This window comes from Varroa jacobsoni, unplaced genomic scaffold (genome assembly GCF_002532875.2).
Source record: "Varroa jacobsoni isolate VJ856 unplaced genomic scaffold, vjacob_1.0 scaffold_33, whole genome shotgun sequence".
Lineage (NCBI taxonomy): Eukaryota > Metazoa > Arthropoda > Arachnida > Mesostigmata > Varroidae > Varroa > Varroa jacobsoni.
Window position 1 is genome coordinate 1 of NW_019212935.1, and position 140,096 is coordinate 140,096.

The 140,096-nt window shown below is 38.9% G+C and overlaps 15 protein-coding genes and 3 long non-coding RNA genes across 37 annotated transcripts in view; 9 read left to right on the top strand and 9 right to left on the bottom strand.

Annotated features, from left to right (window-relative positions):
- Positions 1–1,808: 1,808 nt before the first annotated feature.
- On the bottom strand, positions 1,809–5,964 carry LOC111259450 (transcription elongation factor 1 homolog). 3 transcript variants are annotated; one of them, XM_022831488.2, is made up of 3 exons: positions 5,865–5,964; positions 5,310–5,464; positions 1,809–2,239 (listed from the first exon to the last, which is right to left on the bottom strand). In XM_022831488.2, exons 2-3 carry the CDS (start codon positions 5,423–5,425, stop codon positions 2,104–2,106), a joined length of 252 nt encoding a protein of 83 aa, XP_022687223.1. In that variant the 5' UTR covers positions 5,426–5,464; positions 5,865–5,964; the 3' UTR covers positions 1,809–2,103. The 3 variants fall into 3 exon arrangements, with proteins under 3 accessions (XP_022687223.1, XP_086823967.1, XP_086823963.1); XM_086967841.1 differs by having other exon boundaries at positions 5,310–5,430; positions 5,865–5,952; XM_086967837.1 differs by having other exon boundaries at positions 5,310–5,467; positions 5,865–5,952.
- A 115-nt stretch (positions 5,965–6,079) lies between these two features.
- RpL37a (ribosomal protein L37a) lies at positions 6,080–7,501 on the top strand. The gene is made up of 3 exons (XM_086967831.1): positions 6,080–6,215; positions 6,560–6,695; positions 7,301–7,501. Exons 1-3 carry the CDS (start codon positions 6,213–6,215, stop codon positions 7,441–7,443), a joined length of 282 nt encoding a protein of 93 aa, XP_086823957.1. The 5' UTR covers positions 6,080–6,212; the 3' UTR covers positions 7,444–7,501.
- Positions 7,502–8,473: 972 nt separating this feature from the next.
- Sym (symplekin scaffold protein) lies at positions 8,474–19,153 on the bottom strand. The gene is made up of 12 exons (XM_022831473.2): positions 18,932–19,153; positions 17,863–18,029; positions 17,422–17,577; positions 17,061–17,177; positions 16,404–16,667; positions 15,903–16,138; positions 15,513–15,760; positions 14,549–14,743; positions 14,115–14,352; positions 12,694–13,569; positions 11,927–12,572; positions 8,474–11,424 (listed from the first exon to the last, which is right to left on the bottom strand). The coding sequence occupies exons 1-12, from the start codon at positions 19,007–19,009 to the stop codon at positions 11,274–11,276; spliced, it is 3,372 nt and encodes a 1,123-aa protein (XP_022687208.1). The 5' UTR covers positions 19,010–19,153; the 3' UTR covers positions 8,474–11,273.
- A 1,880-nt stretch (positions 19,154–21,033) lies between these two features.
- On the top strand, positions 21,034–35,629 carry Plap (phospholipase A2 activator protein). Of its 5 annotated transcripts, none has more exons than XM_022831379.2 (14): positions 21,034–21,311; positions 21,677–21,973; positions 23,583–23,821; positions 24,624–24,743; positions 24,954–25,132; positions 25,550–25,764; positions 26,171–26,400; positions 27,104–27,346; positions 27,467–27,600; positions 28,736–28,958; positions 29,559–29,715; positions 30,048–30,120; positions 30,348–30,448; positions 33,903–35,629. In XM_022831379.2, the coding sequence occupies exons 2-14, from the start codon at positions 21,816–21,818 to the stop codon at positions 34,165–34,167; spliced, it is 2,337 nt and encodes a 778-aa protein (XP_022687114.1). In that variant the 5' UTR covers positions 21,034–21,311; positions 21,677–21,815; the 3' UTR covers positions 34,168–35,629. The 5 variants fall into 5 exon arrangements, with proteins under 5 accessions (XP_022687114.1, XP_022687137.1, XP_022687123.1 ...); XM_022831402.2 differs by having other exon boundaries at positions 28,829–28,958; XM_022831388.2 differs by having other exon boundaries at positions 21,718–21,973.
- A 981-nt stretch (positions 35,630–36,610) lies between these two features.
- Cpsf100 (cleavage and polyadenylation specificity factor subunit 2) lies at positions 36,611–41,116 on the bottom strand. 4 transcript variants are annotated; one of them, XM_022831431.2, is made up of 4 exons: positions 41,034–41,116; positions 38,235–40,116; positions 37,740–37,970; positions 36,611–36,890 (listed from the first exon to the last, which is right to left on the bottom strand). In XM_022831431.2, exons 2-4 carry the CDS (start codon positions 40,071–40,073, stop codon positions 36,729–36,731), a joined length of 2,232 nt encoding a protein of 743 aa, XP_022687166.1. In that variant the 5' UTR covers positions 40,074–40,116; positions 41,034–41,116; the 3' UTR covers positions 36,611–36,728. The 4 variants fall into 4 exon arrangements, with proteins under 4 accessions (XP_022687166.1, XP_022687158.1, XP_022687175.1 ...); XM_022831423.2 differs by having other exon boundaries at positions 41,010–41,106; XM_022831440.2 differs by having other exon boundaries at positions 40,733–41,089.
- Positions 41,117–41,425: 309 nt separating this feature from the next.
- Positions 41,426–57,708, top strand: alpha-Man-Ib (alpha-Mannosidase class I b). The gene is made up of 8 exons (XM_022831459.2): positions 41,426–41,717; positions 47,374–47,651; positions 50,303–50,618; positions 51,690–51,861; positions 53,326–53,651; positions 53,827–54,024; positions 54,400–54,531; positions 54,853–57,708. The coding sequence occupies exons 1-8, from the start codon at positions 41,616–41,618 to the stop codon at positions 55,063–55,065; spliced, it is 1,737 nt and encodes a 578-aa protein (XP_022687194.1). The 5' UTR covers positions 41,426–41,615; the 3' UTR covers positions 55,066–57,708.
- A 4,031-nt stretch (positions 57,709–61,739) lies between these two features.
- Positions 61,740–107,644, top strand: LOC111259260 (putative ubiquitin carboxyl-terminal hydrolase MINDY-4). Of its 5 annotated transcripts, none has more exons than XM_022831172.2 (11): positions 61,740–62,150; positions 97,904–98,025; positions 98,930–99,019; positions 99,572–99,697; positions 100,032–100,220; positions 102,543–102,654; positions 102,773–102,847; positions 103,129–103,283; positions 104,901–104,993; positions 106,781–106,879; positions 107,145–107,644. In XM_022831172.2, exons 2-11 carry the CDS (start codon positions 97,924–97,926, stop codon positions 107,238–107,240), a joined length of 1,137 nt encoding a protein of 378 aa, XP_022686907.1. In that variant the 5' UTR covers positions 61,740–62,150; positions 97,904–97,923; the 3' UTR covers positions 107,241–107,644. The 5 variants fall into 5 exon arrangements, with proteins under 5 accessions (XP_022686907.1, XP_022686889.1, XP_022686898.1 ...); XM_022831154.2 differs by lacking the exon at positions 61,740–62,150 and adding an exon at positions 96,254–97,173 and having other exon boundaries at positions 97,879–98,025; XM_022831163.2 differs by lacking the exon at positions 61,740–62,150 and adding an exon at positions 96,254–97,173 and having other exon boundaries at positions 97,901–98,025.
- Positions 66,596–76,918, bottom strand: LOC111259250 (nuclear respiratory factor 1). 2 transcript variants are annotated; one of them, XM_022831124.2, is made up of 5 exons: positions 76,325–76,918; positions 73,744–74,390; positions 73,079–73,453; positions 70,731–70,968; positions 66,596–70,526 (listed from the first exon to the last, which is right to left on the bottom strand). In XM_022831124.2, the coding sequence occupies exons 2-5, from the start codon at positions 74,153–74,155 to the stop codon at positions 69,683–69,685; spliced, it is 1,869 nt and encodes a 622-aa protein (XP_022686859.1). In that variant the 5' UTR covers positions 74,156–74,390; positions 76,325–76,918; the 3' UTR covers positions 66,596–69,682. The 2 variants fall into 2 exon arrangements, with proteins under 2 accessions (XP_022686859.1, XP_022686848.1); XM_022831113.2 differs by having other exon boundaries at positions 73,744–74,394.
- Positions 77,134–82,578, top strand: CIA30 (complex I intermediate-associated protein 30). The gene is made up of 2 exons (XM_022831198.2): positions 77,134–77,238; positions 81,388–82,578. The coding sequence occupies exon 2, from the start codon at positions 81,512–81,514 to the stop codon at positions 82,406–82,408; it is 897 nt and encodes a 298-aa protein (XP_022686933.1). The 5' UTR covers positions 77,134–77,238; positions 81,388–81,511; the 3' UTR covers positions 82,409–82,578.
- Positions 77,142–86,216, top strand: Coq7 (ubiquinone biosynthesis protein COQ7, mitochondrial). Of its 3 annotated transcripts, none has more exons than XM_086967880.1 (4): positions 77,142–77,238; positions 84,866–85,188; positions 85,465–85,616; positions 85,739–86,216. In XM_086967880.1, exons 2-4 carry the CDS (start codon positions 84,876–84,878, stop codon positions 85,883–85,885), a joined length of 612 nt encoding a protein of 203 aa, XP_086824006.1. In that variant the 5' UTR covers positions 77,142–77,238; positions 84,866–84,875; the 3' UTR covers positions 85,886–86,216. The 3 variants fall into 3 exon arrangements, with proteins under 3 accessions (XP_086824006.1, XP_022686946.1, XP_022686956.1); XM_022831211.2 differs by lacking the exon at positions 77,142–77,238 and adding an exon at positions 84,432–84,551; XM_022831221.2 differs by lacking the exon at positions 77,142–77,238 and adding an exon at positions 84,598–84,760.
- Positions 82,565–95,685, bottom strand: shf (WNT inhibitory factor 1). Of its 2 annotated transcripts, none has more exons than XM_022831191.2 (6): positions 95,563–95,685; positions 87,709–87,957; positions 87,153–87,296; positions 86,231–86,428; positions 84,350–84,565; positions 82,565–82,789 (listed from the first exon to the last, which is right to left on the bottom strand). In XM_022831191.2, the coding sequence occupies exons 2-6, from the start codon at positions 87,944–87,946 to the stop codon at positions 82,752–82,754; spliced, it is 834 nt and encodes a 277-aa protein (XP_022686926.1). In that variant the 5' UTR covers positions 87,947–87,957; positions 95,563–95,685; the 3' UTR covers positions 82,565–82,751. The 2 variants fall into 2 exon arrangements, with proteins under 2 accessions (XP_022686926.1, XP_022686920.1); XM_022831185.1 differs by lacking the exon at positions 95,563–95,685 and adding an exon at positions 89,340–90,835.
- A 1,359-nt stretch (positions 107,645–109,003) lies between the features above and the next one.
- On the bottom strand, positions 109,004–109,990 carry LOC111259369 (uncharacterized). The gene is made up of 2 exons (XM_022831331.2): positions 109,762–109,990; positions 109,004–109,320 (listed from the first exon to the last, which is right to left on the bottom strand). Exons 1-2 carry the CDS (start codon positions 109,918–109,920, stop codon positions 109,147–109,149), a joined length of 333 nt encoding a protein of 110 aa, XP_022687066.1. The 5' UTR covers positions 109,921–109,990; the 3' UTR covers positions 109,004–109,146.
- A 2,131-nt stretch (positions 109,991–112,121) lies between these two features.
- LOC111259379 (uncharacterized) lies at positions 112,122–114,983 on the bottom strand. The gene is made up of 4 exons (XM_086967977.1): positions 114,949–114,983; positions 114,341–114,628; positions 113,274–113,497; positions 112,122–112,346 (listed from the first exon to the last, which is right to left on the bottom strand). The coding sequence occupies exons 1-3, from the start codon at positions 114,981–114,983 to the stop codon at positions 113,494–113,496; spliced, it is 327 nt and encodes a 108-aa protein (XP_086824103.1). The 3' UTR covers positions 112,122–112,346; positions 113,274–113,493.
- On the top strand, positions 114,544–122,838 carry LOC111259346 (uncharacterized). Its single transcript, XM_022831305.2, has 6 exons — positions 114,544–114,634; positions 115,223–115,462; positions 118,020–118,252; positions 120,271–120,497; positions 120,909–121,267; positions 122,082–122,838. Exons 2-6 carry the CDS (start codon positions 115,223–115,225, stop codon positions 122,436–122,438), a joined length of 1,416 nt encoding a protein of 471 aa, XP_022687040.1. The 5' UTR covers positions 114,544–114,634; the 3' UTR covers positions 122,439–122,838.
- Positions 122,839–124,356: 1,518 nt separating this feature from the next.
- LOC111259390 (uncharacterized) lies at positions 124,357–127,184 on the bottom strand. Its single transcript, XR_002679617.2, has 2 exons — positions 125,478–127,184; positions 124,357–124,852 (listed from the first exon to the last, which is right to left on the bottom strand). It is a non-coding gene; the product is annotated as an uncharacterized LOC111259390 (long non-coding RNA).
- Positions 127,185–128,268: 1,084 nt separating this feature from the next.
- LOC111259353 (uncharacterized) lies at positions 128,269–139,142 on the bottom strand. 2 transcript variants are annotated; one of them, XM_022831317.2, is made up of 9 exons: positions 138,611–139,141; positions 135,268–135,350; positions 134,581–134,629; positions 133,942–134,079; positions 131,447–131,502; positions 130,623–130,701; positions 130,278–130,406; positions 129,913–129,990; positions 128,269–129,408 (listed from the first exon to the last, which is right to left on the bottom strand). In XM_022831317.2, the coding sequence occupies exons 3-9, from the start codon at positions 134,611–134,613 to the stop codon at positions 129,124–129,126; spliced, it is 798 nt and encodes a 265-aa protein (XP_022687052.1). In that variant the 5' UTR covers positions 134,614–134,629; positions 135,268–135,350; positions 138,611–139,141; the 3' UTR covers positions 128,269–129,123. The 2 variants fall into 2 exon arrangements, with proteins under 2 accessions (XP_022687052.1, XP_022687046.1); XM_022831311.2 differs by lacking the exon at positions 135,268–135,350 and having other exon boundaries at positions 138,611–139,142.
- LOC111259376 (uncharacterized) lies at positions 131,984–134,470 on the top strand. The gene is made up of 2 exons (XR_002679607.1): positions 131,984–133,714; positions 133,999–134,470. It is a non-coding gene; the product is annotated as an uncharacterized LOC111259376 (long non-coding RNA).
- The window catches only part of LOC111259394 (uncharacterized), a 39,077-nt gene continuing 35,633 nt past the window's right edge, over positions 136,653–140,096 (top strand). For both annotated transcript variants that reach the window (XR_015310605.1, XR_015310604.1), the window contains exon 1: positions 136,653–137,041. This is a non-coding gene — a long non-coding RNA (uncharacterized LOC111259394). The remainder of the gene's footprint in view (positions 137,042–140,096) is intronic.

Sequence of the window (140,096 nt, forward strand, 5' to 3'; positions counted from 1 at the left end):
ATATAACACGATGATTTCCAATTGTCGCGCACCTACTGACGTTGCCTCAATACAAGCTATATTCGCGGAAAATGGAACAGCGCTGTGCTTGAACGATCATTTGTCGAATGTCATATATACATTTCAATACAAACTAGTTTTCCAGTTTGTTTCGTTGTTTGTTTTTCTTTTTGCATAAAAGTGCGCTATCATGCCTTAACTGGTGAGCTTTATATCTGGCGTTGCTTCAAATGAACCACGTTCTCTAGAATTCTGCACTCGAGAAAATCCAATAATCGAGAATAATGTGCCTCTTGCCTTAAAAAGCAGCGATCGAGAAATCAAAGAACCTGTTGCTGATAATACTGGCTGCTAATGCGATTATGATTACTATTGCTATTTCAGCGTTTCATCCGTTGCAACGCTATTATAATAAGCTTGAGCAAATAAGAGATATGAGAATACAATACTATCTTATTATAGAGATGTTAGGTACAGAAAGGGTTGAAAGTGATTTGTTACTACAGAAAGCGCAATACTGCCTGACCAATACTCTCTGTCATCGGTAACATCAACAGAGAAATGGACGAAGAAACATGCTAGGCCTGGTCTACGATTGAACAAAATAAGCCTAAATCACGACGCGCACTATCAGTGCGCGTGCTGTACGGTTCCGAAAGAACGTGTATGCAGTAACTGAAATAACAAAAGCGCTCATAAAGACCTAATTAAACGGTGATGATTTCATGAGAGCAATGTTGGCGAACATCACGTGTGTTAACAGTAGACGGTCGGTCTGGCTTCTTAACACTGCAGATTTACTTCCTTTCCTTTATAGTGTTGATGAAGTTGTATTGATAAATGGCAGATAGGGCAGACTCTCGCCATGGAAAACAAAGTTTGCTCAGATTCTTGTAATTGGAAACGACATTATGATGATGATGGGGCTCATGCAACCGGTAAAGCCAGCCAGAAAATTTTTCAATACACCAATACAAAATACTTATACAAAGAGGAATTACAATTCATTTGACATGTGCCAGAAATGACAGTAAGACATCATGTAAGAAGATCATTGGTTATTACTATCATGGGTCTTTGATGTGCGTCTATACATAAACGATGATACAATGACTAAACTAAACCTGTGTCCTTCTTACACAATCGCCACATCGAGAATAATTGAATAACTTTTATCATTACAGCTGGATGAATCGTTTTTATCACATTACAGACACGTCATATATTTTTAATTTGATGAAGCTATGGAACGTCCAATATTTTAACGGGTTTGTCCCATTTGATGATGGACGCAATTATGCAATGTGTCACATACGCAAACGTTGGTATAACATTACGTCAATACGTATATGTAATACGTGTTGACGTAAAGCGTAGATACCAGGCTAATGAATATAATAAATGGGGTAATACAATTATCTTACTAGGTTTTACTAGTTGTAGGCCACCTTTCTTTTAGCGGTCCACTTTGGCCTAACAACGAGCCGAAGCTGAGAAGCACAGACGCTACAAATATATAAGTTTATCCTTCCCTTCAATAAATGTAATATATGTATAGGAAAATATATATAGCAGCTAAATAGCTTTGAAAGCATCGTTTGGAGTCATACACGTATACATGTTAATGGGTGATAGAGTACATATAATCTATTTTTAATATTTCGTAAATGTTAGTACATACCGTTAAGTGAGTCTATTTATATAAGAGCTATGTAGAACATATACTTGAATTACAAATGTTATATGAAAATACTGAATAATAATAAAGCTAGCAGTGAAAATACAAAAAAAAAGTGAAACGTAAAAAGTGGGTTTTAATTTACATAATTTGCACATTTGGTTTATTTAAAACATTTTGGCATTTAGTCAAACAATGGTATGGTTTTATAAGTCTTCTTCGCGCAACGCATAATATATACACAAGCATAGGCGGTAATTAAGTCAACCATTTGCATAATTCTTCGCTAACTGAAGAGCTCACGACTTGCATCAGTTCAATAAATCTGTATATATTATATATAAATATATAATGTGTATACACCAGTTTATATGTTAATGTGATCTTTTTTGGGCTACCCTTCCTTATTTCCATGTTCTCCGTCATCAGTGATTGGCATTTTCGCACGCATCGATCCAATCGCCATAAACATCGATTGCCTCAGAAAGATAGGTGATCTGGGTCTGAAAATCTTCTAAACAGACCCTACATGTTATTCGTCCTGTATTGCGTACTCGATCCCTGAAAATAATAAATGAAAAATTAATATGCAGATGTTAATGAGATCAGTCGAGAGCTATTAAATATCTATGGGGAATGATGTGGAGGTAAGACCTTATTTAATCGCCAAGATCGTGGTTCCCGAAAGCAAACGTCTTCATTTACAGCACAGGAGACTTTTTACGATGCTAGTTGGCTTGGGCAAAATACACCTAACTGTGGTAACTAAATGCCAACTGCTCAAGCTGCTCAAACCTCGTTTTTGAATCAGGAACTAACAGTTCGTGCAGTAGCACGCTAGTACAGTGGGAAAGTGCTCAATAAAATAGAAAAATAGACAATATAATAAAGAAGCAGGAACTCACTATCACAAAAAAACGCTTCCGCGAAGTACTGACGAAAAGCTGCAAAGCAATATATAGAAAAAGGCAAGCCTAACAATAGCAAAGAAGCTTGCGGTTAAAAGCAAAGGAAGGAAGGCACTCCTACATTGCAAGGTTTATATGGACCGGTTTGGGTCTCTTGCTGCATTCGTAATTGACGGTCATGTCCGACCTAAATTATCTAAAGCTAAAGATAACGCAACACTCAAGTGAGGATGAGATTATATCCATATCCCTTCAATATGTAAACGCCGCAATTCCGACAAAGATGTGAAGTCAAAGCGCTTCAAGTTCCAAGCCGTTCACGATCCCTTGAAAAAGCTGTTTTCCAATTGCCCAGATGGCTGAAATCGTCGTCTCCACTGCACTTGTGGGTGGCAGACAACGCAGACTCTGAGAAAAAAATCCAGATACACCGATTCAAAGAAGTACTATTTCGTACTACTTGCATTAGGAATATTGGGCTCTATCGATGGGTTTTTACTGAAGAATAATGTCAGGGAGCATATTTCCGACATTCGTTGTCGTGTTTAGTGTTAACACTGCTTCATTAATTAGTGCTGTTTGGTAGATTCATGGCTTTGGTAGATTTTGCACCTTCCACTTCTAATCCTATTATTAATAATAAGAATAATAATAATACAAATTGTTAACACTATGCAGTATCTAAACAAGCGCCTTTTCTTACTCCATTTGTTTGGTGACGAAGCGCGGCGTTTTCCATTAGAATTTACAGCCAAAGCTCTCATACTTTTTAGTATGAACGTGATTTTTCTCAGGCATATCATTTTTTGTTAACTGCTTTCTCGACAGGCCAGACCTATGTGCTAAACATCCAAAACATCGTTGACAGGTGTTTTTGAGATGGTCCTAACATATTACGTATCTACGAATTCTTACTTACGCCAAACAATTCAAATAGTAAAGTTAAATATTTTCACATTTATCCGAAAATCTCTTAGGACGTAAAAGAAAGTGCACATCATACATTTACCCTCAAACTGCATATTTCCTCTAATTTAAAATGGTGTATTGTTTAGACAATTTGAGCAGTGTAGGTTAAGGTGCTGTACAGTCATACGCAACAAAGCGACTCACGCTTTCGCGTACTTACTGTGTTTCTCATACATGCTGCTCGATACTTAGGCTACTCGAAGTTCAAATTTCCACCTTACTAAATTATCGTGATTACAACGACCTATACTAGGCACATTATGATCTTTAACCTAATCAATTTCAAAAAAACTCTCACAAAGCATAATCTGCCTTACTCAGCATTTTCGCTTGTTAGTTATATTTCCATGTAGAGGGGTCTTTAAGTAACACACCTGTGTGACTTTTATGGCAGGTGATTCACAGTATGAGCTTTTATTTGCTTTTGGTCTTTGGCTGACTGTGGGTCTGGACAGACCTATAGCTCTCGGAGTCTCTTGAATTCGACTATAAAAATGTTGAGGTGCCACTCTCGGCCACGCAGCCACGTGGTCTCCATCGCTAACCAGTATCGACTCCCCTAAGGGGAATGTGTCCTTCCGGCACTACAGGCATTGATAATATTTTTCTTTTAAGTTACGCCTTTAAGTAGTAACAATCTACACAGAGAGGATGCCTCAGGTCAACGCCATCACTCTTCCTCTGTAGATAGTTGTTTTTATGTCAAAGATGTCCAAAGAGCCTTCTGCACTGATGCTCACATTCAAGCACGCAATCTCTGCCAAATTGGCTTCTTATTGGTAGAGCTTCAGCAACCACCGAATCAATATAAGTGTTGTTTCATGCGCACATCTTGTTTTTAAACTTTTTATTAAAACTTTACAATAAACCCAACTACGAAAGAACATTGCCTGACACCCACGTTTACCAAATATATAATATATTCTCTCAGTTTAAAGCATAATAAATTACCAAGCGCTTCAAAAACTATGAATCGAACTACCATTAGAAAGGTTACACTAAACCATGCTTCTTCGAAGTATAAATATCCTCAACACTTATTCATTTGCTTCAGTTCGTTTTTTTTCCAAATTTTATTTGCGGAACTATGTTAATATTGCATCAAACGATCACCCTTTATTGCCAAAAATTAATCACTTCGCCTATTAAAGGACTCATGCGCGGCAGGAAAGAATACTACAGTTGATGTTGTGTAAGTTGTTTGACTCTAACCAAACTCACCGCAAAAATAGCAAAGTGCACTCTACCGTAAAGTTTCTAATGATAAAAGACAACACCTAATATATATTCTACTCCTTACAATTAATATCCCAAACAGTTTTCAAACTAACGGCGAATAATGCATGTATGCCCCTTATGCGTACCTCTATTTTTTACAGTTATAGATAGCGATAGGCCAAGTATTTATTAAAAAAGACAATTATTGTTAACACTGGCCACATTTATTTACCAAGCTTTATATGTAAGTATTGATGAAACAGATTCAATTGCATGCCAATAATAGCTGTATGTTCTATTGTTTATTTATGCGATGGCGAAATGACCAGTTTCATTGCTTAACAGGTCCACACTCTACAGACATTCCGCTGAGTTGTGAGTAGCAAGCGATCAGCTGATACTTTTGACTTCAATAGATCATATGGTCAAGCTACATACTATAACGTAAACTGATCGCAGAAAATAGAACATTTTTTAAATATTTTACCTCACGTACTATCATCTGATAAAAAGCCAACAAATTTTGTATTACTCACATCTTTACTTCACACGAACGTTCGTGATTACAGAAAGGGCAATTGAACATCGTATCTAAAGCTTCGATATTTTTGCGTTTTGGAGGTGGCTTGCGTTTACTCCGACGACGACCCATGTTTCCTGTAACACCTTTCGGAATCAGTTGGCTTCTTTTCTGCTGATACCGTAATGAAATAAATTTCAATCACAACAATATGTTGAATGTTAGTTCAAAGACATTTTCTCTGATTTTACGACAACCCAAATTCCTCAATAACCTTTGAATAAAAGATATTTGCTAAGCAGATTTAATACATCATCGACAAAATCAAAAAGAAACATCTTGCACTATGAATTTATCGAGTTGACAAATCTATTATTATCTGGCATAGACCGACGATTTTAGGCAACGCAGTTTGCTTAAAAGCTTCACGAAAGCGCGCAAATGTAAACTCACACAAGAATTATTATTATCGGCAAGTTGCCGTCACCATTTTGCCCTTCAGCAGATTGGACCTTTAAGAAAATGCATTAATTAATAATAGGTTTTAAAGCATCGTTAATACGTTTTTTACCTCGATCGTTGGTAAACGCACATTTAGCAACACTCACAATACACTGTCCCCTCGAGCCGTTCTGCTCCAGTAGACATGGCCGGCGACACTGCCTCTGTTTACATATGGATCGGGCGGTTGATGGAATTATCTTCGAATATAGGCAGCAACATATGTCGAATGCATTCTAGTTTTCACGATCAACTCAAGAGAAATTCAGCCTAAGTAACCCCAGTCAATCACGCAAATAAATACTTTGGTTAGTTTTTATTAAATTCAACTGGGCAAATGTGGCGCCCTCTATATCGAATGGTTTCGGTATCGAACAACAGAGAAGTCGACTCTTTTGCAAACAGGAGCCTGTGAATCATGGTGCGTTCATGTGAATTCGAAAAAAAATCTCAAGAAATCGCTAGTTTTTTTAATTAAACAAGCCTTAAATTTATATTGGACATGTTTTTTAGATTAATCCAAATAAGCTTATTGAGATTTAAGTGTAAGCGGAGCATCACGTAAGCGGCAGGTGGGCCGTGTTCTATGATGTAGTGAAATGTGTATTTGCAGTTGCATACGTGCGGCGCGTGGATGTGCAGATGTAGTCTCTATGAAGAAGTATTTACACATCTATTGTTGAGAGAATATTACGGGGAAACATACTTAGAGCTCTTCAGAATGTCCATTTCATTCACTGTGTTAAATGCATTTGCGGTTTTCAGACGAAGGGTACCTCATCGTTCGGAAAGCGCCACAACAAGACGCACACTTTGTGCCGTCGTTGTGGTAAATCCTCCTATCATATCCAGAAAAGCCGCTGCGCATGTTGTGGTTATCCGGATCCGAAGATCAGAAGCTGTAAGTGTTTAACTATGTTTTAGGCTTTCCTATACTTTATGATCTCTATACTTCCTCGTGATATGATACTGTGGTAACGTGTTTACCCATTGAACTTAAACGAAAGTAAACAGAGATATTCATTTCGTATCGAAAAGCACCAGCCGTCTGAAGCAACATTTAATAATATTATCGGACGTAAAGCCGATTTATCGATGGTTTACTTCTAACCAGTATGAGATGAACAACAGGTCGTCAATTACTTCTGAGCTTAATCACTTCGAGCCGATCTGAGTACGTCGGCTCAAACAAGGAACTAACAGAAACAGTGTGAACCGACAGAATACCTCTAATCACTTATCTGAGATCTGACTGGTTCTGCTTCATCAACGTCGTATTGTTGTATTTTCTATGTGGATATTTAAAATAATTACATGCGTTTGTTTTTTGTTGTATAGGAAACGTACTGACGTTACATATTACATTCCTTTTATCAAGATTATTTTGCAATTAGCATCTTTAAATTTGAGTCCTACAATACGCGTTTAATGCTTACCGATAATTAAAGAAGACAATACTATAATTTATTAACTTCAGCTACACAAGTTTGTTCCCTGTGGCTTCAGATAACTGGTCAGTGAAGGCTCTGCGCAGGAAGGCCCCTGGTACAGGTCGTATGCGTCACTTGAAGAAAGCTTTGAAAAGGAACAAGCCCCCAAAAGTAGACCCATTCAAGGCTATAGCCAAGAAGGCTGCTGCCGCAAAATAAATTCGGCGTACGAGGCGCTTCGGTGTAACCGAGCTAAAGTGTATGGCCCCATAACTTACATCTCGATGTCTTTATTTATGATCTTTGTATTGTATGCTTAGTTAATTAGGGAACATCACCAAGTAACCATTGAGAAGTATTGTTATGCATTACCGTAGGCATTGCATTTTAAAGCAATTGTGTGGACGCAGCTAAAATTAGAATATCCAACAGGGACTTATTCTAGGAATCTAAAGAACAATTTCGACGAAACAATTCTGGTCTAGAACGTAACTACTTGAATCCTCTGGATTTAGTTAAGGAAACAATTGTGATTCACCTAGATCAAAGAAATATTGACGCTGTTAAGTAAAATAGAATGAATGCGGCAATCAATTTAAAAAACTCGAGAAAATGTTAGGCGGCATTTAAACGTTATCTGTTTACATAATATAGGTTAAGAGTACATATGTACATACAGCTACGTTAAACACTATCGTCTTCAGTAAAGTTTTTGTAACAGAGCAGTTATCCTTAAGGTACTACGATCAGTGTTTTCATCCTTAACAACCACATGGACAACTGGTCTTCCTGACACTTGTGGTGTCATTCCGTTATCATAGGAGATCGTAGAAGACGCTTCTAACGTGGCACTTTTCGAAAAAGCTGCTCAAACTGAAAAACTAATGCTAGCTCTACACGCTATTTCGGAGACTTGTCTTTCGACTTATAGCTAAAAAAGAACACTGCTAAAAAAACTGGAAGTACAATTCGCGTTATTGTATTCTTAATCAAAGTTCAGTAGATGGGGCTATATAGAACAGCTAAGTATTTTGTTTCATTTTGTTGAATTTTCATTGGACGATGGACGAGCAAAATAACCACTTTATCGTTCTATTACAGTTTCCCCTAAATCAAAGCTAACTACAATCCAGTCTTATAGTCATTGCATTGGGTTGTAGAAAAGTACGTCTCAAGTAATATGAGTCGCGTCGGGTCGGCTGATCAGTTGACTGATGTCGTTTGGAAGCTGAAATTTGACAAAACTTAATGTGGTCAAATTTTTGGAATGCCTTTATTCTGAATGGAAATTCAGCACTTTGAAGCTGAGCAAAAAGTCTGCTATATTTTACAATTTAATTATGATATGAGGATAAATTCTGTCCAGGCTCGTTTGACTGACGGGATGAAACCAAAGGTATACCCTATCCTAAAAGAAATTTCGGCAAAAATAGTTACTTGATTAGCCTCTTGTCCTATATCCAGATCAGATTATCGATTTGCATATCAAAGCTGTAGACATCTACTAGAGTATCCTATGGCTTCATCTTGACTAGGCACAAATTACCATATTTCGGGTCTCAAACATCACGCTTGCAGTCTACAAATTCTAGGTAGGAGGAGTATAAGTAGTTTATCGTTTAACCATGGAACAACACAATAGCAATGCGTCTACATTTTATGTCAATTTCGGGTGTCAAGACGCAATGACTCGCGTGCCATTTGAACTCCTTAGTCCGTATTTCAAGACTGGTCGAATTACTAACGTTAACCATTGATGGTGGACGCTTACGTAGATTAACATATTCGCCGCAAAAAGGAATAACTCAAATTGCAGATAGATTATGCATTCAGTAAGAGTAAAAAAATGAGGCTAGTTGACGCCTAGTACAACAGGCCGCACTACGTATAGACTTGTCGTGACGAAATAACTTTATCAAGTTATTTAGAAAGTTGAGCGAAAGCAACACGTGAGTAACCATGATATCGCCTAGGTACTGAACCTCCACCACGAACCACCAAGTTTTAAACCATTCGAAGGAAGTCGAGTACAAAAAAGTCCACGTCTGAGTGCCGTACGAAAATTTTGTTATCCGCATTTGTGTTTGCACAACTCTACAGAAACATAACGAATTCGAGCCACTTCTCAAGCGGCTGATGTATAATGAAAAGTAATAGCGATCTGTGTCATAAAAAGTACAATTTTTATGTGTGCAGACGCATAAAAATTATTTGCAGACAATTTACCTTCAAGGCGCTCTATTTTAAGTCGGAATAAAGGTATCTTAACTATATCAGTACATCTACTGCAACCAAACTCCAGTTTTCAAATGATGTTAACGCTGACTCAACGGAACATACTGCCTAAAGCATGTGACTTTAAAGCCATTTAGCTGCGGTCTATATGGGCTACTGTGTTTCGAGCATTTGTGAAACAAAATACCACTCGTATTAGTTTTACAAAGAAATTGAAGGAACCAAGTAGCCTCATAGCCCATAGTAACTGAGTGTGTGAGTGTATATATGTGTACATAGGTCAAGTTCAACTAAGGCTGAATCGTAACATGCCGTTTGACAATGCGTCACATTGTTTTTGAAAAACATTTTCACGACTTTATTGGCATAACGCATCGTTCGGACAAAACAACATCGTTGACATATGGACCACATTGCTTATAATAAGATCAGAATTCACCCTGAATAATTATTCGTAACAAAATCACCCATTCAGAAGTCGATTTCACATTGCACAACAAAACTGTGTGTGGTTCTATGATAGATGAATCCTAAAAAATTATCTGCCTAGCTTGGCAATAAATGATTATAAAACATTGGCTTCTCTAGCCATAATCACAGTCTTTCTTGAAGAAAAACGTTTGGTCTTCCGTTTTGTAGATTGACTGACTACTTTGCATAAAATCATTAGTGGCCCAAATAGCTGCATCTTTGGCCTATGTAACCTTACCTATTGGGTCAACATAGGCATAGATATCTTTTAATCAATTGATACTTTCTTGGAAATTAACGAATTATAATAAGGTTACTTCGGTCACCTTGTGGAAGAAGCACCCATACAGCCCCATCCTCCCCTATATATGCCAAGGAGTAATTGTTAGGGTTGAGAGTTGTGTAGTTTGCAAACGTGCTCGAAACGATCACTACGAAGATATTTTTCAGTACGACAATGAACTCACGCACACCTTCATTTATACAAAAACCAAACTCAGATGTTTAATATGCTTCAATACTTAACTTCATCTCGGAAGCTTTTTTCAGTTATTACTTCGATTTCAATACTCTATACAGCTCCTCTTTTTAGAAGTGATTTGAATATTCAACAAAGCAATACTTCAGTTGTCCTTATCTCATCCAAATTGTCAAAAATTAATGCTGCTTCTGTTTGCATCTGTAGCAGTTTCTAGTGCATACACTCATAAATCTCAATTGTATGTTCGTTAAAATAATGTCTGCATATCATTTCCTATAATAAATGTTTTCAGCCATACACTATTCAGTTTCTGCGTATATAACAAAATACGTTTTCACAAGTAAATTATCTTGGAAATTATATAAATTTATAGCGACGGATTTATTAAAGCAGGGCTCCGTACGGGCTCTGCAAAAGCTGTTATACGACCACAGAGGGTCACTTTAATGAACATTCGATTCGCAAAACCCTAATCCAAATCTATTTCACAGCCCTTATATACGTAAATTCTAAATATCACGTATCCAGCCTTATAACTGCTTTTATAAGGGCGTCGTTTTATTATAGCTTCGAATTCACATCCCACTCACCGGAAACAATAATTATTATCTTAACACCATGACAAAGCTGAATATCTATTGACAAATGCACAAAAAATAATTTGGGTTTTGCTTCTCTCCCTTTACATTAATCATTGTCTTACATTATTACATACAAACTTTTTGACCCTCCGACTTGTATGGTCTGAAATTTATAACGTCGCTTACGATGATAACTAGATTATTACAGGACATTACTTTAAGAAGAGTGGTCAGCGATATGGAGATAACAGTCGCCGACTGACTTGTTGTTTAGATGTACATTATTCTCTACCTCTGGAGGAAGACTGACTACTGTCGTCTTGTTCCATCGGCTGTTGTTGCTCTCCCACTCGAGCCTCCTTTTCAGTCGCTACCTGTGAAGCGACATCTTCGGGAAACAGGATCTTCAGCACCGACAACGGAATGTGAGATCTGTGAAGAGCAGCACACTTTTAATTTTGACAATGAAAAGGAATGCTAATTTTTCACAAAGATATGCATTTTTAATCCATATCATGTTTATCTATGCCCATCCAATCTTCCTTACTACTGATAGATATATAGATTTTATTGCTATTTCGTAAAAAAGTTTTTGGTGATAATCGCTTATTTTTATTCATTTAGTTTGTTAATGCGTATCCCAATTCACCTATTGAAAAACAACATTCTCATACGAACCTCTTTCAGTCAAATAAAAACATGGTTGAGATGCACCACCAGGTGTGGGGAAAAACACGAAAACATATTGGAATACAATGGTAGTAATAATAACAATATAAGCGTTAATGCAAAAAACACTGTTTCTGCACACACACATACAGAGATCACATTTTGCGTGCATACTCGGCGTTTGTCATGCCTCGTTGTCTGTTTTTCCATGAAACTTCGCAAAAATCAGTAAACTTGTATAGTTGTTTTTTAAAATGGAACATACCTCTGATGCTGTGTGAGTGACGTGACGTGTTGTATCAAGGGCTCCTTAAGAGATGGCGCCTCATTAAAAAGCTCCTGTAAAGGTTCGGCCGGAAGTTGAATGATAACGTGCAAGCTCTGTGGCTGAGCGCGTTCGCAGCATTTTATAAATCCTTCCCAAACCTTTTTCTGTTTCCACACCTGCTTACTTATAAGTCTTTGCAAGATGTTCATCACGAAGCCTAACAGACGTGGATAAAGTGTCAATGATTGGATCACAGATCGCATAAGCAGTGTGGGTAAAGGGTTCTGCTCCATGAGCTGTTGTAGTACTAATGCCAGGACATCTTGTGTATAGACGCTTCGTTCAGCGAAGCACAGGGCCGTTGCCTTGATCACTGTCTTAACGTCGCATTTTGATGGTTCGATGTTGTGTAAAGCAACTAGCAGATCTGCTGGCGATATCGGGCCACCAGACTCACCACAACTAAGCAACCGATTGAATACCTCTTTAATGACGTTCGGGTTCAGTTTAATTAATTTTGGTAGTGCTGCTACCACTTCCTTATAAGTTAGACCTGTCAATACCGGTATAAGGAAACGTACATCACCCACTCGTTTATGGTATAAATCACGCACTCGGCGCACAAGCTCTGCTGATGGCGCATCTGAAATGTAGCAAACACAAAATATAGGGAACTATTATTGTTATATTCCTACACTGTTGTTTCAATTATTTAATGCGACGTATAAATATTAGATCCAGAACTATAACTATACGTCACTTACTTTGTTCAGTGAGAAGATGCAGGATTCGAGTAATCAACGTCTCAGCGTGCTTCGGGCAATTTTCAAGCAACAATAACAGTTCAGGGCTTTCCATGCCCATTCCTTTAACGGGTTGCTCAAGCGACCAAAGTATCGTTCTTTTTGTATCGGTCGGTGCTGCTACATAAACGTGCGCCAGATCGTGTATCAGTGCGTGATTAACCGGCAGCAGGGCCAGATAAAGTGTCATACACAATTTTACATCATCCTCTAACCAAACATTATCACCCTCTTGTTGATTTGGGTAAAGGGTAGCTGGTGGCGATGGTTCTAGCAGTGCCCGGAGGTGCTGAAGAGCGTAATTCTCAACCGCTTCTTTCATCTCGGTTGATTTCTGCGCGAGAATTAAGCACTGTTTGACTGCCTGCTGTCGCACCTCCTCCATGTGGTTGGTTGTCAATTGCAGCAGCAGCTCAAGATAGTGTTTTTGGCGGATGGGTCTATATTCAATTAGAGAACGTAAAATGTGCAGTCCGTGGTTAACTGACACTTCATTTTGGCAGTATTGTTGCAAAATATCAATAGCGTTCTCTGTAACAACCGGAGCCTCCATGAATACCCTTTGAAAGATCACGTCTCGATCCCGTGTCTCTACCTTGATAAGTAGATCCATGAGGATATCATGAACGCACTGTGAGTAGTTTTTTAACGGTGGGTCTGAATTTGGAAGAGCAAGATCGGCCGTATATTCCTCGAAAAGCCACATCATGACAAGGTCCGAGTTCGCTCGAACATTCTTGCAAATGAATTCACGGATCAGCTCCGCTATATCGCCACGCTGCTGCGTAGCCACACCGGCAATCGTCTTCAGCTGCGCTTTCGAGTGTTTTGTCAGTCCTATGCAGAAAATTACCAGTACGGAAAATATCGACAACAAATATCAGTAGCAATAACAAGTCCATTGAAAATGACCAATCTGGTGTGAGCACGTTTAGGAAAGTTCTTCACAGAATTTGTGTATATTTATCGTAGCCGTATTCCAAACAACATCGCAATGGGCTGACTTTCTGAATTGATCACAATTTGTTCGAATCACAAAAAGGCTTGAGCTGATTTGTTTAGTTGTACGATGATCTGATTTATCTATTTATCTAATAGCAAGGGATACATATAAGTGCACGCTTCATTTCAATCTTTAACCAGGTCCCTTTTGTTGAGAGAAAACGTTACAAAAAAGAAACTGAATTTGAGATTATACACTTATATTGTATAATAAATCCTATAACGCAAGGACTCTTAACTCCTTATTTAAATCTTTAATAAAAGCCATAGACTAGAGGTTTTCTTTACCGAGAAAAGACGTACCAAGATAAACCAAAATTAAGATGACATACTTGCACCCTCTAATAGACCCCATAATGAAAACACTGTACGATACTGACCCGTCTTCAGGAGTCTACGTACTGTCGAAACCATAAAGCTTTCCAGTTCTTCCTTGTTCATTGGTCGAGTGACCTCTGCTAGATTTAGGTGAAGGGCTCGCATTTTAGGGATCTCGGCGCCTGAGGGCAGTAGCGGTGGCAAAGCTTCTTCTCGAACTTCCGGTTCTTTCGTTGTTTTTTTGGACCCAGGTATTTTAGTACCGCCAATTGTTTCGATCTGCATTGGCTCCGCAGAGTCCTATTAACAGAAGATGTAGAAAATTTGAGTCCAAAACCGCATTAACGGGAGGTCCCTTGACGGAATGATCAACTGAGGTCGAAGCCCATAGCATTTTTTAAAACATTCATCACATGTAATAGTGGGGTCATTGCAACATAAAAAGTACTATAAATTGTGTATATCTAATCGATAAAAGGATCATTTGCTGGAATACCTGGTTATCTTGCGGTTGACTCATCTCAATTTGAGCTTGACGCATCATCTCTTCAACGCCCTTTCCAAGATTTTGCTCCGTCATTTGGGACGCCATGAGACGAGCCAAATGAGAGATTTGTTGTTCGGTGCCCGCGGAACCGATCGGTGTGTAGGTCTCTTTAAAGGGAGCTGGCATTGCCTCTGGCAGGCGAAGCTAGAATACCAATATGGAATAAAGGTTACTACGTCATGTTTAAAAAGTATGACGATCAGGCCCGGAAAGTAAAGCAATCCTTTATGGTTCTTTTTTTTTTTTTTATTAATTTTGAAGCTCAGTCCTGTAGGTTTTTAGTTTAACTGGAGCATATGTTGTTGCACTGCAGGATTCGAACCTATTATCACCGCTTTTCAGCTAAGGACTCAGATGTACACGTCATGGCGACGATTTACAACGATCCATAAAAGTCACTAAGCTTTAAGGTTACAGCCTTAAAGGGTATCAGTCTAGCTTCTTCTCGCGCAGTCAAATGATTATTATTATGCCATCGTTCTGACACGACGGTTTTGGTGACATGTATGCAAACAATAAGCTAATCTTTTGGTCTTTCAAATTATCTTATAAGAAAACTCTTAGCTGGACGAACAGTAAATAAGCGATTTCCAGGTAGATGCACAACTTAGATTTGTTATTTCTAAAGCTAATAATAAAATCATAATTTTTCTTTAACACTAATTCCTATAACTATATATATATAACAATAAAATTCCAAAAGTTAAGATTCTAAATTCAAACGTTATATAGAGCTGCAATCTCTATTAAACTGACATTTTAGAATTAACTTTACTTAAGCAATTGACCCCATGTTTAATTTAACACGCTAGCGCAACTGCGATATTTAGAAGAATGGACTCGGCAGTTAACCAAATGAATAAGTAAAGCATAATGAATATTCTTCACGTTACTCAATGGCATCGTAGCGTACCATGCTAACGAGAACAATATCCGTAACGTTCAGCGTCGTAAGACGCGGAGTAAGATCGGCTGCTGTTATATCAATAGCGCTCTGACTAGCGTCCTTGTCGGCTGCTCGATATGCAACGCCACGTGGTCCAGTATCTGCTTCACCGTCTTCATCATCATCGGCAATTCCGCCCACCGAAACAGGCATCATCCAGGGCATCTTAGGGGCAATCGGAGCCTCTGTAGGGATCGTTCGCTTTCTGGTTGATTCTGCAAAGATGAATATTCACAAAAACTTGCTTTGAAGGTAATTTTTCAGTTAAAACGCCTTGCTAATTATTTTCAGTTGTAGCTTCCTTGACCTATAATGCCCAGCTGCATTTTTTTTCGATAATAATTACTTTTGACTCACCCTGAATAAATTTCGATGGAAGTTGTTTGGCTAATTCATGAGGCGTAGCACCCAAGTCGGACAGAAGAGCAGTAAGCTGGGGTGCAAAATTCAAAGCCACTGGGTGCTTGCATAGTAAAAGTAACTGCAATTTGAGGTGTTTACGGACTGACGATACCTGTGACATCGATAACGTTGGCGGCAAATTGGCATGCAGCTTCTCCAAAGCGGCTATAACCCGAGGCATGAACTCCGCACTGTCAGAAGATAGAAAAAGATAATATAGCATACTCTTTAATTGAAACAAACTTGACACCACTTGCCGATAGCTTTCACATACTTTATGTCAATTCCAAAAACGTATCCGTGTCTTACGCAGTAAAAAATAAAAAGCGTACCTAGCTCATATATTGCTTTCCTTAAACATAAGCATATTCAGTTCTGACCTTGTGCTGGGTCCGAACTCATTTAACACTGTATAGTCAGTTTATATGAAAGTACAAAGAAAGTGGACTTGCTCACCGTGAAGTTGCCACGATGACTAAAGCCTGAGTACACGTCATGAGGTTTATTGATGATATATGCTTTGCACCATGGTACGCTACGAGGTTTTCGAGAGTTTTCTTAGCTTGTTGCTCAAGAGTAGTCAACTTAATAACTTGTGCCACGTGTATGGGAGCGTCATCTAAGGCCACATCATCGGCACGTTTCGGTGGTGAATGTACATCAGGGAATGTTTGGCATAAAACGACAGTTTCCATAAACTTGATCACCTGCGTTCGAACTCTGCAACCCGCCAATCACATATGAAAAAAAAAGAAGATATAGTTTTCTCTCTATCTGATTATTAATATAACTTCAAAATCCGCTAGTTAATTAATATCTTAATGCTCTAGAAGCGCCTTATTCATTCAGAACCGGCAGGGGCAAATACGCCTAATCTATAGCTACATAGAAATCGGGAAGATTCTAGTTGAGATCTTTTATCAAAAACATTGTTCGCTCTGTCGCACCGACCATTCTATTAATTTGTATTAGAAGAAAATAATAAGGAAATGGAGAATAAATACTCATACCCACACAGCTAAGATACGTGAAGCAAGAACGACGTATATCAAGTAACATTCCCTTAATAGAGCTTAAACTGAATATCTTTAGGAAAAGTATAGTAGATTCTACCCATCGTTGTAGCTGTCGAGCAATCCAGAAACTGTCTCCCGTATTTGTTGGAAATGATTCCACGTTCTTTTTTTAAGGTCGTCCATGCTCATGGTACTTTTGGATGCGCAAAGCCACCTAAAGAGTGAGAAGTAAATTTTAGCTTACTTTTAGTATTACGACTATTTTCTAAACTTTACTCATTTAAGGGATTCTCACAATTTCGTATCGGTGTCCTGAAAATCACGTTCTGCGGTTACCTATGTAGATGAAATAAATATATAAGCAGTAAAGGTCTCCCATTTCAATTTTCTTTTTGCTATCAGCAGGCATGCAATATAAAATCATTAATAAATATAAATAGGCATTAGAGAACGCTTACTTTAAACAAACTTTGTAGAGCTGTGTGGCAGCTTGTATCGTTCGCTTCTGAATATTTGGATTTTCTTCATTAAGCATCAGTTGAATATTAGCTACGACCCTAGGTAAAATAGCTGGATCGCGTTTGCATGACGCCTCCATAAACCCTACGAGAAATCTATCGAATCAATTGAAATTAATATTACGCTCCCATCAACAGTCGGATTATAGTCTTACAATCACTACATGTAACACATGCTTGGTGAAAGGCTAATAGTTATATTCACATTATATTATATATATATATATATATATATATTGTACTGTTTCCCGCTCTGGACTAAAGGAAATTAATAAACTTTACAGAAATAGGCTTTCTCAGCGATATCTCATCCGAACTCTTCTTTTACTAGCGGTTAGTTTAAAAAGCAACGAATTCTCTAGAAAACTTTCCTATCCATACTTTTTAACATCCACGCTTCGATCATTTTGAAAAGCAAGAATTTCATCTAGAAAGTTATCGAGTAAACCGGGATCTCTCTGAGTGATCAATTCCTGCACTGTACGTAGATTCTGAATTTTATGCTGTTCCTTCGCAGCTGTTGCAGCTTCGTTCAGCAAGGCGACCACCTATACGCATCGACGATAAGAAAGATTCATGTTAGATGATTGACTAATATTTTCTTAGTATATTAAAGTTCTAAGTTATTAAACTAAGTTCTAAGTTTGGCTTGAATTAACTATTATCGAACATCTGTGTAGTCTAGAAATTTGTCAATTACCGTTAAGGCGCGTAAAGCATTGAAAAAGTCACTGTTATGTGCAGGTTCTTCGAAATAATCAAAGTTAATGCACATCCAGGTGATAAAGTTAGATTTGTAAGTCCATGTCTCTACATATTTCACACACAATACAATCTGTGTAAAAAAACACATCTACGCCTGAGCTTTCACAATATGCAGAAATTATCATTTAACTTGACCCATGCACAATATGCAACGTTATTTTCAAAATGTTCTGCAATTAGGAACCTTTAATAACAGTTTCATACTGGTGACCTACTTCAAAAGGCATCCATGTCAGGAATTATTATGCTTAGTCCTACTCGCACTGCTGGGTAGGCATGAATAAACTATAACTGGCCCTAGGTGTTACATAGAATATTTTTTCATGAGGTTCTTTATCATTTTTGAGTTGAATAAAGCTGGACAAGAACAAGAGTTCTGTTTAACTTGTTTTAAAGGATTTTAATCGACGCTTTATTATTATTATCGGTGTTCTTAAAGAACGTCACCAGAAGTCTTGCCAAAAAGTTTCATATAGGCAGCCTATTCCAGGCAGGTGGTCGCAATGGTTAACTGATTAGGCAACATCGTTTATGCTTTTAGATACAGTTGGGCGTAAAATCATTGAGACGTGCTTAAAAAAATAACTCTTTATTCGCATATTATGTAAATATTACATGAGTACACTGAGTGATTAAGAGACAACCTAATAATGATCGAATCGTTTTTCACAAGTATCAAACGCACCCGCTGGCTGATATCCTCGGGTCCCGTATCACCCTCATCGGCAAAGAACTGTGCAGCTGTGGGCACCACTTTAGACATCCTGGCGACCTAGGTGTGTCACGCAAATGACCGCTCAATTAAACTCCTGACATCAGTCCTGGATTCAGTAATCTAGACGCAAGAATTTCTTTTCTCAATCGAACACTTTCGAAACACTAGAAATGTGTCGATTAAGCCGGTGCGGTGTATACGATGTTCCAGTTATGACGAATGGATGTATGTTTATTTATTTAACTCACTGATGCAGGCGATGTATGCCAGCGGAGAGGGTTGCATACGCTCTACGAGCGCGATTCTTTTACAGCCACGTCATTTAACAGTCTACTTTGACATCAATACAGGTATATACTGCTCGAAAAGTTTCGAAGCGCAAAACATCTGGATTTTACTCATAACCTTTCAAAACGCCGTCGATAGGCGGTAGTGATGCTAAAATGGTCAAGTAAAACACATCAAACACTGAATGACGTGGACGATTTCGATAGTTGCCGCTATTAGCAAATTGCAGGAAAGAATTCATGCATACGAGTTATGAGAATTCTCGACCACGACAAAGACTTGATTAAAAAACTAGGTACAATTTTGAAAGATATATATATCACTTATTTGTTCCCTGTAGATTGGAGAAACCGATGAACACTGTCCTGAGCATTTCGATAATAATGTATATCTACGATGTATATTATAGCGCCTAATCTGAGCTAACCTAAGACTAAATCTGAGCAAAGCGTTCGTAGAATTCATAAAATTCAAAAGTCACTAAGGAAAATATATTAAGTTTGTACAAGCATATCGTCTTTATCAATTGAGCATATTAAATGCGCTTAACAAGCCTACATAACTCCAGCCGTTTAGTGACAGTATTGTATGTTGTAGGTTATGAGAATTCTCGACCACGACAAAGATTTGATTAAAAAACTGGATACAATTTTGAAAGACTTTAGCAGATATTATTGAGATCATTCCCTGAGCATAGTGAACGTCGAGACTAAAGAGAATGATAATAACAATGACTGTTCTATAATTTACGCGCTTTGATCTAGTGTATCCATGTGGTTCAAAAACCCAATTTGTCTAAAACCAGTTGTGATAAAGCTCCTTCTGCCCCAAAAATCGAGCATTGGAACGATGCAATTGATGCAAACCTTTGCACGTGGTAATACAGACTCACACAAACCAACAGACAACTCACAGAGACAGAAAACTGGTGAAAAATAGCAAAAGCTGCAGGCTATGTTTTCGTGTGCCACCCATTTAGCCCTGAACGCAATTATACGCAACAAGGACATTTTTTTACTCACAATATTTACTTATGAGTAAATAGTTTGAAGGATTTAGAATACAGGTTAACCTCGCAATTGCAAGGCTTTTTTAATCTATATACATATATATTCGAATAAATTTACTCATATAAGTTCCAAATTTCAATGCTTCATTATTCTTGGTGGCTCAAACACAATGTCTGCCACAAATCTGATATTATAATGGATCAGCTATACAACGCAGTAGAAATAACTTTCTTTCTTATAAATAGTGTTAGAATATCGGCATCGAGGAAACTGCAGTAACCTCTCTGTTTACTCTTAAAACTTCGGTAATATTGTCACCGTTCGTTTTGGCTTCCTTCGAATTTACCATAACTATTTGTTTGATTTTATTTGAATCAATCCCTGCAATAATTTTAGATGTTTTCTTAAAAAAACGAAAATACTTTATTTGATAGAAGAATGGGCCTGAAATTAAAAAGTTGTGAGCAAAAAATCAGCACATAGTTGCAAGTTCATCTGAACGAGCATTTTAAAGACTGCGGTATCACATTAGAATACTTCATTGCTTCTTCCCAGAAGGAAAAGGAACTGTGCTGAAAAAGTTGTTTAACCGATAATCTAGCGACCGTATCGAGCACATATATTATACCGTGAACTTTTAGTAAAGCAGGTTTAATTGATTCAAGCTAATGAGTTCCATTTCGTCTTGTAAACTCCCGGGCTACTCGGAAATCGTCTGCTATATCCGGGTTCAAAATGACCTGCATTTGCGCGACTCTCTCTCACTCTGAATGCAATGGCGCTGATTCGAGCTGACACGAGCTTTTGTTATTGATTCTTTAACTAACGCTGTATGACCGTCCCATTGATCTCATGTTGGGATAGCGCCGTCACAGTGTCCCAACTAAAGTTTTCCAGTTCGGGTTCTTTCATACCCAATCGAATAAAAAAACTGGAACGTCAAAGGTTTCGGAAAATTTAAACAGCCGTCAACATTAGTGAAATCGTATCCATATTATTATACTACAAGTGTTTCTAATATAGCAGGCGTGTTTTTCATATTCCGTGTAAGGGTAAGTGTACTTGAGCATGTGTTTGGTTCTTAAAGTTTTTTTTATCCACTTGGGACTCTGGTTCTGAATATTTACTGGATGATCTATTGGTTGATCTGTAATCACAGTTGAATAAGTGAAGGCTCGGACAAAAAAAACTAGAGACAGTGACATCTCATCAACCAAGGATACAGAGAATAGTGAAACCAAAAGAAACAATAAGAGGCTGCATTTGGAAGCTTGGGTTGAGAAATTCATCATACCGATATATAATGATATAGAAATTTAAACAAAAAGATTAGTAGAGCGATGGTGGCGCTCGTGCGCTATACATTCCTCTTCCGCTCGTAACCGCTCCCTATCTGTTACTTGTCTTACTGTTCTAGTTTGTAATTGAAGAGTGGTACTGGTGGATTCCTTTTTAAAGGGAAAGACGCACGGTTGGAAACAAAAAAACATAAAAGGGCAAATTGAGCATACAAAGAGCGTGTGATAAGCGTACTATATTTCGGCGGGTAGTTGGCGATGGCAACAGAAGACGGCATCGCGGCGAGTTACATGCTTCGCGCCACCCTGGTGGGCCATTCACAGGATGTTCGTGTAGTGGCCACCTCCTGCTTTCCTGAAGGCGCGATCGTCAGTGGGTCGAGGGACCGCACAACACGGATCTGGACGCAGAGCGAGTACGTTTTCAATGGATGCTCTCAACTGCATCCTATGTATCTCTTTTTACATTTAGGAACTTTTTAACGTTTTCGCTAACGTAGCATTAGGTGACAGCTATTTCATTATATTCGAAAGTGACACTAATTATTGACACGGTATACGACAACTGAAAGACAATATGATCGTAGGACAAATTTTACTAGTAAATTTATTTTTGCATTTTGTAGAGTTCGTAAAAATGTCTTTGTGTTTTGAGGCTTCGAATCTCGATACAGGTTCATGTTCATTCTGTCTGTTTCTATTAGACGCTGGGGAGTCTAATCCGAGTTAGCAACCATCGTAGTCTTTTAATCACTAGAGAGCCCGCTGAGCGCAGCAGACGGTATTCATTAATGGCAACTGACAACTGTTGATTCACATCGAGGCAATTTCGGCTGTGAACTGAATGAACAAAACAACTGAAGTAGGCGAATCGCAGCTTTAAAGTAGCCGCTCTTGGTTTCACGTGTCAGTGATGACTACGCGGATTTCTAGCTGTTTTTACCAGTTTTTTTTTGTAAAGGGAGATTGCGTTTAAGGGGTTTTAAGGTAAGTTTTTGTCATGCAGGGCGTACAAAAAGGATGGTAGTAGGTATTTAAGACTAGGGCTGTTATATTGGTTATGCCTACTTAGATAGCAATCCAAGCAACGTTTTTAATGCACTTTAGGCTGTTTCGGTAAACGCGTGGCTAGTTATTAAACAGAGAATACTTATTTCAAAGCAAATGAACAAAATTGGATGTTGTAGCCATTTAATGGTCCTTATTATTTAATGGTTGTTAGGTTCAATAAGCTTAGCATTCATCCTTGTCGATATTTTTCTTGCATTACCGAATTGTTTAACCAGTCCATTTCTCCGAGACAGATGTCTCGTTTGTTGAAGCAAGCATCGTCGCTGGGTATTAATACATAGAATTTAATATTGGTCCTTCGGAGGCGGTATAATGAAGTATCTTTTTTTTTGTAACCAGTAGGGGGATGGTAATTGTGTCTTGCAAATTATAGTATTCGTTAGCTGGTCCTACTCACAAATACCACTTCATTTCGAGTAAGTAATCACCAACTAAAAGCGAAGAAAAATATATTTATTTCAGTTACTTTTATGGAGGCTCTGAATAACATCAGACCAAGCTGAACCGTTGTAGTTTATATGAAGGAAAAGCGAAAAATCGACACTGAACAGTAATATCAAGGCGGGGCCTTATGGAAACCGGTTTTACTGTGGTTTTGTTAATTGTCTAAATTTTACATTAATAAACTAACAGATAATTCAAAGCGATTTAGGTAGTGAAATTACTAATTAATTTAATGAATTAAATAAATTAATAATAACATTAATTTGTATGTTTTTTAGTAACAAATTCATAATATATATTGTAAGTTAAAAATCAATATGGCCCTTCTATATAAGCTTTTACAAAGACCTTACGACAGATTCTATCACTATAGGTCGATAGTACTATATGATATATAGCACTATACGATAGTACATATTTTACTTTAATCCTTATCTGACACGTTTGTTCTGGATACAGCGTCTCATGCAGCGATAGGTCAATATTTTTGTTTTCTTTATAATTATCTAGGGATCCTTCGTCGGTGTATTCGGAATCACAATGCCTTCAGGGCCCGACTGGCTTCGTCTCAGCAGTATGTTGTATGCCACCTTCAGATCAATTTCCACAAGGTCTCGTTTTCGTCGGATCGCATGACTGTAACATTTACTGCTTTAATCTTGACGGAAATGCACCGTTGCATAAACTGCTGGGCCACTCAGGTGCCGTATGCTCGTTAGCTACTGGTCAATTCGGCACTCTCGTATCTGGTAAGTAATCGCAAAGCGACGGTTTCTAGTGAATAAGCGATAACTAACAACAGGCAAATAATCAGATCCTGTGTCTGCAATTGCAGCATAGCAACAATACGCGTTATAGTACGCGTGCGCCATATGCTTTGGTTCCGGATTGAGGCGGTCGTAAATTGTTTCTTAAAGCTTATGTACCTGTGTCTTTTGTATCAATAGTACGATGGTAACTCCAATCGTTTGTATCTTAAAAGTCAATAATATTCGTTTATCCACCGGTTTCGCGCATTAGCTTCATTACTAATGAAGTATATCAGGTACCACATACCTCGTCAGGCATAAGTCTCTAAGCCATTGCAAAGTATTCATTTCGCATTTTGTCGAATTAGCAAAAGATATACAAATTATTGCAATAGAAATTCAATAGAACGTATGTGTTCTATACTATTCCTGTATTCTATTATACAATTTCTAAAGAATATTTGAATGGCTACAGCAGTCATTGTTGTAGCAGTTGAATTTTAGACATATCATACCGTTGTGCCATTATAACATAGCAGTATGGAAATTGAGAAAATGCAATAAAGTACCGCGGTTACAAATGTGTGAGATTGGTTAAATTCGCTGTTTATCGCAATTATTTGCATGTAAGCTGTGAAGGAACATTCTGAAACTTTCATGAGACTTTTCTCAAATTACATCACACCGTTTTATGTGATATATTGGTACAACTACGTTATAAATGATTACGTGCTTAAAGGCAGTGTTAGTAAAGATTTTATGCGTTATTATGCTGCATTATTTTGTGCAATTGTTTTTATAGGTTCCTGGGACAAAACGGCTAGGGTATGGTCGGGTCAGAAGTGCATGTTGACTTTAGAAGGTCATCAAGGAGCTGTGTGGGCTGTAGCACTCATGCCGCAACAGGGGCTAATTCTTACGGGTAAGGTTCTACATCTACCATGCGGTGTTTTTGGGCTTTTGAGCCTCTTAGGGCCAATTGCAGGGTTTATATGGAATTCTCTTTCGAAGAATGTGGCCTTTTTATTTATTGTCGATTTAGTCAACCAACATCCCTCCACCAGGTTGACCCTTTTAGGTTGACAAATTCGTGGTATAATATGTTTTTAAGTTGCCGGGTTTGCGTTTTCAGGTTCGGCAGATAGAGCGATTCGTCTGTGGAGGGCTGGTGCTTGCGAGAAAACATTTACAGGTCATGAAGATTGCGTTCGTGGATTGGCAGTTCTGTCCACCAAAGAATTTCTTTCATGTTCAAATGATGGAACTATTCGCCACTGGGAGACGGCGGGTGACTGTCTGCATGTCTACAAGGTTCGGTCGTATTCGTATTTTGTACCATAATAGCCTCGTGATATTTTGTTCGAGATTTACAGTACCCTTTATTAGTATATATAAACACTTGTTACATTCATATGTATTGCGTATTTCACCGCACAAACGTTGGGTGAACGATACTTGAATAGTTATAAATATTTGATCAATGTGGACAAATCTGTCAGATGGATCCAAAAAGTGCTTGTTATAGGTGCAAACAGGTGAATAAATCTCAAGAATATGAAGAAATGTAGATTCGAAAGTAGCAAAACGCGAAAGTCGTATCAAACACGCTCCCTGTACAGTAATTTCAGCAGATGGTGTTTAACAAATTAACTAGCGAACCTACGATCGTCAAAAGTAATTACCGCGGAATGTTTCTTATATGGAAGATTGTTTTTTAATTGCTTGCAGGGCCACACAAGCTTTATTTACTCAATTGTTGCCCTAGAAGACAGTGACTTTTTCATATCATGTGGAGAAGATGGTACTGTTCGCGTATGGACTGTTCGGGGTGATTGTCAACAAACACTTCGCATGCCATGTCCAACCGTATGGAGCGTTACGCTTTTGCAAAATGGAGATATCGTTGCAGGATGTAGCGACAATGTGGCTAGAGTTTTCACAAGGTACCAACAGTAGAACATCGAAAAGCAAGAGTTCTGTCTTGTGAGCAGTACTAAGCGTTATTGAAGCGTGAGAGAACTAAAACCATCTCAAAATTTCTAACAAATAACTTGAATTACTCACAAACGACCATTTTAAAATTAAAATTATATATTCTTTTTTAATCCGATTCAACTTTACTGCGTTGAGACTTTCAAATATGGTATAATTCGCGTAAAATTTAAAACCAATATTACCATTAAGTTGAGCATCTGATTTAAGTTTAAACGGTCTTGGTGGCGCGTGCAAGCGTTACAACGTGAAATAGCCGCAACTATGTTCTTTTGTAGTTAATTCTTGATGCAAGACAAAAGTCTTAAAGCGTTATCATAAGTCTAAAAACAGGTTTTTGTAAACGGAAACTTACAGGTACGAGGCGCTTAAGGCTAGTCCATCAGAAATTCGTGCCTTTGAAGAAGAGGTTGCAAAGTGTACTCCAGCACCGCAACAGCTTGGAGACATTAAAACCGAGGACCTTCCTGGTACAGAAATGCTTAAGGAACGCGGCAAACGCGAGGGACAGACGATTCTTATTAGGGATGGTGCTCAGGTGTCTGCTTACATGTGGTCGATGGACCAGCAAAGCTGGAATAAAATAGGTAAGAAAGAAGTCAAGGTACAGATGCATTGAAGAGCAATAGCATAACATGAATACTTGTTACAACTTTGACAATAGCAAATTGTATGAAAAAGGGAAGAGTCTAACGTAGAAAAATATTTTTTTAGACTCAGGGGAATATGCAATCATGCACTAACTCATACCGACCCATCGTTTCATCTAGAACTCGCGCAATAAACGCCATAGATAGAAATTATTCAGAATAATTTTTTAAACAGATGTTTTTGTGGATTTTTTTTTTTTTAGGAATTTGGCAATTCTAAAAAAAGTTTGACGGTCTCCAACACAATTTTATGTACGATCTATTTTTTCTTTTTGCTTTGTGAGTATATACTTAGATTGCGACGTTTAGCTGAAAATCAAACCGGAAAACAATAAAAAAATGTATCTAAAAGGAGATAACACTTCAATTAAAATAGCATAATTGTATTAGCCAAGATTTGATTTTCATAAATATACTTTTTCCCTCCTTTTTTTTGTTTTAAAATAGAGGTTTTTATCTGAGTGTAGAGCAAGGAATTTACACAACTACTAATGATTATGTACAGTTAGAAATATCAGTATTTGGGTGAAATTCAACGCGAGTGTTTCCTTTGCGAATTTTTCCCTCCTTATGACATCAAAACATGCTTGCATGGCTTCGCTAAAGGCACACATCTTTTCATCTTGGTTCATTTTTGTAGGTGACGTCGTTGGAACTCCGGACGGCACTGGAAGTCCAGGCTCAGGAAGCAAAGTCATGTACGAAGGCAAAGAATATGATTTCGTCTTCAATGTTGACACCGACGACAACTCTAAGCCGATCAAATTGCCATATAATGTTAATGAGGATCCTTGGCATGTAGCACAAAGGTTTATTCACCAGCATCAGCTGCCGCAAGACTATTTAAGTAACGTCGCTAATTTTATCATCACTAACACCAAAGGTTCGTTGCTTACGCTATTTGAAAAAGCCATAAATGTACTAAAATGTGTACAAGCTAGGCTGTAGTTGTGTATGTGTATAGTGTTACGTGATAAGTACCGTCGTTGCTCCCTAATTTCAGGTGTCACCCTTGGAGCAGAGGCGCCATCTCAAGATTTTTGCGATCCATTCACGGGAGGGAATCGTTATGTACCGGGTTCCAGTCGCGGTATTTCTATAGATGTCGCTCAAAATGGCAATACAAGTCCAGGAGAGGTGAGTGACCCATTTATACATATTTTATCTAAGCTCACTTAAGGCTGTATTCCAGCCTATATTAGGCTTTTTCTCTGATCCTAACCAAACAAAAACAAATATTTAGCGATTTCTTAGATCTGCTTAAAAGGTAATTTCCGAATGCTTATTCAATATAACCTCTTTACCTCGATTATTTTTTGTTTGCCTTCTTTCATTCGGGGCCTAAACTGTTTATACGTTCATTTCAAATGTTTCCTTTGAAGTTGTCTTGCTAGTATAAGTGAGCCACTCGACATTGTCATGCAAAAACTTGTTAGACACTTTCTTAATTACACCCTACATAATAATTTAACGTCTTCTTGTTGTATGACGGCCATATGTGCTAATTCCAAAACGTGTTTATATTTTCAAACACTAAGTCCTGCACTAACAGGAAAATCATCTCACTTGGAAATGCATGATTTTTCTTTATAACACGTAGATAAACTTTTTGTGAGGTGTTGTAATTTGTCGGAGAAGTACGGTGGCGTGACGTCTCATGCACTGGAAAACTCTCTTAGAATATAAACATTAGCCAGCAGGCAGTCTCTAAGTCACTCTAAGTCAACGATGGTGCTTAAAGTTGATTTTTGCAATGATGAGAAAAATATTCTTCCTCAAAGAACCGAGAACCGGCTGCTGTGTAACCCCTTAGAGAATCAAACAGCAAACGAAGCCGATCAAGTTTTTTTGCTGGACCCTTCGAAGAGCATCTGTCGGATTTTTAATGTGTAATGGTGGTCGTGCCCATTTAGAATTTCTTCGCTGCCGACGTGAAACTTATCGATCGTCTTAATTTTTGAACGACATTCACTAGCGCTTCGTTTTTTGTCCTTCGTACATTTTTCGAGCTTATGTTGGCTTGTTTTTCAGCCGAATTTGCATTTGGGAAATGATGCACTGTCGATTTAGGGTAATTGTAAAAGATTATAATCTCAATGAAGCTTTGCTATACGAGAAGAGGTCGAATAATAACTAAAATTTGCTGAAATTCTGATAACAACGCACTATTTTTCATCATTTGGGCAACCATGACGTTCGTATTGAGGCAAGTACGGAAAGGCTAATGATACGCACAAAATGCTATCACACAATAATGACTCGTTGTTTACAGGTGAAACACCTTCCCTACACCGGTAAATGGATCGCTTTCGACATCGCCAATACATCTGGCATGCTAAATAAATTGAAGGAATTTAACTTACAGGTTCCACCAGAAAATATTGTTCGTAATGATGGAGACTTAGATGCCCTCAAAGATTTGGTTGAATGCCGAGTGGATACTTTGGAGGAAAGTCACATCCGCACTCTTGAAACCCTTCTTCAATGGCCCAGTGGTCTGTAGTATTCATTTGTACAAAGATGCAACAATAGCAAAAATCACAAGCTACTTTTCAGCCTTATTCTAAAACTCTGATAATAGCAGCCAGTTGTGTGCTAAATCGGTCTCTTAAGCAGTATCGGGTACTCCGAGAAGTCACATCCGATTAAATAATGACTAGAAAGCTCTTCCAAACTTGGCTTTCAATCACGATCACCCACAAGTGGATTACATGCATATCATACTATTTTTCAATCCTATTGGGAGTAAATGAATAGAGAAGCTGTTTTTCTCTTACGCTTTAATACTGGTTAAATATATTTTAATGGAACATGTGTTGTCTTTGTTCAATATACAATTAAGGACATATTAATTACTAATAGTAACCCACTTGCTTGTCCTTGCTATGCAGTTATGCCTCGTGAATACCTGATGTCCTTGGCATAACAATAACGCGTTCTAGGTATTTGCAGGGTATTGAAGATTAAGCTGCTCAGTGAAGTAAATTTCGGAAATACGCTTATTTGTAGGTGTTTTTCTAAATTATCTAATTAGCGATTTTCGTCATTGATTTTTTATTACATCGCTACATTCTGCTTTGCTGTGCTAATCGTAGAGTTCATCTTTCCTGCTCTGGATGTGTTACGGTGTGCAATTCGTAGTGAAGCGGTTAATTCTTTGATGTGTGGTGGTGCGGGAAGTTCGCAACTGGTGGCTCGAATTGCATCCCTTATTGCTTCACCTGCTCCCGCAAATCGGATGCTTGCACTCAGGTAGGCTATTCCTGGAACGGTACTTTTTAACCCGAAGGACAAAGTGATACTTTGGTTTAATAGCCTGCATTATAGATCATCTATTGTTCGTAATGTCTTGTTAGGTTAAAAAAGTTTGATTGATTTCCTAGCATTCGCTGCCTTCAGTCAACTAAAATACAACGTAAGACTCTATGATTGTCTATTACTACTTTCGTGCATAAAATGTTTGATGTATATTTTAAAACTCGAATTGAATCGCTGATTTTGATGGTTCGCATCTGAAATTTCTTTCCATTAAAGTGGGATGTTTTCGGTATGAAGCTAAAACTATTATAATGTCTGTATTTTAGGTTCTTTGTCAACATGTTTCTTCGGGAAGCGGGTCAGCGATTAGCCAATCGCGAATGGGAAAAAATTTTAAAGGTATTCCTTTGTCTGCGATCCTTTAATTCCGGTTACTAGTTGATAAAATGCCTCCACTAATATACTTGAGTAGATTGAGTCATTCGAAGTTTGTTTTCAATAATTTACTATAATTTGTTTCCTCGTGTTCGATTTCACTGATTTCATGTTTTTCCATGCATATTGACCAATCGTAAATGTGCACTAATGCCACTACAATTGAAATATTTGATTGTTATCTATGTTAGGTTTCATCCGAGTTTGGGTTCAACGGAAACAAAAACACCCAAATTGCATTGGGCTCACTCTACCTTAACTTCGTCCTTCTCTGTAACAGCGAAGCTGAACAGTAGGTGTCTACCAATTTGCAACAGCGAAAATTAACTATCTAACTTATACTTACAAGGAACGTCTTACCAGATCGTCCTTCTATAAACATTCTTTTTTTTTTATAACTCGTTGCATAGATTTCGAAGCAACTGTTATACAACAAATTAGGAAGCGACTAAATTTTGTTTTTGAACGGAAAGATATAGGGGAAGTCATAGTAGCCGCACTGACTGTAAAAAGTAAAAAAATTCTAAATGAACGAAACACGTTGATTAACCTAATGGCATTGCAACCATACACAGGCTTGAATGTATACATATTAGTACTTGTGCTAAATTATACAAAAATAAAAAGGTGTTTCAGCTTATTCCAATGTTCGTTTGAATTGAGACACCACATGGGGTGAATTGAGACAGACTATTATCTAGTATATATTTCAATCACAAATCGCAGCCTAGAGAAACATCTGTCGCCACATTTTTCTTTAGCCATTGATTGATAGCATACGTTTATAGGTGAAATTTACGAAATATCACGAAAGCAATAGATTTTATCACCTCCCTACTGTATGTATTTACTGTCGCTGGTGATTATGGATGGTGATCAAAAAATTGTGCTAAATTAAATGCTTATTGAGCTCACTATTTAAACTACGCAATGTATCAATAAGAGAAATACTGTAGTTCGTATAACGTACACGATAATCGTTCTATCGCCGAATGACTTCTCGTCCGTAGAGACGCAAAGCATAGACGGCGACGGAGGATTCATTCGGCCAGCCTCTCGCATTCTCTCTCTCTCTTCTCCTGCTCATCTAAGCATATCCTGCCAAGCCTGACGGGGTTAATTCTTAATCTATCTATCGAGTAACTACAGTCAAGACTACTAGAGTCAAGTCACAATGACATTCCAAATGCATAACTCATTAATGACTAAAATGTAAAACGTGCAGTTATCTCTATTTTTCAACAACTACTCTGCCATAATTTGGGCAGATTTGCAAATGTGTTGGGCTGTTGGTCCAAGCAAGCATGAGCTATAACTGAATCACATTCAGCATATCTTATCCCGTTCCTGTTGACGTTGATGCTCCTTGTGAACCTTCGTTGCTGCATATACCAGTATCCGCGCCGCCTCTGGCTGCAGAGCAGTAAGTGCACGCTGCAGCTTCTACAAAAAAAAAAGTACGTTGGAGCGAGTGAATGTTACTTTCTGATGTAGGTTAGCAATACTGGTCGGTGCCGTATTGCATGCTCTTTTAAATTGTGTAAAAACTGAGTTGTCTAACGGAATCGAATATTTCACGAAGTGCTGTAAAAATTACATGATTTCGGAGTCCCTGAAATCACTAAGATGGGTAGTACTATTTGATCCATTCGAGCAACAGAGCAAGGAGGCATTATTAATATAGGAGAAAACATGAGGAACGGTAGCATTGCATTTTGGCAACGGTGGAATTGCACTGTTGGTAGCAAACAACTTGAATACTTTTCGGCAGATATTGCTCGCCGCAATTAACAACAATCTTCTCTGGCCACGACTTTTAAGCAGGTTTGTACTGTCGCGCATTCAGACTCGTCACAGTTATAGATATTTGAAGCTCGAAAGTAAAATTCTTTCTTTGGATGCTCCTAAGTCCGATGCTCCAAAAAATTTGCCGGTACTCCTCTTAGTGAGGCCTCCAGCACATTAATGCTTAGTTCTGGGTTCCTTTTTAGGAACTATTTGTCTACACCGGAGTTGTTGCTTGTCCAATTTTCTGGTACTTTTTGGCTTACAGCGCAGATATACATGCATGCAAACTGAATTGCCGTCTTCCTCTTTAAGCCGTGATATAACTTACTACACATGATTACTTTACTAACAGTTTGTTTTTTGCTTGCAAGCAGACCATTATCCTTACATAAGAAGTCTCGTATTGCTCCTGTTTTTTTTGCTTTTCGTGGTGCTTAGTGTACATGTGTACATACCCTGGTTCACTCTCAAGTACAGTAATATAATATTGACCGTGGCTTCGTGCCACATGCTTGCTTGTTGCCTGGCATTTCGGCCTACAAAAAACATTACGGAAAGAAAGTCTATTAAACACAACTAAGACTTAATACCGTCGTCTACCGGACTTTACTATACCCGAGTCTAGAGCTTCGTCTTTGGGTATTTCATCTCCAGAAGCTACTCAACAAATACAAAGTACAAAGAGTGCTGACTACTTTAGGTTGTGGGTGCTGCAGTCGTTCGAGAAGCTTTTCACCGCTTTCAACGATGAGTAGAACCATAACGTTATTTTTTCATGTGTGCCGATTTTTTTATTTCCGGTACGAGCTAACTAAGTTAGAATATCGATTTACAGGTAAATACTGTAGGAAACAGCTCATTTGGTTTGATGTTAACTTTGTAGGTTTGTCGTTGCATAAAGAGATTAACACAAAGGAGTTAGAAAGAAAAAAAGTTAGATTGAGAAGGCTATGATCTGCTGGCAGAAAATCTTAGGTATCAGCTACGCACGTATAACGACGAAAATAAGGGGTTAAATCTACTCTGAGGAATGGATGGCTATGTTTTACATTTGCAAATGTTCGACTTGATTGGTGTAGACTATCACCTACGCTAATATGACTTGAGCACTACAAAACTGTTGCGCGAAAGCGATGATAGTAACGCATGGAAACATCAAACTGGCTGGAGTGCGTAACCTAAATGCGTATCTCAAGGCAGCCTAAAGACATCTTTTGAACATACCTCATTTTAAAAAACAGCTAAATTAATCAAAACGTGAATACCGCGGAATTAGAGGAATACGTGGTTCGGCTAACGTTAATTCTATGTACTAATCACGATATATTACTGGACGATAGGTATATAACGTTACGAAAATGGTTTACGACTTATGCGGAAAACATATCTGTAGAAATAACGATTACCCAATGATTTCAATGTGATCTTACTTTAAGGTATTATTAGCTTCCTAGCAACCATGCTACAGCTAACCGGCCGCTTACTTAAGATTCAGTGTCGCAACTCGAATCTTATTTTGGTACCATTTCCATTTTATATATTTTATATATAATAGGCTGCCTATATATATAATAATAATAATATATATATATATATAGGCAGAGAGAGAGAGAGTGAGGAATTGGTTCTGTCTGGATATGTCTTCTAACGGATTTTGACGTGCTATTGCCACTGATGCTGCCGCCAACATCACCATTTCCGCCTGTTTACCATTGACAACTTATGTTACCACAGCGCTGCCGTAGCATTAGGACTAATAGTGGAAAAACATTGGTTATAATTTATTTGTTATTACTGCTATATATTAGGTATCCATTAAGTCCAGATTAACCTCAGGACCACCTAGACGAAAAGGTAGAATGCGTATATCGTAATTACTAAGTCATGTCACTCAATATTATCATTCTAATTTTCGTTAGACCTATGACCTTGAAGTCTTTTCTGTTCTGTCTTCACAGAGAGACGAACACGTTCCGTTCGCAGTGGCTAGTTCGCAGTATGGCTGAAGTGATTTCCCGCCTTTCGGATCCAGAAGCCCAGTTCAGGTTGCTGCTGGCCCTAGGCACTCTACTCCACGGCAACCGCGACCTTTGTAGTCTCGCCTCCCGACTCAATTTGGCTGACACATTAAGTGATCTATGTACGCGCGGTCAGGAATCTGTCAAACTTGTACAATGCGCCCAACAATGCATTAATTACGTTTTCGATAACGCGACTCCATGAAGTTGAGGAACGATGGGTATATGCTACGGTGATTAATGATAGTACTTTCGCCAATTTGATTGATGCCTGTTGCAAAGCAATCCCTGGTCAGCCGGAATCAATGCGTAGAGCTAAATGGCTATATTGCTAAAGTTTTAGTTCTAACGACCGCTGTGGTCGTACTTCACCCCCCAGGTAGATACTCAACATGAAATCGAGGATCTAGGAAAATATCAGTTAGGCTCAGATTTGTTTCAGCCGAAATGCATAATTTAATGGTGATAGAGAAGCAAATTCGTTGGTTTTGAGGTAAAATAGAATGCAGCTTGAACTGAAAGAGAAGTGAGAAATGAACGAGAATATAAACCTATTAGTATACGAAGGAGGAGCTGAATACAACGGTAACAGTATAACTCCACCTAGTACAACCAATAGAAGTATTAATAATAATAATATCGATGATAATGTTAATAATAATAATATCGATGATAATGATCATTCTTTTGGTGAGGTCACTATTTATGATCACGGTTGTTACTACTCTAATTGTGGGAACGGGAAAGACAGATGCCATTTAGTGACAACATTTAAATAAAGCAAGATATATATATCGTGGTTAGCTAGAAAATGAGCGATAACGGAATCACAAAGTCGGAAAATCGAGACAAGCTATTGCGAGATAATCTAAGGTCGTGTTGTATTTTTCGGACAGGAACCGAAGCTTTTTTAAGATAGGAACACGGCAGAGCTTGCAGTTTTTATAGCACGTGATGACAGAACTGCTACTAGAAATTGGATTAACCGAGAAAAAGAATGTTATTATTAGTCAGTTTCAATTAAACCGTGGCGTTTGTTTAGTCTTTCTGTACACCCGGTGCCGTTTAGCGTTTATAGAAAGGTTAGTTAGTTTTTGTAGATACAGACAGATATTACTCTATCAATCGTACATTTCTCGTTGATGCTGAATAACAAGACACAATTACTTATACTTATATAAGTAATATATACTTCTTGTGGCCTTTCCTTATGCACCACACGTCCTTTATCCTAAGCAGTGAGAACTTATAAGAAGAATATGTTGTAATCGATAATGCACAAGTCAAGTCATTAGCAGGACGAGTTGTCAAAAAACCTTAGTTCAAAGATAGCTACCTCGACCGTGTTATGTGGAGAAATTACGTCTTACGAAAACGATGAGCGTACTTCTACTACCGCTAACTTCTGCGAGTCACTCATTTTTGGATTGCAATGAGTGGGTGGATAGTGACAAATAATGCACGATAATTTTTGTACGTACGCTTTCAGCAATCGTTAAACTAAAGAAAAATTTGAGAGACGTGGCTGTAATGGTTACAGTATCTCTAAATGCAAGTATGTATTTTGATTCAATAGAACCCCCTGCCTCTTCACCAAATATCCGAGTGATCGTATACGCAGTTGCAAGCCGAAGATGATGAAGAAAAAATAAATTAACCGCAGATAATTCCATCGTCCATTTATTTTCGCTTCTAAGTCCCCTAAGCGTTTTATCAATCGGTCTATCTAGAGGATAGAACTCATATATAGCCATTGCGATGTGAATTCGTAGGACACGTGCAAGAAATTGCTAGCTTCGCTCAATGAAGTCAGATGTGCTTATATATGACGCAGCAAGCTTGAATACAAAGACTTTGTTCTTACACATAGCAAAGATAGCTTATTTCACTATTTGAAGGAAAGCTACGTCGATCTTATAGTTCTCGCAGCATTTACCTATTAAACAACGGCAACGACATGCGAAAGAACAGTCGATCTTATAGTTCTCGCAGCATTTACCTATTAAACAATGGCAACAACATGCATGCTACGGTTCTATATTTGAGAACCGACTGCTTTTTTAAAATGTTTTGAAATGGTAATCGTCTCTATTAATGACAAACTACGCATGTAGGTTAAATCCGATGTATCTGATAAAGCCAGCGTATAAAATTGAAGTTCGTCAGGTTTAATTAAATTTTAGAGTATTTATTTTAATTTTTTATTTTATTAGTAAATTTTTACTGGGATATTCTACGTCATAGAAGGCATTTCCTGTTAAAAAAAAATTAGCCTAACTGTCATCTACATAATTAATTAAACAGAAAAACCACATTTGACGCAACGTTTTTTTTGTATATTAAATTTGAGCTATGTAAGAAACGTATTCACTGATATTGGCAAAATTGTAATTCGCTTTGTGACTATTCACTTAAATCTGTCTCTCGGTTACTGGCTCTAGGAAAGTCCAGGGATCGCTGGTTCGAGTCTCAACAGCGACAAATAGATACTGCACTATTTTTGTGAATTATACATTCACTTCATGGATATAGTAGGCCTACATGAATATTATATCTTGCTGCCTGATGTGAATTTCTCGAAACATTAATCATATATCGAGGTTGTTTAGAGGATACGCCTGCTGCAAAAATATTGACTACTTCAGCAATTATACAAAATAAGAGTTGATTTTTTATCCTTCCCTTTTCGGAGGATGCTCAACTTGTGTTTCTTTATTTACGGTATATACACTATTATTACATAATTATTACACGGAACAGTGCTTCCTAAAGTATAGCGTATTGTTCATAAAGAAGGTCGCGGATACGGAAGTAGTCTTCAGTTAGTGAACCTTTAACAATTAAACCCCGCTCGACAGTTACACTACGATTGTTACAGTAAAGTACACCTTCCGAGAATTCAGCTGAAATTCCGTTTTTCAGTAGTACCTGCCAAGACAAGAAAGTTTAGAATATGTAACATATCGAATATATTTATAAATAACAACAACAAATAAATGTTTCAACTGGAAATCGTTATATTACAGAAAGTTGCTCCAACGTTTCTCTCATCTCGATAAAAATCAAGCGAGTTTTACGGTAAAACAAGCCATTAAGTTAGCACGTACCTAAAGATAAAAGGTCTGTTTTTATTTGTTTTGTATTATGCGACTTGACCACTGCGAACGATATGCGCCTGTTTATTGTTTCGTTTTCCGAATCTTTAAGGCGCCACTGTCATTTATGCTCATTCAAACTTTTGGCCCGAAACCGAACCGAAACTCGACCATCCACATATTCGGAAATATCAACTTTATGGACGAGTATACTATATACAAATCGTCTCATCTTGCCGAGTTTTATCAGTTCGGTTAAAAAACGTTTAATTATATTAAACGTAAGCATTTAATTTTTTTAAAAAAGCTCGGAACTTTTTCATATTTCATAACGAAATATTTCCTGCTACCGAATAATTTTTAATAGCCACGCATAAGAAAATGCTATTAACATTATCCAATTCACCTACTAAGTACAGATCTTTTGAGTCGTAAGAATCGTAATAGGAAAGAGAAAATCAAACTGACTCCTTTTATGGTTTTCCCGTTAATAAAATGCTCGTATTCAATGAAGGCATACCTATTTTAACATATTTTTTAAGCTCACCTACGTAAGTGAACTCTGCTAGCTCCATCACCAAAATCCAACAAGACTTGGATTACTACACGTGCGTGATGTCGCAGCGTCCAGTCTTAAAAACATGCACGTATTATTATGATTACGGAAAAACTGAATACAAACCTGTCTGAAGTCTGATAGCTTGAAGTCGCTAATGAATAACGGATTGTGCCGTGGACGAAGCTTCTGGTCTTGAACAGGTTGCAACGCCAGTAGCTCTTCGGTGGCCTCATCGCCACGCCTCAAGTCCGAGTCTTCTTCAGGTTCGGCCACCTCGGCGTCTACCCAAGCCAGCTCATCATTTTTAACTTTACAGAACTTCAACATCGCTAGCAAGGACTCTTTTAGCTTAACCTGAATAAACATACGAGATCGTCCTAACATTAGTATGATTTGGCTATTAGAGCTTCGGTTATTCTACGATTTGTTGCTACACGTTTCTGGCTGTATAATGCAGAATGCTCTTAAGTAAAACTAACTGATATTATCACAATATATTACAACTGTATTGAGTTGTCATTGTAGCAATAGATTCGCACGTAAAAACATGCGACCAATCTAGAGTAGCGAATGATATATAATAGTCACGATATAAAAATCAAAAGAAACCTAGCAAACCTGATATATATGAGACTCAGTAGTGGCATCAACGACTTCGTGAGCCCTCGGAGCAAAAACCCCGTGACCCTGGACGCAGCCGGTTGACACACAATAATCGTAGAACGCTTTTGTATTGCTTTCGTCTCCTCCACGAACAATGACCAGTCGTTTGGGCTTCATCATTTGCACTAAGGATCGAATGGATTCGCCATCACTACGTCCCTCAAAGTCTATATACTGCACATTGCAACGAACCTGAATGACAATTTCTTTAGCAATACATTTGGTGGGAAGTTCTGATGGTTCAGGCGGCGGCTCTGATTTTACTTCTTCTTTTCCTACTGGAGGTTGGCCGTTACGCTGTTCATCTGGTATTGTCGGCTCTAAAATGTCACCGGGAGCATTCAAACCCATATTTGAGAACATCTCAGGATTAATAATCTCCCCGTATTCGTCCCATTTAAGTTTATCCTCACGGACGGGAAACATTAGGTGACCCTTCTTTGTTGGCTTCTGAAAGAATGACTGCTTTTCGGCAAAGCCACTTTCTGAGGTTAAGCGTGGCCGCTTTGAATCGGGCTCCATTTCTTCCACATCCTCGATTGCTCCATCGACGTCACTTTCGTCAGAAGAGTCTTCAGTTTTGAGCTCTTTCTCCTTTTTAACCCGCTCCACTCGAAGATGCTCTTCAAGCTCCTCTCCTTCCAGTGGAACTCTTTGCTTGAGCGTGAGATGCACAACTTTCGGTTTTTGATCTATAAGAGTGCGTGCTAATGTCCCTGGCGAGCTTCGCGATGTGAGAATAACAGAGTTCCTTTCACTACTTGCCCACAGCATAAAAAGGTCTCGGGCATACCCAGACTCCAAATCGGGCATGGAAGCGAGAACAACCTTTGGTTCGGGGACTGACTGGATTTGGCCGTGGCTGTAACATGGTATGAGGTACTTGAACTGAAAAGGATTGTTGCGTGCACTTTCGAAAGATCGCATCACTTTGTCACTCATCCATTCCACCTGTGATTTGGCAAAGTCTATAACGCTTTTCGCAACATTGCTTGCCATCACCAACGAATAGGCCATGAGTCCTGAATCTTGATTTCTCCATAACTGTTCAAGCATGTGTGCTAACTCTAAGACTCGACCCGCAGTATCAACACCTATGAGCACGTTTCCACCAGAACGGACGGTTGTCATGATTGTCGTCAGAAGCTGTTCATCCCGGGTTCGCCTACGAGGCTGATTATAGTTTGCATTGAAGGCATCTGTAATTAGGAGTGACGGCTTTTGAATCGTTTCTAGTGCGCAGCGATTAAGGTGACGTTCTCTTTTATGATTATAGTCGACGGCATACACGATGTTCTCTTCTCCATCCTTGGTGATTCGCCATACCGTTCCCCCGAGCATGTGGCCAGCAGGTAGTGGCGTAATGCTGATACCGTGACCTTTTCCCTGAAATTGTACACTTTGACTGTACTTTAGCTGCGTGATCATGTCAAATGCTTCGTCGACATCGTCAAGGGAAAACTGTTCAAAGTGTTCCATATTGTGGCGGGACTGATGCAGGTCATACATAAACAACTGGCCCATTTTATGAACTGGTACAGTAGCATAAATCGGACATTTTATTTCGTGGCGCAAGTGCGGCAACGCACCCAAATGCAGCGGGTCAGGATATGATAACAAAATCGCGTCCGCTTGACTAACCAATCGCCGCATATCCTTGATTGGTTTCGGATTAAAAAATTCGTCCCAACCAAGATCGAGAAGAATCTTGAATTCATCGATTTGTAAGAGGTAACAGTGTGGAGACTCATCGTACACGCCCGATATAGCGTGTATTTTCACAATTGAGTTCATCTTCGGCACCAGAAATTGACGTTGTCGCTGTTGTTGTTGAAACCTGGAGAAAGTAAGCAAAGTAGTAAAACTCTTATTCTTTCTTATGAATATAACGTTGTGCTCGACCCTTTGTTGCGAATTAGGAAAAAACTGTTGTATTAAAAATAACAAATTTGTAATGCTTATCAGGCTTTTTCGGCATGCCTTTTATATAAGCCTGCAATAAGTACACAACCATTTTGTCCCATTAAAGCGTCATGACAATCTTTTGCACTGTCAAAAAGTCACCCGTGACACGCGTCATTAAAAATGAACATCATTTAACTAAATGCTGTGCGTTGTCAGAAATATTGAGCTACTATTTATCCATGCTTGCCCAAATTTTCCTTTTTCCATGGCAGTCAAAATACGACAAAGCTAATCAAACTAATCGTCATATCGGAACGTTTCTGCTCATTAAATATACTAAAAATCTAAATATTGACGTTTTCATAATTAGAACATGACAAAATTTAATACATAAATTTGAAGTATTGCTTCAGAATTGCGCAATAAATGTTTGTTGTAAATACTACCACAGTTTCACTCTTTCTTTAATAGAATTAGCCAGGTTAGTTAACCAGACTTGTTAAGCTAAAGCTACCGGCACAAGTTCGATTTTTCTATGTACTGCTTACCTGAGTCATCTATGAGTCTCTATTAGAAGTGATAGGGTATATTTTCTACTCTAGTTCCTCTTCAGGGAAATGTTTAAATTACTGACGCGTATCCTCGATCTGTACCGGTCGAATAATTTAGGAACTAAGATAAACCCGCGTGCATATTATGAACTTCACACCACACACAAAGCAATTACCACATCGTTCTAATACTGTTAAACGTCTTCGGAAGTGGAATGTTCCATCTGCCGCTACTGCAGCCCGAAACCTGATCCTTTCATTGCACTCCACCTACCTTTGTCCGGGATAAAATACCTACTATGCCAATTCGAATCTTGTTTTCTCAAAAATGATCATCCGAACAACCGTTGCAGAAATAACACTTCTTTTTTACATCGGCAACACAAATATCAACAAAACGCCTTCATCCAACATCTGCAATAAGATATAAAAAAAATGGCGCGCAAGTAGTGCCCAGCTCCCATCGAAAGTAACAGAAGAGCTGTGGGAAAGCAATGGTCGTAGTTCTTTTTTTACTCGGTGCGTATAATTCTCATTTTAGTTGCTTCCTGTTACTTGATGCATTGCAGGATTCCGTGGTTTATCAGACGTTTATATAAAAACGTTTTTTAATTTTCATGCAGTCCTTTGTTTTTGTTAGGTCGTAGTTGGACCCGCTTGAGAGAGGAGAAATTCATCTATCAGCAGCAGCAGTTGCAGAGCGCTACAGTGTAATCGGCGGTGAGCACCCTATGATCGCTAAACCGAACACCTAGTTTGTGACAGCGGGGAGATATTTGGTTTTTCACTTCTTTGTGACAAGGCGAATCTGTTTAACATCATTTTAAAAAGTACGAATGCGTGCCTGTTTGGAAGTGTGATGTAGCAATTTATTTGGACAATGTCGACGACCACATACATTGACATCCCATACAAACCGGGTCCTCCACCAACAGTGCATGCCTCCAGCTTTAATTATAAACCCCGTAGAAGTCTCTGGAGAGTACGTATTCTACTATTAAGCATATTACTCATCATTAGCGAGATCAGAACCATTAGCACACACGATGTATTCGATAAAATCCTACGTGCAACGAGCGCTGAACAGTGACCCCAAAAAGCATTCTATTGAAACATAAATGTAAATATACGTGACACAAAAGCCAAATATAATAATTGTAATATGGTTTAATGAAACTGCATTAGAACTGGATATTATGGATTTCACACGAGAGTGAGACCACAAAGTATGATGAAAATAAGCCTAGTAAATTGAGACTTATTAGTATATTAATTAGCCTGGTCTTAAGTGGGTCGACAAAAACAACGCAGTTTTGTAGTAGAACCACAGTTTAATAATCGTGCGTGGAATTTATCAATTTTTAACAATTGTGTGATACCGGATCTAGTAGTTAGTAGCTTTGCTAGTTCGGACATCTAGAAGTTTCTCATAGAAGAAGCCATCTCATATGTGTGCCCAAGATATGTAGGAATGGTCAAAATATCCGTTGAAGTTTTAGTTAAGGTAAAAATAACTTTTGTATTCAGTCGCTATGTTGGTCTTACGTTGTTTTGGTCTTCCGAATCAGATAAATGAATAAAACTAAGGTACACTTAATTTACTTAAATACTAGGTACGCATTATACGTTTAAAGTTATATTTGCATATGGTCGCCGATACAACGTAATGTCGGGTGACTACGCAGGAAGACTAATCGTAAAATATCCAACAAATTGCCTGGACTCATTCAGATTTGTTCCCTATAAGTTTCTGTTGAAAGTGCAGAAGTTGAAGAATTCGAAAAGCGCCTCCATAATAATGAACATCTAATTTTGTTGGCACTGCTTTAAGATATATTTTTTTCTTTCGATAAACTGTATGGGATTGCAACCCGATTGATTTACTTCGAGCAAACTAATCTGAAATGTTGATGATATCGAGATTTAAGATTAAAAATCGCGAAATACCGTTTTGTACTCATGTTGCCATACACTAAATCGTTGAGTATCAAACGTGACAAACATGAATCCTGTTTGAACACGACGCTATTATATAAGGGCCTAACCCTTCGTGGCTCATTTCTTGTTATATCCAATATGCATTTGTATTCTTTAAGATAATCGAGTCATGTTCCCTCGGATATCGACTCTCGAGTTCTTAACAGACAGGTTGTAGTGAGCCCTGGAAAACCGGAAACTTTGAGATGTTTACAAATATAACTTAGAACTATAACGGGGGAGGGGGGGGGGTCGAAGTATAAACCCTATGTTCGCTGAAGATTTTATTACACCATAGAAACGGTTGGTTCGAAAAAAATTTTTGAACCCTAAAATTAGTTTCGTGGAAGACCCTTACAAAGGTGAATAACGAACGAATAATGTTGAAAGTTGTAGTAGAAAGCTATCCAAGGATTACTGTTGTTAGTGCTAAAAAGCGGCGCTTAAAGAATACCATACTTTTTCAGCTCGGTCCAATTTATAGGGTAAAACGGTTGACCAAATCAGTGCCCAGTGATTTGAACAAGGGTGAAAAATCGTGACTCAATCGTGATCAAAATGAATTGTTTTTATAATAGCCAACGAAATAACTGTTATCTTTAATTAATTTTATTTTTAATGATTCTCTAGAGAAAGAAACTTTTTAGCAACTTGGTGGACAAGAACGAATGGCTGTTATATCCTACCTCTTATAAGATACATAGTTAAGTGTGTCCTTGATCTTATGAAGTTAGAGCCACTTGGCCTTTAGTGGCATGTTTTACCCCTTTTTTCTTATTTTACCTGGCCAAAGATTTTCATAGCTAATTCATATGACATGTTTTTCTTATAGAACTTTGTGATGCCTTACAGCATTCTCTATTTGAGATTGGTTCCTATAAATAAAAACAGGTCTTTTTAAAAAGACCTGTTTTTATTTTTCGCAATGGTTTTATTATCAAATGCGGAAGACCCTTTATACGAGTAATAGGTTTGTTATTACAGAGGGTATCAGTATCGGACTGCCTTTTAGCCATTGATCTCCGGGAGACTCGGCAAGTAGATGTCCAATTGCATACGCAAATTATTAGAAAATACGAGGAAGTTTTGGAAAACAAAATTAGAGCTGTTAAACAGTGGAAGCTTATTTAAAGTGAGCTGTAATTAGTGCTTAAAATAAAATTAGTTTTGTACCGTTGGGTTGCCGTTGGGCTGGGAATGAAACGTCTTCTCTTCTCTAATTTAAACTGTGGGTTACTAACTAATCATGTGGTAGGTGTATTGACAGTTGTTGTTGCCGTCACAATTACCTATGGGAATGACTGTGGGAATTACGACAAGAAACGGTTTAATCAATGCGTCTGTCTAGCTGAATGTATATACTTAGCATGCAATAGTTACATAGCTTAGCGTTGCTTACCTGTAGAAGTAAATGGATATAAGCTGAGTATTTAGGCTCACAATGTAATGAGAGCAGAGAAAATAGGCCCGTCGTGGTGAAGTACTGTTGCAGTAAAATATCAGCACGACGACAACATCGATAACAATCGAGTGATGAATTTGTTAATGACAGAATCTGCTTTCTAGGAAAATTATAACAAGTTGGAAAAGTAGGACTGGCACGGTTCCACAGACCGCCTGCACTAGCTAATACCAGTAGCTTTCTACGTGTATCCTTTTAAAGATTGTGCTCAAAGCGATTCCAATTTAATGCGTTTATTTAGTGCAATTTTGGATTACACTAAATAAACCTTTCTGTTGAATAAATCTAGGAGGCAGTGTAGCTCTGCTTGTAGTAGCGATAACGATATTGTACTTACCTAGAGGACTGAATCTTTCATGTAATAAGTAATATAGGAGCAATAAAGAACTAAGATAGATCTTCCATCCTGAAATCTATCTTGGTTGTGATGTGCCGTTACCATATGCCGTTCATCTAACCTCCGCAGTTAACAGCAGATCATCTAGGACATCTGTAAGTACAATAAACGTATCGTACCCTGATCGTTTAGAAAATATCGCCAGTGAAGTCAGGCTGTATGAATGTAATTATATTTTCTTCAACTTATTCGTTTGTCTCTTCAAGAATATAAAGGCTTGAGATAAACTTTGATGCAAACAAGATATCACATGTTAAACTCTATCGCAAAAAAATGCTGTCACGAGCACATTATTTGATATAATCCAAAACTTTATGTCCCATTAGAGCTACCGTTCAGTTGTATGCTGATCAAGTAGCCGGCTTCTTCAATCCAAATGGGGACAAGAACAATTTAAGAGAGTAGCACAATGCACGTGACCTTTTAACTGAATAAGGAACCTTCTCACTGATTATCTGACGGTAAAGCTGCACCTATTTGACTATAAAACAGCTTCTTTCTGTTTAAATAAACGCACAGTAAGAGCCTAGCATATATTTTCCACTGTCAGAAGCTGGTGGTATATATATATATATATATCCTGTAGAAGTTATGGCGTCGACGAGACTTGAGGCAACGATTCGTGGTCACTGTCGTCAAAGTAGTAGCTGCTCAAACCACCGTATCCGCAATCTAGTACAATGGATTTAAAAACTTGATATATATATGAATTGGATGTTCGATTATAATTAGTATTATATCATCTCTTTAGTCACACAATAGGCGATGTGTAAAAATAACGGAATGGGCTGATGAATGTTTGGGACGTGCTAAACGTCACACGCGCCTGGCAACACTTCTTCATTATATATGCTTGTTATCGAGGTCTGCAATAATGCTGAGTAATTAGGTATTCGTTGAGGTTTTTAGTGTTGTATGATTGCGCTGAGATAGTCAGCGGATAGGGCGTAACACTCCCGTTCAGTTAGCCGTCGGGCCTAATAGATGCACGTTCTCCATGGACATGTGTCCTGAGTCAAAAAGGTACTCGTAAAGAGTTCGGTGCATTTTTCTTTATCACACAAAAAACTCTTCAAAAATAAGCTAAAAACACGTTAGGATGATACTCGGACTTTGCTAGACCTTATTTGTTACAGCGGTATATCTATTTTGTTATTCTGCAGCACCTTTAAGCGATGCATGTACGTATATATCCCGCCATTGACAAATTAGTTGCTTCGATTAAGTAGGCATAGTGTTGATAAACGTATCATCATTGACTTTCATAATGATACGTCGTTCTGGTGATCGTCACTGTATAACGCACAATATGACAGCAATTGCTTTGATTATCAAATTTCTTCCTTGGGGGCGATCTTAACGACGTCGCCGTACAGTGTTGTCAGTTTGTGTCTAAAGCTTGGTTGGCTCAGTGTTTCTTGGTAGAAGACCCATAAAAGAGATAACCTTTTTAGTCGTTAATTGTGATAAATTGTGTGTCGTAATAAATTAAAACCGAAAAACCGTCTACTTTAAACTGGCTTGAGCGATAATCGTTATAAGAAAATTTCCTAAGTGGAATGCAAAAAAAATACCTTATTGGTCATACACGATGCACAGTTTTGTCACATTCACATCCCTATCAATCACGCTAGGCCTCGTATTATGCATGATAGTAGCAGTAGATGTTTCCTATACTTTTAGCTTCATGCAACGAGCTCGTGCCATTTGGTATCCATAGAGGGATATTTTTGATACCTGTTAATACTTATTACGGATACATATGAGAAACGTTGGGGTATTTGGAATAGGAATAGACATCAATTAATGAGGTCGAAAGACGTCATTAACTCTCCTAAGCTAATTTAGTTTTTTTAATTTTCAAAATATAGTGAAGAAAAGCCTGACTCAAATATTAAAACGGTCTACAATTTAACTGTCGTAACGGTTTGACTATGGAACCACAGCAACAAAAATAGGATAAAACTTTAAGCTCTTGTTGGCAGCCTACATAAGGCGCTACGAGTACGCACTTTGTTTTGTAAAGTTAGGGCTTCTTGAACAAAAAATACCTTCAACGAATTCGATGAGTTGTTGCTAAACAATGTAACCCGATCATTTTTGTTACTACAATTGCAAAACTCGATTAAACGTGCAAAGCACGTATTTTATGGTTTACTACTAATTTATGACTATTATCATTTTCTTAATTTAGCAACAAACACTGTTCAAACTGCACCAAGCTTCGCGGACCGCCATAGACATTTATTTCCTAATCACTTTTAACCAGTAACGCTACATAACTGCAAGCGGGCGTTTGCGAACTCCGTTTATGTGCCAGCAACTCTTTTTTTTTTAATAAGAGCTCTTCTCTCTATTGAAAGCGCGATTCGATTGTGTAAAGCGGTACGCACCACACTCAGATGTGAACTCCCGCTTCCATCGCCAACTCGAAGTGTTTACGGGTCTTCTGCGCATCTCAATGATGCCTGCAAATGGTTTCTAGAGGTCTTCGCTAGTTTTATTTTCCAGATCGCTGCTATTAAACCAATCTTTTCTTTAAAAATCGAAGGATAAAATACAACAAGCTGCATTTTATTTATCGTTTGTACTTTACCTTATTTGTTGCCTCACATTTTACTAATATTCAACCTATTATTTCTTTAACGTTCAACTACCGTTAACTTGGCCTGTCAAATTTCTATTAAATTATTCAAGAATATTTTTTTAAGCAAAAGTATTTTTTTTTATAAAAGAATCAGCAACGATTTTTTTAATATTATTAGCTCTGACGTGATTCATTTTCTGTGATTACCCTTTAAGTTATGGATGCGAACTTCCCGTCTGCAGCGTTTACTGCTTGCCATTGTTGTTGTATTTGCCCTTGGAGTGCTGTACAACCTGACTTGGAAAACAACAGAAATTGTAAGACCTGAGTCTTTACAAATTATACCAGAAGTAGCTCCCGCCTTCTCCGACCGCAAGTACGTGCCAGTTCCGCCATCTCAACTAGATGATATGCGAGCAAATAACATCGACTTAGAATCTCATCAACCTTTACCTATTATATCCGACCAGTCAGACAGCGTCAAGCAAAGAAGGTAACTAATTAGATTATATAACTCATTTAGTTGCTTGTTTTTTAAACTATATTCTAATCTGAAAGTCATAATTTGTTGTCAATTCAATTATTACATAAATCTGAATCTTAGGTTATTGAAAGTTCTAGTGACCATCCATAGCAGTGATACGCATACGCTCTTAAGGGGAGATTTAATTTTATAAATATTTAAAAAACGGTTTGGCTGATTGTGTAAAATGCGCTCTAGTATTAGTCACTACATGGAGGCAGACAATCTGTTTTATTCATATGCTGTAAACTAAACAAGCAGAGAACGGCGTTCACTTAAAAGAGTGCAGTCAATAGCAATGTACTATTTACATATTTTACAATAATTTACTATATATTTACTATTTACTATAATTTTTTTATTAATTAATTTACTATAATTTACTGTATGTTTACCATTTTACTATAAATAGTCGGCGTTTTTCACTTAACAAAAGGCGGAGCGCTTTACTCGAATTATTTTCTTTCTTTAATTAATTTATTATGTTTTTATCGTAAATGCCCGTAACCGTCTTTCATCTTTCTACCAATTTACTTGTTTATTTCGCTAGAATTTTTTAGGTCTAGTGTCGAAAAAACGATTGCTAATTTAATTTGCAATAAGATTGAAAAATGTGATAATCCGTTGGTGTGCAGCTTGGAGAGTATAGTGGGCTCCAAAGCATCTCCTACTTAGGCTCTGCCAAGTGCGACCCGATATTGTAGCACAGAGGGATGACATTGCCTGGTTAGTAAGATCTTTGTTGTTTTGATAGCCTCCTTGAATGGATGCAACCGTCTTGTTTTCCTTTAGGATTTCCTGATGTATAAGATTAATTTTGGTGTGTTTTTTGAAGCTATCGACTTCTTTCTGCTTTTTATCGACGTGAAGACACAACTTCACGTCACCGGTGACAATTCTATGTTGAAATTTGTCATGGTGGCTGCGTATTGGCTAAATCCGGGTGAGATGTCGAAAGGCCATAACTGTTTGCTACTTACTCAGTTCGTGGGACACCTAAGATTCTAATTTTCAAATAAATCGTATAGATTGAAGATATCTCTCTATGGCCATGTGACTTCATGTTGTTGCCCAAATTACGAGTTGTTTGTCAATTATTTACCTTCAAACGTACCTACCGACGGTTCTCAGTGGACCCAGAAAAGGCCGACTGGGGCGAGGAGCAACCTCTAATTCAAAACGCTATTATTGAATTTTACGAACTATTTTTGAGCAATTCTCTGAAGCAATCGTATACAGTACAAATAATCGTTGCTGCTTCTATAGGATTTCGACTTCGAACAAAACGAAATAGAATAGGTGTTGGAAATGTATTTTTTCACCGGAAACAAATATCTTAGAGCTCTTTAGCTTGTGCACGATTCCATTTACTGCACAATAAAATTACAACAGGCCTATAGAGGTGTATATATATTAGGTCGTTCAATATGAATCGTAGCATATAGACTCTAACTTTTCGATTATTTTCACAGGCTCAGTTTTTCATTTTTATCGAAGTGCGCACCATTATTTTTTACCACCTTTTGCCATATGGATGGTGACTTATTTATTCGGCTGTTGCACAAGTCTGAAATACGAGACCCTACGACATCCAGAAAGGCGGTTTCGACATTGTTACGGTTTGAGTAGTTTCGCGCTATTAAGGCGATTAAAAAGAATAATTTCTAATAGAATGATAATGTCTGACGGGTATTGTGGATAATAGAGAATCTTCAACTACAACTCCTGTATTTGCTTTGATCCTCGCGGCGGTAGGTTAACGGTTGTTGTATATTAGAAGTGCTCTACCTTTGTTTACTAACCTTAGTTGCGGAGTTCTTCATGAAATTCTTTAATTCTTGACAATACATGTAATCAACGAACCAAGGCTTATAAAACTGTAGTAGATGACAAATACGTGTACTAGAACACTAAACAGATTCCATAGCTTTCAGAACTAGATATTATAAAGAACTGGATATATATAAAGTGGTATCCCGGCTATTGAACTCTATCTATTCACTGATGTGGCTACCTGCAATTATCATAGAGGCTATATTTCTCATCATCAATCACAAATAAGTGCAAGTATGCATAAGCTATAACGTACAAGCATCTTTACACCTCTGCTTCCGATTTTCTCTTCCAGGGCCCTTTTTCGGATCCAAAATTTCCTTCCCAAAATTTTCAGAGCCAACAGATGGTGGTGTTCGTAGTAGAATTTTTACTGCAAAGTTTATCCAGGGCGCTGTCTCCACCGCTATAATTGTGGATAGATTTCATGTCCGAAAACCACTCGAATTTTTTCACTTCATTTGACTCAACACAACTTGCCTGCCAAAAGCCCTAGTAATGATATTCAAGTGGTCGGTCTCATACTTTGAAGAGTTCAAGTGTATCTTGAACACAACAAAAGTAGTCATAGAACAGCGTGACCCCAAAATATGACATCAATGTTTGTCATGTGTTATAAATCACGATATAAAAGTAAACAAACAGTGGAAACGTGGAAGGGAACGGAAACATTAAAAAAGATTCTAACTAGTCTTACAATCTATTTATTACTAGAAGCACCTATATGCTCTAAGTGTATTTTACTTTTATATACTGATTTAATATCACATACTATTTTATAATTTTAGGGAGGCGATTCGAGCGGCGTGCCGTCATGCGTGGCGAGGCTACAAACGATTTGCGTGGGGCCACGATCACCTATTACCCATTTCGAAGCGTTTCGAAGACTGGTTTGGACTAGGTTTAACAATTATCGATGCTTTGGATACGCTGTACATAATGGAACTACAGGATGAATTCCAGGAGGCCCGAAACTTCATCAAAGATGAACTGAATTTCAATAAGAATAAAGACGTCAACTTCTTTGAGGCATCAATTCGAGTTTTAGGCGGGCTTCTCGGTACCTATACTTTAACCAAAGATCAATTGTTCCTTGACAAAGCGGTAAGCTTAAATTTATAATTTAGTTACGACGTCTTAAACCGCGCAAAGCTGTAATTGAAGAAAGTGATTAGAAGAACCAGCATTTTATATGTTTGTTAAAAAAAATGTGTGTAGTTTTAATGCCAAACTAGTGAGATTGAGAACGTGTTATCTCTCCCTGCTGTTGCAAATTTCAATTTAAATAGAATGCAAGGTTAAAATAAGGGAGGCAGCTGATAATAATAGCCTATCGTCAGAGAGGTATGATCATTTTTAGGGCGCTTAGAGAAATACCTAGCTCTATTCTTGTGCCGAAGGATCGTAGCATAGATCGTAGCATGTTTTCTAATATTATAGTACGCGGTAACTTGGACGGCAAAGTCTGTTACGACTACTTCAAGCCCCGTTAACAACTCATAGTACACAATCTGTATGAGTGTTATTACTCCGAAAGGACCATTTGTAGCTTCTCTACGCACCGTACCATCGTCCATATTAGGACTTTGTGATATCTTGGACAAAATTGCCAATGGCCGTTTAGTCAGGACCTCTGGATTTACCTGACTAGGGTCTCGTAACTGCTTTTTATTAAAAGTTATTTTACCCCAGCAAGCAACACAATTGACTGACAAGAAACAGCTTAAAGAAAAATAGTCAGTGGAACCTGTCGTGGTATCAAATTTAGTATGTATTTCTTCTGTGGACAAGTTCAACATTTGTGTTGACTTCAAATGTTGGAAATCGCATCTGGATTGTTCAAGTTCTGATGTCAAGGTTAAGCCTACACACTTTTTCCAACAATAAATACAGGCACGGTATTTGAACTATATGAAAATTAATAAATTGAGCATTATTCTTGAACCAAAGGAGCAGCCCACTACCGTTTTTTTTCAATGTCATCATCCGTGAAAACAATTACTTTTCTTTTTTGGCATTGAAAAAGAACCAGAACACTGCTCCTAACGCGATTTGATTTATTTGAAAGATAGATGCAATTCATTATGATAGAATTGTGTACGACAAAATATTGCAATGCTTCAAATCCAATCGCACCTCTTTATGTTTGGGTCGTGTATATTTGTCTATTTACAGAAGGACATCGGAGATCGTCTATTGCCAGCATTCAACTCACGCTCCCGAGTTCCGTTTAGTGATGTCAACATCGGTGCAGGCGTGGCTCACGGTCCCAACTGGGCGCAGGATTCTACTGTGTCCGAAGTGTCTAGTGTGCAGTTGGAGTTCCGTACACTTTCTCGTTACATTGGTCAGTCGAACCGCTTTACTTGATGATAAACTACTTCATTTTTCCTACACATTTTTTTCTCCTTTACGTTGATATGTCAATTTAATGTAGGCATCAAAATGAAAAATCCTAAAAAAACTGTTAGGTTTAGTTTTAAGGAGAAGTGATCTGTTAATTATCAAGATAATTATATAAATACACAATAAAAGAGGCTTTACTTCGTCAATGTTATATTATGTTACCTTATTATATATTTAATTTTTTTTTTATTAAATAGAGCATGGACTTTGTTTCTTAGCCCTTTATGTATACAACATTTATATTTTCAACAAAATCTGGATAAATTTACTGTAGATCATTACGTAGAACTTAACTAAGATGGGCGAAACAAATAATTAAAAAACTTGCTTTTACTTCACTGATGACCTAAATAGAATTTTGCCGCGAAATGACTTCGGCAAGTATTCCGATCGTCTGAAATAAGTATAAACTTTCTCACAATCATATTGTTGATAATTATTGATAGCATCACACTTTGACCATTCGTCAGACGATAGTTCTCGATTATGATATAGAAGAAACATCATCGTCTATAATTCTGGCAGATATGATTCAAAAAACACGTAGAAAAAAACTAAAAAAGAAAATACATTCATTCTTTTTGTATGGGAACGCCATTTTAAATCTTGGTCAGGACTTGCTCCACTGCTGGATAATAGTATATTACTAAGCAAGCTTAATGAAGGCGTCATTACTAGGATGTTTGGCAAAGCTATGCATTGGGCTTCAAGTGCTTGAATTATTAACCTATTTTGTCCATAAAGGCTCATGGGGTTCGATGCTTGGGAGACTACAAACTAATCTCAAGGCTGATACTATGAATATAGTAGTTTCCGTCATGCTGCGTGTATTTGCGTCATGGTGAGAGAAGTTTTCACTAAACTTTTTCGGCTAAGGCCTTCCCCGTGCCAGAGAAGGTTCACGTTTTCTTTATATAGTGTAACTGTACGCCTTTATACTGAATATAACATGACTCAAGTGGTTCTTCGAGCCCAGACTTATTTTTGATGTTCATATGGAGCAAGCGTTAAGAAATTTGGAGGCAGATGCCATGAATGTTAATCATACTTTCGTATTAAAATGAATGCGCAAAATCCAGTTTTTTTAAAAATGTATTTAAAACTGGCTTGTATGCAATACGTCAATAAATACAATTCCCTAGAAGACGCGGACTGCTTAAAGGAACTTCTCTTATAAAACTGAAATACAAAGTTACATTTATGGGTTTATAAAGCTCAACGAACGATGCATTTAATTTTATTATCTAGGGCTGAAACTTACGTCACTGCGAAATAACTAGAAGAAATATAACTTTAGCGCATTGAAAAACAACGAATTTTCATTTTTTTCATTTTGCAAATCAATGTGAAATAAACTCTACTAAAATTATAATTCTAATAATGTACAAATCTTTGATAATTCCAGACGATCCGAAATATGAACAAAAAGCATTCTTTGTTTCCGAGCACATTCATAGCCTTACGAAGCCACGCAATCTAGTGCCTATGTTCATCTCAACAGACACAGGCCGCTTTGGCTCAGACCAAACGATTACGTTGGGTGCTCGTGCCGACTCCTACTACGAATATCTTCTAAAGCAATGGATTCAGACTGGAATGAAAATTGACTTCCTACGTGATGATTATCTAGCAGCTATGGAGAGCGTGCGAGAGCATTTAGTTCGCCGAAGTGTCCCTAGCCAACTTCTATTTATTGGAGAACTTAAGGGCAAAAACTTCTCTCCAAAAATGGTCAGTATGCCTAATATATTCCACAATCTGTTCTGGCTCGCCCACAGTTTATTTTGAATATAGACATTGTTAATGAAAATAAATTTACCGTCGCGATGCAATTTATATTTTACTTTTCGCGGAAACATATCGTGACCAATGTGAGTCACATGGTTTTTGCATGATCTTGTTGCAGGATCACCTGGTTTGTTATTTACCAGGAACTCTCGCTATGGGCCATTTCATGGGAGGACTCCCTAAATGGCACTTTGAATTAGCGGAGAATCTTTTGCAGACGTGCGTGAAAATGTACACAACAACAGCGACCGGTCTCAGCCCTGAAATCGTGCACTTTAATCTTGCTAAAAATGGAGATCATGATATTATAATTAAGGTGGGTGACACCTACTACTTGGCTTAGCTTAGCGTTATAGCCCTTGTTTTTCATTTATCCGTAAGCGAAAGAGAGAGACCCCCATGGAACAGAGGACAGAAAACAACTTTCTGTACTTGCAACTACTCAGCGGCTGACTGGTGCATTCATGTAGGACTCATTGGTCAAACTAGATGATTAACAGCTGAAATTTGTATATGTGCATTTTCCATAATCTCAAGAGCAACCAAATTTTTTGATGACGTCAAGGGAATAAAATGCCCATCTCAGGAGTAAGTAAAAATATAATTCGAATAATTAGTTACTTGACAAGGTAATAAAATCGTTATTGTACAGTAATAATAAAAATAATTCTGTTGTTCATATATCATTTAGTCTAACGATGCCCATAACTTGCTTCGACCGGAAACTGTGGAGTCTTTATGGTATATGTGGTACTTTACGCGGAACGAAACGTACCGACGCTGGGCGTGGGACATTTTCAAGGCATTCGACGACTACACTAAGGTTGGAAAGCCTAAATAATTATTTTTAGTTCATTTTCATATATCGGCATACCGCAGTCCGTCGAGTCAAAGTCGAAATTCGTTTATTTACGTTATAATAATTTTTAGAGCGAAATTTTTTTTATTTATAGAATGTGTCTCAGAAGCCGTGTTTCCAGCTTCCAACCAGGACTTATAACTTGGCTTATTATTATTATTATTGTTATTATTAAGATTTACAACTTGATTGATCTTAATGAATGTAAAGAGGAGCTAATAGCTCGATATCTATCGCATTGAACTGCTTTCATCGTTACTCACGCGTTGTAAATTTGCATTTCAGGTTACATCTGGAGGATACACATCGATCGGTAACGTCCAGAATAAAATGTACACTCGACCAAGAGACAAAATGGAGTCTTTTTTCCTTGGAGAGACATTAAAATATCTATATTTAATGTTTGCCTCCATAGAAGACTTGGAAAAATATTCGCCGAAGAAATTCGTGTATAATACTGAAGCACACCCGCTCCCAATATATGATCATCAGTTATAAAGACAACTACGCTACCAACGAAGCCTAAAATACTACGACTAGGTCAGAAAGTTGTGTGTGTATGTGCATGTACGAACGCGCCCGCGAGCGCCGGTGTAAGTTAGTTTTACATTAATTGATACAGCAGGATGCACACATCCACTGCTGCTTCGGATGTTGATGGTGATAATGTTAACGGGGAGGACGGAAATAATGATGAGGATTCATTGGTTGGAATTGTTACGTTCAACGTGACCAGAGGCTAGCAATAGCCTCAGTACTTCTGACTACACTTAAATAATCGATATGAGGTGCCAGCGGGGAGAGAGCAAATTACATGAGGCAGCGTGGAACTCTGTCTCATATAATTTGCTAACTTCTGAAAGATGGCTTCCATACCGATACCGTGATAAACGGTGCATATAATGCATTGAGTTGCAGTCAATTCAATGGAATGCCATTTACTTGCAGCTACCGAGGATAATGATGATGTCTAAATATTGCTATTGTTAACAGACTCAGGAAGTTTACAAAAAGACAAGTAAGTTATTTTTTTGTAATAAAATATTTTTGCGCTTGAGTTTTGAACATACCTCGTAACTAGCGCTAATTTGTAGCTAAAATGGGTACCTTCCTAGTGCGAAGCTCTCGCTTTGTACGGAACTGTTTGTCTGCAATCAAAGCAAGTTTACGATACATCTATAAAAGAGGTAATACAATAATGGGTTTATTGGCGATCTAATTAAGCGTATATGAACAGCCGTCTCTAGCAGTTGCTTCTATGGCAGAACTCGACTTTTCGAACTAGACCTAAAATTAAGCCCCTGGTTAAAATTTCTTTAGTGATGTCCTACTTGTCTTGATTGTGTAATTACATGTAATAAAATATAACAAATAAGATTATGCGTTCGCTCTCGAATTATAATCTAACTATTTTGGTAATGCAAATAACTTTTTAACGCTGAACTTTATCGGAACATGCTTGCTGATCGAACCATTTGCTCTAATATATGTAACGGAGCAATCTAATTACTAACATCGGAAGGTCGAGCACACTCAACGGATGCAAAGTAACAAATATTTATCATCGTACAACAAATGACAGGACTGTGCACTTGCGTGTGCATGGTGCCGATTTTCCTGCTGGTAATCTATTCGCCCGGAATGTAGTTTTCTGAGATGGTCGCTGTCCGATCGTGAGTGGCTACTCAGTTCATAAATCTTAGGGCGTACTTAGGCCGATTATAAGTACGGGTAGTAAGCGTAGTCAAAGTCTTATTTAATTGGCCGTTATTTAAGTGTATTTTTTCGTTCCACTGCGAGATGCTAAAAAAGAACATGACAGAACGAGTGATGACGCTTTGGTCAGAATTGACCCCTGAAATTTTCAAGCTGAAATGTTTGTTATTTAACGAATTTTCTTAAAACGTATTTTGTTAACAGATTCCTTCTATTACTATTGTCAAATATGCAGATGTATTTATAACAGCTTCTCTTATGGATTTTGCATGTAGTCGATATCTAGATAATCTTTGTGTCTTGCAAAGGTTTTGGGACGAGATTATGCACATCGATTCCGTCGATACTTCACGGACCTTGTGTGCACCACGAAAGATATTTATCGTTTACAGCCGGATTCTTAATAACGTGGAATCCTCCGTCGGAAATATGTATTGTACTAGTATGCTATCAAATATTTTTTAATATAAATTTTGTTAAATCTCCAAATATTTGAAATGACGATGCCAACTCGTTTTGACATGGATTCAATATTGTTGGGAAATCCAAATACAAGCCAGGTTGGTGCATTTCTGCCTACCACATTATTTTACCAGATTTTTTTATTTCCGGGTCAGCTTTTGACTATATCAGGTAACAAAACTCATAATAATTTCACAAAATATTCTTAGCATGAATCACTTGTTCTGAATCTTGTAATGATCCAGCAAGCCACAAAATATAGCCTTCGAAAAAACACAGGCTAATGTAAAGAAATAAACCAAATCCCGTACCCTCTACCTGCGTCAAGGCACATTACTGTGCAAGATAAATTCTGTTCTATCGATCGAGGAATTGCTATGGATCAAAGAAGACTGTTTCCTAGCGCCAACATGGCATGATAACGGAATAGCGTCACCTTGCAGCGATAATTTTTCCAAAAAATCTACAACTTGGATTTCTTAGCCTAAAAGTTTACTTAGGCTGTACAACGAAAAAAATATTTGGTTGTAACGAAAAAAAAAAATGGTAGGCAAAACTTGAATCCAAATTTCCAAAGGCAACTAATAATTACTTGATAGTACTGCGTTAAGAAGATATGATGCAATCGCGATGTCTAGTCAATATGTTTGTAAAGTTGGGGCAGGTGTATTCGATACGAAAGATATGTATTGCTGTTTAGAATGATATATGACTATTACTAATATTATTTATTACGTCGCAAGTACTTATCTGTACTACGTACTTATGCTAAATAGAGAAAAGGCTTCAAGCCATTTTGTAGCAAAGAAAGTGCGCCAATGAAAATCCTTTATAAACTGTACAGTAGATTGTATATATCTATATATACATAAGTACTAAAACTACAATCTATATAGAAAAACATGCTAAGTGTGAGGTCAATTGTAAAGTACGGGAAACGAATAAATGTGAATTTCACCTTTACGTAGAAATATGTGGTTATTTTAGCTTAAAATCTCTGCGTATGCAAAGCATCGATCGACATTTGATTTGACCTTAGGCCTGACCTATAGTTTCAGTGTATACCTATTTGCGTTGATGATAGATTATTGAATCCGTTGTACACGTCAAATATCTTGTCAACGGTCCTTGCAGTTCGATGCACATATAGTTCCAGTGACGTTTAGAATTATAAAACAATATGGGATACATTCGCTGGTCCTCATTGTGCATTTCAAATGCCATTAGTATGCAGGTGCGAATCCCATAAAAACACCTCGACGATCATTCGGCCGCCTTAAAGATTATGATTGATTCGCTATAGTTTTAATCACTTTTCTCAGGTACGACTCAACGGCCCGTAGGTATACATGAAACAACCGCAAGTACAGGCTGTAAATGGTGCCAAATTGCACGGAGTTTGTAATACCGTGTTGAGAATTCTTTACCAACACTCTAACGACATGGAGTTGGTTTATGAGCGCAATAGATTTTCTAGAAACATCACATCTGGACCCTGTCAAGTGAATTTCCTTCTTTTATTGATAGATGGGATAATTTGGCGTTTCTTGAGTTGACTTTCGACCAGATAGCTACGCATCAGACCGTTTTATTATCAATTGGAAAGTTTTATAATTTCAATATTAGCCGTAGATAAGAAGCCACCAAATACTTTCGATTGGTTTATATCACCCAGCCTGTGTCATACCCATTGATTGCACTAAAACTGTTAGCTTTTAACAAAACCATTTCGTTCATCACCGGAAGTGGAAATGCACGCGATCTTCTCTGGTCTATAGCTATTAATGTCAAACTTACTTTTTGCATACAATCGCTTAAGGATAATATATATCGGCTGAGCTCTGTCAACATAAAATGCTGTCTGACACTTATGTAAAACCTAAAAAAAGCAGTATTCGTTACCGGGAACGTTAAAGAGTATACAACATGATGTAGTCATCATTTTACCAACGTGTACGATACTTATCGACTCAGCTTAAGGGTGCCCCCTATCGTTAAGCCGCCAGTCAGGCACAACATGATTAATACTTGTGTCAGCAAGCGGCATACAACAGTGGGAACAGAAAGCAAACAGGATAACTGCTGATCCTTTATATATGCTGACCCGATTATAACTTCTATTTGTTTAAGACCTCTTGAACTTCATTTAGATGCTTGCCAGCACATCGTGAACGAAATTGAAATCTCGCCGTCGGAGAGATGTGAGGCCAAAGGTTTGAGTAAAGTGCACACGAATCTATCCTGCAAATGTTTGAAGCTCTAGAGAGGGATAATCATGAGGTTCTGTGGTATTTTTTCAGAGCTGTCACCCTTCAATTATCATAACTACGATAAAATTAAGTGATCTCACATGGCCATACACGCTAAAGACTACGTGTATTACGTCGCCAAAATAAATGATAATGATTTTTCCTTCGTTAGATATTACTCATGGGCTGTTGAGCAGCGAATCTATTGTGGCCTGTAGACAAATTATCAGTCAGCTCACTAAATGAATGAATGTTTATTGTTTTCCTATAGGGTGAACTAAGACAACGTAGATTAAAATTTAGTATAATTGTGGCTGCATTGAACTCATACAGCGTTTAGCCTTTTTCTTTGAAGGTTTAGACTTCAAAAAGCTTTAGAGAAAAAAACCCAAATGCATTATACTACACAATCTAGGCCGCCATTTCTGGTCACCCAAACGGGAGGAACACCAATAGCGAATGTCTCGCAAAATTATAGCAAGTAATGCGTGCCAAATAGAACCGTTGTTTTGAATCACATGTCCTCGAGGTTTCTACCATTTAGTTGAGCTATAAAAACTGGGTTATAATGTATGCCGTTCACCATCGACTATTTGTGCATTCACAGCGGTGTTTTCGAAATAAGAAATAGTCGAACGATTCCTTCAGTTTAAAATCCGGGCCCAATAGAGATACATTTGGAATACCTTTCCCCTTAGTGAAATATACGCGGGTTTTCGTCACTACGATGTGACAATTTTGCTCAGTTAGAAAGCCATCATCATGAAAATAGGTTTCACAACTGAAAATAATATTGTTGAAGAACTACCGCAACACAGCAGCAGAAAGGACGCCAAATTTAAATAATCGGCTCTTATATATATATATATATATATATATAAACCAATTTAGTTTTATCACCAAACCATAACCTGAAACGTAGGAGCTCTTATAGACCGATGTTTGGTTAATTATTTTCGGTCACCTCTGCTTAACCTCTAGTAAATCTGTAACTTCACTCATATGATATATTGGAAGGTTTTTTTCATTAAATAAATTTCATATAGAATGTAATAGATAACACTCTTGCAATCCAAAACTAAGGCAGTGCCTTGCGTAAAACAAAACGTTTTGGTCAAAATTCAGTGATTTTTCCCTGCGCTACACCACTGTATGCTAGTATACTACTGTATACTGTACAATATACTATTAGAATGAAAACAACTAGTTCTAGTTGCTTGGGGAGCGTTCTTTGCTTACGCTGTTCTAAAAAATCTATTCGTGCATTTTCGAAAACGGTCATACACAAAAAAGCCGATCTGTTTTTTTATAAGTTAACTATACGCCAATTCATGGTAATTCATGTGGCAATCATTAAGCTCTCTAGACATCATAACAGCAAACATTTCGACGTACACTTCCGTATGTAAATAAGTTTCGACGGCGTCAATTGACACCTTAAAAATGCTCTCGACCTTTTAAGCTGACACGGGTAGTTCCATTGACAAGCACCATTTACGCGGTTCTAACAAGTGATACAGGTTATCCGAGGCTGCAGCTTGAAGTCGCTTTGTGAAGCTCGACACACACGCTGTTTTTCATTTATGGCATCAATGCGCGTCGGCGTCGTCCTTTCCGTGAGATCATAATGAAGCCTTAAATCCTTGTTGTGACTCCACATTCTTATTTTAACGAATTTTGGAATGATTATAGCTTGGAATCTTACTCGCTCTACGATAATGGAAAGCTTTTAGGTGTGTGTAATTTTGCCATCTAAAGCTTATTATTTAGGGGCGGAGCCGGCTAAATACAGTTGTGAATCTATTTGAAGGAATGAACAAAACCGTTGTACTTTATTCCATGATAACATCTTCATATTTACGTAAAAACGTAACAAAACAACAATTTAATTCATATGCCGCATGGCGGCTCATGCTTGTACAGTAGAATACTAGAAATATTCTTTAGTGGGTTTTGTTCGCCATCTGTGATCGATAGCTCTGTGACTAGTAGTGCCTACGAAACGAAGAGAGTAACATTACTTCATTGGATCTACCGTCCCTGATTCGCCATGACGTTTTCTTTTGTGCTAAATATTTCAAAGCATCTATAAAAGGACCTCAACTATGCTCGTTGGTATCTTTTCAAAATTGGACATATAACGTTTACAGTCTTGAAAATCGTAATACGCCTATGCATAGTCTGGAACTCTAAGGTCAACGAAGAGGTGTACATTATTAGTGGATAATTTCGATATCAATTTTTGCAGAAGTTGTAGCCTATTAAGGCATACAGAAATTTATGATTATTGTGAAACCATTCGACCGCCAAAACCATTCACCACTTCAGGTATGAACCTGTCTAATTGTCGCGGCGGAACCATGAAACGTAATTTTCGTCTATTTTTGTGTGCTACTTGACTCGATAGTGATAGAACTTATTTATTGACTGAAAACATCATCTATGTTATCATACTTTTATGACCTGCTCTCATTAAAGGCGATCGCACTATTGGTAGAAGAGTCTATAGGGTCAGTGGGAAGCAGTTGCATACTCTTACGCAAACCAATCGTCAATTAACAATTTCTTTGTCAGTAGTCAGCTTGCGCAAATCAACGTATCAGCCTATCTCGGCAACAGACAGAAGGAAATTTTTGCTTCATATGCCCCCGAAAATTCCGGTTCTTCGGGTAAACGGCCGCATCGCAAAACAACATATACTTGTGATTTTCAGTGGTTATGATAAACTCTTGTGAGCCATCGAGAGTCATAATCTACGCTGCAAAATATTTGGCGACGACGAGGTTATCTAAAGACTGCATGTTTTTAGTGTTTAGAATGTATGCTGTACTTTTCTCTCGCGTCTCACTTTAACATAAAGATGTCGTAAAAGATCACATCGATTCCTGTGAGCCTCGTGAGCCACAGGCAAACGCAGCTGATGAACTTCGTCACGAAATAATTACCGCTGAGCTTTTTAAGTTCGAGATCAAAGTGCAGTTTGTATGATGATGAGTTACTCGTTTTTGCAATGTATTAAATGTCAAGAAAAACGAATAAACGAATGAGTTAGTCACGCAATTCGGAATAAAACACCGATGATGTGGTCTGCCAGCAGCTAACAGTGCAGATAGAGCGCGCTCGCTTTGTTTGTCAACATCGATCTAAAATGAAACGGTAAGAAATAAATTGTTTCTGACTCTATTTTGTAGCTTTTTACCTTCTTTTTCCGAAGGCGCTGCATCATTGATTGAAAGTGTTTTCCCATTGAGCCACCAGATAAATTCGTCAACCAGACTTTGGATCATTCCATCGCAGCTCGTTTGCGTAAGTATTAACTCCGGCGAGTTTTCGGTAGCGGTCGCGTAATACAGTAATATCGGGAAACAAGTCCACTGTCCACAAGAGAACTTTGAAAACTTGATGTGGGCATCAGCTTTTTTTTTCGAAAAATCAATGATCAGTTGAAATCACTGGTTAGAATTTATGGTTATAATTATATAATGGAATTAATTAACATTAAGGTGGCAAGATCTATTATCCACTATTTAAAACACCTGCGAGCTTACCTGATCAACGAAAAAATGGGCTGTATCTTTCTAGTCGGTATGATACTTGTATACTGAGCTCTTCTTATGCCCCGGTTCAAATCCCTTGCAGTTTCTTTGAATGATAAAGCCCAGAATTATGTTATTAATTGAATTCGAATATATTGCAGTAGTCAATTTTTTTTATGAATTACCAGATATCCGTTGCTAAGGCAAACAGATATTAGCTGCTCCTCAAGTTGAGCTTGTGGAACATTAGCGTATCAGTCATTGTGGATGCCCTGAGGTGGCACCATTTGAGATGGCTTCATGTACAGGATGCAACAAGGAATGCAAATCCCGTTTTATATAACCTATATCGGTCTAGCAGAAACGTTAGCACTAGGATTGAATGAAATGCAGACGGATTTGCCTGTGAATGCATAAATTGCATTTTACTGTATTGGCACATTCTCAGGGAGCTTTTTAGAAGCGTTCTGATTGTGAGCAGTTAAAAAGTAAGTAAAATAAAATAAGCTTGAGCAGTGACGTGTCTCGCATAATACACCGATAACTTCTGACTAAACTAGAAATTGCTGAGAACTGGGGGGTTGCCTGCCTTATTTTGATTTAGGTTACGCTTTCGTCTACACCGAAAGAAGCGTGAGCAGAATGGCACAAAACGTATTTCATTTTTCTATCGTGTGTCTTGGACGGGGAATGGGAAGAGTCTACTACAAGCTTATCATCATTTCCACCTTTTTGCAGCGAATTAAAGCCTGCGTCTTGAGTATTTTAGGAGTGCTTCTAAGTGCGTCGTTCCGTCGTCTGGCGGCTGCCGTCAAAAAATGCAATGGCTACAATTTATTTGCGAGAAATATAAATGCGTTAACCTGCGCACTGAGCCATTGCAACAACAGATCCTAGCTTTCGTCGGACCCAATGTACCTAATACGAAACCAAGTCAATTTAGAGGCTTACGAGGCCAATCAAAAAAAAAAACAAAACTAGTAGCAAATGCTGAAAGTTAAAATAGTTCGCGATTGAACAGACAAATATTTTTCGTGCATAAAAATTAATTTAAGGCAATACGTCGTAGGTTTCTTAACATTGAATTAATTCAGTTCGCATTATGTAGCACCAGAAAGTGGCTTGCCTCAAACCTACTAGCCAGGTTGTCGCACAATGTTAGTTGCATGAATGTTAGTCAGATGGCTCGAAGGCTTCAACCAAAGAAGTCACCCTCTTCTAATAAAACTAGCAACATTTTCAACATTCAAGGTACGACAACAAGCTTAGCGAGCAGATAACAACAAAACCATGATACACGCTTACAGATATATACAAATATATATCTGTCGTAAATACGCAAGATTAGTATAGATAACAGTTCCAACGAACAGATCTCGCTGAAGCGGAGGCGCTTTACACGGAGCTCATTCACTGGAAAAGGAGGTCAGTTCAAATTGAATATAGCCGATTGCTTCTGCCAAGTCTCGAAGCAATACAGGGCCATTTTGAAGGAAATTTTCAGAGGAACAAGAGCAGCCTGTTAAATTTTAGTGAGTTCTGCGTACAGCAAGTGAATTATTACAAAATAACAAAGATCCGCTCAATATAAAATGATAGTTTTATCTAGTTTTAAATTCTAGATTCAAATGACTTGGTAGTTTGAGTGCGGTACGAGTGAGATGCTTCTCAACTTGGTCATAACAAACGTTTTGGTTTCTCTGATTACATCTCTTATTTATGTATAACAGCAATCTCCGACCGCCTGTGCAGTGATCATTAAATCCGTAATCTGACAAAAACGCGTAATCGCTTAATTTACCCACATCGCTGTATGCGTCTTTAAATGCCCAAATAGATTTCGATCGTCCAAAAAAATTGATCTATCAGGCGGCTTTAGAGCAACTAATGCATCCACACTACATCGTCCAGATTCAAGCTTGAACTTATCAAGCTGTCCGCACGATATATTTTTGAATTTAGCCCATCGCATACGGCGAATTTAGGTATTAGCTGGTGAATATTATGGACAGTGGGTGCTTACAAACCCGGTGACTAAATTACTTTAATATAAAATCAGGTGATGGGATGTGTATACGTAAATTCAAAAATATTAAAAGCATAATGGCTGTAGAGACCTGTTTCCCAACTCATCAACTTCATAGGGGTAGCTTACCAATACGGGGCTCGTTGTGAGCAAATTAACTAATATATTTCAACAGAGGGATCCTTTCGAATGAAATACTTGTACATAATAATAATAAGCCTATTCAGCTATATTATTTCAGGGTACACACATAAAATCTCTTAACATCTGGTTGTACTAAATTTGCCAGTCACACAGGAGTGTTGAACACGTTGCTCCTTTTTCTCGCGAATCATAAATCTCTTCTCGCGTTTCGGCAGAATTACATGGGTGGTGTGATACGGAATGTAAATATTTATACTTCTATGAGTATATTTATGCTTACGGACTTTGAATTTTCCACTTTGAAAACTACAAACTTTGAATTTGAACTGGAATGTTGGGGCCAATCGTACTCCTTTTAGAGATCATTTAATCTTATAAGCGCTGTAATAGCACTGCCTGAAAAAACAATATGCTGTTTTTGGATTTATCTGTGCTCCCACTGCTTACACGCACACATACACGTGTAACTGTTGGTCGTCATAAGCGCCAAAACTAAGCTTTTTTTTTGACAGATTACGTATACATGGCTCTTACCTACCCGGTCACGTTATAATAATATGATAATCTCTATAACCCTTGCTATTACTATATTTATTAGGAGAGAAGATAATAAATTTATTAGTAAAGAGAACACATTTTACCAAATCGAGCTACTTTACTTAAAGACGTATACTTATTGTTGGCAACAACCAAATCTAGACAAACTTGAAGAGTATACCGAAACACGTAAGAACTTTCGCATTTCAATAAAATTCAGAGTGGAGCAGACCTTGGCGCTGCGAAAACATTTGTATTTTATTACAAAACTAATTTTTATTTACAGCATTATCCTTATAAACCGTACTAAGGCTTTTACCCATTTTGCTTTTTTGGTGAAAGATATTATGATATTTTGACCACTCTATGCGTTACTAACTTCAGGTATTTGCATAAAATATAAAAAGCGAAAGAAAAAACAGAGCATTGTGGAAGTTCTTTTAAAAAAGTTCTGTGGTACATTACCTTATCCTGTTAATGTTGGTTAAAAAGGTTCGTGGCATTGAACCGAACACTTTTTGTGTTCGAAAGTTTTGACGATGACTAAAATTCAGGAGTGCTGCTATAAATAGTTCTTGACGCGCATGCCCAGCATTATAGCAGTAATTGCAGTAAAGTTCCCAGAGCCAGAACTAAACGTCGGTAGAGTACTTATCATCAAATGATTTATCTTTTCTAACTTTATATTAGACATACACAGCTCATGTTGCAGCGTTGATAGGTTATTAGTTCGTATGTTGCACTCTCTAGTTTATAAGCCCTTTACGATTACTCGGTTTTTTAAATAAATTAACTATTAAGGATATGGTTAAATCTAAACAACAATTGAAATGATAATAACGAATGGACCTATAACAAAAAAAAAACTGTATTTGATTTGATTTGATTTTTATACTAATTTTGAGGCATTCTTCTATACTAGTTTTGAGTTATGAAAAACCTGAAAAATGAAATGAAAGTTGGAAGGTCTGGAGACCAGAAGTGGGGAAGTTGAACGGTGGTAAAACAAGCTTATCCTCAAAATGAACAATACAGAGTCAAGAAAAATTCAAGGAAACTGATTGACTAGAGTTACCTAGAGTACTAGGTTGGTAACCGTTACGATCGGTGAAAAAGCAATGTTCATATGTGAATTATTAAAAAATTGATCTCTTTTGAAGATTTTAGCGATCGACTGTGATCTGACTCCAAACGGTGGGAAAAAGAGTAATGGTATTTTCACGGGAGTTCCGGTGTGTAACGTTTCCTACATTTTTTTTTAAATGAAACATTTCAAAAAACTTTTTTGAGCAAAAATCTACTCTTGTTCGACTCTTATATGTATTGAAGAAACAATAAAACAGTTTAGTCAGCGCACGTCAGGAAATTACATATGATTTCTTTATTTGTTTGATAGCTCTTTTTCTATTAACTGTCATGTTGTTGCTATATAAAAAAATATTAATTGGATATAACTTTGTCTGTATCATTTCTCTATTCAACCTATATTTTGAGCTATATGTATACTTAAATAACGTGGGGGTGAGATTAACGTGTATTGCTATTCTCATCGTATTTTCACTCTTCGACGTCTTTTGGGAGACTCGAAAGGAGGAAGATCTGATAGCGTTTCAACATCGCTACGGACTTTTACGTTCTGCAGTTGCATTGTTTATTTCATTCCGTTTACGATTTCAAACACTTCGGGATGGAAATAGATTGAAGAAAGAAATAGGTTCCGACCAGAAAAGCTAGTGTACAATAAAATCGATAGATTGCACAGCTATTGATTCGTGCAGCATAACATTTCTTTAACTGACACACCCCACACTATAGAGATACACACAAATACAATGCACACAACCAACGCACCTCAACTTCATAGAATTGTTTCGTCGAACAACGCTTAAATTCGTGCTATCCCGGTTATCTGGGTGCAATTCCCGTCGGCTGAGCTATTCTAATTGTCCCTCAGACGCCTCGACACCAACTACTGTTTGTTTTTTGTTGACTCCATTTATTATTACGTTAAATTATACCTGATTCACTCGATTGCAACAATACATGCGTAATATGCTAATTCACACCAACTTCTTCATACAATCCCCAAATGAGTGACAGCATTTTTTTTTTCATCTAGCATCCATATATACAAGCAAACTTAATAAAGATTGCAAGTTAAGGACCGGTTTGTTCTGTTTGTTAAGTTTAAATAAAAGACAGTAATTCTGTTGTCCACAAGAGAGAGCAGCAGAATAACAATACAAACAGTAGAGAACCACTATAGAAAAAGTAAGAGTTTTCCAGGAAAGTGTGCGATTTAGCCAGATTAGTATATTAGCTACACGAATGCGAATGTTCAAACATAACGAAATACTACACAAATCTAACATATGTATGCTATAGCAAGCTATATACATGAAAATAAAGATTACTTTGTAATGAGGTGTTTGAGGCTGCTAACAACAAAAGTGAGACCAAGCAATACGTCACAATGTGTTCTTGATTTTTTGTATCTCCCTGTATTTGCCATACTGATGCTTCTTTAACACAGCGTAAACTTCTATTAAGATGTATCGCATTATAAAGTATGGCTTTCAGCACCTGTTAAGGATCGTAAAGGTCATCACTTACAACTTACGTTTTAGCTTTTCTATAAATAGATCCACGATCCACTCGTTTCGTCTCCCATCCCCAATTTATTATCCTTTTCTGCTTTTCTATTTTCTTTGTTTTTCTCTCTGTTATCATCCTACCTCACGCACCTCTATTTGTCTTTAGAGAATGCCTCATCATACCGATTTTTTCCCTTCCACTCATATCATCACGTGAACACCCGCACGTACAGGTCAACCATCAGTCGACTACTATGGCAAAATACACATTCTATTATACAAGCAACAGCATCGCCATCACTTCGTTCATTCTTCGCATTGTCGCACTGTCAAATTGTAAATATAATTTAATTTCATTGTAATAATATAATTACAGTTGTGATACCATTATGACGGTTACACTCTTTTACAACACATTCAGCCACACACATCCGCGGCTTTTAGACTAGATTCTCTTTCCTATTCTCGTCAATAAATTTGTTCCTTTTACCTATAAACATATCTCAGTGCTCGCCTCGTCTTTTGTTTTGAATTGTATACAGAATATATATATATATATATATCCACTAGATAAGTTACCGGTATCGTCACTTGCCATGGTCAATGTCAATGAAAGGCATACTTTCGACAAATATTCTTGTTCCTATGGATTAGTCGGCCGCATAGTTATTAACACAATGAATTCAACTCGACATATGAAACGCGACAACATACTCGTCTCCAGCATTTCTGTGTTTTGCTTTTTACCTTTTATGACGCCTTATTTTACGTGTGATATTGTTTATTGAACTATAGGATTATTTTAGCCACGAACCCGTGGATGATTGATTGTTTAATTGAGCAGCTTTATTTACACCGCTCCATTGCTGGTACACGCTGATTTGTTGAATTTTGCAGCTCGTGAATTTGAGGTCAGTTTGACGGTAGACAATGCCACGAGCTCACGGCAGCAGACAAGTCAGAGGTATAGTCACCAGGCCATCTTACTACTCCATCCACGTACGCTTCTATATCCATCACATGTTGCTAATACAGCATTGGTCAATCGATAGCCAACAATTTTTAGCCATCGCTTACTCGAACCCTCATCGAACGACTACAATGAATGTGCATAGCCCTTCTACGAGAAACTACATTTAACGCTATAAGGAAGGCGACGTTGAATTACTCGTAGGGGCTTAACTGTGAGGTACTTAGAATTCATGCATATAAGACGACTATCCTGGTAGCGTAGCATCTTGGGCATTATGGCATTTTCCTCAGCACCTGATTCCTTGGTTTCAGGCTCATTTTTTAAAATCTAAGTTTGGCGATTGGGTTTCATAGCGTTTGTACCCGCTTCATTAGTACCACGATTCCTCTGCTTGGTTGCTTCAGTAACTAAAGGAAATGCTCAAGTATCAACTATCAAGTCTTCTGCATAGGGCCTTCAATAGCAATACTTCTCTCGCTGTTATGTGGTGCTCTTGGCATGAGAATATAAAAAAACGTTATTTTAAGAGATTAGGGGTGGATCTCTCATCATTTTTAAATGAGTAGTAAGAAGAAATGTATATTTCATAAGGGAACGATTTAGAGGGAATTTGAATTGTCTAATGGATTTACGACTGATTCATCACTGAGCTAAGTGTAAAAGGAGATCGTTTTGGAATCTACTGCTTGGTGCCTTGTTACTAATTATTAAAAAAATAAAAACTAAATTACGATACCAGAGTTCTCGTTATGAAGCTAGACTCCATCAGATTTTGATGTCATTAGCCGCGATCCGATCACATGTACCATTGAGACCCTGAGCATAGATCCTGAGTGCCCAATTTTCTATCGAACCTGCGAATTTATCGATCGGTTAGCTCAATCGGGCCCAGTTACAAGCTCGACCTCTTCACCGCCAGGCTCGTGACCGGTCGGAGGAGAATTATCATCAGTCGTAGCGCCACCTGTGGCTTGCATGACCTGCATACCACTATGATGGTACATTGACACCGGTATGGCCACCATACTGCCGACCGGGAACGAAGCTGACCCGTCCTCGCCCGTCAGAATGATCTGACCGCCCTGGCTAAGCGCGTTTTCCAGGGTGGCCACAGCGTCCGAGCCGGCCATCTCAACCGTTGTGGTAGTTCCGCCTACCGCTTCAACGGTAGCACCGCCTACCACTGTGCCTACAGTACCAGCCTCCTCAACTTGGAGAACTTGACCACCCTCGACCGCGACCGCACTCACACCTGCCGCAGTCTGCGGCAATGCTGACATCGTCCTCAGTTGTGCCTGTGTTCCATCCGCCAAAGTGACCACTGTTGTTGCAGGATCCACCTGAATTATGGATACACTGCCGTCAGGATTGTTGATTGCTTGCACCATTGTTGTGCCATAGATGCTGCCGTTACTCGAATAGATCGTCTGCGCCGCATTCGCTAGTGATTCTGCGCTTAACTGTATGAGGGTTTGTCCACCTTGGGTAGCTACAATCTGAGCTGTTGCCGCTCCAGGTGGGGGAGCACTTGTCTGATTTGCCTGCGCAACCACACATCCGGTCCTGTTAACTGCTGCCGTCGCGCCAGCGGCCGTCTGAATTGCTCGAATAACAGTTTCCTTATTGTCATCGTCGACTTCGGCCGCCGAGTGGACCACCGTAGGCTGCTGCGTGGGTGTTGCTTCGCCAAAAGCTGGCAAGAGATCTTCGCGCCCATGGTATCTGAAGGCAAAAACGAAACCGATTAAAAATCATTTGGTTAAAGTTATAGTTCATTAGAAGTTTCAGTATGTTCTGCAATGCATTCTAGACGAAAAATTTTAACTGAGCATATTATTGGTAAAAAAACAAACACAATGAATGGGCAAACTGATCAGAACGACTCATTTATATAGATATAAAATATAATCAAGTAGTCCCACCTACCGATAGCAATTAATGACAATTTGTCTAAGAGCGTGCGTCCAAGAAACGCGTTGTTTGTCTTCGTCAGATCGTACATCACTGCGGACATTTGCCCAAGGCAAGTCTTGGGGCCACCAGGGCGGCCGGGTACTTTCGCGACCCCAACCCGGTTTGCCACGCCCCGTTGAATATTTTAGCATCAAGGGAATAAAACATCGAAGCTGGGCCTGCGTCATCTTTTCGACCGGTGTCGGAATGCCTATCAGCAGCATGAAACATAGAAAACCAAGAGTGTGTAGAATGTATACATAATATAATAATAATAATAATAATATTATTATTATTATTATTATTAAAGTCTGTTAAATGTGCGCAGTTCTAAATTGTATTCACCTACTGGATCCGAGTGAAGACAAAATTGCTAATGTTAAGCTTAGCCCAAAAGACTGACGGAGGCGTGTTTTGAAAGCCATTCCAAGTTGGCACTAATACAAGCTGATCTGAAAGCTTTATCCAGGGCTGTAGTAAGAGGAAGATGCGTCTAAATTGACGGAATAGGCATGTTTAAAAGACGATTGACATCGATTGTGAGGCGTCGGCACCCCAAAAGTCGTAAGGGAAGGAAATGTGCTTTGCACCTACTGTCTCATATATATATATATATATATATATATATATATATATATGTCGAATAAGTAGCCTTAAATCTGCGCGTATCGCGAGCACACTAAACTATATATATATATATATATATATATATACAGATCTGAACCTTAGACTGACGGTATAATTCCTGACGAATTTACTAGCAACAAAGAGAATTTCGAATGCTGTCGCCGGATTGTCAGAGCGGCTGGTGACAGCGGTAAGCACGAGAGACATCTCCGACGGACTATTTCCTGATACATTAAAAGCAAACAGGGCGCGATACATGCTGTACATTTTTATCGATAGAAAGCAGTCTGTTCAAAATGAAGAGATGATCTTCAGATAATCTGTGTATTCTACCAGGCATTACCCTCAGAGCATCACTACTAAAAAAATATGAGCTTGCGAAATACCCTTAAGCTACCTCCCTATACGGAAAGAACATATCACAACATCAGGCAGAAGCAACGCCTTTCTATTAGTAAGAAAAGAAAGGTCTCTACTGCCCAATAATAACACGGTGTTTAGATGCCTCATATATCATGTAAGCCTGCCATTTCACCGTTGCTTGAACATGTATCTTTGAGCTATTAATAGAAGATGAGAAAAACCAGCATTTTCAACATGTTTGTCAAATCTATTAACCACTAGCTTTTCAAAAATCCTGGATAAGTAGTCCTTTAGGGATACTAAGTTAGCAGCCCGGGTACGGGCTTTTTCTTTATTTTAATAGAGGGACAATTCTCGCGCCTTCACTCTTGTAGGAAAACATCCTGCGCCAATAAATGGTTCACTATACCTTCTAGAACGCGCATTCATCAATAGCTCATTCAGGACACTAACAGCTCTACATTTCCACCTAGCTTTCGTACTTTTTAGAGCCATCTGAACCCCAAGCGCACTGGTATAATTTAGCCTAAACGATGCTCCATTCGTCTGCTGAATCTATGTCATTTCTGCCCGAACGTCAGCATGTATGTCAGTAGTCGGGTTGGAGCTTGCAAAGTGTCTGTTCAAGTCATTGACATTGGAATTGATATCCAAGGTCAAGATCCAACATAGATGGTAAATCCGTTGTGGATTTCTTTCTGCCACAGAATTCTGCAATAAATTTTCGTAGTGTGGAATAATTGGCTCTTAGCATCGTAAATCGGCCCTTGTGGAACGTGTCCTCGCAAACTGTAGAGCCGTTCTATATGTTCCAAAAGCATTGTATTAATATATCAGTTTTTACGCCATTTGTACAACTTACTGAAATTGTGCTTAGAACGTCATAGCCCTGGTGCGAATTCGAACTGGCGGGCGAATGCTCCCCAAACAATCTCTGTCTGTCTCTATCTATTATCTCTAATAGGTAGCTACTCACGGAAGTAAGCACAAGTCGTGCCCATAATTAACACCTCTTCATCGTGACATAAGCATGGGAAAAATGCTAATTAGAATAACTTGGCCAAAGACACGCTTCCAACTTGTTAGTTTTAGTCATCTATACCAAATCAATAGAATCTTGTATTAACGTAATTAATAACCTTGTTAATAATACTCACTCTAAAATATGAGAGTAGGCCTATATGGTAGATTAAAAGATTCAGCTAGTACTTAAGTCACCCACTGTAAATTAGGTATTGGACAAACGGCTCATAATGCCTATTGTAAAAAAGACGTGTTCATTGTGTAATTATTTAGACGAGATGAAGTATAAGAAAATAAACAGAAGTTACCGTCAATGACGAGAGGTGGTAGGTCGTGCAAGCCTTCGGTATTCCCGTTGGCTGCAACTGTTCCGGTGCCCAGTTGTCCTGGTGTCCCATTAAGGCCCGTTACGGGTGGGGCATGAGCCGCTAGTGCATTCTCAAGCTCTGTGATGACAGCTGTCTTGAGTAAATCGCGCATTACATTTTCCAGGGGCTGAGCGCCAAAAACCTTGAAATTATCAGTCGGCTTACCGGGCGTAGCGATCATCACCACGGCTTGCTGGCCGATGCGTGTGGTGTATTCATCTATGGTAGCTTTCAGTTCTCGTAATAGCCGCGTCTGCTGTCTTCGCCGGATAGACGGATCCGTTTCGAATGAATGGGGACGTTTACGTTTTTTGCCTTAATGAATTAAATATGCTTATCCTTTGAATTAATTGTTTGGAGCTTTTCATCTTGAATATGGTTGTACCTACATTCGTTTAGCTGTGCTTTCATTTTCTTTGCTAGGATAAGTTCTAAATCTTCATATAATTCCCCAAATCAGATAAAGAGTGCGCTAGAGCAGGCTAAATATATTCGGGCTAAAATATTGTACTAAATGTTGCTACGAAGACTAAGAAGTCGCCTTAGAAAGCATCTAAACCAAAGAAAAGCGCAGAAAAAACAACGATTGTCTGTATCCCACATACCTGTTGCAATGGCGGCGGCTGCTGCAAGACCGACTGTACCGGCGGCCATGAGCCTTTGCGTGACTTCATCGTTGGCCACTGCAGCATTCGTGAGTAGATCGGAATCGTCGAACTGCTCACTTTCTGGAGTTGACGGTGGAGAGCGGATGACATCATCATGCAATCCGAGACTTGTCGTCGTAATAACCGTGGTTGGTCCTCCGGTAACGAGGCCTCCCCCGCCAGCCGGTGCTCCCACTGGGGTTCCGCTACCGCCAACAGTCTGAACGATTGTTGGAACGCCCGTGGGTACGACAACATGTTGTTGGGGTGTCTGCTGTTGTGGTACTAACGATGCGTTTACGACGGTGGACGCAAGCAAAGCCTGCGTGGGCGATGTAGACGACGATGCAGTCGAGACAACGGCATTCATTGTTGCCAGAGCCCGTTGGTATTTGTGGAACAGCCACGGAAACGGCCCCTTCCACTCCCGTGGAGTTGGCGGGCCGCTATCCGTGGCCTCTCCTGGTCACCCGTCAGTCAGCACAACCTCTGCACTTTTCTGGAGAAATCGTCGAACTCGCCCCTGCTGTCGTTCTTGAGGTGGTCCCTCATATAGAGAGTACTGGCGGGTTCACATCACCAACTTCAACGTTAACACACCCAGCCTACCTGGAAACAATAGGTAGCTTCAATAAATTCAATAGTAAATAAGTCGATGAAAAACGCTATTAGATACACGTTTTGCATGGAAATGGCACTCTTTAATTTGCTCATTTGTTACGTTCCACTAAAAAAACAACCGCTGTGATATAAAACGCGACCCTGCAAAGGTATACCGCACCAAATACTTATTTCATAACAACTGTGCATGAACTTAACCAAAACAAAAAAAAATTATTCGTGAACTTTAGTTGACTCAAAAGGCATGAAGAGGTTCACATGGCAACAATTTCCCTAGATGAGAAAAATAAAAATATGTTGAACTACAAGCATTTCCAATGCCTTCTATTTTAGCAACATTATTTCTATGTGCATATTTCCATAAAAGCCCCTGATAGTAGCGTCTTTCATCATCTTTAGAGAGTTTTCGTTGGATTAATTGTCAGTAGGCTAACGAAAATACGCCCATTTTGGGTAACTCAAGTAATAATAAGTAACTAACGATATATTCGATCATTGCAATTAAGCGTATATCTTAATTGCTGACTGAAAGGACATCGTTGCTAGGAACATTGTTGACTTGTTTGTCTCGCAGAGTTAACTAATCATGTGAATTCAACAAGAATCGTTTGCGTCTATGTTAGATGTCTGAGGTCAGCTGTTAAGCAGCATCCTGCCTTTCCGTACGTTACAAAAGATTTGGCATATATGTACATGAAGAGAATACAAGGAAAACTAATTAGTTGTTATGCTATGCAGTTCATATCTATGTTTGCCGTTTTATTTCCAGTATCGCCATTAGGCACTCCATCGGACGGGTGGCTCCCAGCATGAAACGAAGTCTGCCTATGCGCGGGTTCGAACCTAGACCACAACGTGTCTCTAAGATGCGCAGGCAAATATGTTAACCACTGGGCTATTACGGGGGTCTGCTTAAATAACAAGATACAGTAGTCTTTAATTGATAAAAACACGAAAGCCACATTGGCCAAAGATGCGTGCATTCGCTACTATTGAAAGAAAAATTATTAATACGACCATTGGGACGTTGAAGGGGAAATCAATATATGGAGACGAATAAAAAATAAACATACTTTGATTTAAATTGAGCATTTATTCGCGTCCGCTATGCGTGCCTGCTTAGCGTCCGCTTCACTTCCCATCCCATCCTTTTGTTCTGTACATTTTAATTGTGTAAGTTGTACGAAATTTTTTGAAGCTAACTACCTTCACTGAAAATGGACGGGTAGAGATTTGTCTCCGAAGTGCATGAAATAGTCAACAAAATACAGTCAAGATAGTCCCCCTTTCTAGGTAAATAATGTGCAAAGGCTGGATTTAGGGAGTCAATTGGCTACAATCGTTTCTTCCTCCATTTGGTTAGGTTATTGTCACTTATATATATGGGTCACGCTGCTGGGTTACGAAGTATTTATACTGTGTATAGAACAGTGTCAGCAAGGAGCCCTAATACTGTGCGCTTGCCCGAAATAGAAAGAAGCATGGCTGACGACTGGTCCCATGGAGCTCACATAGAGTGGCGCGGTGCGCTGTTTTAACCGTCGCCGCGCGTCTATTGCGGCGAGCATGAGCCACGGTATTCATTGGCTAGTACGGGCGTTTGGCCGCGCCTGTGCGATGTAAGCAAGCAATCACCCTCGGCCCGTTGGTCCTCTCTGCGCCGCCGGTAGCTTCTGCGATTGCGCTGCGCGTCAGGGACTGGTCTGCATGCGCCAAAAGGGGCCATAGGACAGGACAACAATCAAAACGCGCAGCTCGTATCGAGACAGCAAAGGGACTGTCAGTTAGAAACGACAGTCGTGCCAAACAAACACAGTTCGATCCTACAGCACCAGCATCACAAGGAAACATAAAAAAACTCGAGGCATTTTAAACACGTTGGATACACATTCTGCACATTATCATCGAGGTCACTTACCGTGAGCGTCGTATCGTGTCCGGTCCCAACGAGCACTATAGACACCCCGCTATCGTTGTCGCTGCGCTCTTCGTTAACTCCAACAGCCATACCTAAGCCTAACCGAACGGCGACTATCAGTAGTGCTCACTGAACCGATCTACACGCACAAAGATCACGCATCTAGTCACTCGCATCAGTGTAAGGCTGCTCATGCTCACCACGTAATGTTTTGTGTCGAGTGGATGTGCTTACGTGAAGTTATAGTTGCAAATCTCACGATAGAATGCTAATAATAAGCAAACAGATGTTTTGTTTCGAGCGGTAGTAGGGGATCTCTAGTGCGCAAGCGCAGACCGCTATAACGCTAGCCACATCTGGACGTTCGAACCGAACGGGGTATCGCTCGAATCGCTACGGAGTTTCCTCGCAAGTTCACCCACCTTGTTGACTCGTTGAAGTGATGCAAAGTGGACAATAAATATTTGATTTATCAAATTCTACTCGGCATGAGCATAAGAATGCAGCTGATGGGTGACGTCAACTATGAATGCAAGGATATGACACAAGATACGCACAAACACAGCTACACACCCATAGAGACACACATATGCTTATTCGAAACTTGGAAAACCTGTAATAAAATAGCTCAATTAATATGATATCATCCAAATCTCATTTGAATAAATGAATGACAAAATTCACAACTTTTTGTTTAAAAGTTACTATTCTATTTATTGAAAAATATAGAATTCGTGGAGCTATTCAAAAGTCTATAGTAATTTCGCGATTTGAAGAATCTTTTCGAAATTCTGCCACGTCTTCGCTTTGTGATATTTTGTCAATAAAACTAGCTGCAGAGTGCATTTGTTGCGCGACCCGTCGTATCTGTACAATAATAGTTTCAGTAAAGGGAACTCGAATATTTTGCAAATGTAAGTATCTATGTCCATTTTGTCAACAACCTTCATTTAATAGCCGCTATTTATTGTGACGCTCAAGCTCCTGTTTTGATATGGCAGGTCAACTCGAATGGCGGTGAGTCATGCTGCGCGCAGGAATGGAATCTGATATGGATTATTAGAATAAATCAATCTTTCAGGCGGTACGGAGTTCATCCTGGTTTTTGTAACAGAGGTTATATTAGGCCATAATGAGATATCACAGTAAATCGAACTACCTCTCTCTTTTTTCTTTTCTTAATGTAGATTCTGTGTTCAATCTAGAATTTTTATATTTGTTGCCTTTTTCTTGTGCTAAGCTTATTTTCTACCCGTTGGTTACAAACGTGAAAAGCGCTATTCGATATAGCACATGCCTGTACTAAACTCGGTATGACAGGCAGAGATACTAGATTTTTCTTGCACAAATCTTGTACAAATAAAAAAAAAAAAAAAAAATATATATATATATATATATATATAGTAATTATTAATCTTATTATAAGTGTCGAGTCCAAGCGGCTCTTGCTAATTTTGCTGCAGCACTTCGCCTTTGCTGTTGGCAAGTGCAATGCGACATTTATTCCTGTTGTTGCTATTTACTGCAATTTTCTTGTGGCTTTTTTCCATGATTACTACTTCAATCAGCGAAATAGGCGGGTTGGGTTACTCCGTTGCTTTGCTACATCATTCTACTATCTTGTTTTATAAAGTTAATTAAATTGCCTCAGTGGTTCCATTAGCTTGCTTTGATTGCTCAGTTACCGTGACTTACATATTTCACAATCAGACTTAGACGAATTGCTTAACAGTCTAGTCTGCATACTGCGTTGGGCCTTCTTCTTGTGAAAAAAAAATCATTATTGTATTTTAATTGTCGTTTCGATTTAAAATGAATATTTTATTCCTTGGACACAATTACAAGCCTTTGCTCCAATTGGCTAGTAAATTAAGCTTTGTGCTACCGGATTTACTTTTTCTTACTGTAATTCTGCCATCTCAAAGTGACACATTATAGAGATTCCACTTTGTATTGAGAACTAGAATTATCACTTGAGAAGCAAGTCAAGAAAATAATGCTAATACACTCAGTTTTTAGAAATAATTAATCTTTATAAGGATCTAACCGCACAGAACATCATATTTGATTCCACGGCAAAAATTTAAGGTTATAGGTTTATCAGGAAATCTAATTACACTGACTATGTAAAACCCAGAAAATTAAACGACTTATTGATGCGGCAAAGTCTCAATACTTAAGCTATTCAACTAAGTAACCTTTCACTAACTAAGTAAGAGTTTACGAAGCAGTATTTAATTTTTTCAGCAAAAATGATTTTTTTATCCGTGTCTTCTCTATTATATATATACATATAAAAATTGTGCTGTTTGTGGCCAATATGCATTAATGAAAAAACGGCTTAAAGGCATTTCTGTTGTTTTCGTTCAGGAAATATGAAAGATTCTGCTTGTAATAGCTGATCAGTTACGAAGAAAGTTAATGAAATTATCGCAAATATCGCAAAAGGACATATCCATCTAGCATCACACAGATCTAAACTATTAGAAGAAAGCTAGCTACAAAAAGAAGCACGATGTTTGGGTGGTATATGAACTGATGCAAAAAAATTTGCTTGATAGTATATCCACTTGAGAGATTTTACAAAAACACAACGAAATAGAGCAATTTCTATACGATCACGATTTATAAAAACTGAATTATATAAGGCAACATAGTGCGAAAAAAATAATCCGTGGCAGTGCCTAGAGTAATGCTAAAAAAATGATATTGTGTTTTTGGTGGAATTGAACCGAAATTGTGCATCATGAGCTGCTGTCACCTGGCAAAACGACTAACATGGGCCTTTATTGTAAGCAACTAACAAGATTGCAATAAGCGATTGAAAAAAATCGACCGAAACTAGAAAATAGTGGATCGCATACATTTTAACTACCGATAAAAATGAGAAGATCAAAAATTTTCATGGAGCTGTGTAGCCCGAATCTTGCATCATTAGACAATCAGTTGCTCTGTGGAGCTTTTTTAATGGTGTTAATTTAGTTTACGACCCTTTACAATTTTCGCTCAGAAGCCACAAAAGTTCTACCGTGATAGGATTATAGTGCTACCAGAAAATGACGAGAAGCCATCCGTACAAGTGGTGCATATTATACTTTAGTACTATTGTTTTAAAATCTAGAAAATGTTTGCTCCTCTTTGGTTTAAAACCCTTTCCGGCCATCTAATATATATCGCAATGATCTTTAATTGATCCCAAGCTTATCTGTTGTAACATACGCGTAAAGGCGATTCAAGTATAAAGAATTTTAGGCTTCATAAGCGTAAAAATTCAGTTGCACCACTTTCACGAATTTCCTGCATACAGCACTTGAAAATATATTAAAGAAAGTGAGTGCCAGATGCAATGGGGAGTGAAATGCTATTGTCAACTGCTTCGCTATATACGTATTGCCGTTCAAATTTCTGCTAAAACTAACTAATTTATATTAGTTTCTCAAAAAGTAAATACGATCTTAAGTTAGCTGAATAACATATTTGATGTACGTTTTGACTAACATAACTAATTCACGATGTATTTTATATGTCAAATTAGTGTCATCAAAAAAGAGAGCCATTTTCACTACGTGGTAGCGTAATGGGAAGCCTGGCTAAGGTGACCATGGCTGATTGATCCAGAGGCACCTGCCACCCTTTCTCATTAACTCATAATTCTATTTGACGAAAAACCCAGGTTGGTTCGAACTTCAAGTGTAAAAGAGAAATTGAAAGTTAGTATTGAGTGGTAGTTTCCGCAAAACTAAGCTAAGCCGTCGGGCCTGAGCTCCACATCGGCGGCCTTACTTTGCCTTTCTAGTGTCCGATGCTACGTAAAGGAAGTAACACTCAAACTCTTTTGAAGACTGTGTCGTAGTCGAACGTATTCATCTTCAGTTAAAATACATATCGTCAGTCATCTCGAAATTTGGGGCCTGGGAGAAGCAAAACAAAATTTTAAAAACGTCTTCGATAATCGCCTGTGATGTAAGGTATTCTCATACCTATTCCAAAGTGTCTTTAATAAATTACATTTAAGCAGAGGTAGCCCTTTAGTAAACGCCTAAGTTGGACAGTTACTTGTCATTTAGGTAAAACAAGCTTTATATTCTTTGATCAACTGCGATAATCAACAACTTAGGTGGAAGCCTCGAATTAACAACATCTTCGAAAAGCTAACAACGAAATAATGTCTCTTTAAGTATTAGTCAAATATATGAATGTTTGTTCTTTTTTTTGGAAGTGCTTGTTTGCAGTACTTTATGTAATGATGTTTATAAAATCACTGCAGTTCGTATAGTTAAGAACAAGCATAATGTTAATACATGATGGAAGATAATAATGTCACAATGCCTTTAGATAATGCGTTTAAGGGATCATAAATTTTGTATTTTACTTATGAGCTTTTTGGTATTCTGACCTTACCAACATTGTAATTACCAACATTTTCTCGAATCATAAATTGACCGAACGGATGTATCTGATGCCTAAGTTAATTCGAAAATATCTATTATGACTCAAAACTTAGACGCTGAAGCGTTCTTATAAAACTGACAATCCTAATCGTAAGCAGAAGAAAGTTATCGGGACTATTGCGACATCAAAATACCAACGAAGCCTGTCTTTAAGCGAGCACCAAGCGATGATCGATAGTGCAACGGAAATTGTTATCACTGTGTTTAATCATAATTTATGCCACCTTCCCAGCATTTTTAATAAAAACATTCGGTCTAACTCTTAGCAATATGTAAGATCTCATTTCGCAGTCAATTTACTATCATTTACTTTTTTGTTTAAGTATAGTAGACTAGATTCACTCTGATATATATATATATATATATATATATATATATATATATATATATATATTTGTATCATTATTAAGCGAAATTTTTATTTACGACAGTAAAACATAGATCGTCCGGATTGACTTCTATATATAAAATTCTCACATTTTAATAAGAATGCGCTTAGTAGCAAGAAGAGGATATATTCTTCTGATATGGCGTCTGCGTTTTCTCGCCTAAACCCGTGTATGTGTTTCGTATCAGAACCATTCTGAGCTGTGGTGGTGTTGTCGTTCACAGGAAGAACTACCGGACGAGCTTCCGCTGATCGATACTTCGAGTGTCTATCCGTCGACACATCGACCTATGGCGCTATCTCATCTCACGCAAACGCAAACGCAAACACCCTAGTTTATTCTAAATCATGTGGGCGGCTAAAAAATCTGTTCGGTTATTGCGTCATACAATGTACTTTACGAAGCCTTTTGATAGAGTCGCCATAACGGTGGCAGGTATGTCACCGCGGCGAAACTGTGTCTTTAACGTTAAACGTGCACGTTACAAGCCCGATGATCGACCTCTATACGAACAAGTCATTAGTGGATTCAAGTTATTTAGGGGTGAATGCGTCCGCTTCATTCAGGAATGGAAAGAGAGATTCACATATGATATGCCACAATGGTATCTAAACCAGATTGTGCCACAATATAGATTTAACAAAAAGCAAGATATAGATTTCTTTGAAGTAGTAACCGACAGTGATCATAATCTAGGCTTTTCTAAAGCCGAATTTACACCTACGCGAAATGGAACGGCGGTATTTAAAGGCGTACTAGATACGCGAGTACCAAAAGATGGTCGCACAAAATACGCTGGCATGGCGGCAATTATAACGTATCCTAAAACGAAAAGTTTTCAACGAGAAGTGTACTATGATTGGGGTCACTGGACACATCTTGTTATCCGTTGTCGCGGCGATGGCCGTTCTTACATGATTAACCTAACTGTCTTCGGGGATTTTGATGTTCACTGGTATGTGGTATATAGCTATCCGCTGTATACGCGAGGCGGTCCGTACTGGCAGCTCACGTACATACCCTTTTCAAAGTTCTATCTCGTAAACAAGGGCCGTATACAGGATAAGCAGAATCGAGTTCCCCTGACGCATGTCAGAAAAATTGGCGTCACTCTTGGAGACGGCAACGCTGGCCCGTTCGAACTGGAGATAGATTTCATAGGTTGTACAATAGGCGAACTCACACCTGAGGAGTTTGCTTACGAAAAGTACGAAGCACCCAAAGACTATTCAGTTGGCTTCTAGTGTATACGTACAGCTGTTCTATCAGAAATAGTTTCCTTCAAAAAAACAAGTAGAATTCGCTTTCTAGGATAAGTTAGAAATTGAGAATTGTCTATCGCTCTTAGTGAATAAAGATGTATTGAAATATTTATTGTTGTAAATAAATATTCTTGGTGGTACTGATTTGCTAATGCTTGTATTTATTGATTTATTTGTATTGATTTTCGTATCCTCTGTTCTGCACAGCTATCAACAATAAATAAGATTTGTTTTTCTAGCATATATTTTCAGTAATTCTATTATTTACATAAATACGCTGGTTGCACCACTTTGCCTTATCTTTATTCATGTAGCATTTAACCGACTATACATACACTTCCGGTTTCCTTTTTCGTTTGTTATCTGAAATATACAACAAACGCTGCAATTATTTTCGGACAATTAATTACTCACAATATTTACATTCGTACTTACAACTCTTCTTGATCGTGTTTTATGGGTGTTACTGCTTTAGCTTTCAAGTGTGCGTACCACTTCCGATCTTAAGCCATTTTAGTATGTCTGTCGTATATTTGATTGTACTCTAATACTGATTTTGCGTGTAGCCTGCAAGTTGCCCTTGAAGTACTACCCGTAATATATACAGAAGTTTTCAATTTTAAATCATTTTGACTTATTAACATCAAGTTTACGGACGACTATAATGGGGTTGAATCAATTCGGGCCGTAATCTTTATGATAAGACTTTTATTTAGATATGATAAGACTTTATGATAAGAATTATTTAGGGGCTGTATCTGGACGTTCTCTTTCGTAAATATAATCAGCATTGTTTGAATAGAGTATGAGTAGAATATGTAGCTTCAAACGTCAATATTACAAACTCTTACCATATATTGTTGGAGAAGTAGTTTACATACTATTTCGACACACCAAATATAACCATGAGCAGATAGATTTTTTCGTGGATTTACTTATTTGTCGTTGTTTGTATTCCGTATAAATCTTACTATCGCGAATATTGGGGGATCGATATAATTACAACGTTCCCATTGATTTCTACGATATAGAAAATCCTTGCTTTGCGAGCTTAGACACGGTTTTCACTTAATCGACCCCAGAGCCAAAAGGGGTTGCGACCTTGAGTTTTGAAACCCTTATGACATTGCGATGAGAACCATGAGGCGTATCTCTCTAACATAATTGGCATAGTGATAATATTTTTCCTCCTGTAGAAGACTCTTTTCTTGTGCCCGTCAGAACTTTAATGCCCTAGTACTTCAAGTTATATCTGTTATTTTACGTGCACAAGTCCATATTATTTGTATCATCGTTTCACCTTTAATGGGCTTTAGGTTTCTATTTCATTTTCGTATCTTTTGACGTTGCGTTGGTAGCAGTTGAAGTAGTCAAATTTGTGGATAGCATTACAGGTAGTCGTAGATAACGTGCAACTCTGAGAGGAAAGTGAATTGGTTATAAAATGTAATATAATATAAACAATTATCGGAACAATAATATAATACGAGCGAAATACCAATCATTCCCATTTTATTCCCATTTATTAACGTGCAAAGTGAAAAGTCAACTTTAAATAATAAAGAAATTTTAATATACATCCTTGTTTAGTGATATCAATTAGAGTTTTAATTTGTAACAGTGATAACTTCTGCACTTCAACTAAGTTCTTTTTGTTGTGTCTTTGTTGTTTTTATTTACACTAACTTACTAAGGCATTATTCAATTGCTAAATTACCATAGTTATGATAATAATGATAAAAATCGCTCAAAACAAATCGATATATGAAACAGGCGTCATCTTAATGTTTAATGAATAACTACTATTATTTGGCTATGCGAATTTTCAAGGCGAGAGCGTTGAAAACAGTAAATCATTTCAATTATCGTCCTATCGAATCTTAGTAAAAAAAAAAGGTAAGCGTACAGCATTTGATAACTTACTCCGCTTCCGCAGTCCGGGGATTTCGGTTTCGCACTGTTTACCTCGAAAGTGCTTCCTGCAAGTACAACTGTTCACTCCATCACAACGGCCGCCGTTAAGGCACGGAATCGAACATTTGCTGAACTGGCACCGCGGACCGTAATATCCCCGACCGCATTGACACACGTCCTTTTGTATACATTTACCGCCGTTGAGACAACGGTCCGCACAGATCCCTGACATATTGTTTAGATAAAATTCGATTTTTTGATTTAGTATTTTGTAATCCACACCAATTATGTTAATACATATGATTATCGCATTTGTTAAAATGTTCTGTTGTGACTTCTTCTTCATGCTGGAATAGTCTTCTAATTAGATTCTGAGTGATCTATAGTGAGTCTAGGCGAGATATTGTAGCCTACAGCTCTGTAAGTACGCGCATCTAATATCATTTAAAAACAAATGGTGATTTCGCAGATACAAGTGTTCTTATGAACGGATAAGACATGTTTAAATGTTTATCACTGTTACAGAAGCAACGTAATGAAATCGTTGGTTCGACTCCGGCCTGCTGTTCTCAGTGTAAAATCTCTGTCAATAAATGCCCAAGGCTACGTGTCAACTTGGTCACGCCGACGCGGGATGTATGATCGTATTATTCGCGTCGACCACGCTGGAGAGTTCGGGGCGGATCGCATCTACGCGGGGCAGATGGCCGTACTTGGGAATACCGATGCAGGTCGAGTGGTGCGTGACATGTGGGAGCAGGAAAAAGAACATCTTCGTATGTTCAATGAGCTTGTTGAAAAGCATGGAGTACGCCGAACTGTCCTTATGCCGTTCTGGGACATTGCCGGTGTGTGCTAATAGCATGTCATTTATCGTCGACCTTTCCCGCTATCTATGTACGGCGTGAATCGTCAAAGATCTAAAAGTTTTGGACCGTCGAAATGTAACTAATTGAAGAGAAAACTCGTACACGCTATTTATTTTATTTTTGGCGTTGACTAGGATGTATAAGCACCTAGTTCTAAGAGACGGTCTTATGTGTCTGATGCAAATTAAGGAGACTTTTTGTGGCGATCACTGTTAATCTGTTAAGCATTTTTATCCTTTGATGGTTTGGCTTCAGGCTATGCTCTAGGTGCTGGATCTGCTTTGCTGGGTAAAGAAATGGCTATGACATGCACAATTGCTGTCGAGAGTGTCATTACTAAACATTACAATGATCAGATAAAAGAACTGACGGATGATGATCCCGTGCAAAACAAAGAACTACTTGACGTAAGTATTGCTTCGTCCACTTTACACTCTGGTTGGCAATGTTTAAAATTGGAATTATTTTCTGGGCAGTTGAGAACTTAGTTAATGGGTATACAGGATATCAATGAAACCCATTATTTCAGGTGTTGACTAAATGCAGAGACGATGAAGAACATCATCACGATTTGGGAATTTTACATCAAGGCATGGAGTCACCCTTTTACAATATTGCATCTTGCTTAATTAAAACGGGTTGTAGGATTGCCATAGCAATTGCAGAAAGAATATAGGTTGTAGAAATGCTATAAATAATACAAGAGAATTCGCTAGAAAAGAACAGCTGCTGGCTCTGTATTGTCTATGCTTATTAAAAAAACAACACAGTATTCGTTCGTTATGCCTATATTAGCGATCATATGAACGCTAATCCACATATATATAAATTTCATTAAAATACAAATTGGTGTTTTCTCCTCAACTGCTGACTACAGAGCAAAGTTCGTCCAAACCTTACAGCAAGAAAAAAATTTGTTTTGTACAATGGATTTCCGACAGGAATCTAAAGCAATATTAGTAGTTCAATCAACCGTGAATCGTTGGAATAAAGCTGATACAAGCTCAGATAGTATACTCACCTCCTTCGCATTGTGGACCCTGGTAACCGATAGGGCAGTCGCATTCACCGGGCGCGACACAAGTTCCACCGTGTTGGCAGGGTGGATGACAAAAGGGTATTTCACAAAATCGACCCATATAGTCCACTGGACAGTGACACACTTGCCGTGAATCACATCGTCCATTTTTGCACTTTTCTTCACACTCAGGTTCCGGAACTGAAATTTATATTTAGCATCAGCTCGCTTCGTAGACAAACAGACATCGAGCTAGTGAACGACAGTGCTACAGTCTGTTTCGGAAGTACAAATGCTGATAAGTTGCAACTTTAATAAAAAAGTAAACTGAACATTTTGACTCTACAAAGAAGTGTCCTTTTTTCATCTCTGGAGCGTCTTTCATTTCTTTGTTAGTCAGAGTATGCACACATTTAGTTATTAGCGTCAAAGCCCACGTAATAACTGTATAGGGCTTAGCATGGTTGTTTGTGTCTTTTTTCTTTTGAAAATGGAACATGTTGTACAAAGAGAAACAGTACGTGTGTTTTGGTTCGTAGTTACCGAATTTATTCACCTGTTCCAATAAGCGCAGAACACAAAAAGGACAGAGTGTGAATTGCAGAATATTACTCGAGTGCAGTGTATAATAGTTGGGGCCGATCAATTCAGCCAATACTGTAGCTTAAACGGGATCGCAATACTAATTCCCTTTATTGCATTACCGATAATGTCAAGCAGCGGTGTAACTCTAAACAACGCAAACAAATACTCGTGGCACACCGATGATATCCTCGACATTTTTTGTGTGTTTAGGATCCAACCTGTAACATTTACTTTAGCTGCAAGTGTTGTCATTATTTACAATTTTGGGGAAATCGTATGCTGTCTTTGCGAATTTAGGGACAAAAAGTACAAAGAGATGTAAGACAATTTCTCGATTTACCGTTGCTGACGCATTGCTTTCGCAAACGGAACCTGATAGGCATTCCCTGAATCGGGCCGTTTCCCTCTGGACTGAGCGAGAAGGCGACATTTAGGACTGCCGTTCCCGATATATTTGCTACACATTCAAGCGAGATCTGAAACACTGAACAAATTCAAGTCACAGATCGAATTGCCGTCTAGAGATTTCATGTATCTATTTGATGGCATATATTACGTAAAGGATACGTTCATAATGCTATACACTAAAAAAGTTAATGCGTCACAACGCGAGGTTCGATTTTCTCCTTACGACGAGTATAATGTATGATCCACTCACTAAGTGGATCGCATAGTGTACTCGATAACGTCGTAAATTATATCTGTGCGTTAAAAAGGTTTTCACATTATAAAAAACGTTATCTGTTTAGCGGTTAGCGGTTTCAGATGATATTATCGAAATAGTACAAGACGGATGTTGTAGAGAGGTAAGGAAAATAAATTTTCATGTAAAACTCAGAAGAAACTTCAGCCTTAAATTAAACTTGGTCTCTATTGATTTTTGGTAATTCGCGCACCTTTGGTTTTTTTGGGCACTCGTCCCCTGGGCGGAATCGAAAGCTTTGGTGTTTTGAGGACACCGCTATTTGTCGATTCAAGCTTGAGAAACTCGTACGTGTATGACTTTTTGTCACCGGCACGCCACGACAGGTTTACTGTGTTTACGTGATCCGGTATCGCTGGCAGATAGCGCTCGAAGGTCGGTTCCTGGATCAACGCTTCGACCTGTCCGTCGCTTATCACAAAGATATCCATCTGTAATGGGCCTTAACAGATCCACAGCAATGTTTACGGTGAATAGCACAAGGTACTGCTCGCTCAAAAAAGCTCCGGCTCCAGCAAGTAGATAGATATCACGCGTATAAACAACTCTGTTGTTGACTATTTCATTCTAATAACTGAGTTAAATTATTAAAACCAATATACATTATTCTGCTTGTATATTAGTATCAATTATGTAAACTTGTACATAAATTATTACAATGTAATTTTTTGTAGAGTTGAGTTGGGCTTCGCTTCAGCGCCCCCCTTAGCGCAGGCTCATTACAATAATTGATGATGATAATATAATTTTAAATATTGATTCCGTCACAGTGAGTTAATTGATTCTCCTTTCTCGTTCACCGACACTTTTAATTCAATGGAAAAATAGCTGTCACTATGAGGATCACTTGGGCATACTCTAAATAGTTCAGTTGAACGATAATAGCCTCGCATATTTTACCAAATAAGCACATAAACGTTTATGGCTAGCGTTTATGAATACGCCTGTTCGATGCCATGATTAAACTCTAGCTTTTCTCCGACAGCTCCGAAACTTCCCAGTGCTAAAGTTCCTTTCAAGGACTGAACTGGTCCGTAGAGAATATGTATTCGTCTAATCTGAAGTGATGTGAATAGTAAAGAAAATTGCTTTTAGAGTAATCTCTTCTACTTTGACATCAACGTAACAGATGATTAGTTTTTAGTTGACGATATCATTTTCTACCCGGCTTTCCATAGGGATGTCGGCCTGACATTTGTGGCTACTAAATTTCCCTCCAAATTGCCTTAAATTCGCCGGTCGGCCCTTAGTCAGCCTATAGTTTGGACAATTTTAAAATAGAAATAACTTTTCGTAGTTACTCCTCTTATTTTGTTCTTTATGGTAAGGCTTTCAAATCTGGATCGCTTTTTTGCTGAGCCTAACAAGTGAGTGAATGTACTAGGTCACATGAGCGTCATGCTCGAAACGGTTAAGGAAATTCTCCGTACTACACATGGCTACATTTCGATACTCATAAACGTTGGTAGTGTAGTAGTTTTCATCTGCTGCAATATTGCTACGTAGTTTTTATTTTTAACCGAGTTTGGTTGTTTCGTGATTTTTCCTACACAAAGGCGATTACCGCGCTTCACCGTCTTCTATTTAAACGATAATGCGTTTGACGCCCGGTAATATTGTTGCTCCGATGAGACTAAATTGTCTTTGCCTTGAAGTCACAGAGAGCTCAAAGATAGTTGGTGACCCTGGCTTTTGCTAGCAAGGTAAGCTTTAGGCCATTGACTACGAGTTTCCTTATTATCGCGCTAATATGTGCTTCTGTTTGAAAATCAAATTAAGTCACACTGAGTAAAATTTGCGGCAGTAATATAGATTGGTACTCACTATGAAATTCGCGCAGCTGACGTTTATCGATCCATAAAGCCAAATCATCGCCGAAAGCCCTTCTAGCTAGGACATCACTGGCCATAAACGTTGCGTTAACCATTAACAGAATGAGAAACTTATGTAGAAGAAATCGCCTGACCAAAGTAAGGACTAACCAGCCGCACATCGTTTTCGGGCGCAGCCTTCGCAGGGCATCACAACAGTCTGCGTTGGCCAGTTTTCAACCTATCCTTCTCCACCAGAGCTCAAACCGAGATGGCTCAGCTACGGACGATTGCGTCTTTTTGTGGTCACTCTTTATCATTTTACTATAGCTCGTATACTATTTGTTACTGATCCCAAAAGTACGGTAATTGTGTCCAGCCATATGGATATGATTTTTAGATCGGATCCTTGTACTAAACCGTGTTACTGGAGTTCACAGTATTGTAGACATTGGTGGATAGTAGGGCTCAAAGTTTCTAATTATACAGCATACACAGACGTTTGTTGCCATCAACTGATTAGCACGCTACGGACCTTGATGACGCAATGTGCATAATCCTGTCCTGCGCTTTATGCGTACTGCCGAAGAATGGGCGGCATTTCAGAACGCTGCCCTCAAGCCGGCCGCTTCCAAGGACTGGAAGATGAAAGGGTTATTGTCTCCTTCTTTCAAATGCTAGATACATTTTCTGCTTTAGTTACGCAGAAACGCACCACTTAGACGCACACGGGCCGCCACTAATAAACGTTTCAAGACAGAGAGCGAGTACTTGGGGTCTCCCCTTTCACTCGAACTAAGAAAACGGCCATACTAGGACAGTGGATTCGGGATGGCATTGCTTACGGTGCTTGAATTCCTGTTACTAATTGCTAACACTCGACAACCGAGCGATAGTCAAGGACACAACCACTGTCGAGTTCACACGCAGTTGTCACTCGAATCTGACAAAAGTACGATCGTGTTGAACGATACGTACTGCATAAAGAGTTTTGCGTTCCTATTTTGCTCCGAACCAGTATCCAATGCATCCGCTCGCAATAGCCTAATCAACGGTAGGGCAGAAGGCACAGAATTCATAGAGTAAGTGACAACAAAAGTAGGCATCATTGGAAGCAGGGTGAAGCTTTATCACACTGAACTGGAACATGCCGCTCACGGTGTTGCTGTTACATACGCACACCTTATCATATTGGTAGACGGAGACAGCCTATGTTAAAGAGTCTGTTAGATATCAACAAACACGCACGTATACACCTTATTTAGGCGTACGTAATCACAGTGATCCAGTGGTAATTGGGTTGCGTTACAAAGGGCAACCTTTGTCAACCTGGCCGCTGCCGTCGACAGTTTGACAGCAGTCAGTCCTGAGCTGAAAGCGCAGGGGAGTGTTTATTGCCCATTAGTCCATTTTAGTCCTTTATCTAGCACGAATAGTGATGTTGGCATCAGCTATGGTGGTGAGAGCATCAGCTAGGTGTCGTCACCGCTGCTTCTCGACCTGGCGACAGGCTCTTTTCGTCTGATTCAGAAAAGGTGCTTCTCGCTCAGAAGCAGCATCAACATCAGCAGCAGAACTGAGCAAGAGATGCGAGCGTAGATGGGGAAGAGAGAAACAAAATAGAAGCTCCTGCTAAGATCGACATCACCAGTGATATTGCTACTGGCTGAGAAAAAAGAGCAGGATTGCCGACCACATCCATCCATCGAGCAGGCGAATGAACTGACGGACAAACGAAGAACCCAAAACGCTCGGAATGATAGGAGTTGCAGCAGCAGCAGCACCACCCATACGAGCAGCTTGAGCAACGCAGAAAGCGTACCTCTCGTAACAGGCCAGATCTTCCGTTTCGTGCTAGCGGCTACAGGCAGGCTCCCTGCAGGAACGGACCGTACACGGACCGGGCAACAGGTGACCAGTGAGCGAAACCTGGCTTACGCCAACTCTGAAGTTCAATGAAACCGGGCGGCTGTCAGCTACAGTATCATGCGAAACTGCTTCAACACTAGTTAGTTATTTAGTGGGACTTGTACAATGGATACTTGAATGCATAGGATTCTACAAGCAAATGTTTGCTTTTCGTCACTTTACACTCTGAACGCTAGCGATAAACGTATTACACAATTTTGCCAGTAAAACAGATATAAGGAACCTCATTGCGGGCCAAAAGAAAACCATCAACGGAGCCATCGTTGTTATGGTTCGTAATGTGACATTATATTTGAGCTCTGAGCATATTAGTATGAAATGACTGTGAACGACAGCGTCAGTTATTCATTTGGTGGTGTATTCGACGCCCTGCTTAATGCGCGCACACAGTTCCTATAGGCCTCTCTTAGTAACTCCACATGCGTAACGTAAGAAGGAACGGCGCGGTCTGGGTGGTTAACGTCCGTTTCCTTAAATACTTTGCCATGGTAGCCATAAACATGCGGCTCTAGCTGGTTCCAGCTTTACCGTTGACAACTGCTTACCATGGCATTCTGTTACCATGCCGTTTCACAGATCTGTCAGAAAATACCCAGACAAGCCCAGCAACACTTACAGACCGAATAGTTAAAAGTCAATGAAAAGAAACACAGCATACTGGCCACTATATCAGGGCTGACACTTCAATGTAAGCCTGCCCTTCGCGGGTCTTGCCGGGGAACCGAAATAGAACCAGTAGTAGCATTTTATGGTTCAGATTCGAGCTGATTTAATATACAGAAAGCAGAGAGGCTAGGCGTCGGCCGCAGGTTTAAAAGCCTTAATTCACATTATGTGGAGTTATCGTACATCATGGAATTTTGTCACGAGCACGCTGCTGTGCAGAACAGCTGAACTAGACATTACATCCCCCCGTGTCCAAGCACGTTCGGATGTTATTAGAATCATATATATACGAATCCGTTTGAAAAAAGCACAGGCAATAAGATCTGATTTCGCTTGCAGGTTATGTGCTGGCAAGCGCTTAAACCTTCCATTCGATATGCTGACGATTCAAGAGGTGAATGGATTGGACGAGCGCGTCGTGCATTGTACGTCATACCTTTGTTGGTTCACAAAGCGGTGCTTCTAGGGCGTTTCCACATGCTTTTTATGCTGGGATCAGCTCAACTAACTCAGTCTGAAATTAGGGAGTTAGTTGAGTTCGTTCAGGTGTCCGCTAGCAGAAGATCGTCTTGATGCACCTTACAATTCTTGTATTACGAACGTTCTTGCTGGTGTTGTTCGACCTGCCGATCTCGATATCGATCGTAAACTAGTACTAACGATCTAGCACCGCTACAACAATCTACTTTCTTGGAACAGAAATCTTCATCGGCTGATATAAGCCGCAAAGAGCGAACGCCTAGAGCCCGTGCACACATTGTTAAAAGAAGGTTACTCAAAGAGGTTGCTTGCTTGCTCGCCGCTAGAATCTTATCGGTTTGAATCGATTATTTATGTCGTTGGCTATCAGACGGAATAATTATGTGTGTCTCTGGAACGAAACATCGGTGGGTTATAGGTCCGTGCTAAATTATATGAATGAGAAAACCCGTAAGTTTAGGCATGTATAATTATTTGAGTTGGCTACATTTTAACCTCATGTATACCAATGGTCTCACCGGACTTATCATGTGGGCTGCTTGCAGATGACGATAGATAATGATCAGATATTTCTCTAGACTATAAAGCTTTTCTTGGAGATTATCAGGCGTCATGTCGTCTAACAAGACACTATTTTCTGTTTCAGTATTAGCTATGAGTAAGTCTTTCGCAAAGATGTCTTTGGACCGGGATTTTCGGATAACTTTACGACGTCCGTGCGGTAGTTAAGATTCGTTTTTATAACCAATGCTTTTGAGCACTACTTGATAAAAATTACAATCATAAATATACGCAGTAAACATTTGTTTAGAAATATAAGCACGTTGCTTCAAGACCTCTTACCAGTTACTACTTCTCATGCTATGCTTATTTTTAGACAGATCCTGTTCTTAAACTTAAAATTGAGTTTTGTCTATTCGTCTAAGTTTTCAACTTGTAATTAACCGCGAGTCGTCTGGCAATTGTTTGTTCTTCCCCAATCGATCGAGAATTTCTTCCTCGTTTGAAAACATAAAGTTTTCGTTATCATCGTACTGCTGATCGGAATAGGTCTTATTTTGAAAGCCATTTTTCCTTTTTAGGTTGAAACGGACCCTGCCAGTTTAACGGTCGTGTAAAGGCTTTGCGTTTTTAAATTGTCCATACGTATTAGTAATAGCTTGGAATTACTCCACCCTTTAGCACATTTGTTTCATAGTAATGTTCAGTATTGTGTCGGGCAGAGAAGTTTCAACTACGCTCGTTGTCACATTTTTTCTGACACAATTGAAGCTGCTTTAAAATAAAAAATTCGTTTCAGGCTACACCTATCTGTATCTGTTAGAGTTTTTGGAAGTATCATCATAGTTCCGGCCTCAGATTGAAACGAGCGAACAAAGTATTGATGGTGAGCGTATCATGAGCATAACATGTATGTGCTCTCGAAAGTGGAGTCTTAAATGAGCAACGTAATAGACAATGTTTGATTCAGCCTGTCTGAGCTCGATCCGAATTCTCTCATCGATCGCAAGCGATTTAGACCATAGGTAATGTACCTAGCCATCAGCACCGCCGGACTGTCTAGTGAGCAGCTTACGAAATTTTGCGACGCTTCACGGAACGTTGAATGGTTTTGACTCAAGTCAGCCAGGCATATTTAACAAGACCATGAATACGGTGATACGGAAAGTCAACTGGAATAGATAAAAACATTTGTAGCAGCTCGAATTTACGTTGTATGTTTTTTGTACGTGTATACCAAGTGTCGATACTATTCTGCGTGTCATGACAACAGTGTCTACCCAAACAACGCGACGTCTTTATGTTTGAACAATGGATGAATCGGCCTCTTGCTCGGCAATAAAATACGCTTCCATACATCTCTACGCATTTGATAATTTCTGCGTCGTTCTGAAACAACATGTTGATATCTGTATTCCTATCTGTGTACGAGCAAAAGCCATGCAGTGATAGTCAATAAAATGCTTCGTCGTTAACGTCGATAGGCGTCCACAAAGTCATCATAAAACAAGTCGCCAGCGGTACACTTCGCTCTAGCCTTGATTTCATGATGCAAAAAGCTCAGTCGCCGAAGCGCTGTGAAGAATATGACAGTAATTTCACACCTTGTTATAACTAAAGAAAATCAGGCCGACATCAGGCCTGTGTGCCGTCAGTTCGGCGTATCATTAGGTCATTCATGTAGCTGGGCGGCTCAATAGGGTTTTGTGACGAATCAGCAAGGTGTATCAAAGATTTTGGCTAGTTGACTATAGGTAGTGACCTAAGTTTCATGAAGAAGAATCAACTTTGTTCCCAAGATACTGACCGCAACCTCATAATTTTCTTCTTGTCCCTTTTCTGTGTGGTGCTTCTGCAATATTGTGGAGTCTATATTCGACTATACGTGGTTCTGTGCTGCTAATGCAATAAATTTAGGTCAAACGCACGTTCTTTTTTTGTGTTCATGTATGCCGTGGTCAGCGAACCATTGGCTTCTCCGCTTGTCCGATAGAATCCATAATAAAAGTAAGCAAAGCCACAACACAGAAATCGAATGAGGCGTATATATCTCTTTTCCTGTGGCATCTGTTATCATTTGTCCATATCATTTATTACAGCTGCGATGTATGGAAATGTTCACAAAGATGACCCTACAAAAACACGATATCCTAGAGTTTAGTAACACGTGGAACGCGCTTAAGTACATTAACACTTGTTTATTGGTAAAAAAAAGAACGTACTCCATGATAGCTTCACTGCACCGATTAATTATAGCTGTTTAAAAATTAGTTTACAAGCAATGCAGATTGTGTTTCGTTAAATACAGCTTATGTTTTTATATGTTATGAATAATGGAGAAAAGGGTAGAGAAAAAGCTTAACTTTCGTAATTTTAGTTGAACTTTAGAAGTTATGATTATGTAATTTTAGTGAAAAAAATAATAATGTACGATACTAGACGATTCGCTGGATGAAGTTATTTTATATGTAAACAACGAGCTTGATTAAAATCATTGGCTAACGTTTATAATCTCTTGCAAACGGCATTTTTGATGGCGTACGCCACCGCGAATAACGTCACAGCACTGCTGTAGAATGAGGAACAAATTTCATGGGGTTCTATCTGGATACGTTGCATGTGAAGATCTATTCAGTTTTAACTGTAAGATGTCTGCTCACCTCTTCTTTATCTGTCGGCCTCGCTGTTTCTGTATCATTCCTGCCATGTAATTTACCTGGGTTCTCGAGATGTAATCGTGGGCATGTATCAACTGCTTTTGGCGTTGCTTTGAACCTTCATTCATTCTCAAATGAACTGCTCAATATTATTAAGTAAATGTCAAATTGATCTTTCTGTCCCTGTATTTTGTATTCCTGTTTTTTGTTCAAAGCATGATGACATATAGTGTAACGCTATATCGAAAGAGAGTATACGAAGGACGGGGATTAGTGTAAAGTGGTTTACTTTCACTTTAATCCCCCTATTCAATAATCGATTCGGCTTCATAATTACATCTCCGAAATTTTCGTAATCCTGCTTGCACCTCTGTTGACAAATGCACTCAAAATCATTGATAACACGGCATTCAGGAATGAAGCGCGTTTTACACGACTGCTAAGACAAGAACCTTCTTTCCAGATGAGTGTGACCCATAGAAAAGGCACAACTTGAAAATGGCTTATCAAAAAACTGCACCGGTGACATTTTTCTTGTCAATGTTACTCCTGTAGTGAAGGATTTAAAACTACTGTCAAATGAAGAACTTTAAATGGGAGTTCTTCTAAGACATCACCAGTAATCGACAACGTAGAAAAGCTTAAATAAATAAAGAAGAGGCAGTGCGCTAAAAGCGTTCGAGTCGAACGAATATCTTTAATAAAAAAGAGTATGTAGATGAAAAAACCTGAAGTTTCTTGAATCAAACCATGGGCATCAATCAATCGACCTAAGTCAGCTTATTGTTAAGACAATCAATGCTTTATAAACCTATGGAATGTTTTAACGACTGCATCATGTAATGTTATAATTATTGATTATTTGTCTTCTTCTCTCTCTATAGCACGTCCCGAGTCATTATTAAATTAATTATGGATTTCCGGCACGATAAATGAACAAACCAACGTCTTATTGTACGAGCTATAGTTTCGGGCGAAAATAGGCCATACATATTTGCCGCCATGTTTAACGGCGGATGGTCAGTCGATGAGTAGTCACGTGGCTACGATGCTAAGTTACCACTCATCACGACAAAGTTAATGTTCTGGATCTTCAATCTTCTAAGGTATGGCTTGGCTTCCGACCTTGTTTTGGGGCTGGAAAGGCCAAGGTTTAAAATTGTCGACATAGTACTGTACATCTATGATACATATTTGGACAGCTGATGTACGGCAAGGAAAACTTATTTTTGCCTCTGCACAATCCATTGACGATCTCGCTATGCAACTAAATAGAGTTATCGCGTGCGTAATGCAATGATCATCGTAACGATTCGAGTCTTTAGACTTCCTTAAATCGTTGACTTCTTTAAATCGTTGAGTTTCCCACGTGAGATATGAGGAATAGACTGACCTCAAATCAGCTACGTCTAGCATATTTCATTATACGATCGAGACCGTTATAGAATGATCAATAGTTTCGATGATGGAATATGAGCCAAATTCATCAAAAAACGAAGTGCATTTAAATAATAGATTATAATTCTTGGCCTCTTTTGGCGTAAATCTTCGCTCATCAAAATTACTAGTTCCGCATGAGTCACTTAGAAGTGTAAAAATTAACCAGAGGATTCGGTAAGTGACCCCGATGATGGATAAAACGTGAACTGCACGATAGATCATGTATATTCACTAAAACCATTCCTGAGGTTCACGTTTGTTACGGCGCGGATACGTGTGTGCGCACTTTTATTCTAATCACAGTCTATCGGCACGAGAATGATGAATTTTCTTTGTCGGTCCGGTTAATCAATGTGACTTTTTGGAAAAGGCTCCGCTGGTCCTTTGTGTATTCCACTCCGCCAGGACATAGCTTCTCGCAGCTAGAAATAGCAATATTAAACAAATTTCGTTAGTGAATACATGGAGTTGGTCGCCGTAATCAAGGCCGAACCTGGCTTCGATTGAATAGGGATAAGATTACGGAAACACTGATCATGCAGTAACGAAAGCTACCCGCCTCTGCTGTATTTCCACTCCGAGTTCGTTATATTTTTGTTTTGACAATGGCACCACTTTATGTAAACCATTTTAGCTTAATTTGTTAGCCAGGTTAGGGTCTTGACAAATAACCGAGCAGTGGTATGTGATATATTAAACTAGGTTTCTGCATAGTTGTACTGATTTTTTAGATTTATTCAAGATATGCCCGCCCGACAGCGCTAATCTGAGTAGCCTATTATTATGCTAAATTTATGGGTCCTAGGATTTAGTAATGAAATTATGCCTGCACTATAATATGAAACTTCAACTATTTATGCTGATCGATTTCATACGAAGAATCCAAACTGTTCGCCAAAAGCAGGTACGTGAGGCACAGAAGGAATGGTAAAGCTGTGGAACCCTGTCGAAGAAAACGTACGACGACGTCTGTTTGACGTAATCATTGGAAAAACTGGGAACTTCTCGCGTATATGGCTACTGCAGGTAGGTAGCTTTGTTTAATAAGTACGAATTTGTGGTGAGGAATTATACTGCGAGCAGCACGGAAGACCTAGCCTGGCTTTGACACATAGTAAACCTTTGAACTCGAGTAAATCTGTGTCTTGCCATCAACTTGTAAATTATTCGTTTGCGTATTCGATAGGGTTACACTCAACAAAAATTATCAATGTAAAATTTTGCACGTTTATAGTCCAATAAGCTCAATTAAGACTTTTAAAGCCGATCCACTTTCTACAGGAATTCACTCGATAAACGGTTTCTATACTAAATACGGTGGTACGTATTTCCTGGAAGTAGGGTTTTTGGTTTCATCAAAGGTAAACACAAACATTCCACAAAGCGTTACGTGGTTTTACTAGTTTAGTTGTGCCACCTTACTTAAAAATACCACGCATAATGCACTTAATTTTCCCTCATTTGATGAAGCTAGAAGTGCTGGTGAATACGTAAAGATCGGAAGCTTATCTGAGCACCTTTTCACCCAAAGGGAATGTATCTCCTGAGCCAAATAAGACAAACAGCGAACTTCGGGTGAGAAAAATTTAGTGGATCCCACAAAATTCTGTAACTTGGCTAAGCTTTCTTCTGGTGGAGCTTAATGATAGAAAATCTCCGCACTTACATAACACGAATTGCTCAGCGCACACAGATTAAAACATTTGAAGCTTTAGACAAAGTAGTTGCAAAGAACTTTGTATGCTGGAACTATTTGCTAGCGCTTATAAATCTCGTAACGTTTCACTAATTTATCGACTAGTTTGGGTTATAAAATCCCGTTGAACACACCGTTATATATTGATGCGTTCCTGCTTCGTTGTAAGTGAAGGATGATTTTGAAATCCCGTTAATATGAAGAGAGAGGCGTGACGTATGTTCTTTGTTCCAGCATATTGATTTTCCGTCGGTGTTAAATGAGTGTCGTCTGCAGATTAAACAGTATTTTAATGGGCCTTGTGGAGCTGTCGCTGCTATTCAGGTAATTGTTGCGTTCTGTCGGTACAGGGGGTACGACGGGACAAAAATACAGCTGGATAACACAAATGTTTATAATTTGGAGAAAGTCCCATTTTTCGCTTGCCATGGTCCTGAGATCCTAACAAATACGGATCATGGTGTTAGGCTACAAGCGCGAATCTAACTGCTAATGGCATTGTTAGACAATCTTGTAACTATATTCACTAATTATAAACATTTTCTTAAACATTTAATGAACTCATTCTTTTATTCTTTATAATATTTTTTCTTGATTATATTTAAAATTTCCTTATAAATGCTTAATATATTAGGTGTAACTTCTGAATGTGAGCATGAAGGCAACTAGCATTTTAATTTGTAATTCGAGGGGACCGAGTATGCACCTTGTCTCTGCGGCAGTCGCGGACGTTATGGAAGAAAAATTGTCGGACAGCACAACCGAATCTTCTAACTTCTTTTAACCTGAGAACCGCATGAACATATCTATGCGCTAAATTACATTTACCATTTTGCGACTACTACTGATGAAGCTGACTATTTGCAAGCATTACAGGCATGGCTTGTGAAGAATCTGTTGTTTGAAAAAATTCGTTTACGGCCGACTTCAAATCAAATCGAGCGATTAGCTGAGCTACGGAAACAGGCACTCATTAGAGCACTCACTGACATCTTGTGGAGGGTATGTAATTTCCCATATATGGGGCCCGTTTGACACATGACATTTAAAGGATGAAATCTGTACCTTTTCTAAAAAGTCGTGCTTATTTGCATGATGGTTTAGATAGAAGTCCAGTATTGTCCTTTAATTATGGATATATCACTGCGTGATACTAATAAGAAGGCAGTCAAAAGACTGCCTTCTTAAAAGAAGCTTTTTATTTATTTAGTTTTTTTTCGCTGGTTTCATGTCAGTGATTGCTATTATGATAATGTATTCAGTTACATCATGTTGACCGTTAAAAAAGTGTTTTATTGCTGCAATATACATGGATGCAATTGCTATTTTTATCCAGGTAACTCCAGGACAGAAAGGCCCGGTTCGTCTTATAGTACCATTTCCTCCCGAAGGCGACGTAGAAGAAAATCAGTTTTATGCTTCCTGGATGTTTGCTCAATTTGAATCTCCACTTGAGTTGAGAGCCGCTATCGAGAAGCACTTCGATCGAGTCTGCCGATACGGAATGGTCCCGTTTCTATCCTCGGTAAAATTGTGTACAATTTTATATGTTAATTTCGAGTAAAGATTGAAATCCTAACAAGGAAGATTTTTGTGGGAAGCACCTCTTCTACCCGTCCGCAAAAAGTACAATTGTGAAGTTCTAATAGGAAAACCAAAGCTTCACAACATGAAGAAGTTTAAAAATAAATCGATATCCGCTACGTTGTGGCTTCTTTAGCAAGATCGCTTCAAAGTCGCTGTCTAGGGCACAGCAGTTTGTCTGGGACAAGGGATCAAATCAACAGTTTTCCTACCAGGGGTGAGCCATCCATTTCGGCTAGTTTTCGTTTCATTGAAACCGGTAACGGTAGAATACACCAAAATAAAGCCGCATACATGAAGCAGGAATCAGCTTGCTAGGTTGCAACTGACCATCACGCTGATAATGCCTTCTGTCTGTTTAACATTTACGTCCGACATACTGTTGATACGATAGCGTACTGTAATTGCGTCCATTGTTCTTTGAAATATATGAGATGCGATTTCAATAACTGAGGGAAGTAAAAACGATGTAGTTATGAAGGAAGAGATTAGCGTATCGAGAAGATATAATTGATTCAGTTTTCTTCAGGGGGCGCTCTCAGATTTAAGGTAGCCTTGGTCCAGCAGAGAATAAGCAAGCTAATGCTTTATAAGAATAAGGAAAGAACCTGCCGAGATCAGGGAAAAGCCACTTGGCTTAGCGGCGGACTCCATAGCAGCTCTTTACGTGATTGCCGTTTAGGCAAAACCTGAAGCACAACGAATGCTCGATATTTGGAAAAGTAAAGCATTTCGAACTATTTCGACCTTTGCCATTATGGTCCTAAGTAGGATAGGAGCATAGGACATCATGACAGAGAAATGGAAAAGGTATATGCGGATCAGACGCTCACTTGGATAAAGGACTGGGGTAAATACTCTCGAGAAGCTGTAACAGGGTCAGCACAAAAAAATCGATCTGCTCTACAAAGTTAATATTGGAGACCAAACAGTAATACCGGACAAACTTCGGATCGACTCAAGTACCCAATATTTACAAATGTTCCTAAATGTATCTTCAACGTTCTTTCGACTTCATGAATAGGAAGTATACATAGGAGCAGAGAAATACCAAATTATGTTAAGCAACAGATGGCCATTCGACAATAAGAAAGGGAGCTGTTGACACAAGTACCCTACAATACGCGTGAAGCCCAGCAGCGTGACGTGTTAGAGTACGTGATTGGAGGAAGCAATTTTTTCTGTTAATATGCGTTCAAGCCTCCAAGGTACATTGTAAATGATATCACAAAAGCGATTAGAAACATTTTGTAGAAACGGTAGGAGATATTCTCAGATCAACTGGGTTTGTCGGGAACTAGTCGCGAAATTGCAACTGATAATTCCAATAATGTGCCTAACACTCACGTCCTGCAGATCGATGAAACCTTATTGCTGTGAGTTCGCGCATTCGTTTTTGTAGCAATGGTGGGTTTCCATCTTTCGAAACAGATCAATCCACAGTAATTTTTTAGATGGTGTCGTCGTTTAATGGTAGAAGGCTCCGAACATTTGTTTTACGGGTACCTGTTCGACGTTTCACTGCTCCGTAGCACCTGAGTGCCTGTTTTTTCTTTCAGGCATTGAAACTTAATCAATTATTGCCAATTAGACACTAACACATTCCTCACAGATGTTAAAAAGAGAATGATACAGATCGACAAGCTTGCGTCGTACTAAATTTAACGCAGCAAAAAACCATTCGGGAGCTCCCGGCCACTCCGTGGCAAAGGACAACAGATAACAAACAAAGAAGTAAACATAACTACCTGTTTACGTGCTCTGTTGATAACAGGATTATAATGTATTAGAGCAAAACGAGTGGGAACACATTGTATGTATACAATTCGAGTGTTAGTTGAAAACTATTGTGTAAGAACCAGTGAGTGCATATAAAATTTAATTAATTAAATCAGAAGTCAATTAATTATATTATCAATTAATCATTTGGTTTCGTGATTATTAAATCAAAGAATTTTGATGAATAATCAGTACTTACGAAAAGTTTTTTTCCCGATTTCGTTTATGCATCCTGTACATGGTTAAAACTTGAAGGCAGGAAGTTTCTTACACGTGTTTGCAGCGTATTGAACAGGGGTAACTAACAAGGACTGATGTGAGTTGGTTTTACTTTCTTCCCAATTTTCTAATCAGAAACAAATTGCGATTGACTGCTTCTTTAATTTCTGAAAAAAAAGAGTAAGTGTAATGCCAATTACGCAAATCACTGAAAATGATACACGTACCTTCTATGCGTTCTAACTTGACTCGTCCGCGTTTTCAGATGGTCTTTAGCCGTGGGCCGGACCGTGTGCATTTGGAAGCTGCAAAAGATCTCTTGGTTGATCCTACAGATGAAGATTGCTTTCAGCCGCTAGTTAATCTCATCGTTACAGGCATGATCTTACAAACTACCAAACTCGATAACGTTTTCTCATTAAACTCAGCTCAGATGATCAACAAATAAGGGGTTTAAGAGGATTTTTCACCTTTGCCATATCCATTATTTAACAGGTCGAGCCGTGTCGAATGTTTTCGATTCGCCGAGGCCGTGCACAGAAGATGACCATCCCAAACGAGGACGATATGGTAATGCTGCTGCCGTATTCCATACGTTGTTCCATTTTAGTAAAAGTTCTTGAGCGAGTATAATCTGTATAATTAACGGAAGGCTTTGCCAAGTGGATCGTTTGACAGGTTAATAGTATATGCAATTCAGATAGTGAGTAACAACTTGCTGAATTAGAGATGTCTTACCGTTGTCTTCTCTAACTAACGATCACATTATGTATACAACAAAGTAAAAAATTACATATCATTTACTAATATATTAGTATCGAAAAGGTATAAATATAATGTACATGTTCTAGGTATCATTAAACGGTCACCATTGGGTTTCATGACCAGCGTGGAACTCACGAACAATTTTTTCGCTGTTGGTCGGAATCTCAAGTTTCCCAAATACCCTATTTGGGTCATTCATGGAGATTTCCATTACTCCGTCCTTTTCTGCGACGAACCAAGGGTAAGTCTATATACTGACAGCAATCTAGGAAAATTGCCTCTGCACAGTGTTTCGGACCCTAACTTACTGAAATACATCTCATAACTTCTATGAGATGTATTTCAGTAAGTATAATTTGCAGTTACCTCCCTATCATTCTTACCATCTTTTTTTTTCATCATTTGGCTTGTGGGTTACTAGAAACTGGTTGCTTCTCTATTTCGAAGGAGTTTCTAGTTACTACTACGGGTCACGGGTTTCGATGTTCTGCATCATTTCAGTGTTCTGTCTTTGTGTTAATAGTTACACTACCTGTAGGTTATAAAAGACATTACAGGAGATTCATCGACTCAACGACACAAAGCGGCGCCCATATTTCCTATAGAAAGGTTATAATGATTATTCAGGTGAGGGGCTTAACCTTGATCAGAGCTGCTGAAGGCCAAAGCTTTAACTGCTTCGATATAACCTGCCGAGAATGGTTCGACCGCTGTTATATGTTATTCCAACAACTGCCAATCATTATGATTTTGCATGTTTGCACGGTTACATCAGAGCAAAGGTTCATCTTGAAATTTCAAGAGACTCTTCAGAATAACAAACGAAGCAGATCTTTTTCAGGCACAATCGATACCAGCTTGCTTCCCTACAATGTCGCCCCGTTTAAGTAAACAAAAGTGTAACGTTTGCAATGGGAACTTTTCGGACCATGTTGTATGGCTCCTCTAAACTCTTGAGGGCAATTACTATGCGGAAATTCCATTTCTACGACTTTGAGAGCTTCGATGTATTTTTTGTATGCCCCTTTATAGCAGCGACAGTCGCTCTGCAAGTACACGCGTATCCAAGCGGCCATTAGCCCACTGATCGAGTGTTTCCTGTGTCCGAATGACTATAAATAAGCCATCTTTATCTTTTATCATAGCTTTTTTGCTAACAACAAAGATTGTTTACCCCAATATAGAGACTTCCCACTTAAAGATTACTGCAAATTTTGAATAGAGTGCATCACTAGTTTGGTATTCATCATCTTCAGGTCTGCTAAACAATTACGATACTTTAAAGAAAAATTTTAAAAAATTATTTTTTTTCTAATCAATAAATATAGATTAGAAAAAAATAATTTTTTCGTACTTAATTCCAATACAAGGAAATATCATGGAAAAGTCACGAGGAATCTTTGTTTGAAGCGACCACTCCCTCGAGTGGTAGATTGACCAAATCAGACTAAGCAGACCTAAGTATATCCGGCCGCCCACTGTGAGAGCTAAGCAACTGGGAACAGTTTGGCATAAACTGGTAGCTTTGTTGACACGAACGAACACAGAGTAAATAAAAGGGTCTTTTCCAGTGAAGTGTTTGCTAGAAAAATGAGCAAATATACAAGAGTATGAACGAAACAAATATTGCATCGATCATTATGCAAATAAAAAAAAAGTTTGGAAAACCTTGAAGAAACATTGTGCTGACCATACCATTTCTGGATTTCACCAACGACACAAGGACAAGGATGTGGCATACCACACAGCATACGTACGTGTATATAAATTGATGACAACCAGATTAGCGGCGAGTTTGTTAGTACGTATCTTCGTATGAGACTTGTAAGTACAACAGTATTCTTCTTACCTTTAACAGGTCATCAAGGAAGATCCGAAAGGTGATACGTTTTACTGGTACACAGTTACCGCTCATAGAGGAGTTCTGCTTAATAGGCAATATACTGTTAAGGTGAGACTAAGTGCGAAAATAAACTTCATTCATATTTGACTAGCTAGAAGCGGGGGACTAATTTTATGATTTTAAAGAGTTGGTATGACATCACAGTATCTTAGCAGCGGATTTGTTTTAGTGAGACTTGGTTTATTATTTATTGTCAACAGTGTGGCTTAAGCAGCCAAGCCTTTGGTTCAAGGAAACCATGGGTTGTTGCCTCACCGACAAGGCTGAATAACACAATCCGTCTGAATGAAGTTGTATTGTACAAATATAAAATGGAGACCCCGACTATCAAGAAGCTTTTACGCTATTCTATATATATATATATATATATATATATATATATATATATATAATGATACCGCTAAGTAATATGTGCAAAAGGTAAGGAAAAAAATTGTACAGAGGGGTGAAACGCACGTTGGGATTCAGTCTACTTAAAGAACTGGTTCCTACTTCAGCGTGGCAAAAGATGGAAAGCATTACCATTAAAGAACAAAGAACCAACTTTAGAAAAACTATTGAAAACTTACGCAAGTGATCAAAGCAAATAACAAGCAACAGCAAGAAAAACTAGTAAGTTTTTCTAGGCTGTTTGATTTATTATTTTTAAATATTAAACTATGGTACTGGTTTGTATCACATTGTGAGTTGTCTCTCGCTAACAAAGCTATGAGAAGATCGTTCCTCGTACAACGATTTCGCTGTGCTCAAAGAAACGTGATTATTGAACACGTTTCCTGGAAGCTGTGTCATAAACAACCATAAAAGTATGACTATGCCGAAAATATGACCCTAAATCAAAGAAAGGTAAAGGATTACCTATACCATGTAATGAGGTTCTCAGCTTTATTATTAGTCTTAGCACCGACATCTATAGACACAAGTGCTTGAGATGCGGATTATAGGTACATGCCATTTACGGTAATGGTATAATAAAGACGAAATGTGACTGGTGACGCTCATTGTGCATCGCGGCGTTATCATGACAATATCAGCCGTGGTCTTCATTCGGAATCTGCAGAGAGATGTAACATTTTCAAGGTTCCCAGATTGTCTCAAGTCAATCAATTAGTAAACTGATTAAATTATTGTAACTTTCTCCTATTTTCAGTAGTCGAAGTACTAGAAACGAGTAAAATCACAGCCTCAACAGATTACGATTTTTCGAACTACTGCTTGGTACTTTAACTAACTGAGTACTATTTCGAATTACATTGTTGTATCGGTCACATGCAAAAAAAAAAAAGAATTTACGCGAAAGCATTTTCCGACACTAATTTCTCTATAGAAGGTGCGCAAGTGTTTCAATTTTATGTACGAGTTAGTTGTATTTTTAGCGGGACATTTATCAGCAAAATATCCGGCTTAAAAATGATGGCGTATATTGGAAACTAAGCTTTTTTCTCTGGTAGATTTCGATTTATGAAATATAGGGCATTGCTACTTCTACTTCTAATAGGAGTAGCCTGCGTTTAACAGATCTGTCGTAGATGTTGTTACACTGGTAATATTGTACTAAAGTTTGTATTCAGATATGTTCGCTGTAAAAGATCATTGATATTTAATAATTCGATTATCTTGAATAAAAGAATCTAAGATCAAGAAGCTCAAACATTTCGAGTGAAACCAGGTGTTTTCATTCACTTCGCCACTGATGAGCTCGATATTCGAGACAGTACGCTGCCGATGAAACAGGGAAATTTTATACTCCGCAATATTAACAACTGTGAAAGGCCTTTTTTTTTTTCACTTCTTAGTGCTGTTGTGTCTATCGGATTTACCATTTGAATTTACAGCTGGACATTAAACAGAGTCTAAGTAAACGTTCTACAAAGCTCGATCGAAACGTTACCGTTCTTCGCGACTGTATGCAGATAAGATGGCCGAAAGCAAAGGTAAATTTCTTTTTTTATTCAGGCTGCATAAGAGTTGCTCGACAGCTGTTTAGTCACGCTTTACAGAGCGCCGGTTCTTTGGCTTTATATAGGTGTTTATACTTTATGCTTTATATAGCTGCTAATACAACGTTGAATTCTATAGCGAAAACAAGTGCCATATTTTTAAGGTACAGGAAGTTGGGGCTAGCTCTAATAAATCGTTATCTTGAAATATATCAATGTTATCAAAATAATAATTTTCCACATGTCCTTTTTTATTTAGATGAACGTCGAAGCCATGGCAACGGAACGCAAGATTCGCCGTCGTGACGATTTCTCAGAAAACACGACGTCATCTTCGAGTTCATTTTTGTTTTAAATGCAACAAAGTTTGCTCCCGCTACCTCTGCTACGGCCAGTACAACCACAACTGGCAAACACAGCCATTTGCCGTTGTCAGAGTGTGTTTTAAGGGCAGCTAAAGGAAACCTTCTGGTAGATGTGGACTCCTCTGGCGCCACACCTTCGTAGTCCAAGTCCGGGGATCAGATAATGTCCGGAACTGCTTTCGCTTGCCCTCAACTTGGGTGCTAGACAAAATACCTTGTGCTAATGGTTGTTACCGTCAAGCACGTGCCATGTCCTTCCATCAACTGGCGAATATTTTCATCCGATAAGGCAGTTGAAAATCGAATATGGCTACCTTTTCGCACAAATTGAGGTTACGTTCAAAATAAAACGGGCGATTATCTTTAAATTGGCCTACGTTTACGGCTACATAAATGCAAATTCTCCTTGTGAAGCGGTTGTCGGACTCTCGTTTACTAAACTAAAATTATAAAGTGGAGAAAATAATAGATCAACAAGATATATATATATATATATGGCATATATATATATATATATGGCATACATATATATATATATATATATGCCATATATATATATATATAGCATATATATGCTGAATCGCAAGGTCGTTTTAACTAATATATTAAAATCAACTACATTAAATTCAACTTTCTTAGTGGCTATCAATGTATCGAAACATTTCACTGGACTATTACGGCCGTAATTACAGAAGCTTGACGTGGTCTCGCATTGTTAGGAAGTAATCTCACCGATGCCTATCGCCATGTTACATCTAAATCTCTTCAGAAAACATTAATATAAAAAAAAATCCGTAATTTCACTATTAATGAATTCATATTATTTACCACAACTCTAGTGGTTATATTCGACTCTGGCAGTAGCATTGAACTGGAAATGTGAACTTTTAGAGGTCTCAATTGGCTGAAAGCTTTGCGTGAGGTCCTGCATACGAAACAGGGCGCTATAAATTAGGAACAGAACGAAATTATAGTATTGCTCGGTGCATACAGTTAATCGTAATCACCCCGATCTTACAACCAATAGCATTGGCGCAATTTAATTCGAATTTCTTCTGATGCTGTAAATCTTCATTCCAGTTAAAGGCTTCTTCACACTCCTGAAGTTTATTAGTTACAGAACCTGATATGGGGTTCCCTTCCGAATGTTTTTGACATCAGTATTTGCCTAGAAAGCTTGACTTTCGAGTCATAATGTGCGTTCACTTAAACAGATTTACTGAAAAGTTCTACCAAATGGATTCCAGCAACCCATAGGCCCTACCACAACAAAACGAAAAAAACAACATGTAGAAAGCTAGAAGACAAAAAGTGATTCATTGATTCTCTTGCTGCAAAGACAATGTTACTGATTCGAAGCTTAGCCAAGGCGTAAACCAGCCTCTCGAGCTTGTCGTGCTGGCTCAATACGTTCTAAGAGATACAGAGGTTACAAGTCGTGGAATCTTAAATAATAGAACAGCCTAACATGTGTTTATATATAAGGTTTTATCAATGTATAACCGTTGAGGCCTGTACACTCACATGTTCAGTCGTCTGCTCTAGGTGCGCGTACATTAATACATGCTATTAAGCAGTACTTTCTGCGCAGCACATGTAGTCCCTATTTTCCGGATTACCGGATCGGAAAATAAAATTTTCCAATAATCATGTGACCTTCGAGCACACACCTTACACATCTGCGTATGTTTTAGTTTGAAACGTGGTCCCTGATATGATGACTTTAAAGTTCACGCCAGTTAACAGCTATGCATTGCTTATATAAGTTCTATTTATTTCTCACATTTTACATTTTACACACAAACTTCGAATTCAAAAAATACAGCTTAATCGTTTGCCTGCTTGGTCCCATTTTCTTTGCACAGTTTGTAGCGGATCGATGTAAATGTTGTGCAGCTAGTTCTTTAATTCTTCCCTTCTTTTCTGCAAGGTCCAAAGCGTGTCGTGGCCTATTGTATTAGCTGCCGTCACCTTGTAGTTATAGCGAACTAGGAGATCTAGCACTTCAGTGGGAGACTTGCGAATGTCAACCAATGAGAAGGAATCCCTGTTATTAATCTCCGGGAATACCTGTGAGGAATAAATTTCACTTAAGTACGTAAGTGTCGTTTGCTTCACTTGTGCGTAACGGCTGCATAATTCAAGGTTTTCTTGCAAGCGTATTTTTGTATTAATAAAAAACATATATATATATATATATATATATATATATATATATATATATATATTATGCAAACACTTTTAACCGGCCAAAATATTCTTGAACTAATGATGTTACACTTGAAGGATCATGGCTTTGGGCAGCTATCGTATAGGCTCTCCCAAAACACCCTGTAACGAATTAGACGTATTGACAATCGTGCTCATTGGCCAAAGTTGGTTATTGCGCCTGTAGATTACCGTATACGCTAGATCTACATGTACTTTGTACTAATATGTCTTATGAATAACTTCAGTACGTATTTCTGTGAATTCGCGATTGCAGTTTGGTATAGCTATTCGAGCACGTACCTCGCCAATGGATTCATCAATTTGCTTGATGTACCTCCAGTCACCGCGAATAGTGCACGTATTGTCCGTGTGTTTACCAAACACCAACATAGTGGCTGATACCTGCGGGGCAAACAGGGTGATTCCCATAAGGAGACACAGTTTTGTAAGGTTCCTCATGCTATTCACTAGCAACTGCTGCCACTGTACCCCTTAACAACTTGCATGTGCGCAGCGAAAAGCCAAGCATGGTCTTTTTATAGCGAACACGGGAAACGCTTGATTGGATGACCCACATCGTTCTGTGAGACATCCCGTAAGGGTATCGCCGGTGACAATAGTTTTACGAAGAAATCTATTGTGGGATATCTCATATTTATTATGAAATATCTATGGAAGTTTTCCATAAACAATTCTTTTTTGCCTAATTTTTCACGTATAAGGAAAATTCACTCATTACTGTGAACCTGCGACAGGCCGTCACAGAGCAATCGTCATCACTCTGTCGTTACTGGCTCTGCAGAGAAGCTGTGTTATAGCTGCAGTGACATGAAGTGCCCGCTAGCGACGCCAGCGGGTAAAACGATCGGAGCCAGTGGTCATTAACAAGGGGCACCGTGAGAAGTCCCTACACTGTTGATTTCATTTTTCGATGAGATTTATAATCGCCAATAGCCACACGATTGCGTGGCATCGCTGCACTAAATTTGTTATAGAACAACGGCTACAACCGGCGTTGTCAAGATGCTTCTAGCCGCAAGTGGCCGTAGTCCGTATCGGATGCGTGTCATGGAGATGAGTAACGCGGCTTCTATGATCACAGCACATGTTCGATAAAACTAGTCGATACTTGTGCACGCAGGCGCGCTCATCCAGACGCTAAGTAAATCACGGGGGCGTACGGCTGGCTCGTAGCCACGACTATGTGCGTGTATAACTCAAAAAGTCAATTTCATCATTATTGATGGTGGAGTACATTCCTAATTTAACGTATTTATAACGTATTTTAAGCGTTTCTGAATATATAGATTCTTAACACTGAATTTATGTTTACCTATGTTGCAAACAAGATTTGTTTAACTTTGCTCCTATGGGCATGGCAATAAAGTGTGCCGTTTTGCGGTCTATCTCCTTGCGATTAACCGTAACGGGAAAATACTGTTGCTTCTTACTAGCCGAGTGTTTTGAGAGCCATTTATGAATTTTATATCGAACGTGGTAGGAGTAGTGGAGTATAATGTATTCGCGGTTAGAGATTAAACAATCGATAGAAACGAAATATCTGCATGTTTTTGTATATATAATAGTGTTCTTTCTTAAAGGATTTCTATAGACCAAGTCAGAGAATATTTAAAAATGGGCAGAGATATTGATTCGTATGAAAAAGAGTGGGGTTTTCCTAACCTACCACCGCTCAAATAAACAGGCTTTGTTTACTTTGACAACAGTTCAGTTATGTCTTGGAAGTTATCAAGTAGCTCGATTGTGTCATTTGTTAGAATTAGACTAGAGGCTCTGAGACATCAGCTTTACGAGTTCGTGTGGATGACAAAGAAACCTGCCTGAGTGTTTTAGTTGTGTTCTAATGTGAAGCCCGTTCCTCTTAATAAAGTTGTAAAAATGTTCTGTAGTCCTATTATGATAACATTATTTGAAAAAAAGGGAAGAGGATTTTGACGGACATGCACGCTTACCACATGGTATGACGGCACTACGTCAACACGAGCAGAGCACCTATAGCCCGTAACCTATAAGTTGCGTGCATGACCATTGTCTAATTGCCGCTATGGCTGTGCACACATTTGTAAAGAGTACCGGCTGGGTATTCCTTGCAGGAGGCTGGAACGCCTCGCTACATACAGCCAAACAAGTTAGAAAATACTCTGGGCATTTCGTGAAACTACATAATTTATTATCTAAGTATCTCTCAAACTCAATAGGAGCAGTTATATATATATATATATATATATATATATATATATATATATATATAGAGAGAGAGAGAGAGAGAGAGAGAGGAGCCGTATAGGCGTCAAAAACTCTTTTCTATAACGTGCAGTATACTTAATGCGATTGATTTCATGTACAAATCCCAACTAACTGATAGTTCACGCTTCTCTCGACTAGAAAAAGTTAGTAACAGCTATGGGTGACTGGGAACTAGCACTTTGGAATAACTTCGGAACTGAGAATCTATTTTATGTAGTTAGTTAGGCTTGAATACTACTTATGTAATAATTTCTATAACCACTATAACGTTACTAGTCAATACTTTGATAATCGTCTTTTAACCTGCATATTAAACAGCGCACTAACTTAAGAGCAGCAGTCTAGGCTTCTTTCTTCTGAATGGTGAAGATCGTAAGAGAAGTCCAACGAGATGGAAGATCATTACTGGTATGATGTTTTTATTATTAGTTCTGTTTGTATTATCGTTAAACGGTCCACATATTGTAGATTAATAGTCAGCTGCGTTCACGAATATATTGCGTTTATTATTGTAGAAGGTACGCATGTAGGTAGTTCATGCTTCAGGCCCTAGCTGGAACTTCATTTTGGATGCGTGTAGAGTGGTAGCTCGAAGAATCTCCAACAGCTTAAAAAATCTAAGCATAGAAAGTTGTTTATTTACTTAGATTCTGTTTCATAAAACATTGTTGAAATAGAGAACTATTAAGCGGGTCTTGCAGTTGGATCCCTATGGTCTAATTGTAGAACATCTCCATCTATGAAACGCAGAACTAGATAGATGCTAGATATCCGCAGCCGCATTTCCTCTATGCACTAAACAGACGCTACAAGTTCTAGATATTGCCTAAAAATGACGGCTGAAAGGTTTACAACTGGTTACGCATTTGATAGAAATACATCCGTTGTACTGAACCTCATTTGCTCGCAAAGTGTAAGGTCTACATTATAGAAGATCATAGGTTGGATGAAGTAACTTTGCTCATGTAATCAATACAGCTTTTATTTGCTTAACTGTGGCGAAGTAACGTTCTTTATCCTGATTAAACTTGTTCAGAAGTCTGTTCAGCCGTGATCGTTAGGCCTGGCTAATGAAACTAGACTCTTCGGTCTTTAGTACCATCTCAGCCACTATCACGCCTCCGAATAAGCCCTGATGATTAGAAAAAGCGATGAAAACCTACTTACCCCAAAAGGGCACCCTAAAAAAACGTACCATTTCTTTGCAACATAGTCATTAATTATAATTCTTTTGAAAATGCTGAAAAGTGCGCTGTCATATTGTACCACTCTACATAGGTTTTGACGCCTTTCATGAAACCGAAATGCGGATTTTTCCCACAATTCTGATCGATTACGCCCGGACACGTCAGACTGTTCGCAACACCCACCAATTCGGAAAGCCGGCGCTCTTTGTTGGCTACGAAAGAGTGCTGTACTTAGGTAACAAGCTCAACATAGCTTGCTGAAATAATTCAATATACTTTCAAAATAGAGATCTTCAAGCGGCTATATTAACCAAAATAGGATCCTTGTAAAAACTGTTTGATTTCCTATGCACTTACCTCAGTTGTCCAGCACTGCAATGAATGGAAGTGAGTCTCTTCAAGGTTCATTCGGTCAGTAATTTTTTATAATCTTCTTTCTATGATTTCATGTAATCGGGATGGCTGAAACAGATTACGCTTTCTTCTCATTCTTAATATCTTCACATCAAAGTACAAAAGCTGTATTCTTTGAACGTTTGTAAACTGGCATGGCTGCACAGGCAGGAACTGCGTACCTTTATCTGTAGTAAAAAAATTCATTGATACGCTAAGTGTCGTAGTTAGTTTGATGTCGGAATACTGCATTATCAGCCGGTTCGTATTACGTACGTTTCATTGCCGTAGGCAACAACGTATATAAACATAGAGTATGAAGCGACGCTTTACTTCGATAATGAGATGCATCAATTGAATGTAAAATAATATAGTTAATTGAGAAGATTTCTAAAGGAATAGGCCAGGGTCTGCCAACGACACATACATGAGATTTTTTTTATGAAGAATTAAATTGCGTTGGGCGACTTCGTGTACCACATTGTGGGGTAGATCAGCCTTGGTGTCAGCACAATTTTTCGATGACTCAAGCTGAAGTCGAAGGGTATGACTCTTTTACTGATGCCGCTGTTGTGGTAACTGTATTAACTGTTAATGGCTAAATGGTGTTTATGAGGATCGGGTGGATACAAAATGGCTGGATTCAAGAGGCCTGCCGGTTGCGTTACGTGTTAGAGGACCCGCTTTAGTCTCTAAGGCTTTGTTGACGGTATTGAGCAATGTAAATGATGGCCACTAAAAGATCACTTACGGGATCGTGCTAGAGAGCACGCTCTCCATATTTAGGCTGGCTTTCTTTATGAAATTGGTCAGAGAGGCCATGGAGGTATTATTTATCACGGGTTGTACGTGTTGTTATGGCGAGCGGATACAGCGACGCAGTGCCTTACTTCGCCCAAACGATACTTCGAAGAGGATACTGCGGATCTTAGATACTTAGGTATTCCTCTTAAGCGATTAGTTTTGTCTGTCATGCTTTTTTCTTTCTTTCATTTGATGCTAGATATCTTAGTGTAAAGACACGAGCTCACCTCGAAATCCATCGAATAGCCCACAGCAGATTACTCATTTTCTTCTCAGCATTTTCCAGCGCGTTTGCTGCACTCTTTCCTCCGCTCTGTCCGCTCTGTCTGTCTGGTGGTGTCGTTGTGTCGCCGCTGCGATTGCTGATGATTTTGTGACGCGGGCAAACGGAGAAGAAAGGAGGCCCGACGGAGCGCGCGAATAAAACACGCTTCACAGTCAGTGAATGACCAGATATTGTCTTCAAGACTTCCACTTGAGACTGACCGAATTCAGGCAGGAACTTTCGAAACAAACTTAAGGTAAGCAATTTAAATAGCAGATACAAAGAAATGACAATGAAACACGCGTGTGAACCTTTTCATGTAGCCCTTATCACCTGCATGCAATAATAGCTACATTCCCAAGCTACCAATATGATCCACTAGAGAATGATTATTTGAAAAAAATAACGGCTCTATACGACGTTGAATTGTTCTATCATTTTTTAAAAACAAACAACTGAAATAACAGTACGTCGAAATAGAGAAGCAGATCTAAACGTAATACTAATAGTGAATGTTCAAAATGGCATCTATGCCAACAATAACACATTAGTTTCAAAATAATATGTAACATTGACAGTTCTTGAGATAATTGTTTTCCATCCATTTATAGAGCTGGACGAAAGCATTTATTTATATCGAATAAAGTGAACCCTAAGGAGGGCATACGCTCGAATACGTAGCGTCTAAATACTTCTCAAGGAAGCAAAGAAAATACCAGAAGACGAACGATTTTCCCTACCAATGCTGCTATAAATAGGGCAGGGATGATCAAATTAATATTCTATTAGTGTATATCTGGATCTACATATCATTCTTAACCTGAACGCATCGTGCACATTCTAGATGACATTGTTGAAGATAGGCTACCAGTTGCTGCGGTCGGCTGTCCGAAAACAGAGAATTTCGCCGTTCCGGAACGTTGTTGCCACTCAGATGTCGCCAGACGACGCTGTCAATACGAGCGCTGAAGTCGACGAGGAACTCGTGCCGGCGCCACAGATTTCGCGTGTTGACCGCATTAACGATACAACCATTTGCGTCAGCTTCTCCGATGATACCCACTGTAACTTCAGCACTGTCTGGGTACGCTGTTTGATTTCTGATAGAGATTTTTTTATGAAATTCAAAGTATAAATCTTCTATTCAAGTGTCTAGTCACATGTACGATAATTTCGTCTGGAAGAGTTCGGTTGCAATTCATACAAGTATGTTAGATAATATTATGTCATAATCAGTCGTGTAACGTAAGCGGAAGATAGGGCTAAACGTCATGGAGCAGTATTTTATTGTAGCCTAGTGCGAAATATTTAAAAGAGCCCTTAAATGGATACTCCGATAAAATTTTGTCTAAGCATCGATATCTAACATTGAAATGTTACGGTTATGTCAGAGATCAGTCTTGTTTCAGTTAGCTGTGTGCTTCATAGCTTACGATTGATTATCGCCAGTACGCATGCGCCGTTTACAGCGCCTTCTGTCATGTTTTTCTAAATTTTTTAATAGGCAATTGTGACTATTACGCCGAAAGATTAGCGCTGTTATATCAGTTGTTCGTGCACAAGCATATAATTTTGGCGGGAAAAAACTAAAGGGATAACTCTCCCGCCACGGGCTAACTGCTTTCTACCGGTTGCTGGAGATATCTTCTTGCAGTCGAGTCACTTTCATGTCATGAACAAAGCATCACAAATAACATACGCTTTCGAACACCAATGGGCCCGATTGGATTGAAAGCCGGTCGAATTCGACTACAGCATCTTTACATCTATGATTCAGCCCAGCTGGGCTTCTGTGGCGTACAAGCTGACGTCGCCGATAAACAAAGGCTATTGCCGTCTGTTTGCCTTACTGTCTATCGCTTAACTGCGTAGTTTCACCCGAAACGGTGTCAAAAGTAGAGTGCGCTCCCCTATGATTCTTCTGAGATCGAGAACAGTGGTTACTCGGATGTATTTTTGGACTTTGGCTAAAGTAGTATCACTATTGCAAAATTCAGCTAAAGTCACGAACAAGCTTTCCTGAAAGATCAGTCTCTTATGTTAGAAACATTTATTTTTCCTTTAGCTCTTAACAACTCCGTGTTGCTATATCGGCCTGTCACTTCTTTTAGATAGTTTCTGTTCATGAAAATGGACATTAGTAGTTTAAGGGGACATCACTAATTTTTCAACGCATGTATTTCAATTCAAGCGACATTGTACTAACCCGAAGCCGTTTGCACGCTCGGCCTTTTTCTATTACTGTAAAACCTAAAGCAAGTCCTATGTTGAAATGCACCAACTCTCGCCAGTACATCGAGAAGCTCTAAATTATATTTCTAGCTTTAATATAACGTTGGTACGTAAACGTAAACGTAGTTGGTAACGTCGTTACATAAAATTGACGCGTTCATACGTGCTGTGTAAAAGTTGCGGTAATAGCTTCTACATAACAAATATAGCACATTTGTTCTTTCTCAGAGTCGAAACATTGCATATTAATATTAATTTAGGGCACGAACGAACATAATCAAAAATCGAAACTCCTTATTTTGTAGCCTTCTATCCCTATTCCAGTATGATGGGTTCCAGCTATCTCCCTAGCTGATCTAGTCTAGATCTGCCCCCTTCCTATTACCCAACAGCGTGTGATTGCCGTAGAAGTCGCTCGAAAAGGTTGTCCATTATCTCGATAGCAAGGTATGATACATCTGATACTTGAGGAACTGTTTGCAATTGGAGAAGCCATTACATAGCACGGCGGCAGAACACAAGCCACGGACAGGCTTGCGATGCACGACATATTACTGTGGCGTACCGAAGTCCCTTGTAATAGTTTTCTCTATACGGCATATACACTCTCGATATACGATAACCGTATACAGGCCTAGAGGCGAACGGTTTGCTATAAGCCTGCAACTATAGAGCAGCTAGCCTTCTAGCAACGTTTCGTGATAGTTCCCTTGGCAATTAGGTAAATGGTTAAGCCAGCGATTGTTTACTACCACCACCACCACCACTTCCTATTGTCTTTGAGGCTTAATCAATCAGTAAACACTTTGGAAGGTGTCGGAATAATATGGAGCTCTGAACTCAAATAAATACGAGCGGTTGAGGACCATCCAGCCTTAAAGTATAACGTAGGTCACCTGGCTATAGATCGGTTAAATATTTATAATTCAGTGCGTGAACAGGTCCACACGAAAACGATGGCTGTTAGTGCGAAAAGTGTAACGCTCAAATGTAAGCGCATGAATAGATCTCGGCGGCTGTTCGAGCAGCAAAGAGGCCTTACCTATACACTAAGCAACCCAATGAAAACATGCAATTCTATATACAGACATTTTCACATATTTTGTATACCTTTTGAGGTTAGGGGCATGTGGTGGGTTGCCACGCGCGCTATCTTATTCTACATAGAGATGCCCTGTCATCTGAACTGGTGGAGCTGTCTTCAGTGTGCGCAACGAATAGTCAAGGCGGAGAAGATTATAGCAAAGAACTAGCTTACGAACGGAAATTTTACTAATACCCAGAGTAACCACTGATTTGGTATGTCAGCACTGTATTTGTTGGTGAAATGTGCTTGCATTAAAAAAGGGAAATTAGAGTCATACTGACGGAAGTGTGAATGAACCGCTGTTGTACTCGATTCTTTCCAGTTACGCGACTCGTGTCGCTGCCCTGTATGCGTTCACCCGCTTACACAGGGCCGCAAGATAGACTGCACCCATTTTAGTCCGAAAATTCGTCCCTTATCATGGGCTTTGCGGGATTCTGGAGTTTTAGAAATCAGCTGGCCACAAGATGAGACTGGAAAACACACGGGCATGCTAAAAGGTGCTTCTATTAAGGAACGACAAAAACCACACGTGTCGGTTTTTTCTTCAGAATGGTAGGTGATTTTTTAATCAATTTATTCAGATTTGCTCGTGAACGCTAAGCGTAATTCTTATTCATAGTCAAATATGCGCAGAATCCATTTGTGCGCAGTTATTAATCTGCTACTGCTGCAGTTCTATTCAAATAAGCAATATATTATAGCTTTCTAAGCGATTGGGCGTCTTTGATTACCATGGTTCTTTTTTACGTTTCCTACGGAGCGATATTTCTGGCTGCCATTTATCCAGTAATTTAGTCTGCTATAATCTGAATGACTTTATAGCTCCTATATTACTATTTGATTATTTTGACTTTAGCGCACATCGGCTAAATGCGTCAGTAGCGCCACTTCTTCCGCCAGGGATACCCTAATGACTCCACAATTTCCTCGATTATAGCTTTATCGCTTGCGACAAATGCGTGTTTACGTTCCGGCTAGCGCCGATAGAGGCGCCACCCTCACTGGACAAGCACTAGTAGTGGTGGAACGTGTTGCGTAGAGTCCATAAGGGTTGTAAACGAGATTGTTTGCAAAAGCACCGCATCCACGTTGTAATGAAGAATGGATAATGGAGCCTTTCCACAAGTCTAATTATTGGCTCCGCGCTTTTCTAATGGGACAAATAATATCACGTTGACATGGCTCTAGCGGACAGAGTTCTAGAAACGTCTATCAAAGCAATGGTAAGCGAAGTTAGGCGTGGCACGAATTTCAGCTCCTCTTTAGTGCTACCTCTACATCGGTCCAGTGAGAATCTTTAGCATGGGTGGTGGATTATGGATGCTGTTTCTGATTGATAACACAAATATTTATGATGATTAGTGATGGAGATGTTCTGTGCGTAATCATTTCTCTTTCTGTATGGTGAGACCCACTCCGAGATTAAATGGGTTTTAACTAGATGCTAAAAAAATCCTCTCTTTATGGCTTACCACCAGAGGAAACTATCCAATTCACAAGTATTATCTCAATTAGAAAGTATGTGCAGACATCGATTGTACGCGATCACTTGTAAAGTCTTGGAATTAGTTAGCCTTTCATCAGGTTAACTATTATTAAATTACAAATGGCTTTCAACGTTAGCTTTCAAGTGTTACATCCTTTCCGGCAGCTGAGGCCACTCAAGTTATCGAGTAAAGGGTATTATAGTTAGTTTCCGGCTGCGCCGTTTTCGCACACTCCTTCTCGGCTGCGATCCTTTTGGCACACGCAGAGACCTGCTCTTCCACTCTGCCTGTTTTTCCCCTTCTCGTTTTTGTATTTCACGCGCACATGTACGTGCGCAAAAGGCGTGCCACGAGTGCACGCAAAAATCGATTCGAAGTCACCCACTGTTAGCAGCACAGCTCGGTCGCTTCGTTTGAAAAAGAGGGTCGCCGTTTATCTTTCAAAATTTTCTATATGGCATAAGCATATCGTACGGTTATATGCAATATATAAGCGACACTTGACGCGGTATAGATTAACGAATTTATGTGATACTTGAGCATTGTTGGGCGTTCATAAAAACAAAGAGAAACGACGGAGGCAGTACCAAGTCGCGGATGTTCAACACCGTTGGACAGGGGCAAAGCTAAGACTGTTGTGTGGACTCCATGAAGTAATACTCGAAGACCAAGTTGTGTCTCCGCTCATTATTATTTCACCGTGGCCCTTACGATAACGGTTGATATGCACCTCTATGACGTAAATTTACCCGGAGCTATCCAAGAAAAGACAACTGGAAAAGCTGACCAGATGGCTATTCTCGCCCTACAACCTATTACATATTTCCACCGTTGCCTAACATGTTCACTGTTTATTAGTAATTTATTTCGTTCAATCCCGGATTGATGTGTTTAAACAGTTCAAGAATATTTCGTTCCATCACACATTTGTGTATTACTATTATATACTATAATATAGTTCAGGATAATCGGTAATAAATTGTATTAGCTAAGGTGGATAAAGCTGACAATTTGGTCTGCTTCTGAGACCACTGGGTTGCGGGTTAATTAATACTTTGAAATGACCATTTCGATACTTCGCAGGTTGTACCAATTTCGGCCTCTGTTCGAACGCTCAACGTCGGCAATTTCAGATGCCGTGCAAATTGAGGATGAAACATACTCTCCGCGCACCTCGGTCATCTTGTGGAACGCCGACGAGTTTGAAGAGGATCCACCTGAAGTGCCATACCGTGATTTCCTGTCCGAGAGGTCAGCTCTCAAGCAGGTCTTAAAAAATGTCGCTAAATTCGGACTTTGCGTCATCAAAGGTAAGCACTATGCGGCGTAAGCTTGACAATATTTTTGAAATTTACTTCTCTTGCTTTTATTTATTGTTTTCGTAAGTCATATTTACAAATCGAGAATGGACCGGAATGTTTCTATAAGCGTTTAAATGTCTCAAGAAAACAACTCGCTGATAGTTGACTTCAAACTGAAACAGCAATCAAAAGAACTTTGTTTGTTAAACGTAACTGAAAAGTGGCTGATATCAGTAATTTCGACAGTTTGAAAAGAATCATTTCGGTATTAAAATTCGAAGTGTTTCCACCATGTAGCATGCCTTTCAGAAGCTTTGGGCATCTTAAAATATATTGAAACACTTAAAATTCTGTAGATGGCCAGCTCTATAATTTACCGCTTTCACCTAATTAGGGTCTACCGTGTGTATTTATTTATAGGTGTGCCAGCAGAGGAAAATGAAATTGCTCGGGTGGCTAGACGCATGGGTTTTATCCGTGAGATCGGCTGCGGACAAACGTTCCATATAGGGCGGCCCTCGGAGCGTCATTCGGGTAACATGGAAACAACTAACAATCTTAATAGTAAGGCCTACCGCGAATGGTCGCCTGGGATTCAGTTGCTACACTGCATTCGTAATGATCGGCCTACACTATCCAGTGATCTTGACTGTATGGCAAAACACGAGTTCATTGACGGCTTCGCCGCTGCCCAGTGGTTAAGATATCAAGAGCCGAACGCGTTTACCGTCCTCACTCACACTCCTGTGACGTTCAGTTTTCTCGATGTTGAACGTGACGTAAGTAGCAACTCCACCGCACTCTTTCATTTTCTTATCGCTATAAAGAACGTTGTTCAAACAGCTCTATTACGCTTAACGCCAACATATTCGCCTGATAGGAGCGTATATTGAATTAAAGATTTTACATATGTTTGTCCATGTTATTGCTTCGCCTAAATCAGTCCCTTTATCACTTTCAGTCGGTGAGAGAAATCGCATATAAAAAAAGTGCAACCTTTCATTTGTCAGAATCGTATAGCCGTTTTGACGTACACACGTTAAGACTATCGCCGACTTCGTGGTCGGTTCGCATGTTGTTTGTACGCTGTTCAAGTGAGCGATATATTCGTCATAGATGATAGGCCTGTGTCAAATGTTTGTCCACAATAGCCCATTAGATAGAATGGCAACAAATGCTCTTGTAGCGCCTGCTGCAGGTTCACTGACCCTGTATCAACGTGACACGAGCAGCACGAGTGCCCTGCTCTGCTTTACCGGATCAGCAGCGACTCGTAAACAATTTCTATATGTGTGACGGTGCAACTGTCCTCCTCGCAGTCATACAGCATCTTGCCTTAACTGATTCGAAACGTCATGCAATCTTGTGCTGTGGCTGGCCTTTTCTATTAGCCTTCTTTATTACCATAAGCCTACCGAAGACGCCATTGGTTTATTAAGCAGACATCGAAGCGTGCGTCACGAAAGGTGTCTTATGCGCAACTTTACAGAGATCCACGCACGCACATAAATGTAATCTTGTGAAAATGATAGATAGAGAGTGGGCGACGCTGTGCTGAAATCTTACTGGAACGTGAGTTTTGCTATTTTTCAGAGGTGGCACCGTGAGACAAATCCGATCATTACTTTAGATTCACGTGGTCATATCAGAGAAGTGCATTATAGCACTCTGTCGATGAGACCGCCGCTGCTGCCGACTACACAGATGCACGACTTCTACAACGCGTTTCGTCTGTTCTCCAAACGTTTGCAAGACCAGAAGCTGGTCTTCGACCTGCAAATGCAGCCTGGGGATCTCGTGATTTTTAACAACAGACGGGTTATCGAGCGAGGCACCAACGAGATGGATACATCGAGCAACGTCTTTTTTAAGGGATGCTACATGGATGTTGGCGAGGTTTTAGCTCTCTATGAAAAAATCAAAAAGGATGACGCTATTGATGAAAAATAGACCGTAGAACTTGCCGAAAATTTATGACTGGACGTTTAAAGTGACATATTTGCATCAAAAATGCTGCTAATCAGTCCCAGATGAACCTCATTCCTTCGGCGGCTACCTATGCCGCGAGTACTTTCTTGCAACTATTTGCTACAAATTTAGAACATGGTTTTATAGAAAGGAATGCATAGTTTATCCTCCTGGCATCAACGATCCTTGTGGCACTACATATTATGATATCCATGATGTCATGCCATGTAAATATGTAAATATATTCTAAGACAATGCTGTGACGTATTGGGTGGTATGCGTCCATTTACTACGTATACGATTTGTGCCCGAGGTGAGTTAGAGTTCTATCGCTAACGGGAAAATAAAACATACACGCTTTGTACTCTACCTAGTGAAGAGATTCTCCGTGTTCTGACCTGTCTTCTTTCTAACTAAATTGGGTTTATGGTAATTTGCTATTATTACTTACTATGCTTTTACAGGTACTCTTCAAAGTAATCTTTTGTACCTGTTTTATATAATGATGAACTCACGATGTTAGCGTGCTGTATAAAGAAAACAGTTGAGGAGTCTAAACAAAGGTGACGAAAGATGGCATTGCGGTTGCCTACTAAGTACAAGTCATTCATTTTATATTATGCTGCTTATGCACCTTTCGGTCAGAAACGTCCAGAACTGTCCTTTTTGTTTGTTTGCACTTAACAGTAGTAGGTATGCATCCTATGCGAACAAATCCTCGGAATCACCTATTTTTAGGTGCAGCACTAAGAACTTGGCCCCATTAGGAATAAAACCAATGTTCTACTATACATAGCAACCATAAAATCAGCTCTTAGCTTATCCAATAACAATCCCTTATCTTTCTTAACTTCCTATCTGTATTTTATTTCGTATTTTCCTGATCATTAATATCTGGTAATAATTTGTTCCAACTTTGACATTTGAATCACCGTGGCAGCATGCTTGTTAATTATAGTTTCCGTAGCTGCGCATTTAAAAAGGTGCGCATTAGCTACTCAGATGACGCCGCTTCCCCGGAATTATCATTAGAGATTACGTCAAGCGTCTGCCGTCCCGTCATTAAGTAGTATGCTTCTAATATATAACAGCTGTTGGTGTCCATAGACAGATACTTCGTTGTATCCTCACAGGTTTGATTCTATGGATTACCTAACTGTCTCAAATCTCAGGGCAACTCCACCATTTTTCCCGCGATCTATTGCACTGATTAAGTAGTATTATGCGGAGACGGTTGTCGAGATTGCTGAATACACGTCTAGCTCAAATATATTAACATCGGTTTAGAGCTTGATAAAGTGACGTCTGAACTAAAAGAGTGATATGTCATAGTTTTTAGCGTCGATGGAACTGATGTGCTCCTCATTTGAGATAGTCAAATACATGGTATCGCAAATAGAATGTGAAGCTAAGACTCTCTGAATGAATATTGGGTTCGGGTCTTTGAAAGTACTCATTTTAAGCTTCATATCTACAACCTACTTTGTATGATTTGATACAGATTTAGAAACCTTAGCAAAATCCTAGGTTTATTGATTTGCACGAAGATGTTCCAAGTTTTCCCCTTACCATCCAACTTATGCGGATAAAGTACCTAGAGTTTGTCATTGGATGTACGGAATGAATAGGAAGAAAGGAAGATGCATAACGTCAGCTAGACGCGCTGAGAGAACATTAGCCCCGAACCTGGGTAGGTCACATAAAAATATTTTAATCATTTTCATTCATATTTGTCATTAACTGGATAATAAAATCTGAATTAGAACCATCTAACAGTGGCATAGTGAATTTCACTAAACAAACCCTTGAGCTAAGCTTAGAACATCTTGCAGATCTACTACATCTTGCAGACCTACTATTGTTGTGCTTCTAGATCAGGTATAATACAATGATACAATGGTTTTGACGGTACATATCAATATATTTGTATAAAGATACAAAAAGGATCCACAGCAACGACAATATATATGCATTTGTATTACAAGATATGATCAGTCATTTTTGTACCCCTTAAGTTGTAATATTTATAGGCTTAGAGAAAGTTCAAAAGGATTAAAAATTCGCGATATAGTAACGCATTCTTCGGTAGCCTCAATAAGCCAGGCTCCCGAGGGGGCACCACGAGGCAGCAGCCTGTAAAGTACATATCACAGTTCTTTCCACATTTACTACAGATACGTTCCTCGCTAGGTTTATGGAAGCGCCCGTCCGTATATAATTTTCAGTGGAGTCCGTGAATCCCGAAACGAGTGACTACATGTAGTATGTCTGCTCCGTTTTTGTCTAGTTATTATCCCTAATCGCGCCCGTTCTGAAAAATTCACCGTCTGTTTCGGCGAACATCTGCTCCCACTTGCTGAGACACACGAAGGTTCCAGAATACAGAATGCGATATCCTAGAAAAGTGACAGGGTGCTAATTAGAGGTAATCCAGTCGGTTTCTTACCGTACGATGAAGACCCAAAGGATGATCCAAAAAGAAAGCTTTCGCTCAGTTAAGTAGTTCGACATTTCCTATTGTAAGGTCCTCCCAAATTAGATTTACTTTACGAAGTGCTGTTATGAGGAAAAGGCAACTGGGTACCTTGATCTCACACCATGCAGTCAGCGTTTTTCCGTAATGTGCGAGGTAAAGCTGTGACAATCAAAAAAGATGCGCAGCCCAAGATACAGAAACCTGTTAACGTATCGAAGGAGGGATCCAGCAAAAGAGTGTTTTGTCAGCGTCGTGGCCCTTCCCCTTTTTGATCTTTACAGACTTTGTCTTACATTGGTCCATTTCAGTCTTTTTACTGCCATCTGAAACCCAGTCAGCGACTGCTGCACTTGAAATCTATTAAGTTTGTAAATTGCCAGATTATTCGCGCGAAGGGTAACTTCAACCAGATTCTTTCTATTTTGTCAAGAAGACGTTCAAGTAAGACCGAGAACACAGAGAGCCTCAGACTATGACCTAGGGCCAGGGCACTCCTTTGGAACGGAAAAGGGGCGTAGTTCCAGCATTCCGTCATCAATACTCACATTGTTTTCTAGTAAGATTGCAGCCAGCAGAGCTAGCGCATTTTATGGTGCGACCAGGTTCGTCAAGGTACGCAGGACCGATTTCCTATACATGTATGAAATGCTCGACATATTGTTGAGTGCTTTTTTGATGTCGATCATGAAGACGCCGCATGCTGTCTCCGTTAAGCGCTATTCCCTTCTTCCTTTGTTGATATAGGTTTCCTATTCTCTAAAAAGGCGAGCAGTTTCTTGATCATTAAACCGGCAAGAAGTCTATAGCATATGGTCTTCTTAGCGTCTTTGCACCACGTCGATGGTATAGCAGAATATCTCTCCATAAAGCCGGCAAAATGCGAGCACGTAATTAGCCCTTAAGGGAAGCAGTCCAGCGAAACTAGAGCGAGAGCACTCAGAGCCCCCTGCCTCGTTCCTCTGCAGATTTTCCAGGGCTTGCAAAACGTTTAGCATGGTAAAAATTTGCTCGAGCAGACTGTGCTCTGTCGTGAATTTCTCATTACCGCTCGCAGAGAACAATGAGCCCATTTAAGATTTATCACTCATCGAAAACACACTAGCAGAGTGATTCATTAGTGCAATTGAGCTTATTGGACATGTGGTCGATCCACGGTGTGTTAGCAGTTCGTATGGCTGCCGCTATGCTTTTGCTATTTGTCGACTTTTCGATATCTTTATCGTATGACGTGTATTATTTGGCAGATACTTGGCGCCTCTTCCATAGGATGAACTGCAGCCTCTATATTTTGAGCTTTATTTCCGGCATCGCCTTAAGATACTCCATCAGACGGCTGGTTCCCAACACGAAACGATGTCTGTCTATGTCAGGTTCGACCCTAGACCACAACGTGTCCTTAAGATTAGCAGGCAAATACGTTACCCATTAAGCTCTAACGGAAACGGTTATGGCGTGCATATTTGGTAGCAGTCTGTGTTCGTGGCTCATCAATTAACGCGACGAAGATCATCGAACCAGGGTTTGTTTTTTAGACGGATGACAGGATGATTTCGATGAGGTGTTGCACGTAGCTCTTCATGGTGATGACACAGGGTATTGGGATGACTACGTGTGCTCGGTCTGAAAATTCCCAACATCCAGACAACTTGGCGGGGGAAAGTCTTTGGAGGTCCAAGATGTTCCCACCGACATCTTGGAGCGATCGGAATGAGTATTTGTATACACATCCGCCCTCATTCGGCGAGTCATTTCTTCTAGTGAAGCGAATTTTTTCTCAGGTAATCTTCGTTGTAAACACATCAATAAGCAATCCTTCGGCGTGTTCCTCAAATGGGCATGGAACTTGCGTTAATTATTCAGCGACTATAGCCTATAAGCTTGTCTCTGAGCGCTGATATGCCATTTGAGACAGTCCGGCTTAAACGAGCTTTAAAGCTAGCTATGATAAAGAAGAAGATAGAGGGTAGCGATAGAGCTTCAGGGCGTAAAAACAGAAGAGACTAAATGGGCACGTTGCCCAGGCTTCCGTCAGCAGGAGGATATCGATATCTGATAAGCTGTCAGCTTAAGAAGCGCTAACGTTGTAGCATTCTTGCAGTTTTATCAAATAATTCTTAGTGTCTTGTGGAAGACGCGCCCCGTCAACTACTCTGGGATCAACTTCTGGCTGGACGTGAGCCGCCGCATTTGAGGCCACCGCTGGTAAGACTTAATTCACAAAATCCCCGCTAGTTGGCGGTAGTGGTAAAAGAAGATACCTGTTCCAACCCGTTGATGTAACGGTGGGTACTTTATGTTGGCGATCCGTTCGATCGCCTCACTATCGGTCGCTGCTTGTACTGCTGGAAGTTTTGTCTCCGTATTTCCATAAGCCACCGGTGATTCTGATATGCTGCTGTTCTTCTGAGTACTTATTTGCTTTACCTCTTTTCTGTAAAATACAACCCGAGATTACTTAAGAACGGACCTTTATTTATTACATACGCCAACAAAATTCTGAAGTGTGTACAAATTAATGTCTTTCAACCGCGAGAGGATTGAGTGCTTCTTGAGCAAATTTCGAAGGCTAGAAAACCATATGAAAAAAAAAATACTGATAACAGTTGGTCTTGATTATTCGAAATTACTAGAGTTGATAGTTCTACGTATTAACACTCTTCTGATACGTTTGTATAAGTAGTTTGGAGGTGTAATAATTTATTAAATAAGCCTATTTTTTTATCTAAAAAATTGCTTTTAGGCTACAGAGTCTTTCTGTTAACTATACGAAGGCCTATTACAATCTGTGGTGTACAAAAACAAACGCTGTATCCACTGTGAGTCGTATATCATTTTAGTTTTAAAATGTTTTAGAATTTTTGTATTGACATAAATCCATTTGCGTGCATTGGTTCTTTTTTTGAAAACGAAGCTACAGCACTTCCCAGTCAATTAGAAATGCATTTTTTGAGCTGATCCATCGTTGAAAGCTAAAAACCAGATCCTTAGACATTTTATTTTCACGAATGCTTAAACCTAGTATTTATGATTGTGTTAGTATGAATTAAGGTATTACGCGGGCTCTGAAGTCACACTCAGTAACCGCAGCACTTTTCCTGTAATGTCGATAGAGAATGTATAATTTTTTTTTGATTTTAAGTCGCCATTGATTACCTTTAATTAACTATTCTCGACAGAGTTTGATGCATTACACATTGCTTGGCAGGCTCCCTTCTGCAACGCCTAGGAGGCTGAATAGTAGGTCAGTCAATTGCACCTAAACAAACCAGCCTATTGCAGATCCGCAATAGAGCGAGAGAGACCAGAACTGTCTCAATAAAATCAATAGATACCAGATAGGTCTATTATTGATACTCAAATTTATTGACACTTTACGACGTCAAATGTACATGATTCATGTGTTGAAGATAGCAAAGAGCCCAATAATCTATTATGATTAATTTTTAGAAATACTTTTTATAAACAAAGATATGTAGGAACTCGACTTTAAAGGCGATTGAACATTAGGGCTGTTTCGACCGACTAACGATTAGATTGAAACTATTAACGTAAGTGAAAAGCAAAGCCGCATCAATCCTCGTTAAATGAAAAAGCTCTACTGCGCTCTTTACATACGCGGAGCAAAATACTAGTTCCCTCTTGCAGCTCTAGTAGAGGTTTTTCCACATGCAGGAACGAAACATAACGGCAATGTCGCTGCAATACTGACTATCTACTGTCGCACAAGTACGAAATTTCTCGCTATCTGTTATTGATCAGCTGGTTCATACACTTTCTTATCGTTCAACGTAGTCTACGTTTGGGTGCAGCAATGGTTGAAACTATAAAAAAACACCTCAACTGTGACATGACATAATCGATAATAAATTGGCGAAATAAATCAACAGTACAATGACAGAAGCTTCTACTTCATTTATAACCATTTACATGACTACGATTAATTTAACGTCGTCATTGTCAATTGTACAATTCTGCAGACAAATAACTGTTAACCTACGTTTGTTTTTGCTTGTTTGTTTTTAGATCTTCTTTCGGCGATTGCTGCATCTCATCAGTCAACCATATTGTTAAACCAACATCGATATCGGTCGAAATAGATAACTACATCTGTTAATCCTTTGGTGAAGTGCGTTGAAACGTTCACTGAAGCCAATAGGATCCTGCTTGTATTTCATAGTTCATGATTGGCAGCTAATCTTCGGAAAACTGTTCAGTATTAATAGTGGCACTGTCTAAAAATGCAAACATATGGGCATACTTTGACGAGTCTGTGCCTATTGGCACTTCGTGATCTTTGTCATATACCTGAAAATGACCTTCCAGAGATTGTGCTGGACACACTGTCATCTTTTGCCCTTGTGCTGGCTTTGAAGGGTTTTCAAGCATTCCCGGAGGATAAAAAGCCGTGCGGAACAACGTATAATTGTATTGTCCCTCCCTCTCATAGAGCTTTTCTGGGCCATGAAGAGCGTACGTCTGCAATGGAAGCAGTCAAAGTAACAACCTTTTACATTAATTAAAGATTAACGTGGGGGTGCTTTCGGCTGACACATAACTTTCTTTTTACAATTTTAGCGTTCTTTCGCGTTTCACTTTGAAGTCATCTATTTGCTAGGACATGAAAGCTGGCTCCCACTAGAAGGTTTAGTGGGAGTGAGCCCTGCTGAACTTATCAGAAATAGCCTCAAAAACCTATTGAAGATTACGCCGCCATAATAACACTAAAATTTAATTCCATTACAACGCCCTCAGGGTTAATTAAGTGCACTAATGCAATTAAGACAGTATTTAAGTAAATGATGGCAAGGAGAACAGATGAATAATATATGATCACTGCTAAATAAGCTCCTGGATATAAATTCATTAATTAACAAGTTCCTATTTACACAATATTCAGCTTATACGTCTGAGTTTTTCCAAAGTGGGGTGCATGCGATTCCAATGTAGTTTTAGAAACGATTAAGAAATACATAGCTGTACCTTGATAAATTCTATAACTTCGGTGTCATTAACGCTGTTCATTTGAAGACGACATCCCCAAGCGGCTAAGGCGATAGGCTGCAATAGCAATACAAATTACCGTTCGTCGGGACGACTCTTTATGATTTTGCCTTTTTCCTATTATTACAAAGTTTAAAGTTGGCGATACTGAGCCGTTACATAGAAATAATGCGCTTTTCCAGTCATTTTCAAACTACTAACTGCGAACGATTTACCTATTTTAGACCGGCAAACAGTTACAACAGATCCAGTAAATGCTGAGATCACAGGTTTTCGCACGTCCTTTCCTATAATAAACTGCCTCATTTGCCAAATGCATAAAGTATTTCTGCATGCAAACTTACGTAATTGGGATCGAGAAGTGGCTCGCGAGAAATGACGTATTTTCTGACGCATCGGGTAACCAGTGATCGCAGCCGAGCTACAAGGTGCTCAGCCGTACATGGGTGATACAGCATTACCACGCTACCATGCTAAAGAAACAACGATATAAGTGAAACACACTAAATGTCCGCAACGACAGATGTTTTTGTGTCTTTTTATGGTTGTATATTTCAAAGAAGAAATAGATCTTCGACTAGAAACTTAATCGGAGGTAATAACGTTTTATGTTATATTACTGGCGTCCAACCACGGTTTGGACGACTTGTTTTACGCATGCGGTAGAACTTGCAGTGCAGTGAACCAACCTCGATAGAGTGAAGGTACCGCTGGCGAGGTACGTGATAGTATTCACCAAATATTGGCCACACGGGTCGATGCCCCTCTCTGGAAGGCGGCAACACGACAATAAAATTAACCAATAATAATGTAATATGCCAGTCATTATGCCCTACTACAATTAAACATCGACGTAGAGCTTTCCATCCAGATTGGGGGCAATTTACTTGCAATAAACCTTTACTATACTTTCGAAATATACCGATTTACTATACTTCAGTTTTGTGATTCGAAGCATGGACACAAGCTTTCAAATAGAAATTATCTAACGATGCCTATGTTAGGGTCGATCAATTGTGCCGATTTTAAAATTATAACGCAATTTTATCGGTTAATAACTTCTATATATTGCTAATGTACAGAGATCTTAAGGGCTTTCTTTTCCGTGATGATAAAGAGGCCTCATCAACATAAATGCTTTGTTGGAACGTTGACACCTGAAGTGGACGAAACGCGTACAATTGTTACGTTGTCGACGCTGAAAATGGCGGATTGCGACTTGGCTATGAAAGCTTGAGGGCTATCTATTAAAACTGATATAGTAAATCAATATAAATATCATTATAGAAGAAGAATTTAGGGTAGTGGAGTTTCCTTCTTAGTGTTATTTCAATCTTCTAGACTAAATATACGTCATATATTTCTATGAACCTACAGTGACAATACTACTTTACATGTTTTTGCTAATTCTAGAATTTCTCGTTAACCCTGCACGACTAATCCATTAATAGAGGTTTCCAATACCTAGATTAAGTGGTAAATGTTATATCATTCCGCCTGTTCCAAGACTTACATTACAGGGATCACGTGGTCGTACGTCACCTCCGTATACATACAATAATGGTCGGGCTGTAATTTACGTGGGATTGAACAAATTTATAATTAATTGTCAGTTGCATAATGAGTGTGCTGATTAAGATTAGGTGAAGCTTATCGCGAAAAGTACGCTACAAGAGTACGTTTCTATAACCGATACATTCGTACAGTCGTTGCCTTGTCACATTCAAAAAAAAGCTCAACTTCTCCAGTCGCATAATAGGCGCCTCTTCTAGTTGCAGTGCAACTATTCCTAAACTTATTGTATGCAAACTGGCATTCAAGTTAACCCCTGCATATAGTTAACAAAAAGATATTTCAACGACGCAGACTCAGCGTGGCGCTTACGAATTGCTTCAGATTTAGCTCATACCTTCCGCAGAAGCAGAGAAACCGATACCAAAAGGCCGTTACTTAATTATCGACCCGAGCAAGCGTTGACGCGCTGTAATGAACGCCTGAAATTATCTAGTTAAGCCCGCATACAAGCTCTCGGATATAATATAGTTACCTATCGAGATTTTTTTCAACCTTCCAAGAAGGAAGCGAGTTGACCATTGACATAAATCGTTTGATAATTGTGTTGAACAATCGCGATCCTATCGGTGGCACCGAATTAACAGCAGGAAATCCGGCATCCGAGGAGGTTGGCTCATTCTTTCACTTGTAGGTAGCGGACACAGTAATGACGTCTTGTCTTTTGTCAAAAGACTAAGGAGTCAATGAGGCCGATAAATCGGTGACTCTGTCCCGACTGTTGTCGGGTCCGCTTAAGAAATTGTCCTGCTTTCTCCTGAGATGCCTAAACACCACTTAGTTAGCTGCAATGTAACACTCAAACTGTTGGATTTCAATTAAACACAGCTGAATGTTGAAAGTTTAGCTATCTTCGTTACGTACGTCCAGCTGTCATCACTGTCTATGAAAAGCTCTACCCTGTTGTTTAGAAACGCGACTCGTACTGCTTTGTTAACAAGCTCTGTAACTATGCCGATCAAGCAGACGACTAACTATTTATCTTGCCATCGTCGGCTGTTAACACGTTCAGCTGATGAGCTGGACCGGACTAGTACGACTATTACGATGGGCGAAGAGAAGGCTGCTCTTCTCTTCGAAGAGAAGGATCTCAGCGGCCCTAATGAGTTTTTGCCAAGTAACACTTTTTGTCACGCCTAAAGCCAGCTACTGTAGCAGTGGCATATACAATAATGACTTATCACATTTTATTGATCAAACCAAATAAATGGTTTTTCTGACAGGCGATTGCTGTCTCTGCCGCTATGTAGATAAGAAAAAAGCTCTACTTTTTGACGGATTTGCGCAACGGATTTGAGTAAAGAACACAGTATGTCTTTCTCTATGATAATAAAATGCAGCGCCGTACTGACACGTTACGAGTGCAGTGATGTGAGATTATTCACAATCGTGGTTGCTGCCCAACGTTCTTCCGTCAATCGCGTCCAAAGGGCATCTAGCGCTTCCGGCCAATACTGCCAGTATCAACAAGCAATCATCAACAGCTACAGTTATTCCCTTGCTCACCAAATTAGGCTACGTGCCCTCCCATATGGCAGAGCTGTTCTTCTAGTTCGGTTTTTTACTGATGCTGAAGATGTGGCCGCGTTCCTCAGACCAAATATGCTTGAGAACTTTTCTGGCCTTCATTTGGTGGGTGAAGCTGAAACAAATGTGCAAACCTTTGACGACTCTCATATCTGCTATTCGACGTGACAATGCACCCGTCCCTCCCGTAAGCATGAATCAGTGCTGTCATGCAGAAAAGATCGCGCTCCAGAACGCTTTGGAACTTCGCGACGGTAAATTAAGCACGGTCGATTATCGGTGGCCTTTTCAGAAACGGATTATACTACCTAACCGTCAAACACGGTTGTACAGTGTCTCCTATCCATGAAGGCTATCGGTACCATGAAGTCAACCTCTTCGGTCCGACAACTGATTTGCGAACGTAACCACTAAAAGGTCAGCGACTCCCTTCACAATAGAAAATCCGATTAGGCCGTCAGCCCGATCGTCTGCGAAGCTGCCTTTTCACTAGTCGTAAGTGCTGATTACCAAAGTATAATGAAAGGCAATCTCGCACATCGGTTGACGTTCAGCCCGCGGTACGATCTACTATTGACACAGGCGGATCCTTCTGCCAAAATGCTACGGCGGCGTTCAGCTTGACGCCAACGACTCCGGAGATGCGTCCAAATCAGCGCATAAAACCGCATGGTGTCTTAATGTATGTGACTGTCATAATATATATATGACTGTGAAACAATTGCGCCTATTTCGAGCTGACTATGAAATATTTGTCTATATATTTGTACGTTTTAAACATCTAGTTTTGAGCTTAAAGATATATTCATTTCGATACGGAAATATTTACTTGTGTACAGGATATATGTATAATCAAATAGCACGAAAAAATTGTGCAGAATAAATTGTATATAACCATGAACAGCTTACACTATAATGGTCGTGGTAGTTAGCAGGAAGATTTATACATTCTTTCTTGTTTTGCAGTTTCCCGTACAGCGGATATTTTGAGTTTCGAGAGGAACATAACAGCGTTCCAGGATCCGGCCAATCCAACGTAAGATTTGTCTGCAATTGGCATCGTCAAAGTTACAACATAAATAAACATAGAATACTTTTTACTGTTGTGGGATGTGTTAGTGAATTTGATATATTTTTCTAGGATGCGCTTTAGACAAGATCGCCTTTTTAGATACATAATAGATAGATTATTAGTAAGTTGGTGATGATTCTCAACAGTGGTCATTGCTGGTCCATGAAAAAGGTTGCCCTGACGTTGTTTTATCGGTCATCTTCAACCAAGCCTTCGATGCCTTACAATAGCATCTATGCGGCAGCAAGTATCTAAAACAGCCTTTCTGTTTATGACATATCACGCATATGCAACCTGGGAGAACTTCAGTTCTACTAACGTTCATAAATTCAATAAATAAAAGCAGTGATCAAATGTTATGGAGTACTAATAAGTTTTTTTTTTTTTTTACTAAATATGGTATACTTAATAATAAGTATACCATAGTAATAACTGTGAATGAAATTACATGCAGCACATATATTTGATACACTCACCTTACCGTCATCGCAATTAGAGTCGATTCCCATTTTTATGGGTTCAGGGCTGAAAAAATGTCTGTATGTTAACGCTCATCTGATAAGGTAAAAGTGGTACAGCCTCTCGTTGTTTGTTATTCCTTGCCACTTCTGCGATTTGGTAGCGACAATGACTAAGAGACATCACAGATAGTTGACGATTTTCGGTGACGCTAAGAGCTAACCGTATTTTTTACGCAGTACTGTATATTTTAAATATTGGCGCTAATTTTGAATGGCTCCCGTTTGGTAGGTCACAGAAGCCGTACTAGCTCTTCTGAAATCGTGACGCGAAACAGGAGGTGGGACATACAAAAAACATCTCTGTCATGCATACAGATGCCAATGCATTGTCGCATGACGATGATGAGTTGCAGCCGAGTTACACAAAAGTCTATGATATTCTATTGCAACGGGCACTTGTTTAATTTAACTCGGTTACAAACACGAATACCAATATTCAAGGCCTGATCGCTTACATAGAACGAACTAATAATATGTGTGCCCGTGCGTAAAACTGTAATATAATTAGTAATCGGTTTAGTTTGACTTCAAATTATGTTAATCGTAAAGAAAATGACTAAACCGGGAACCTCTATTATAAATAATTCATTAATTTTTCATTGAAATTCTACCCGTCAACACTACAGCAGAACAATGACCTACCTGACAAAGAAACGCCCGCTTTCATAATTCTTCTTATGTTTATAGCTTCAATTTTATGGGCCAATTGTCGCGTGAAAAACGACCTTCGGATCGTAACGAAATATAATTAGATCAGGTTTTATGCTATTCGGTGGTAGAGTGTCGTCATTTGTGAGTATTTTGTTGCCGCCGAGTAACATGTAACGGTGTGCTGTTTGAGGGTACAAATAAATTCTATCGCCAAAAGTAACGAGTTAGATACATGAGTGTTTCCAGCCATTGTGCATAACATCAGGTAGCATTTGATTGTATGCTAACATAATATATCTGTGCGATGTAACCGATGATGATTTTTTTTATATTGCAATAATCGCTTCGCTTCGTGATGCTTCGTCATGTCTTGCCGCCCCGTCACACTAGATTAAAAATAGACATATATGATGACAATTCAAATATGTGATTCCCTAACAATTACTCACCTATTTATCCTAGAATTCCAAATAGAAACTGATTCAGCTAAATTGACGATTTAGGAGCAGACGATTTAGGAATAACAACATCGAGGCACTCGTTAATTAAAAATGATCTACAACGTTAGTTGCGCTACCGGACAAGCAACAGTACGTATCGTTCCACTACAAGACCTTATTTTCCACAGCTTATGTAATATTATTACACCTGTTTAATAATGTTAGTTTCATGTATAAGAAAAAAAAAAGGAAAAATACTATAAAAGGTACTTCTCTCTTTTTTTTCTGTTTCTCCCAAAATATAAATGTCTTATCATGGGATTCTAATCGGGGGCCTATGTATTTTTCTAGCCAAATGCTTTACCGAACTAGCCACGCTCAAGTGGCCTGACGTACATACACATAAAAATTGTCGACATATATTGAATGAAATGCATGCAGCTTTCAGTTTATAAACAACACGCGTCATAGGTACGCATCAGGTAAGTAAAAAAGCAGGCGAGGCCATAATCACGTTTTTACCAAAATCCTAAACGAAATGAGCGTTTTTTAAGTGGATTTCCAATGGGCAATAATTTTAAACCCGAGACACATTTGTTAGTCCCGAGAATCGAATCGGCGAGACAAACAATACAGGAATACATTTTATGGAAGAAACTGCCTGGGGGGCGGGAAGGTTTATACTGCATTCCAAGGGATTTAGATAATTGATGATCGTCTGGATTTTAGAACGCAATCTTCACAGAAACTTTTCGTTGGCCTGAATCATGGCAAATCCCAAGTAATCTGGTATCTCTGTTTCTGTCACGTTCGACTTTCCCAAAAAAACTCAACTACCGCAAATAATTTAGAGGCACGTAAGACTAGACCGAAGAATTCGAAATAACTTAACTTATTCATTGTAATAAAAAAAAAAAGGTAGGGATTGTCTGGACATGTCCCGATGTACTAACTAGTAGATTATTTTGCAAAGATCGTTTTTGGCAAAGGTTTTCATAGCCATCAATAACATGTTATTCACGCCAATCAAGACTGGTTGAAACGACATGACGTGGTCCCATCAAGGCCACAGAGCTTATACACAGGTCTGGCAGTAACCAACACTGTTACTGCTATATCCGCAAGACTCTCCGGTGAGGGCATTTGAGGAGTAATACAGCAATTTACCTTTTCTCCCTCTCGCGAACGAGTTACGAGAACCCAAACTTCACAATGATACATACGTTCAGTTATCGTGAAGTGCAGTTTGGGATATGAAAAAAGAGAAGAAACGTGCACTAGAAGAAGTGAGCGTACGATTGGCGAAGCTCGAACTACATTTACAGGTATAATTTGATCTACTGAGCACTATTAGCAAAATACTCTAGTTCCAGTTGCCCTGAGACGTATCGTATCATATTTAGGTTCAATATGAACATAAGACAAATAACTTATTCATAATTATGGCTCGCAATGCGACAAATCACCTTGTGTAATAACGTTTCAGTGTCGTATTCGTAATGCTTTCGAGCATCATCAGAGAGGATTATATTTATTATATACGCTGCCAAATTATCCAATTTAACTCCAAGCTTCCTATGTTAGATTAAATGAAAAGTGATTATAATAAGGGCGCACGATATTGCAATACATTTATACATGATATTAGATGTAGACGGTAGTCATTTGCATTGATTGGTCAGATTTACTGTACACAAAGCAGACGTAGTGTAGTTTTGAAAAAAAAATTATGAGAACACTTTATTGAACCACTCAGTATGGCCCATCTGTGAAATCTGCCTTAAAGTTATAGTTAATAATGAGTCTAATGTCTTATGAAGCCCACACATCAGAACAGCTCCATAAGTGCACATTCTCAACTGCGCTCACACGCCTCCTAGGATAAAAGTGGAATAATTTAGAAATATAGAGACCATAAACAATAAATGTAATCTAGTATCGAAAATTAAACGAAATACACAAAGGTCTGAGGGTATAAGATGTTACTTTTATCATCGATAGCCCAACTGTCTGATCCATGTAGAGTTCGAAACCTACATTTAGAATATTCGTACTCTAAAATGAATTCCGGAACCGAGTACAGCAGTGGTAACAATTATGTTGAATATTTCTTATGAGTCCCAGATTTGCAATGACCAGTATCTAGTATTTCGTAAGAACAGATATAAACATGCTTGATTTGTTAGACATTGATGGTCGATAAATATATAGAAGTAACACACTGGAGCCAAAAATCGATAAGATACATTTGAAATAATATTGACAACACAAAAACCGCCGGCTATCCAAGTAAAAGAATCTCTTTATATTTTCCCTTGATTTTGCGCTGTATTGGGACGAAGGAGGGTGATCCGCGTAGACGTACAGGGGTTCGCTCGCTTTGTGTTCTATCTTATTTTTGAGAAATTCATTCGTGCGGAGTATGCGACATTGAATTTTACTATGAGCCGCCATACAAAAAAGCCGTACAGTTTGTATACGTTTTGGCTACTAATCTTAAACTAGTTCAAACATACATTCGCTTCGATTCTCTAATACAACCTCCGCTCTGACATACCGATTTTGCTGGTAATGGACTATATCTCATAGATACTTCGCTTACTAATATATGAAAAAGTTACTTGTTCAAGCCACATTATGTTAACTGCAAAACACAGTATAATTCAGCGTCACAAAGTTGCACCATGACGAGTAATCATTTACGAACGTTTTAATGCGTTTGGACACATTCTCATGTTTGAATGAAGTGATTTCCATGCTTCTCTATTTGCTTTATGCATTTTGCAAGTACGTACACGTGTTAGGTATTTGACGCAACTGACGTATTTGAAGTCAAAGCCGAGTGTGCGTTTCCGCTTAATCGGGAAAAAATAACTGGCATTGTTATCACTTACTGATTATCCCCATAGCGTTCCAGATGCAAGGTAATCTCTCCCAGCCGTACAACTCTTTGTCGCAGTTTTCCGTCAGCAGTATGTGACAATCCCCACATGACCACGATCGCAAAAAAAACACTAAACACACGAGGCACAGTCGTGCGTTTCATTGTAGCGTGCTCAATTCCAATGCTGGTAATACTGTTTAGATTATGCCCAGGTAGAAAACGATCATAAGGATCAAATGACGAGACAATCGCCGATTAGCTCTGATGACTAAACTCCGCTAAGAGATATGATCTGCTTCAACGTCCGGCCTGCACCTGGGTTTTTGGCCTTCTGTTCGATTGGCCTCTATAGGAGTCCGAGAGCTGGAGAGAAGGACGCGTATTCAATGTCGAAAGCCAGATATTATTACTCTCTCCTTGGAAGCAGCCAGGAACCCTAAATATAGAATTCGAAACGCTTATCGTCCTTATGAAACGTGTGAATACAAAATGTCGCTAGAACTGTGGCTGGTGCCTGTTCACTTGAGCAGGGGAAGGGGGAATATACGAGTCTGTCAGGCGTCTGGTGCTGCATCTACTGTACCGCAAAAGATATTGTTGCCGGGTGAGGGCGATGCAAACGAAGTGAGGAAATGGCTGCCGTACGAGTGAGTGAAACGTACACACACACACACACACACACAGACACGTGCAATTATATATAAGTGCACGGAGAAGTATCGCGGTAAACAGAGCAAGCAACGGAGAGGCGAAAATAACGCGTTGCTACCATTGCGCGCCAATCAAACGAGGAAGCGCTTCAACATACAGTAATACTATTTCCTCTGATGCTCTTTACGAAGGCGTGATATTAGTTGATGCCTAGCTACTAGAATGGCTTGCCTCAGTGATACCGCTAGAGCTTGATATTCGCAAAGCTCTAATTGTCAGGTGCGAATAAAGCGTACACCCAAAGCAAAATTTCTTACTGCTACTAATTTTCTAAAAGCACTCGGTCTATGCAAGACCAAACTGCCTCCAGCAGTAATTATTTTCAAGAGAATATTTGATACCTCAAATATCTTATCGTCAAATCGTAGATATTTTGCCCTGTTTGCCTGTCGCATCTTTACCTCATAACTCCAACCGGCTGTTAATAATATGCTGTGAGACGTGTAGCCATACTTTTTTCCGTAGCAAGTTTGACGCTGTTTATGCCCTTATTCATTGTTCTCTATCCGTAAGTTGCTCGAACGTACGTACAACGTACATGTTATTTGCTTAGAAATAGCTCGCTGGAGGGAACTTTGGGGTCGGTTTTGTTGTCGTGTACCTGCTCGTACTTGGACTGAAGTTGATATTGTGCCACGTGAAGAAACTTGTTTTTGCATGTCGTTACGTTGACAGGTTTGAATTTAAAGGATTAGAACAGATTTCAGCTTATCATTAGGCGTAGATTTCTGTAGATCTATTACATCTGGGACCTTGTTTTTTTCTGTTTCATCAGCTAACAGTAA

Bases quoted from the DNA above. Each gene is read 5' to 3' on its own strand.
- LOC111259450 (XM_022831488.2), bottom strand. From the start codon at position 5,425: ATGGGTCGTCGTCGGAGTAAACGCAAGCCACCTCCAAAACGCAAAAAT. The intron at 2,240-5,309 runs GTGAGTAATACA...TATTATTTTCAG, and splicing joins CGTTCGTGTGAAGTAAAGAT to GGATCGAGTACGCAATACAG.
- RpL37a (XM_086967831.1), top strand. The intron at 6,696-7,300 runs GTAAGTGTTTAA...CTGTGGCTTCAG, and splicing joins GGATCCGAAGATCAGAAGCT to ATAACTGGTCAGTGAAGGCT.
- Sym (XM_022831473.2), bottom strand. From the start codon at position 19,009: ATGTCTAAAGTGGTGCCCACAGCTGCACAGTTCTTTGCCGATGAGGGT. The intron at 16,668-17,060 runs GTAGAATCTACT...GGCGGGTTGCAG, and splicing joins CTCGACAGCTACAACGATGG to AGTTCGAACGCAGGTGATCA. The intron at 15,761-15,902 runs GTGAGTCAAAAG...TCATCTTTGCAG, and splicing joins TCCATCGAAATTTATTCAGG to AATCAACCAGAAAGCGAACG.
- Plap (XM_022831379.2), top strand. From the start codon at position 21,816: ATGGCAACAGAAGACGGCATCGCGGCGAGTTACATGCTTCGCGCCACC. The intron at 24,744-24,953 runs GTAAGGTTCTAC...TTGCGTTTTCAG, and splicing joins ACAGGGGCTAATTCTTACGG to GTTCGGCAGATAGAGCGATT. The intron at 30,121-30,347 runs GTATTCCTTTGT...TATCTATGTTAG, and splicing joins AATGGGAAAAAATTTTAAAG to GTTTCATCCGAGTTTGGGTT.
- Cpsf100 (XM_022831431.2), bottom strand. From the start codon at position 40,073: ATGAACTCAATTGTGAAAATACACGCTATATCGGGCGTGTACGATGAG. The intron at 37,971-38,234 runs GTTTGCTAGGTT...ATGTTTATTCAG, and splicing joins CTGAGTCTCATATATATCAG to GTTAAGCTAAAAGAGTCCTT. The intron at 36,891-37,739 runs GTTTGTATTCAG...TTGTCTTGGCAG, and splicing joins AGCTATCAGACTTCAGACAG to GTACTACTGAAAAACGGAAT.
- alpha-Man-Ib (XM_022831459.2), top strand. From the start codon at position 41,616: ATGTCGACGACCACATACATTGACATCCCATACAAACCGGGTCCTCCA. The intron at 47,652-50,302 runs GTAACTAATTAG...TTATAATTTTAG, and splicing joins GACAGCGTCAAGCAAAGAAG to GGAGGCGATTCGAGCGGCGT. The intron at 54,025-54,399 runs GTGGGTGACACC...TATATCATTTAG, and splicing joins ATCATGATATTATAATTAAG to TCTAACGATGCCCATAACTT.
- LOC111259250 (XM_022831124.2), bottom strand. From the start codon at position 74,155: ATGAATGCCGTTGTCTCGACTGCATCGTCGTCTACATCGCCCACGCAG. The intron at 70,969-73,078 runs GTAACTTCTGTT...TGCTGCTGATAG, and splicing joins ACCACCTCTCGTCATTGACG to GCATTCCGACACCGGTCGAA. The intron at 70,527-70,730 runs GTAGGTGGGACT...TTTTGCCTTCAG, and splicing joins ATTGTCATTAATTGCTATCG to ATACCATGGGCGCGAAGATC.
- CIA30 (XM_022831198.2), top strand. From the start codon at position 81,512: ATGTGGGCGGCTAAAAAATCTGTTCGGTTATTGCGTCATACAATGTAC.
- Coq7 (XM_086967880.1), top strand. From the start codon at position 84,876: ATGAAATCGTTGGTTCGACTCCGGCCTGCTGTTCTCAGTGTAAAATCT. The intron at 85,189-85,464 runs GTGTGTGCTAAT...GTTTGGCTTCAG, and splicing joins GCCGTTCTGGGACATTGCCG to GCTATGCTCTAGGTGCTGGA. The intron at 85,617-85,738 runs GTAAGTATTGCT...CCATTATTTCAG, and splicing joins AAAACAAAGAACTACTTGAC to GTGTTGACTAAATGCAGAGA.
- shf (XM_022831185.1), bottom strand. From the start codon at position 89,508: ATGTGCGGCTGGTTAGTCCTTACTTTGGTCAGGCGATTTCTTCTACAT. The intron at 86,429-87,152 runs GTAAATCGAGAA...TATAAATTTCAG, and splicing joins AAAGCAATGCGTCAGCAACG to TTCCGGAACCTGAGTGTGAA. The intron at 82,790-84,349 runs GTAAGTTATCAA...TGTATATTTCAG, and splicing joins CCCCGGACTGCGGAAGCGGA to ATAACAAACGAAAAAGGAAA.
- LOC111259260 (XM_022831172.2), top strand. From the start codon at position 97,924: ATGGTAAAGCTGTGGAACCCTGTCGAAGAAAACGTACGACGACGTCTG. The intron at 104,994-106,780 runs GTGAGACTAAGT...TTGAATTTACAG, and splicing joins ATAGGCAATATACTGTTAAG to CTGGACATTAAACAGAGTCT. The intron at 106,880-107,144 runs GTAAATTTCTTT...TTTTTTATTTAG, and splicing joins TAAGATGGCCGAAAGCAAAG to ATGAACGTCGAAGCCATGGC.
- LOC111259369 (XM_022831331.2), bottom strand. From the start codon at position 109,920: ATGAGGAACCTTACAAAACTGTGTCTCCTTATGGGAATCACCCTGTTT. The intron at 109,321-109,761 runs GTACGTGCTCGA...TATTCCTCACAG, and splicing joins TTGATGAATCCATTGGCGAG to GTATTCCCGGAGATTAATAA.
- LOC111259379 (XM_086967977.1), bottom strand. From the start codon at position 114,983: ATGGATGGAAAACAATTATCTCAAGAACTGTCAAT. The intron at 114,629-114,948 runs GTTACATATTAT...GCTTACCTTAAG, and splicing joins TTATCTCAAGAACTGTCAAT to TTTGTTTCGAAAGTTCCTGC.
- LOC111259346 (XM_022831305.2), top strand. From the start codon at position 115,223: ATGACATTGTTGAAGATAGGCTACCAGTTGCTGCGGTCGGCTGTCCGA. The intron at 115,463-118,019 runs GTACGCTGTTTG...GATTCTTTCCAG, and splicing joins GTAACTTCAGCACTGTCTGG to TTACGCGACTCGTGTCGCTG. The intron at 118,253-120,270 runs GTAGGTGATTTT...GATACTTCGCAG, and splicing joins TCGGTTTTTTCTTCAGAATG to GTTGTACCAATTTCGGCCTC.
- LOC111259353 (XM_022831311.2), bottom strand. From the start codon at position 138,762: ATGAAACGCACGACTGTGCCTCGTGTGTTTAGTGTTTTTTTTGCGATC. The intron at 134,630-138,610 runs GTAAGTGATAAC...ACATTTTTTCAG, and splicing joins GAACGCTATGGGGATAATCA to CCCTGAACCCATAAAAATGG. The intron at 131,503-133,941 runs GTAAGCTGTTCA...CGTAAATTACAG, and splicing joins ACTACCACGACCATTATAGT to CCCGACCATTATTGTATGTA.